The sequence below is a fragment of the Epinephelus fuscoguttatus genome, linkage group LG15 (assembly GCF_011397635.1).
Source record: "Epinephelus fuscoguttatus linkage group LG15, E.fuscoguttatus.final_Chr_v1".
NCBI lineage: Eukaryota > Metazoa > Chordata > Actinopteri > Perciformes > Serranidae > Epinephelus > Epinephelus fuscoguttatus.
This window is the reverse complement of record NC_064766.1, coordinates 35,843,836-35,988,014: the sequence shown is the minus strand read 5'-3', so window position 1 is coordinate 35,988,014 and position 144,179 is coordinate 35,843,836. Positions and strand designations below refer to the sequence as shown.

Sequence of the window (144,179 nt, the reverse complement as noted above, 5' to 3'; positions counted from 1 at the left end):
TAATGCACCCTTCACCGATTGCAATGCCATTTAAACAACAGAGTAATAATATATTAAATTTACTGAAATCGTGAAAGCGTTTTAACGAGTTTATTAAAACAGGGAGGGGTTGTAACTTTTAACTTTAAAAAACAAAGTGTTCATACAACTAAAAAAAGTCTGTGTATTTCAGTGTGTGGGGTGCATTTGTGGATTGGGTTGGCAGATGAGCTTAAAGAAAGTACAAATATAAACCATTTTAAAAAACTGTACAAATAACAAACCCTTGACAGATACTTGGAAGAGGAAAAGCTGTTTTAGGGAAATTTGTATTTATTTAGTATCACCCGGTGTATTGTAAATAATTTAGGAATGTAATATAATTATAAAACTAGTCCAAACCCATTGAGTGCACAGTTGCCCACGTACAGTTTCACATGGTGTGTGTTTGGGATACAAGTCATAGGAAATTGCAGATTAAATAGTCAACTGAACCCATTAAGAAGAGCAATGTATTCAGAATCAGAAATACTTTATTGATTCCCGAGGGGAAATTGTTGTGTTACAGGTGCTCCTTGCAAGAAAGGAAAGATACATGAAAATATAAGAAATTTAAACAATAGTATTTACAAATATATAGTTAAAATAAACAGGAATTATTAACAAATATATATATATATATATATATATATATATATATATATATATATATATATATATATATATATATTATATATCTAAGCAATATATATATATATATATATATATATATATATATATATATACATATACATATGCATATATATATATATATATATATTGTAAACTGAACAAGATTGTTTACACAAACAGAATATTTACAGTCAGGGTGAAATGGGGTTATTGCACAAGTTACATTGGATTATTGCAGTGTGTGAAAAAGTCTCAGGACCACTCAGAGGGAGGAGTTGTACAGTTTGATGGCCACAGGCAGAAATGATTTCCTGTGGCACTCAGTGGTACATCTTGATGGTATGAGTCTCCCACTGAAAGTACTCTTGTGAATTCAGACAGAGTTTTTGTGAATTTGATAGTACGATTGCTTTACTGAAAGTACAGTAGTACCATTGCCAGTGGGATAGTTAGTGGGCTAAAATTGTACATTAGTAGTTGAGGTAGCACGTTGAAAGGCAGATAGTTAAAATGTTTATATGTTGTATTGACTTAGAAGTGGGGCGCACTGGTAGTTCACATGGGAAAGGTGCGGCTAGCCCTTGTTGCAGCAGCATACCATACCATGACTTAGTCATACCAAAAATTAGAAAAAAACCCAACAACATTGGTCCACAGGGGGAGCCACAGCGATCGGTCGCATTTTAGCCATTTTGAAGCATTTTTCTGTTGTTATAGCGCCACCCAGTTGCCAATTAGAGTTAAATTTCTCCAGTCACCTTGAGGCGTCCTGTTCTACATATCTACCAAGTTTAGTAAAAATTGATGTGGTAGTTAGGCCTAGATAAGAAATTAGCTCTCTGGCGCCCCCATTTTGTTTGATGGGGTCAGTAATGGAGGGGTCCTCTCAGATTATGTGTGGTCATATGCCTACAAAGTTGCGTGGTGATGGGTGAAACCCTTGAGATGTTATACACCTTTATGTGATGAGCCACGCCCTCCGCAATATTCATTGCCTTATAGAAGCTCAGTTTTAGGAAGTTTTCCAACTTTTGCCAAGAGGGAACTTTAGATATTGGTCCCTAGATTATGTTCACCCAGTTTCATGCAGATCGCTCAAACTTCCTAGGAAGAGATCCATTTGAAGTGTTTTTCAAAAAATTCAAAATGGCGGAAAATCTATATATGCCCATTCAAAGTTTGCAATTTCAATCGGTTGCTATAGCGCCCCCCTTTGGCCAGTTGATGTAATATTGCTTCATTCCCATCCTCCCATGACCCTCTACCACTGTGCCAAATTTCACATGGATTGACCAAGTCAGTGAGGAGAAAAACGTGGAACACACACACACAGACAGAATTTTCGTCATTAGATAAGATAGTAAGATTGGGTTGTAAAAATGGGTTAATTGTTGTATGTAACTATACATGTAAGAAACTGCAAATAATTTAACTTAATAGAAGAAAAGTGAGAGAGGGGTAGGAACATATAAGTTTTACTTCTACCTACTCCTTTTCGAACATTTCCGTTTTTTCGTTTTTTTGTTATCACAATATTGTTTTAAACTTTGGTTTGAAATAAAGTCATTCATTCATTCAAAACAAGCAAGTAATGTAATCATAAATAAGTAGTGTTGACATAGTACTTTCATACAGCACTGTTAACCACTACTGCAACAGAATGAATTGTGTATGTGTCTGCCCTGTCTTTTGTTGTATTAAACTCATCTCATATTGGACAGATGTCTTTACGTTTCTCTTCCCAACTTGGCTTGGGAGAAGGTATCAAGTTTTTTCAAGTCAAAAGGCTCAAGTGAAGTCACTGGATGTTAAAGTCCAAATCAAGTTCAGTCTAAGGTTATCAAATCTGTACTCGAGTCCAAGTCATGTGACCCACACATCTGACAGATCTGCCCAAGTATATCAGCAGGATGCATTTTCCTTTATTAGATGTAAAATTACACTGACAAAAATAGTCTTAAAGAATGTATTGGTTTATTCTGGATCAATATAATTAGCAGTTTGTTACAGGCAGGAATAAAATACAATGCATAATTGTTGCTGGTGGCAACTGGATTTCAATGACAGCTGCAATTTATGACTGTATAAGTAAAACAAGGTTAATGCAAACAAAGCATTATAATATGAGAAAGATCCAGCGCATCACTTCCTCCAGATGTTGTTCTTCCTCTGTCTTATTCTGAAAGGTAAGTAAGCATGACTGTTTTGCCGCCCCCTGGCTTATTGTTTCACTGCGGCTAATCTGCAAATGTGTAAAGATTTGTTCGAAGATAACAGCGAAGATTGAAGTTGCTGTGTAACTCAGACCCTTTACAGCTCTGTCAATTATCCACCCTTGACCACGTTTCATTTTATTCCCTGCGTGCACCCCTCTTATTTCTGCACTCTGAGTGACTTGTAACAGCTGAGTACCTGTCACCTGCACTGTCCCATGTAGAGGGACACTTGAGGACATGGCAGGGACAAAACCTACAGGTGTACTTGTTCTTCACATTGCATGCCTCTTATGTTGTGCGACCCTCTGCTTGGTGAGAAGTTGCTTCTTTTTTTTTTTTGAGCATGCTGTTGTATGATAACTAGAAACCTGATTTTAATATATTTGTGTATCAATAACATGTATGTTTGAATTCTCTTCTGTTTAGCCCACAGCAAAAATATCAGGTAAATGATTTATTTTTTTAAGCAAGACACAGATTTCCTTTCTATTATCACTAATCTGTCGCTTTCATTTGAAGTGTCTTCACTTATTACATATCCATTTACACAGACTATGATGTGGACGGTGGACGGGACCTTGACATTTTTGACATCAATGAAGGTATGTGGGCATTTTTCATTCTCATATCTCCAGATTATTTCTCAGTAACTAATGTAAACCAGTTTTCCTCATGCTTGGTCTCCACAGAGGCAGGGTTGAATCTTGTAGAGGGGGACATTGTGCTTGATGAGGTATGTTAATTTAACTGCTTTTCATTTTCACATGCACAGTTGAAGATTCTGGAATAAAGCTTATGTTGTCACTGTCTCAATGGTTGCTTTACCTGACCACCACAGAGGCAAACTCGAAATTCCATAATTGGGGATCAGTACAGGTGGCCAAAGACGATCCCGTACTACATGGAAGATGACTTAGGTAAGAGTGCCTGTAAGGACCTGCATTTAGAAAATGTTTCTACATGAACATTAATGTTGTAAATTAGTCTTTTAGCAAACAGCTAATACCTTTGCACTTCTACTTAAGTAAAATTGTGATTGCAGGACTTGAAACTGAGTATTTTCATAGTGTATAAATTACACAGTTACAAGTGAATTCAAGGATTAGTCACTATGTAGAATAACATACTGTATGAATATGTTTTATACAGTAAATATATGTTAAAGGTCTAATGTGTAGGATTTAGTGGCATCTGGCAGTGACTTTGCAGATTGCAGCCCAATAAAACTGCTTCTGTGTACCAAGTGTGGTGGTGAATGACAATAGCTGATGCAAAAATGCAGTGGGCCCAATCTAGAGCCAGTGTTTGGTTTATCCGTTCTGGGCTACTGTAGAAACAACATGGCGAGCTCCATGGAAGAGAACCTGCTCCGTGTGTAGATTTTAACGGCTCATTCTTAAGCAGGATTTATATATCTGCATCAAATCGATGCCGTACCTACAGAGTAGGCTCTGCGTCCACGTAGAGACTATGCCATACCCTACGCCTGACGTGAACCTCCCCAGAAATGTAACTACACATCGCACCAATGTAGACCCCCCCCCCTGTCTATTTTTGTAAGCTGAAACCATGAAGCTTTTATTTACTTTAATTTCACAGATAAGAAACAATAATTGTGAAGAGAATAAAGCCTCCACAAAAATAGCATTTTAAGTCTTGTGTGTGATTTATCCTGGCTTCATATGAGCTAGGCTAATTTACACAATGTTGAGTGCCATATGCTTGTTCTAATAATGTTAGCATGTTAAATTTGTTTGGAAAACATGTTTAGTATAAAGGCGCGTGCACATGATCAGAGTTAAAAATTTCTTGATGCCCGCTGTACCATTGTTTTCCTGTGGAAGCTGGCGTTAACGCTGATGTCGGGGTACTTTTTGACTTCGGCGTTGCGTTTTGGGCTTCACCGGTGTTTTGACGTGACGCCGAAAGTTCAATTTTGTTGAACTTCGACCCTGTTTGATGCTGACCTTTCTGTGTAGAGCCAATGATTTTACAGTAGAACACAGGTGGGGGGCGGGGGCGGAGACGTGGCACGGAAAAATTTAAAGATCCAACTGCAAGATGGAGATGATCAGTGTTGGGTCAAGCCAACGGCAAGCGCTGCAGCGTCGGCAAATCAGCAATCATGTGCAAGCACCTTAAGACAGTTGTTTTGCCGGTGAACCTTGTGAGTAATGAAACCAGATTTTGTAACTTTACGTTTGTTAAATGTTGCTGTTGTTTCTGGCTTTGTTTAATTTGCGGAAATGTCAGCTAGCCGCTAGGCTAATTTATACAATGTAAAATGCCATAGGCTTGTGCTAAAAACATTAGCATGTTGTATTTGTGGGGAAAATGTGTCCAAATAAAGACAAGTGCTTTGTCTGTGAATGCTGCGAGTTAATGTGAAGCCGATTTGTGTACTTGTGTTTGAAAGTGTCTCTATTGAGCCATGTTTAATGTGTGTTTAATGTGTGTTTTGGGTGTGTTTCAAATCAACTAAACTTTAGAGCACTCACAGAAACCCCACTGCCGACTAGTGTTGTGGAGGTGTAACTACAGAGTGACAAAGACAGTACAAATGCTCACAACAGCGTAGGCCATGTGTGTAGGCTACGGCATAGGGTCTGCAAGTATAAATTCTGCGTAAGGTAACAAAAAGACAGCTATCCTAATTTAAGGTCAATACTCAAAAATGAAAGCACAGTTATGAATATCATCTTCCATTTCTGCCAATATATCTCTCCTAAATCATACACACTAGACCTTTAATGCAGCCAACATATCACATAACATATTGAGCACTACATATTTCCTTATTTGGCATATGAACAATGCTTTCTGGGCATATTCATATTTTTGTCACTTAAATCAAACATGCAACTCAGTTTGTAGAGAGGGGAAGGCTTAACAAGTCAGAGCCTTTCTACATACTGGGTTTTTAATGATGTCAGAAGAAAATAAAGGAACATATAAAGAAAAAAAAAGGCTGATTAATTTTTTTAAATATATATTTTTACACATACAGCAGGGAGTAACTGAGTAAAGCTTAAAGATTAAAAAGAGGCCTTTTATGAATTTATGGTCAGTCTTAAAAGGGGAATTGGGAGATGCATTTTATCATCTTTAACACAATTGATTTATTATCTTCTCTGCAGAGATCAATGCAAAAGGTGTGATTCTGAAGGCCTTTGAGCAGTACCGGCTCAAGACCTGCATCGACTTCAAGCCTTGGAGTGGAGAAGCAAACTACATTTCCATCTTTAAAGGGGGCGGGTGAGGCGAAAAGAACTCTTATTGTTTAATGATCTGTTCAGATGGCAAGACAAGCTGTGCTTTATAGCCTTGTAATCTATTTATAATTACAACAAAAGTCCTCAATATCATGTTCATGAAAGCCTTGTTTGTTTGTTTTTATCTTAAAGCTGTTTCTCCTCTGTGGGAAACCGACGAGTTGGGAAGCAGAAGTTGTCAATAGGGAGAAACTGTGACCGCATCGCCACCATTGAACACGAGTTCCTTCATGCTCTGGGTTTCTGGCATGAACAGTCCAGATCAGACCGCGATGACTATGTCAGGATCATGTGGGACCGCATCTCAGAGGGTAATAAATCACTGCTACTACGATACCCAAATTATAATTAATTTAAACACTGCTCATTCATGCTCCCACATATCATTAATCCCTCTATGACATGCCTACTTCATGGCTTCTATTTCGTGTATGCTTATAAATTAACTGAGAGGGCATATAAAGTAGCTCTCATGCATTGCACTTAAACAAGCTTTTCACAAAAATGTAAATCCTAATTAATCTGAAAAGTCACTTCAGTCATGCAATGTTTGCAAGAGGTTTGTTATGCAGGACTTTATGCAGCAGGTGATTTATTGCTTGTGTGATAAGCATGTGCATGCGTTAGTGTCCTGGCTGCATAATCTCAAGATTGCACAAGATAAGCAAAACACATTATCAGCCCATCAAGGAATAAAACATTTTGTATCAGGTGCATTGGCCTGTGCTCTTCAAATGGTTAATAAATCTATTTTGAAAGTCTGCAGTTAAAGTGTACATTGCACTTTGAGATGTCAGTAATCCTTTGTCAAGTCTTTAAACACACACCAGCCACTGATAAGCAACATTTATTAGTGATCCGCCTCATAAACATCGCTGAAATCCGCTGCCACGTTTGGAGAATGGATGAAGACACTGTGATAATGATTTCAACAGCACTGACACCTTTATTTGTGTCTGATCTGCAGGTAGAGAACACAACTTTAACACCTACAATGACACCACTTCCAGCTCTCTGGGCGTGCCCTATGACTACGGCTCCATGATGCACTACAGTAAAAACGCCTTTCGCAACGGCACCGAGCCCACCATCGTCACCAAGATCCCAGCTTTCAGTGATGTCATTGGCCAGCGTATGGAGTTCAGTGACAGTGACCTGCTCAAGCTGCACCGCCTCTATAACTGCAGTAAGAGTCAACAACCTTACACACTTTAGTTCAGTTTTATTGTCTGTAAAAGAAGTGTTGTCAGCTTGTGCCGCCATTATTACAGCTAATTCAATGTCGTTGATAGCAGCTGTCAATAAGATGATTTATCTCCTGAATTTATGCTACATGGAAATATGTGATAAGCTAAACATTGCCCTTGATCATCAGTTTATAGTTGTTCAAAGTCCTACACTTGTGTGCGTTTTGAAATGTCTTGTAGCCCAGGGCTCCACATTCCTGGACTCATGTGACTTTGAACGTGAGAACATCTGTGGTATGATCCAGGGAGAAGGGGATAAGGCAGACTGGGAAAGGGTTGCCACAGCTGAAGGAGGGCCCAGCACTGACTACTCCAACATGGGCAAATGCACTGGTGAGAATTATGTTGCAGAAATATATATGTCACTTGGTGCAGATGCATAGCTCGGCATTAGAGAATTAGTTCACCCTTTTTCAAGTCCGTCTTAGAACAACAATCAAATGTCCATATGTACATTGAAAAAGTTTTGGGCCACTGCAATTGTTTCTCCTCTCCATACTGGCCCTGGAAAAAATGCCTTCCAATGAGGGTGGACAAAAAAGCAGTCCATGTTTTGTATTAAATGTTTCCTTAAGTTCAACCAACGCTAAAATGAGGCTATGAGGTTACACAAAACAAGTGGGTATCTTAAGATTAGGGACCTCATCTTATATCCAGCACATCATTGCTAGTTCAGACTGATGCAGTTGTCATTTTTACAGCCAGCACCCACATTGTGAGCCCGGTCTCACTCCAAAGTCGTTGAAATCAGTGACTTGCAGCACCAGAAACCAACAAAAAGGTGATCTTTAATGTCAGCATGATACGCAGCCAGTTGCAATTTAGTTTAATGACAGCCGGCTGCGTCAGGGGAAACACAGCGGGACAAGGACAAAAGTTAAGGTGGCGAAAGCCCGAGTGGGGCGGGCAGGAGGAGAGGTCAACTTTCATCCAAGAGAGCGGTGTTCGCATCCCGTAAGATTCTAAAGCCAAACACTGTTCTTTTTTCCCAATCCCGTCCATGTGTTTTTGTTGTCTAAACCCAACCCTGTGGGTTTGGTGTTGGAGGAATATAAACATAGTGCGTTTATTTTGACAGACACTACATGTAAAAGTTAAATTTCCTGTGAAAACGGAAGTGTATCCTGAAAGAAGACAATGCATGTAACAGGCAGAACTTGACACGTTGTCCCAGAACGTCAACAACCAATGCACCAAGGGTACCCTGCACATCTTATGTGGACATGGAAAGTCCATGACCAAAACGTCAATATATGACGAGGTCGGAGTGAGAATGTGTTGACACTACTACTTGTACCCGTTTGTGCGCCCATGGCCTGTAGGTCTTTAAGTGAGGTGTGGTGAGGACGAATTGTTGGTGTATTGCTATTTTGAGGCAGCAGAAAGTGATGATGCCACTGACCAACAAAAACCTGGTCTAACATCAGGATGGCAAAGTATTTTCCTGATATTTAAAAGGCACAATATTGTGATAGTAAGATGCACCTCCTATGTCAAGTTTAGATTTTACATTTTTTAGTTTTGCTGTTCAAACATCCCGTGATATTTGCTGCAGTGACATTTCTGCTCTTACTGCATTACTCTCAGCAGAAAACTGCTCGCTTCTCCAATTTGTCGAATCTGCCATGTAAATAGAGGTTTGCCAAGTGCAGGCACACCTGGCTTTTATTGGGAATGGGAGATACATCCTGATTGGTTAAATAATGTTACACCCAAAACACACCTATGATTGATTAAGGGACTAAATACAACTGTTTCGCCCTTTGACCTAGCAAAAGTGGTTGGACACGACCAAAATCAGTGGTTCCCAACTGGTGGATCGTGGTCCGAAAGTGGGTCACGGGTCCATTCTGAATGGACCGCAACTGACCAGCAAAAATGTAAAGTTTGCAAAAAACACATTTTATTTTTAAGTACAGTGAATTTCTGGCACAGGGCTTTTATTCTGAAGTGCTGTTTCCTGCTATAGAGTGAGTGGCTAACCCACAGCTATTTGACAGAGACAGCAAACTAGCTTGATGACATGTCCAAACGCAAGTATGATGCTGAATGTATTAAACTGTGTGGACCTTTAACTAATGACTAAGGAGAAATCTGGACAAGTTGGGAACCACTGCCCTAAATGCACTTGCGCCATGTATACCCACTTGATTTGTCTAGACAGATGAGGCCTTGCTGAACTTTACCACAGCACTTTAAGATGCACTTCAAAACAAGGACTGTGAATTTTGTCCCCCATCTCTGACATCACATGCAGGCATGTGAGAGGTTGTTTTAAAATAGACTTGTATAAATGAGAACCTGTCTTTTAATCATTGCTATATAATAGATTGGCCTGTATAATCTTCCCTCTTATCATCCACTGTGCAGAGTGCATTGAAATAATGCTTTGGTACTGACGTGACTAATCAAATAAAATTCCGATCTTTAGGCTCGGGGTATTTTATGTACTTCAACTCTAGCTCAGCCAACACTGGGGATACAGCTCTGCTGGAGAGCCGGCTCCTTTACCCCAAAAGAGGATACCAGTGTCTGCAGTTCTTCTACTACAACAGCGCCGGGGACACACTGAAGATCCATGTCAGAGAATATGACAAAGCTAACCCCAACGGAACACTGCGCTTTATAACCACTATAAAGGGTGAGTATTACTAAATTCTACTTGCGCTTGGAAAAATGTTTGTGAAATTTGGCAATCGTAAACTTGCTGTTCAATAAATTCAATGTTTTTACCTCAACAGGATCCCCTCAGGAGCTGTGGCAACTGCACCACGTGAGTCTAGACGCCAAGACGAAATTCCGCGTTGTCTTTGAAGGGACTAAGGAGACTTCTGGGCCTGTGACAGGGGGGCTGTCACTGGATGACATCAACCTTTCTGAGACCACCTGCCCAGAGTTTATATGGCGAGTGAAAAACTTCAGCCACGTTATGGATAACACTCCAACAAACACGTCTATCTTCAGCCCCCCTTTCACCTCTAAGGAGGGTTACACCTTTCAAATGGAGCTGTACCCCAACGGTAAGGCAGACTACGCCGGTGAGTTGTCGGCCTACGCTCATCTGGTGGCTCGTGAAGGGGACACAGGGCAAAAATGGCCATGCCCCTGGAAACAGATGACCATGATGCTGATGGACCAGCACTCACACATCCAAAAGCGCATGTCCAACCAGCGTAGTGTCACCACTGACCCCAACATGAAGGCAACAGGTGCAGTAATATTAAAATAAATTATTCTCTGGGTAAAAATAAATCCTAAAAATATTACATTCATACAACCTTCCAACTTCCTTTTTAACAGGCTCTGACATGTTTTTCTGGGACGACCCTCGCAAGGTGGGCATTGAGGTCACACATACAGATGGGTCCAAGTACTTCCGAGGGCCAGGCGCTGGCACCGCAGTCTATCTCACCCACCTCAGAGCCAAGAGCAGGGATTTTATAAAGGGAGGAGACGCCATCTTTCTCCTCACCATGGAGGGTAAAAGCACCAGATTACAGTATAAACTCAACAGATTTCAACACAAAAAACTTTGTGCATCCAAGATATTAAAGATACAAGCAAAGAAATGTATTGGCTTATTGGTGAAACCACATCTATCCTGTCATACAACACCTCAATTATTCATTCATTAGTATGCTACATACTCAACCCAGGCACACGTGCAAAACAGCAGATTTGTGGGATTACATATACCACTGATGCATGATTACACCCATGATTCAGATACCCACTTGTCAGAAAAACATTAGAGCCAATCATGCATCCAGTCTGTTCATTACATGTTCATTGTTGCTCCTCCACTTGGATCTAATTAACCGCTCTCTTATGTGCTGCCCCTCTTCAGACGTGGCTCATCTGACAGTGAGCCAACCTTTGCCCCCCACAACCCAGCCTCCGCCTTCTACAACCCAGCCTCCGCCTTCTACAACCCAGCGACCGGCCACCACTACCACCACTACGCCCCCTGATGTTTGCCTCAATGTGGAGTGTCAGAACGAGGGCGTCTGTGTCGTGGATGAGGGCAAGCCTGCTTGCAGGTGAGCGCTTTAAATGAATAGTTTGACATTTTGGGAACTACACATTCACTGTCTTGCAGATAGTTAGATGAGAGGATCAACGCCACCCTCATGTGTCTGTGCAATATGAAGCCACAGCCAGCAACCTGTTAGCTTAGCTTAGCAGAAAGGCTGGAAATGGGAATACAGCTAGCCTGGCTTTGTGACAAAGCCAGGCTAGCTTGTGACAAAGTGCACCTTCCAGCATCTCTGGACCAAGAAAATCTACAAATCAGATTGTCCACATTCATAAAACCCTTCCCTTCATAAAACCACATTGTGGTTTTATGAAGGGTTAAAGGAAGGACTCCTAGCAGGAAATTCGTGGCAGGCAGTGCAGGAGGGGATCTGTTTAATACCACTTATTTAATGCTTTTATTTTTATTTCTATTTAATCTCTCAATTTGTTTTTAACAAGTATTTCACTGCTGGAAAGATGACCTCTTTATAAATCGGGGTTGTCTGTGCAGAAAAAAGATGTAAATATTTTTGAAACTGGTGAATCGTGATCAGAGAGAACAGAGAGAAGGGGCTGTGACATTCACTTTTGTTCAAGAGATAGAAAACCTACAGCTACCAGAATGCACTGCACTGCAGCAGACCAATAAGTGCTCCCAGGAACAAATGATCCAGATGACACAAAACACACTTCAAATATATCGTATAGACACAAGAGTGGTGTCAATCTTCTAATCAAACTCTCAAAAAAGCAACATATTTCCCAAAACATCTTTTTTTTGTTCATTTAAGAGCATTCTTGAATTAAATATTTGAGGGGAAAGTATGGTTTATCTTCATGTAGATGAAGCCCCATAAAAGCTATAGTGAAAAAAAAAATTCTGTCTCACCTTCCTCTATTTACCTCCCACCAATGTTCCATCACCCTCTCTACATGCTTCGTAAAAGTGCTGGGAATACCTTCACATCTGATTTTTCTCTCTCATCCTCTGTCTCTGTTGTCCAGGTGTGTGGTGGGCGACGACTGGTGGTACTACGGGGACAGCTGTCAGTACAAGGGCTCCACACAGGATAAAACCACCCTTGCACTTGCCTCCTCTCTGTCTGTACTGGGAGTGATGCTGGTGATTACGGTGGTCAGTGTCGTCTGTGTGAAGAAGAAGTATAAGAAACGCAGTAGCACCAACAGTAACAGTGTTGTCATGGAAAACATGAATGCCGGTCAAAGACCGTAGTGGGAGACCGTGACCTTTGTAATGATAGCTTCATGAACAGAAGCATAATGCAAAAACAGACTTTAAGTAAAATAAATTGGTATGTGTTTTGTTCAATTTTTATGATAAATATTCTGTTGAGCAAGCTTTGGATTTATAGATGTAAGGCTAGTGATTCCAGTGAGCAAAGCAATCACATACTGTAGAGAAATGATACCCAACTTACAGCCCATGGGCCAAATCTGGCCCACGATAGGGTGCAAGGTTGCCTAACGACCATTTTCTAATTTACAATGAAAAAGAATTAACACTTGAATTTTTTTTTGTTCTTTGAATGTAAATAAGATGCTAAAGTGCATTAAAACACATCGAAATCGTGTTTGTTTATTTAAAAATAAATAAAAAAATACCAGTGGAGGATCTCCCAGACCACCAATGGAGGCCAAAGCAAAGCCCTGAAGCTGCTGCGACTGGATCTGCATCTTGGCAAAGATGAGGACATCAAATGTAGAAAGATTGAAAGCAGGGAATTCATTTATTATATATGCTGATAAATATTATTGATGTTTGTTTATTAACTGGCCCCTGGTCTTCTGTCATTTTGCAAAAGTGGCCCCTGAGCAAAGCAAGTCGAATATCCTTGGTGGAGAGCATACCATTATATGACACTGCCCCCTTCTGGTCATTTGGTGTAAAAACACTGGAATAAACTAAAATAATATTGTAAATACATTAAATGCATATTAATTATTAAAAACCAATCCAAGACAGCATGACATATATTCACAAATTTAAAATTTATTATACCAAAGACAGGAACATCTGTGTTGTCTCTTTTCCATGTGGATATATTTGTTTGTATTACTGAACTTGACACAGTCATGCCGGTGATAACAGTTACTGTAGGAGGGAGGTGGGACTAATATTACGTGTACGTGTCCATGTGTGTGTGTGTTTGTGTGTATGTATGTGCGTGCATGCAAGTGTGCATGCAAAGATCTGTCCATTAGTGTTCATTAGATACAGTGATGACTACAGAACATCACAATCAAACAAAGTGGAGCAAACCATGGCAACTTTGTGTAGTTATACTGCATGGAATGTTGGGGTTTCTGACCTGCCATTTCACATATACATTTGTATGTGTGAGTGTGTGTGTGAGTGTGTGTGTGTGGGGTTCTACGTTGGAAGATAAAGGGGGGGGAGGGGGGGGGGAAACACCTCCATAACAGCAAACTCTTGGTGAACCTCATGTCCTCCCCACCACCAAATGCTTCACCGACATACAGGTACGTAGTTCCTTTAAAAGCATCAGTATACAACATTTCTCTTATTTACAATCATTGGAAAAAAAAAAATCACCATTTCTCTCAGAGAAGATTAGTAAAAGTGACTGAGTCACCATAAAGAGTATGCAACTCCTAGGAGTTAGTATTTAAAATTTCTACAAAAAATTTCTATGCCATTTTACAGGCCAAGAGCCATGATTTACTGAAGAAATACAGTATTTTAAGTGCCCTATCTACAACAGTTAAGTGTGGTATTACTGGTGTACCATTCGACATAGCTCACTGATAATAAAAAGATTATGTGTCTCTGTTTTAAAAAGTTCTTTCAGCAACTTCACTGCGTTCACATTAAAAGATATGGTAAGTTCTTACAAAACAAACAAACAAACAAACCATGGAATTGTTATCCATATTAACAAGTGTTGTGGCGAGCTAATGCTATTGCAAAGAGACTAGTGTTGAATACATACTCGGCTGGTTGTCTAATGTAAAAACAACGTTCCACAGTCTGTGAGAAGGGCACGACCATGGACACCAGGAGCTGTGTCCACAGCCTATTCAAGAGGGTTGAGTATCATTAAAGGGCTCATTTGCTTGCTTGTTTCATGAGTTGCTTGGGTAAAAATGAGTGGATCACGGTACAGTGCATGGTTCTTCAATGACGAGGCTGTTTAGAGCAATGAAGGCCGTTTAGAAAAAGTATGATCCAACTTTTTCATGTGCATTTTACAGCCTCTTGAGGAAACTTGTTTGTGTCCGTGTACGGAGAATCAGACTGGTTAGGTCAGCGGTACAGTAGGCTTCTGTGCATGCTGCAGCTGGGAGGGAGATGAGGCTGTAGTCGGCGGTGTTGGTTGTTCAGAGAGGGGTGTCGTAGTAGTCTGTGGGCTGATCGGTCCCAGGCGGCTTCTGCTGTTTCTGCTGATGCTGCTTCATGATTTCCTTCACCTCCTCCTCCAGCTCAGGCGGGATGATGAACTGGTCATCTGGGTCAGGCTGGGCTGGAGCTGTGAAGTAACCCCCAGACTTTTTAGAGGGAGCGTCAGCAGCCACCTCAATAAGGTTGTGACTCTTTTCCTGGCGCGCCACTGACCCATTAACCCTCCTCTTGCCTGCCAACTTCCCTCCATCCCCGCCTCCTGCTCCGACTCCCTGCCACGACTCATCTCTATCCAGCCCGCTCTCCGCCTCACCGAGGCTCATGTCGACCCCTTCCTCCAAGGGCTCTGGGGTGCATGGCGGGGGAGGGGGTGGAGGAAGAGTCAGCAGGGTTCGCTCCTGGCTGGAGGATGAGGATAACGTTTGGGGTGAGGAGGAGGACTCTGCTTTGAGGCAGTGGACATCCGCCTCTACTTCTACACGGCTCCCGTTAGAGAAAACACCAGCGATGGGCTCCTCGTCCTCACTGTCCAACCCGTTGTCAGACAGGGCGCTGGAGAAGGTGGCACTAGACAGCTGCCTCTGGAAGGAGCCCGCTAAGCAGGCAGGATGGACGGCACAGCAGCTGCGGGCAGAAGGCAGCTCTGAACCTGGGAACAGATACTGGCAGGGCTGGGAGGTTGTGTGGGCCTGCTGGTGCTGTAGGGACAGCGGGTGGGCCTGGTGGTGCAGGTGGAGGTGTGGATGGTGAGGCTGCTCATGCAGCAGCACCAAGGAGCTCTGTGGAGGCTCATCAGATGAGGCTGTGGAGCCCACCTCGCTGCTCATCTCGCTGGTACTGATCTCACTGCTGATTTCACTGCAGGAGGAGGGCGGCACAGGGAGGGAGCCATCTGAGGGCCTCTCCTTGATGGCAGAGGACGATGGGGGATAGGGGCCCAAGCCGGGGCTAGGAGGTGGCTGTGGAGGCTCAGAACAGCAGCAGGAGCAGCAGTCTTCACTTACACTGAGCTGGACCACAACAGCACTGAGGCTGTCAGTGCAGCCGTAGCCTTGTGCCAGCGTGCACAACTTCTTAGCAGCGGCCAGGCCGTCAGGGACGTTTCGAACAGCCTCCACGGCTTCGATGGGAGACACAGCATCCCACAGACCCCGGCTACCCAGAATGAAGAACTCATCCTGGGGGGTTAGAGTGACAGTCTGAACGTAGGGACAAGGGATGACGGATGGATAGAGGAAGGAGTAGCCCATGATTCGTGTAGAATCGGTCACACCATTCACCTTGTTGTCCTATGGAGTAAAACATACACATCAATACTTTGTTTATGCAGTGCACATCTGAAATTACATTTACATTGAGATGCTTTCAAGGATCTCTACCTCAGTGATGATGGCCCTGTGCTGCCTGATTCTGCGGTATTCCTCCTCCAGCCCCACATTTTGGAGCAGTGACAGCGACAATGGCTTTCCGTCTCGGCACAGGATGGCCTGGCACTTGCCAACATTAGCTGCTGTGAGCGTGAAGCAGCCACCAGGGTCGGTGGGGTCATGGCGAATGTGACACAGAGCTGCCGAGCCACCCAGTTTCTGTCCTGCAGTTCCCAGTTTTCTATGGTGGCAAAGAAAGAGGCGACAGAGTGAAGATTTAAAATGTCTCATCTCAGTCTATTTATTGGGCAAGAGACAAAAAAAATAATTCAAACTAAAAATGCCTGTGGTCGCGTACCTTTGCATGACAAGGAAGGTGTTGGTCATGTAGTCCTCTTCGCTCTTGGTCTTGTGCAGTTCTTCCGCCAACACGTCATTCATCGTGCACTGCAACAAGTAGGGCACCTCCACATTCCTGTCGCCGTCAAACACGCCGTACAGAGCTTCACGACTCCCGCAGAAACTGTTTACTGAAAGAGCCGCAACACACAGCCTGAAAGGAAAACAAAAGAAGGCCATAACGTCATTGAGGCATGCGCTCAGTGAGGAAATAATGGCTGCTTCAAAACTCCCCTGTTCTCCACATATTGATTGCACTGCTCTGCTCACTAATAACCATGGAAACAATGCCTTCTGTGATTCATTTGACTGTTCAGCAGCGCCAGCGTCATCACAGCAGACGTGCCTGATGAACATCACTTATATAGAAATGTGGAAACAATATGTGCAATTGCTTGAATCTCTCTTGTTTTTCGCATGCACATTTAAAGTGTTGAATTGGCAGTTTAGCCTGAACAGAGATGTTTTGGCATGTGAGTATACATGATTCATATTTTCAATAAGCACTGCTTCAATATTTGCTTGGTTTGAGTCATCTAGCTTTAACAATGTGCATTCCCAAGAGGTTTGGATTAGTGATGCTTCACCGGACGACTGTGATGGTGCGTGTTTTTTCATCACCGACTGAATTGAACTCACTTGTTCTTGACGCCCGAGGCCTCCGTGTAACCATGACTCCACACAGCAGGCCCACCAGATGCCTCGTTCGATGAAAAGGTCGGAGGCGGATCGATACGAAAGCAGCGGATATTACTGAAAAACAACAAAACATGAAATAAATGACATTCACTCTAAAGATACACGAGCTACTGACTCTACTCTATTTGGAGGGGTTTCTATCAAGGAAGCTTTGATTAAATAAAAGTAAAAACAAGAACATACTTGAGCTGCTCGAGCGTCTTGTGGTCCAAGTTGAGACGAGGGTTTCCAGTCAGATCCAGCTCCTGTAGCTTGGGAGGCAGATTCTCAGGCAGCGTGATCTCACTCAGCTCATTACAGCTCAGATCCACACACTGTTGGAGAGGAAAGGATGTGAACACTCGCACACATACAGTAGTAGCTTCAGGGGCTCATACGCATACTGTACATTAGCATGCACAGAGATATTATGCATTACTACTGTCTTACTTTCATCTCCATCAGCTGCATGACCTCAGGGAAGACCTCGATGGCGTTGGAGTGGGCGATGAGCGTGTGCATTCGCCGGCAATTCATGATGGTGGTGGGCACAGTCTTCAGCATGTTTCCGCTCAGGTCCACCTCCTCCAGCTCCTCCAGCTTGGCCATTTTACTGAGGAAAAAGAGGAAGGTGTCGGGTGAGTGCAGTCTGCACAGTGATCATTTCAACAACACCATCTATGGTTCCAGCACCCCATGTGTGCAGATTTGCTGCCTAGTTCATTCTTTAACCCTCTGAACCCTGGAGCAACATCACTCTTCTTGTCCTGCTTCTGATACCTTTCGCGAGTATTTGAACCTATTAACCTTGAAGCCTCAGTGTGTAAAAATGGTGAGTAACAGTGCAGGGCTCGCTCGCTCACCCCTCCCGTCGGGTAAGTGATGGTGGCCTCTCAGGACAAAAAGCCTTGCGCAGACAGAGATGGCATCATCCACGAGTTTTTCAAGTTTTTCAGGAGTAGGCCTAGCTAGCGATGAGGTGAATATTTATTTAGGAATCTAAACCATGTTACGATATTGTAGCGACCCTGCAGTAAATGTTCTGTTATAATGTCAGTGTTCTGTGAGTTAATGGCATGTTTGGGATTGAATGAGTATAGGTAGGGGGGCGGGGTGCGAGTGTGACGGGGATGAGGGCTGTGTGAGTGCGCGTGCTGGTGTGCGTATGAGCGAGCTGGAGGAGAGAGCAGGAGTGCACAGTTGGAGTTACAGCTAAGTTCTTGTTTGTTGGTTGTTTTGGCGTAGTTACGGCCAACAGTAACCTGCACTGTTCAGTAATAAACGGTGGTTTGCCGAATAACTGCGTCATCCTACAATATCTTATAGCTTACCAGTGAGATATAGGTTATCTGTGAGATATAACGTTATGTTAGGAGTGTTTTGTCTCTAATTGTTTTGGTAACATGAGCAAAAATGCTAAAATAACACGTTTTATGTGATAGTCACGGCACAGTGCGGCAAATATAGGTTGGTACGATTATAATATATGTGTTTCCAGAGTGTTCTTCCACAGGAGTTCTTTCCACCTGGAATAAGCAACGCTGATATTCACACGCGTTTTGTCCCGTCCTCACATATGTGTACGCCCCGGTTTGATCTTCACCTTCTCTGTCTCCAGTGATGGCAAGTTCTAGGTAAACGCTAAAGGCGAAGCGCGTATATCCCTTTCAGCCACTGTATTCAAATATGGCGACGCAAGAGGGCAGCCTCCAGCAGACCGCGCCCTGCCTGTGTATATATAGAGAAATCATTCTAAGCCTATGAGAAAGCTTCCATTTGTATGTGAATTGCATTACACTTTAGTAAATATATATTTATGAAAGCAATAGTTGATATTTGCTAATAAACAACCACGTAAATTACACATTGTCACTTTGAGCAAATTGATACAATTTCTTTCAAAAACATGGGAAAAGGGCAGTGAGCAACTTGATATCAAATGTCCCAGAAATTGCAAGGGGGGAAAAAAAAAATCAGTCAATAATCAATACTTATAATAATTATTACTACATATTTAAAATTATGGTACATAATCATTAGACATTTTAAGCACTTTTTTGGGGCCATTTCCTTGTTTGTTTGTTTGTATTTAGCTTTCTAATTTTTTTTTTTTTACTAATTTCTTGCAGTTGTTTGGGGTCATTTCTTCTTTCCTTGCTCATTGCTGCCTTCCCATGTTTTGAAAGAAATCAAGCCAAATTAAAATTAAATTAAATCTTTTCCAGTTCTGGACTGTTAGATTTTATGTTAAATAAAATGCAGTTTTAGACTCTTAGAAATTGTGTTTAACATCTTTAACAACTATTTCAAAGCTGATTAATTACTCTATGTCTTTACTTTGGCCAATAAGTTAAAAAATACAAAATATAGAATATGTTAAAGGTCATTTAAAAACAATGTCACTACTAGATTTCAACTGTTTAGAATATCCCACTCAGGACAGATCTTAGTCATAGTTCTGTAAAACCAAATTTAAAGAAAAATGTTTTGTTTTTTTTTAGATCACATCCCTGGTCATATTGTGCACCTATTTAACAATATATGTCAATAGAAATACAAAATAATCAATGTCTTTGTATTCTTATATCTGAATCCAATCATGTTTTCTTCCTGTAAAAGAAAATGCAACATGCTTAAACCAATAACATCATGACACCCATCCATCAATCAATCTGCAACTTTTAGCCAGAGAGCTAATGTTTAGTTAGCTAGCAAGCAACAGCATGCTACATTGGTGTGTCTTTCCAAAATACCGTTGCTAAGGGCCCTCTGGCTAGAATTTATTTACTGTAAGGAAAGTGTAATCTGTGACAGTGTGTAATGAGCAGATGAATCAATGATGAAAATGACTTAGTTCCAGCCCTAAGAGGTGAGTTAAGTAGAGAGAGGAATGAGTGACAGTGTAAATGTAGGTCCTTTACCTGGCTGGGAAGGTCTGGAGATGGTTGTAAGCCATGTGCAGAACACGTAGGTGAGCATGGCCCGTCAGCAGGGGCACACACTTGTCTGTCAGGCGATTATTGGTCAGGTAGAGTTCCTGCAGGATGCTGTGGCTCTCCTCTGATAGGCTGGATGGCGGCAGGTGCTCCAGCTTATTGGCTGACGCGTTCACACACCGTAAGCTGAAAGTAAAAATGAAAGTTCTGACTAAGTTTTGTGCTTCTTCACACAAGGACATGAGACACAGCAAAGAGTCACTTTAATTACAGTCTTCTAACATGGACATCTACTTCCATGACCCCACCACCCTCATTAAAATCTTCCCATCTCCTATCCTTGTCCTGGCTGGTTGTTTTTCATTTGGCCATCATCCTTGACCTTGGATATCCTGTCCTCGATTAAAATCCCATTCATAATTTCTGTCCTTCATCTTCATATGTCTGCATCCCCCCTCCCTGCGCTTAATCTTCTCGTAAGATGTCGAGTTCATTATCCGATAAGAAAACAAATCACTTTGGGCTGATGATTAATGCTACCTGTCAGATTTGAGGAACAGGTTGCAGGGCAGCTCCACTAGTTGATTGTGCTGTATGTCCAAAACCTCCAGCAGAGGGCGCTCCACCCTTTCAGGCAGCTTCTGCAACTGGTTATGTCCTGCACTCAGCTTCCTCAGACTGTTGCTGCATAACAACCTGCGGCATGAGGAAGATACAGATGGTTGGGTCAGTATGAGAACACTATGCATAAACATAGAGAAACTATAGTGGTGTACAGACAGTGTAGATAGATAGATAGATAGATAGATAGATAGATAGATAGCCTTGTGTACAAGTGGACTCTAACTGAAGTAGGCTGGATCAGTCATGGAAATGAGGATAGTGCAGGGGGAGGATGGAAGCGAGGATGAGGATGTGAAAACAGAAAATAGCAGCGCCTCTAGTGGAGCCTGCAGCTGAAATACATCATCCTGACACTTATTGGGTAAAAAATAAATCTGTAGACAATGAGGGGACCAGAGGAAGAGACAGAGAGAAAAAATGAAAAGAGAGAAGCGGAGGCAGAGAGGCTGACACGAGCCGACGCGAGACAGAGAGGAGAGGAGGAAGTGAGGTGCATCTGACCTTCTAAAGGGCTATATAAAGCGAAAGAGAATGGACGGCGGCTGCGGAGGTTACAGGCTATCTGTGTGATTTATGAGGCTCTACGGGGGGATAGATGACTGGCCGGCAAAAGGGCAAGGGAGAATAATGCAGCACTGTACTCCATTTACAGGCTAACAGACGCATTTGCTGAGGGAGAGAGAGACTCACCGCGCCGGGAGCTCAGTGATGAGGTTGTGGCTCATGTCCAGAACTTCCAGTTTCTTTGCTTCACACAGCCAGTCTGGCAGGGACTCCATATGGTTCCTACAGGAGGACAGGGGATGATGATGATGATGATGAAGATAAATTACCTGCAGTTTGTTAAGCGATATACCTAACGTGGAATATAATGTACAAGTTGCTGCTTGTGTTGAATTCAGTCCTAACAGAGCTGCTCACTTCAGCTCTAGTTCTAGATTCACTTCATCACATAACTTGATTTCCAGCGATGTTATGTGTCAGACAAATAAAAACATTTTTCCACAAAGTAGTGTACAGCTGCAACAACTAATCGATTAGTTGTGGACTATTAAATCAATCTCCAACCCATTTCGTAATCAATTTATCAGTTTGACTAATTTTTTAAGTAGAAAAAAGTAAAAATTCTCTGATTCCAGCTGCTTAAATAAGAATAGTTCACACTTTACTTGAAGGTATCTACATAAGAGTGACATGACACGGTCATAAACCTGTCATGAACATTATGTACATGTCATAAACGTTTATGACTGCTGTCATTAAGTGTCATTCAGTTTTTGTAATGACAAGTTGACATTGTTTGGGTTGTCTTGATTATGACAACTTGACATTAATCAAAGTGACATTACCAGAAGATGTCTTTGTCATGACAAGTTGACATTAAATTTGTTTTGGATGTCCCTATAATGACAACTTGACATTAACCAGGATGACATTACCAGAAGATGTCTTTGTCACGACAACTTCACATTAACAAGAAATGCACCTCTTTTTGTGTTTATGACAAGTTGACATAATGATTATTATTGTTATGACAAAGACATCTTCTGGTAATGTCATCCTGGTTAATGTCAAGTTGTCATAATCAAGACAACCCAAACAATGTCAACTTGTCATTACCAAAACCGAATGACACTTAATGACAGCAGTCATAAATATTTATGACATATACATAATATTTATGACAAGCTCATGACAGTGTCATGTCATAGTTATGACAGTGTCATGTCGATACCTTCAAGTAAACTGTTACCTAAGAATATCTTGTGGTTTCTTTACTTCTCTGTAGCAGTAAACTGAATATCTTTGGGTTGATGACAAAACAAGACACTTGTGACCGTCACTCAGACCAAAAATAATCTACAGATTAATCGACAATAAAAATGATTCTTAGTTGCAGCTCTAAAGTAAAGTACTCTTCCTGTGATGTTTTTACTGACCACAAGGACGCTAAATACAGCAGCCGATCTTTCACTTAACAATCAAAGGTCATTTAAAGGGTCAAGGCTGACACAGTTAAAGAGTGACAGCTTTCTAACATCAACGTTTCACCACACTTTAAAAAGATCAGTTCATGCAGTTACATCTTAAAAGCTAATTTCCTCACTTACATAAACAGTTAGTGCCGTTAGTGTTAGTCCTCTATGTTTGCAGGGCAGAGCGGATTTACTGTAAATGAGCTGCGATTCTAAAATACCTCTCTAATTAAAGCTGCTTTTGTTTGTTTGTTTGTGTGCACTTGTGGGATTGTTCTCACCTCGAGATGTCCATGTAAGTTAGATTGGACGGCACAGGACTGACATCCAGTTGTCGCAGCTCTGTAGGGAGAAATCCAAACACATTAACCTACAGCAAGGACAGACGCGGTCTATTACAAAAGCAGGTAGATGGAAAATGGAGGGAGGGTGTGTGTGTGTGTTGGGGGGTTGGGGGGGGGGTGACGGAGAGAGACAATGAGACTGCAGCACTGATGATAAAAATGAATGCATGTAGGGAGAGGAGCGCAGGGTGAAATAACGTTAGATGGAAGGAGAACGGGGTGACATCTGTGAGGTGAGATACGTTATTCTGATTTCAATTTAGAGGTGGTGGTGTGCAGGGTTGAAAGATGGACTCAGATCTTTTGCTCAAGTGAAGATGGCAATACTACAATGTAGATATTATTCGGACGATATTTTTGGGCTTTCAAACAAATGTAGTGAAGTAAAAAGTACAATATTTGCCTCTGAGATGTAGTGGAGTAGACGTATAAAGTAGCAGGAAGTGGAAGTAAATCAAAATTATACTTAAGTACAGTACTTAAGGTAATGTATTTTCCACCACTGGTTATGTGAGAAGGGCTCTGTCTTCTCTAAAAAACACCATTGACCTCACAGAGAACAGAAAATCCTGCGTGCCAAACCCACCGTTGTTGGAGGCGTAGATGCCTTTGAGTAAGCAGCCCTTGGCCTTGAGACTGCCGATGCGGTTCCTCTCGCAATGAAGCACCTCCAGCCTGGGGAAGACCGAGGCGTCCAGGTCGGTCAGCCTGTTATCCCTCACGTCCAGCTGGGTGACATGCCTCAGTAGGTCAGGCTCATCTGGCACCATGCTGGAGATGTTATTCAACCTGGCAGAGGGGGCAGGGGAGAGACAAAGGTTCAGCTCCCATTGGCTCAGGTTGAACTGCACAGGCTGTGGCCTTTCTTACCAGGCAGGGAACATGCCTCGGGTAATGCCTGATATATTGTACTTGAGTTTTGTTCAGTGTTCGGTTGCTCGGTTACAATGTTTAAGCTTTAAGTTATTAGAAAGCATCTACGGCAAAAAACAATCTATCCCATAAAAAACACCAGAATTTGATTTACTATTTTCAGGCTAAAGCAACAGCCAACCACATAATTTCCCAATTTGTCTTGATTGACTTTGTGATGAAAGAATTGTGAAGCAAACCTGTAAACATTTTATGATAAAAACTACTGGAATGAAATAAAAGTTTTGCCGTAAACTGTTCAATTGAAGTAACATTTCATAACACTGAGCTGAGCTTTTAAAATTCATCTGATAATTTCACGGTTCTGTGTTTTGTTTGTATTTTTAATTGACTAATCGTTTCAGCTTGACTGGACACATTTTCTGGATACAAATCAACAGAAACAAACAGCTGCTGCTACTCATCTTCCTCATCAGAGATACAAAGTGATCTTTGCCCAAACAGGAATGCTGGAAAATGTATTGACTGACCTCGTTTGAGCAAAGAAAGAAGGGGTGAAGTATTAACTGGAAAATAGTGCAAGTCACTCCAGCTCTGTGCTTTTGCAAACAATGGGAAGACACCTGACGGAGCCACTACAGGCAAATGATTTCCTGATTCCGTGCTGTCTGGAGTTCTGCTTGTGTTTTGGCTTCCTCTTGGTGTTTTTGTTTCTATCATTAGTGGCATAACACGTGTCATTGAGTACATTGCTTTGGACAAGCTTGACTGAGGACAAAGTTGTCAGAGTTAATTAAATAATCTCCAAATCATCATTTCTGTTTAAAAAAAAAGCAATCATCTTCCTAAGCTGCTATACCTCAGATCGATGTGTTTGACACGGAGCAGTCGGAAATTCTGCAGGGTGAGTATTTCCAGGTTGTTTCCAGCCATGCACAGCTTCTCCATGGAGGTTAACTGCTCCAGCACCTGTGGCACGTGGCTGAACTGGTTGAAAGAAAGGCCCAAGTAACTTAGCCTCTGGAGGGAACCCAGCTCGTTGGGAAGCTCATCGAGACTGTTGCCGTCCAATAGGAATGTCTGCAAACTGAGAGGGGAACACATGATTAGCCGACTGTCCTCCTTAATGAAAGAAATAATAGGCAGGATGACAAATTAACAACGAACTTTCTTTACTTGCTCTGATAGAGCAGCTCAGGATCATTGATGTGCCGACTACAACTACAAGAATTTCAGCTTCATAATCAGTACACGTGACGTCCAGCAGATGGCAGTAGCAGCATAAGTGCCCTACTGGCCACTTCAGGAATTTGCAGGCATACCAGATCATTCCTGCAGATTAACTTCTCATCTACCCATGGCTCAACCGCATACCTGTATGTTAAGTCTCAGATGAGGTTTGAGTTTAAAGCTCATGTACTGCCCATGAGTTAGGATTGACTCAGCTACTAAATGACTCCATTAATCCATGCACTCCCCTCTGTCACAGCGGGGGGAGATTGGACCGAATAATTCATGACTGATCAAGTTTAAGACCTGTTGTTTAATGCATTTTAAATATTTTTTACATATTTGCTGACACTCCCTTAAAGAGTGGGTGAAATGTTTTTTTTCCACAGGCAGGGAGGGGGGATACTGGAGCTCGACCAAAATTTCAAATGTCCTGAGCATTCCCATGAGAAAACAAACTGGTTTTCAGCCAGCAAAATCTGATTTGTTCCATCCTCTTGAAAACGTTGGCTGAGAAATAAAATAACCTGTGAAGCTTTAGAGGGACAGAGTAACAAATAAACCTAATACAGGAGTCCTCAGCCGAAATGCGAAACAATAAAAACAAAGTAAAGCTTTGCACCAACATGCAAAACTGGATTCTCTACAATAGATTGCCTCAACAACCACTGACTTGCATATGCCAACAATTAAGGCAAAATGTCACGGGCGAGCACCACAGATGAGCTGTGCAAGTTGTTGTGCTGTTTGCTCACATGTCGAAACTAGCAAAGCACACCACGATGGTTATTATACCATGTACTTGTTGCTAGGTAACTTCCACATTTGGCTATGTGGTTTGTTTGTGGAAAGGTTCATTGGTTTCCCACCCAGCCCTGAGATGGCATCAACGCAAGCAAGCACTGGCCCCAATTCAGCAGCAAAGGGCCGCTAAGTGAAAGAGTGAGATCAGATTATCCAACAAAGGAAGAACAACTTTAGATTATGGGCATATTCAGCTTCTGAGTTTAGCAAAGGTTTCAGTCTTGTAACAAATACTATTGGTTTGTTCTCATCATGGTTAACAACAGGTGTGCAGCCTCAGTAGCTTCTTGCTGTTACTTACTTGGTCATGGCTCCCACAGAGCTGGGGACACTGGCCAAGTAATTACAGCTGAGGTTGACCTCCGTCAGCGTGGGGATGTCACAGATGGCTGGGGGGAACTGACCGAGGTGATTGTTGGACAGGTTGAGGCTCCGCAGACGAGAAAATCTGGAAATAGAGGATCCGAGTATTAGCAACAAATAAGGAGAAGAGAAGAGAAGAGAAGAGAAGAGAAGAGAAGAGACGAGAAGAGAAGGGTATGAGCGAGTGATTGGGGATGTAGTATCTTGTCAACATAAATATTGCAAGAGAGTGGAAGATATTCATAAATATATTAACAGATATATTCATGGGCAATGTAGCAAAGTATAGCTTACGCAGAATTTGTTTAAGTGAAAAACACAGTTAGATTCAAGCCATCCTAAACCTTCGTGTCTGATTGTTGAGAAAACAAGCGCAGCATTGACGTCTGTGTTATTCATTCAAACACCAGTGACCAGTGGCATTTGGCGTGGTGTCCTATGGCAGAGCGGTGACCTTCAGAGGGGTAAGCCCCTCGGGGGGGAGGGAGCCGAGGGAACAAGGGGGAAGCAGGGGACGTGACTCTCTCTGTCTTTATTTATCCATCTACACACATTCAGACGCACACATGGGACGCGTTATCACCTATCATGTGCACGGCAACAGCAGCAAGCCGGAGATGGGCAGTGCGCCATATTAGCACTGCGGGCTGGAGCAGCTGTTGAAACTGGCACTACTTGATTTTTTTTCTCCCTTTGTACACACACAGGTTACACACACACACATGCACACACTATACATCATGGTGATGGAGGAAAAAGGCAACCGAGACGTCAGGGCTATTGATTAAGTTGGCCGAGTAATTCCAGCTGAGGGTGACTCCTGCAGGGGAGTGGGCGGGGGGTGTGTGTGGGAAAATGTCATTCCACCATTAAATCAACCCCTGCAATGTGCTGAGTAATGCTCATACTGTCTCCTCAGACTCTCGACTTGTCTGTGTCATGCTCTGTCATTCTGTCCTTTCATGCTATTCTCTTTCCGCCTTACTCTTTTCCTGGTGTGTTTAAAGCTGCGCTTATTATTTTTTATACAGTCAATTGATTAAGTAACGATGAGGTTTGCTCGTAGTCAGAGAATTATCCCACAAATATGCAAGTTCCCCTCAGCTCTGTGAGGCCTTTTAGCTGATTGTTTTGGTTTTTCACCCCGTAAATTCCACTTTTATTAACTAAACTTCAGATGCGTTTTTTTCTGTCAGCACCTACCTAGCACCAAAATGGCCGAAAGACAAAGTAAGCAACTAGCTGAACATAATAGAGCTTCTAGCAAGCTCAAGACACAGATATTTTTTGTTGAAGTTGGTGGAGACCAAAGCAGAGCAACAAATAAAGGCTAATGCCACTCGGTGTAATTTAGCAAGTGTTCTGCTGATCACTATAACAGCTTTATAACGAGATAATATGTCAAAACATCAGTCAATGCAGGTTAAAAACTGCACCGAACAATATTTCTGTGAAAATATCATCCAAATCAGTTCCCCTCAGGTCTGCAGAGCCTTTCAGCCTCTTTTAGCTAGTTGACCGAACCTGAGCCGCGCCCCTCTCTTCGTTACTGTTGCTAAGTCGGACCAGCTTGACAAAAAGAAGTTTTTATTTGGGAGTTCCTGGGCATCAGACTATATAGTTTCAAGAAGCTAACAGCAAGGGCTACAGTCTGCAATGGAAGGATATATTCATGATGTTATCTTTTAATAAGAAGGTGGTTTCAGCGAAAAGGAAAAAGTAGAGACAAAGGATGACAAGACTATGAGTCAACATTGCTCCAAGACGGTTGGGTATGTGTCCCCTTTTCCCTTTCTGGAGATCAGTAAAGTACTCTATGTATTTACTACCGAACACAGGCCATGGTGCTGACCTAACGTAAGCCTATCCTTACTAAAGAGAGTTACGTAAGTTACTTTGGGGCGGCACAAAGCTTTACAGAGATAATGCAAACAAAGGAGCGTTAACCTTGATCTTAGATCATGTCATCTTAAAAATATGTCAGCAACTAAGCTATCTGTCCTTTTACAAATCTATCTTAACCTTACCACAGAAGTAAGGAGGTAGCACGGTGCTGCAGTGGTTAGCATTGTCACCTCACAGCAAGAGAGATTCTGGTTCACTCTCACTGCATTGGAGCTCCTCTGTGTGGAGTTTGCATGTTTTCCCCATGTCAGCGGGGGTTTTCTCTGGGTACTCCGGCTTCCTCCCACAGTCCAAAGACATGCAGGTTAACTGGTGACTCTAAATTGGCCGTAAGTGTGAGCGTGAATGGTTGTCGCCTCTCAACCAATGTCAGCTGGGATAGACTCCAGCACCCCCAGTACACCCAATCGAATAAGCAGTTATGGAAAATGAATGGAGGAAGCTTGCTGACATTGGTGACCTGACATTAAGATTACTGCTCTTGATGTAGCTGTACGTCAGCTGGGCATTTAGCTAACTAAGATGTGACTTTATATAATGAAATGTGACCTTGAAGATTGTGACGGACTCCTGGCCACATCTTTAAACACCTTCAAATCTTGGTTTTCTTTGCAATATAGATGAGATTAGCACATAGCATAATGGTAACTAACATAACAGGAAGGGGGAAAGTTGACCGAGGTTCTGCCGTGTCCCAAGCTTGATTAATTGCTACTGGAGCACCGATCGAAAAGGGCAGGGATTAAGACAGGCTACAACTCATCACCCCTCATTTCTCAGGAGTTGGTGAAAAGCTAACAAGGGGTAAAGGGAGAGTGGATATTGGACATAGATTCATTAGGCGAGCAGAAACACACTCTAAATGAATCCTAATGTTGCTCTCTGTCAGCTGAATGTAAATAAGCTTGCGAACATTCTCACCGTATCAACTTTATTGGGTTAAAATATGTCAATATTGTGCTCTTATCTTATTCTGCTGCCCCCAGCTGGCCAAAAAAAATCAATGAATGCAACTTTAATAACTTCACTTGGCCTTAAATACCATGATTCATTTTGAATTTTGTCTTTCTGCCACTGGTCTGTCCTCCTTTCCTCCCTCTCCCTTTCATTCTCTCTGCATTTGCGTGACTCTTATGTCCTTCATAACTTGCCAAACTGTCATACATATGTAAATAAACAGGCCAAAGGTTCAATCATATGCATGGAACTTCACATATTTCCCCTCGGTGAGTGGTGACCTCTGTCTCACGGAGGGATGCATGCTGGGAAGGCAGTCCCATGCCAGAGGAGAGAGCTAGTATCCCAGACAACTGATTATGCATATCTGATTGGCAAATTACCCACCAGTTAGTATTTGGCCACAGAGTAAAGAGAGAGAGGCATGTGGCAGGTTCACACATTCCAATCCTCTTGGAAAAACACAAAGTACTATGACCCCTTGTTAGATGTCAGAGAAAGCCAGTGTTTATAGTGAAACAAAAACAGACGCTCACACAACTGTCCACACCATGACACATATACCCACAGTCATGGAGGCTGCACACTGAGTGTTATTGTTCCTGACTTCAGTCTCTCAGGGGCAAAGTGAGTACTCAAGTAACTCTGCTACATGTTTCTGTCCAAACGGCTCTATTTTCAGCTAACTATTCATCTCTTTCTCATTACTGACCTCTTTTTCTGTCATGCTGGGTCAAATGCGGATGAGCCTAGTTGGGTTTGGCAAAGATAAATAGATGATATCTCGCTTGACCAGCAGGGGAGCTGTGCATCACTCACCCAGATTTTAAAACCAGACACTTCCCTTCACATTGTCATCTTTTTAACAGAAGTATATAGTCTGAGGATTTAAAAAAAAGATAACTCAGACAAGGATAAATCATGACCTCCTTCTCATTCACAATTTTCTCTCAGGAAAACACAAGTACACACACATTCCTGTCAGTGCAGTCATTTAAAAAAAAAAAAGAAGGAAAAAGGCAAATGCCATACTGTATCAAGACTTTGTATGCACTGACCCCAAATCTGTAGCCTGCAGCCACTTTTTCTATTGCATACAAGCAGGCAACTCTCTCTTCCTCTCACACACGCACACACTCCATTCTGCAAACATTGCTAACACATACTCCAGCATGAGATTCACACAATTCACTCACTTTGAATGATAAAAATCTTCTGGCAATAATCTTCAGAAAGAAAGGCTGTGACAGCCGTGCACATGTACATGAATGCAAATATGTGCGTGCACACACACACATACACAGACACACAGACACACACACACGTCTTGGCTGTGGGCTTTAATCTGGGACCATGATAAGCATGCAGCAGATGGTGCCCACAGAGAGAGAGAGTGAGGGAGGCCAGGCACATTAAAAGCTTCCCTGCAGACTCATCTACCCTTCTGGGCTCTGGGCTCGTTTGGCCTAGCCTGGTACAGCCCGGCCCTGGCTAGCCTCCTTGGTCCCCGCGTGCCAATGGCCCCAGTCCTAGACTGCTCAGGTCGATGGCTCGATAATTGCAGGCGAAAGCTAAAGCTGCCCAAACCAGCCAGCCATGACCTGCTGCGTCCAGTGAAACCTCACTGTGTCAGTGTCTCGTCTCCTCCCCTCCTCGTGCAACAGGCCAGCACAGCTCATGGTGTGGACAAATTATGCTAAGCTTTGCTAAACCTTCTCAAGTCACATCTTGCCCAAACTAGCCCATCCAAACCACCCTGAACTGTGTCCTCGACCTGGAACGCCTCCTCATGCCCATCCTCTCCTTTCTTATTTTCCATTCCCCTCTTATTAATTTAGCCTCAGGTGTGTTTACTATACAGCATGATGGCACTGTACCTCTGCAGCTGCTGCAGCCGCTGGTCTGCGGGCAGGAAGTTGTGTTTGAGATTGAGGTGGGTGAGGTCGTGGCTGTAGAAGAGGTTGGAAGGAAGTTGCTCCAGGCTGCAGCAGGACAGATCTACCGAGTTGATCCTCTGGGACACCATCTAGATGGAGGCGGGGGAGGAAAGTGAGAAGAGTGGAGAGGTGACAGAGAGAAAGAGAAACGTGGAGTTAAATGGGATTATCACTACCACACAAGACTTTCCTGGTTTACTCTGTGTGTGTGCGTAGCCTGCAGCTAGGTGGTCAAATGTCACTCAATGGCCAATCTTCTTAGGATTAGGGAGTCAGGAGAAGTCGAGGGAAAGTCCCACAGGTCAGTGACCTGACATCACACGTTACATCATGGTGTAATCTAGTTAAGTGCAGGTGCGTAGTAGAGCAGTTAAACTGTGATCATTTGTTAGTCAAATTTATAGAAATGCGCAAGCTGCCATGTAAAATGAAATGACAGCAATAACGTCCACATTAGAAGGAGATAATCTACCCCCGCTGAACTCGAGCTTTTCAGAGCGGAGTTAGCTAGAGGCTCAGCAGTCGTCGCTGCGGCACGTGCTGCTTCTATCCAGGCTTCTATTCTGAGTGGCCCTCTGGGTGCTGGTGACATGCATGTCCCTGTTAATATTTAGAAAAGAGGTTTTCTGGCTGTGGCCTACTTGAGTTCAAATGAGAGAAAGGAGAGAGAGCCACGAGTGGTGTTTACGTTCGTGAGTGAACCCAGAGACACTTACTTATACTACCGATTGGACGGCAGTGAAATATGTGGTTTTCAATCACACTCTGCTCGTACAGGCAGCGGAATCCTTATGGGTGCAGTGCTATATATTCATACTTGCAGTCACGCATGTTCTGATATACAATGCAGCTGACCCGTAAATAGTACCGGGGAGCATATGCTTATGGTATCCTTCACTTTCTCTAACCCTCGTGCACATGCATATACAGTACCTTAGCAGCGTGTCTGTGCCAGCGCAGGTGCTCCGTGAAGCTGTCAAAGCTGACGTAGTAGGTTTGACTCTGAGGCCCCGCTGAGCTGAAGGCCAAACAGTGATTGTGCTTCTTCACCTCCTCCACCTGCAGCACGACACACAGGAGTGACATTACAGTCTGACATCTCTGACCCCCCTCTGAATATAAACAACAACCCCCCTGCCTATGGAGTCAGGAGTCGTGCAATAAAGGGAGGTGGAGAGGAAAAGCTGACACATGGATGTCCTAATACATTAGTTATTTAAAACAGCTTCTGCTGAAGAAAATAAGCTGCTTAATGGCTGCAAGGTTGACAAATGCAGTCAACTGGAAGCACACATGACAATATATAAGGCACGCATGATCATACAATGAACACATGTGCGTGACGAAAGCGTGGAACTGCTTTTTAGACACGCAGAGTCACACTCAATTCACGTGGATTCTGTGAATGAGTGGCTGACTAGTTACAGTGTTTAAATAGAATACTGGTGCATATACAAACAAACTTAAAATACACACATGCAGAGGCCAGTGGATTGATAAATGGATGACTAGAGGTCATGTGCTGTGTGTGAAATGTTTAAAAACTGGGTGTGGTGGAGTATGAAGTGTCCTTTGTGTCACACGGTCGGGCAGATAGTGCTTTTCCGAAGAGCCTGTAGAGCTTATGTAGTAGTCCTGCAGATAAACAGATCCATAAAGCAATAAACGGATAAAGGTCACTTTTTTGGAAGGCAGTTTAAAAAAGTAGAGAGAAATAAACACACAGCATTATGACTTCAGATTAGAAATCGACCAAAACGTTCTTGCAGAATACTGCAAACATTTTGACTTTGTAGAAGGAAAAAAAAAAAAAACCTGGCTTGCATCATTTCTGTTTGACCTTGAACTAAAATGAACAAAGCAGGAAGTATTACTGGGTTACAAACAGTTGTTAAAGGTGAGCAATCTTCACTGCACAGGGAGACACTCGCAGAGGGTAATAAGAGCGACTTATCAGGTCACTCTCTGGTGATATGACATTATGAGTTCATGATCCAAAGCATAAATGACATAACGTCACCATAAAAGACCGGGATGAGAGAGAGAGAGAAAAATAAAATGATGTGATGCCAGTCATGCCCTGTCGTGGTGTGACTTACTTTTCCTCCAATGAGCGGCAGGATGTGCATCTTCCCCGTCTGGCTCTCCTTGACGGAGGAGACGATGAGGCAGGTGCCGCACAGGATGACCTGCCGTCTGGTCCAGCGGTTGACCGGTAGCTGGAGCTTCCCTTTCCGAACGTTGTATGTCCCTGACAGCTGGACCCGCTCTGAGCTCTCGATGCTTTGGGGCTTCCCTGGAACGAAGAAAAAGAGATTTTGTGTGGTTAGCACTGTAGACCTGACCTCAGAGTGGGCCTGTCAAATTATTTGTTTCTGTTACAGGAAAATAATGAGCATCCCAACAGCGAATAAAAAGAATTTGAAAGTGATTTTCTTTGAATAGTAGTTTCATGGCAGGTACACGATACCACTTATACATATATTAAAGGTATATTCTGCAGGATTTTCCTTAAAAACAATGTAAATATGCAAAAGTAACCTCTCTCAATCATCACTTATGATGCCCTAGAAGTGTGTGATGGTATATGTATCTGCAGAAACCCTGCCCTCTGCCTGTATGTTCTTATCCCCTTCTTATTTTGCTCTGGTCAGGACATTTCTGTGGGTGTATCCCAGTGTAAAGGTCAGGACTTAATAAAAAAGGTAGTGACCAGGTGCCAGCCAGACTGTAAGCAGTGTGCATCCATAAAGCTGTGACAAAAATTGCAGACCAAGCCCCTGTAAAGTGCAAATGTTGCGAAGAGAAACTCCAAGCCGACAGAGTGAATCTGAGGTTGACTTTCACTTTCATTTTCACTGCCGAGCACTAAAGGAGAGGATGTGATGAAGACTGATATAGAGTTGGCCTGTTTTGTGTTGGATAGGTAGGGACCAGCTGTTAGCTTAGTTAGCTTGCTGAAGTATGGGCTTTTCCATTACAGCTAATGCTACGTTCCAACAGTATCTTGCAGAGTGTAGCGTTTCGGGAGGAGGGGCCAAGTCTGAATGTTGTGTTTATAAAATGTAATCGACAAATCCTGCAAAGATTACTCAAAGGTATAAACAGTGGTCACTGCAGTAGACAGCTATGTGACGCCATTTTCTTTTATATGCATGGGTTTTGATGCTGTAGTTTAAGTCACTATAGTGGACCCTAGTGTGTCGTGCCATACACTGCCCCCCCACTGGCCAGGTGTTGTCAGCGCAACACAAATCTCTCCAAGATGGCCGACAGAATGCAGGAAATGTTGTGCAGCTCAAGAATATCTTGCCAATCCTTCTATAATAGGAAACCCTGGTAGGTAAATGAAATCTGGTTGTATCAAGTAACATATAAAGAGCAATATTGTTCCTAAATGCTACTGGCTCTGTAAGACCACTGTACACAGTTGTGCCTTGAGCTAAATGCTAACATTAGCATGCAAACATTCTAACAATGACAATGCTTTATGGTGATGTTTAGCAGGTATAATGTAGCATGTTAGCAACATTTGCTAATAGGTACCAAACACAAACTACAGGAATGCCATTTGTTTCCCTTGTATTTGGTCACAAACCGAGGTATTGGACATATCATAATTTGGAGCTGTGCACATTTTCATGACAATACATCAAATAGTTGTTGAGCTATTTGAGTCTGGACAGCTGCTTAAAACTAATCTGTGCAGCTAGCCGCTAAATAATGCCACAAATTGAGAAATATACCAACAATGGTTAGCAGGAGAGCTCTTACCACAATAGCCGTGGTGAGAGCACAATGCTAGGCTAGCATAAGATCCAAATACATTCAGCACCACTGCCTTGGATGTCCTACTTCGCACATGGAATTGAATAGTCTGGATTTGCATTCAGTGCAGCTCAACATTAATAGAGTCTGAAATTCAATACCAGGTGCACCTCTTTTAAATTATTCTTTTACAATTTCTGAGCTGCCTTTATTCAGTTTTACCCATCTGTCTGCCTCTCCTCCATGCCCTGTTCTCTCGCTTCACCGCCAGCCTGCCAAACCTGACAGTCAGGCTGCTTATCAGGCGTTCTGTCAGCCAGGCTGTCTTATCGTTCTGTCTAAACATCCACCTGCTTTCTGTCTACCTCCACCTCCGCAAAAAACCTCCCCGGGCTGGCATGCGCTGTCCTCCCCCCGTCGTTCCTCTTCTATCTGTCCGGCTCGCCTGGCTTTCGGTTTCTCCATTCTATCTATGGCTTTGTGTGTTTTTGCTCGCAGCATGTTTAACCTCACTGGTTTCCCATTCGGCCAAGAGATTCATGGAGTGGTGTACGAAGTTTTTCTTTTCCAAGCGACAGATGGCCTTAGAAAATATCTCACATCCCGTGGCCTACTGTAAACTAACTACATCCATCCTGCACTGTCTCTTTCACACATATTTCACTTCACTGCAAACACGCAGACTGAAGCAGAGGGGCTGCGGAGGTGAGTTAAAGAGAGGAAGAAAGAGTCAGTAGGTTAAAGCAAGTGCGAACTTGCACACGCTTGCATGGCTTTAAATAATTCAGGTCTTTCACATGCCAACTGTAAGACCTGTGCAGTACTGTAGTACTGTGCTGCACGCTCCTCACATCCAACACGCTCAGCACAGTGTAATAACATTCTGACCAGAGGTCTGCTTGTTTGAGCTGATGTGGCTAAACCTGAGGTCACGACAATACTTTATTCTAATGATTTTCACTAACATAAACACAGCTGAATTCAATTTTGAAACCAGCACAGCCACCGAGCCCTGACCTTTCCTCTGGACTACAAGCTAATCTTGTGTTCACAACAGAATCAATAGCCTGGTTTGCAAAAGGATATCTGCTTTGACTAAATGCTGAGTGTGTCACATAACACCATTGTTAAACGTTGATCAGGACTCGTGTTTGACTACAAGAGCGAGATGTCTTGGTATGCTGAAACAGCAGAGACTATAATACATAACTGGAGGGCATGCAGAAGAGTGCAAGCCTCTGAACTACTGTACAACATGTAAAGCTGCAGCAGTCTTACAACTTACTACTGTGAGAATGCAACAATGTTTGGCAGTCCATCATCAAGTCACACACACCACATCATCCCAACAGCATGTATAACATAATACCGCCATGTAGCATTAATATTTACTCCATATGAAGTGGCCAGTGAACACTTTTGAAATAACAATGACGTAAAAGTAAAATCCATTTGTCTTTAAACTGCCTGAAAACAAGTGGGTGGCCCAAGGGAATAAGATATATGTCTTACTCCTTTATGTGAAGGGCTATTTATAAACCTGTCTACAGACAATGCCAACTTAAATACGGTCTCATTATAGCCAATGCTGTTCACACTGTGCACAAAGCTGTGAAGCTATCTTTTATACTGTATATGACAATTTAAGCAGCATAACCTGTTTCTCATAATTTCTCTCTGTGCTCTGGCAGTCTGCCGTCACTTCGCAGCAGTAATCAAAAGCTGCTGGCAATCATAATCTAGAGATAAGTATGGATAAATATGTTTTAATGAGCTATGAGGAAATTAAAGACGTTAGTAATATCCCAAATTCATTTTTATTTTACTGTAGTTACAGGTTGGTGTATTAAAGTCTGCCAAAATTGCATTTGGCAATACTTGCCATTTTTAAATATTTAAAGGCGTTTTTAACTATAGTTACATACAAGTTTTCACTTTCCCAATCCTCGGACAGAGGAATATTAGTTAGCCAACTTTACATCTGTGAACAAAATCCCAAAAGAAAGATATTTAACGCAAACTGCAGCATTTCCAAATGTAGAAAGAAGAAGATATACTTTATTAATCTCAGAGGGGACATTCTTCTACTCTGTTGTCATACACACACAGGGCTGAAATAGACACACATGCACAAACACGCCCTATACATGCATTAAATGGAGAGATGTCAAAGTGAGGAGACTGCCAATGGACAGGTGCCCCAAGCAGTTGGAGGTTGCTCGAGGGTACCTTGGCACTGCCCAGGAGGCGAGCTGGCACCTCTCCAGCTGCCAGTCCGTACTCCATATTTGGTCCGGACGGGGACTTGAACTGGCGGCCCTCTGGTTCCCAACCCAAGTCCCTATGGACTGAGCTACTGACATCCAAATCAACTAACTCACAAAATTAATCAATGGATACACTTAAAAGGCCATTACACTGTGCACAGTGTTTTCTGAAATGGTATCTAACATTTCTTGCACCAACGTCCATTTCTCATGTCAAAGCTTTAAAACAAAGAGCACATGACAACTACAGAGTCACAGCAATTAGATAATTAAAGTATTTGAAGTTAAAAATGTCTGTAATTCCTTTAAATTTGAACCAGCGTACCTCGTCTGACACACAAATACTTTTACAAGGCAACGGACAAATAAAACAGGTGTCAACTTTCATTTTGACTTCCAAATAGGTGGTTTAGATAAGCAAGTTAAACTGGGGACTGAACTCTCTTTAAGAGGAAACATGAGGACGGTAAGATAAGGAAGAGGAGATAGGGAAGCAAACTGAAGATATGATTTTTAAGAGAAATACTGAGCAGCATGAGCCTAAAATCAACAAACTCCATTTCCATTATCATGTTCAATGTCATAATCGCAATGGAAAACTCATTTAGTAAACAGAAAGCAGCATGAAGGCCAGGAAATATGTTACAATGGTTACCTCTTGTTTTTATACTTGTTATTTATTCAATCTCGCTTTCAAACTCGGTGCTGACTAATTTAGAGTGATGTCGGAGCTCTGCTTGGATGAAGTTGGACAGAATTTGTCTCAGACGTTACGGAAAAGGGGCAACAATCAGTATGTCCACCTGGGTTTCATGTTTCCATCACTGCCGATCAGAGCTGGAGCTGATAAATATCCATGACTACTGCAGTCATTTCTCCTGGGAATCAATGCTTACTGTAACCTTTCACACTAAAGTTAGATGTTTGTGGGTGTCAGTGGATCTTTGTCCAGTGAGAAAGGGGCTTTAATGTATCTGCTCTAAACCTACATAAAAGGAGGTAAGACATTAAAAAGCATAACAGGCACACCTGAATCGTAACCTCCAGATTACCACCAAAATCTAATCAAGTGTTTTTTAGGTCGTCTGCCAAATTGCCTCCAAATCCATCTTGCTAACAGTCATAAAAACTGACTGGTGTGACTGAACAGACGTGTTACCCCCTTCCAACTTCGCATGCTGGCAGAGGTAACCAGCAGGCGCATATTTTCATGACTGAGCTTGGGAGGGGGTATGTGTTGCATTAGACAAATTATTCACAAGCTTTTAGCCTCAATATGTCACATGGGTATATTCCTACTATTTTTAGGCCTTTTGTTGGAACGTGCTCTCTCCCACACGAGCATATGCACAGACACACACTCTACTCCTCCTCTTCCCCTTGCTGACATGCACACACTGACACAGTGACAGTGATTAACCATCTCCATATGTGCATCCATCTAATTGCCCCCCCATCCCGAATGTGGATGGACCAAAAACAGCAAGAGATATTGTGGAGGGAGGACAATACAGACAGCTTGAGTGGGCTGCTTTTGTGATAAGAGAAGTAAGCTTCTCCCGTGCGGATGCTGCTGTTTACAACCATCTCACATGGACGTGGGATGATTGGATGGAGGCAAACGCTTCAGTCTGGCCATGGGAATGCACAGTGAAGGAAGCAGGGAGATGGGTGGGACACCCACGTGAGCATCCTGTTTACAGGGGTGGACCAGAGAAAAGCAGGATATCTTGGTAACCCTCCAGTAGGGGAAGGAAATTATAAGAGACAGTTGCTTTATTCCAAATGCATGAACCATGGGCCACCTACACTGGAAATATTTTGAGCAGCGATGATGTTAGTCATGGTGGTCACCCCATAATCTATGGGCGATGCATAAAATGTGAATTTAAAAATAATAAGACAGGCTGTGCAAGGTGGGGGTGTTCATGTGCAGAAGTCAGAGTCTATTCCTAGACCTACTGTATGTAGGAGCAGGAGTACTACTGTGTGTGTTGGTTACTGGAGATGGCTTCCTTCCTTTTTCCCAAGCTCAGGAAAAGAGTTTTCCTCCCCACACTAGGCTGCAATACCCATGTGAGCGCACCCCTGCTGCTCAAACACACACACACACACACACACACACACACACAGAAATATACACAAGCTGCTGTCACTCTCATACAGAATCAACAACTAAATCAAAGTTATTGAAGATTTCCAAAGCTATAAAAGGTTTGTTCATATCAGTTAAAAATATAGTGAAACATGATTGGCTGGGAGACACACTAATACTTCAATTTTCTTGTGTGTATTAGAGTTGCAACTGTATGAGATTTTCACAGTACCATACCAGAAAATATTGCAGTTTCATGGTATTAAAGAATTATTACTATTACAGTCAGGATGTTCCGTACAGGAATGAAAACGGACAGGTTTTTGTTGGTTGAACACACGTTTTATTACTATAATTTAAACCTGAAACCATTTTGTTGATGGAATTATGTGTAAAAAGTTTCCCCTTAGAAAATAACTAAATTAGAAAGGAGATTCAAAGTCCGGTTGCATTTTTTTCAATATCATAGATATGCAAATGTACATTGTATGATAACTGTCAACCTTTATATCATGGTATACCTTCAAACCGGTATATGGCTGCAACCCTAGTGTGTATGTGAATCAATTTACTTTACTTCCCTAACCCTAACCCTCTTTGTGTCAATAGAGCTTTCCAGGGTGTCCTTGATACATATGCTACAAAACAACAACAACACAACAATAAGACAGTTAAAAGATAGTTGGTTGCTCAAGTGTACAAGTGTCCATCCATCCATCCATCCATCCATCCATCCATCCATCCATCCATTTTCATCTGCTTATCCGGGGCCGGGATGCGGCGGCAGGCCGAGCGAAGCACCCCAGACATCCCTCTCCCCAGCAACGCTTTCCAGCTCCTCCTGGGGGACCCCAAGGCGCTCCCAAGCAAGATGAGATATGTAATCCCTCCAGTGCTTCCCTCCGGATGTCCGAGCTCCTGACCTTATCTCCAAAGCCCCAGTTTCACTACAGGCAGATTCACTCGCTACAGGGGCGAGGAAATTAAACCTGAACAGCCAATCAGAGTGGTCTCTCTCACCGACAAGCTCCTCCACTGATTCAACATGCTCAATCGGCCGAAAAGCCGCCGACGCTGAAGTGCAGACAGTGCGGGACACACCACAAAAACTAGGCCAACAGGCACAAACCGACGGCCCAACTTTGGTCGACAGCCTACTGTCGGCTTGGTGTGTCAGGGCCTTAAGGCTGAGCCCAGCCACTCCACGGAGGAAACTCATTTCCACCGCTTGTATCTGCGATCTCATTCTTTCGGTCACTACCCATGACCATATGTGAGGGTTGTGTCCAGAATTAAGTTTATATTTGAAAGTCTATTTTGTTGCTGTGTAGAGCAAGCGGCATCATCCAGGGCTGAAAAATGAAGCCAATGCCAAAAACTGCAGTTCCACAAACGGCCACTTGAGGCAGATTCCAGGAGCAAGTCAGTACCCATAGACGCCCGTTTTAAAAAGCCCAACTTTACAACGGAAATAAACATGTTTACAGCCTGGTACAAAAGCAGTTACTCTCCTAACTGTACATGGGGTGAAATTTCACATACCTCACCTGTTTGCATTTTATTAAGGTCTAAAGTTGCACATATTTAGGGCGAAGCTGCTTGGATGACAGGCAGCGAGGCGTTGCTACAATCTATGAGTCAGATCTAACCACTGCTCCTCCACAGCTTCAGCATCTCATCCAAATATGGTAATTTCTGTCTCCAAAAAACCAGGATGACGACAGTCGAAATGAGGAACATGAGGCTTCAAATGGGAGTCCACAAACCAATGGGTAACGTCATGGTGGCTATGTTTATTATTTATACAGTCTATGGTGTAGACTTGTCTAACTGTTTCCAGTTATTGGTACTACAACACAGAAAGATGCCCTTGAACACAGCACGTCTGACTGCAGGCAAGTCCAGTTGTTGTGGATTCCACCTCTCAGGAGACTGTGTGGCCTTTAAACTTTCTATCTAGTAACAGCAGTGCAAGCGTTAGCCCGCAAAGGCAAATAATTTGAATTTATGCTACCATGAGCTTTGCTTCCTACTGATACATGATGATCATTTGCATTGAGAAGGTGGGAAACTTTTTATGATAAAATGATACATCCTACTGCTATGATTTTGCATGGTAGCACATCCCTGTAGGAGTGGGAAACTGACACCAGGCACGTTAAGTTCAATCCAGGACTCTATAGCTGTGAAACACAAATTATAGATCCAGAAAGCAGATGTGTAACAGCTGCTGCTAGCAGTGTGCAGCTTAAACAAGATGTCTCTGAATATTGATAGTGTGTATTTATATAGTATACAAGGCGTATTTGCAAAGTCAACCATATCGACACAGAGGGAACAACTCTTAGTTGCTTAACATCAGTATTCCCAGTTAATGTTTCCAATACCAGGCTACAAAACTGCCTCCAAGATGCCCTGCTGCCCCCCGCTATCCATCATTGTTAGTGATGAGTACCCGAGACCGACCTCTCTCCATCCATCTCCTAATTTAACAGATCAACGCTTCTTTCTTCTGGCTCTTCTCTGTAATAACAAGGACACATCCCTGGTTAATCATCCTGACCTGCTAAATGCAACCTGACATCAGCACACCTCCACTACAGGACCGGGCATGCCGTACCGTAGGGCATCGATGACCCACATAAGTCACAGCAGAGCGCGAGCATGCGTAGACACACACTTGCTTATTCTATAGGCGGCGACAGATGTGATGGACCGGATGGCAAGACTGCAGGACTTATGAATGCTTGTAAGCTTACATTAAGCTCATATAACTGCAGCATCGGCTTTTTCTGCTTCTTTTGAAATGTATCTCAACCTCAGCATCTCCTTAAATATCTATTAGGAAGCATCTATAAAAACTTGACAGGAGACACTCTATCAAACAAACATCATCCTAATCTGTGCCGTGCTGGAGATATTAACTCTTAAAAAGCAAACTACTGTTGAGGAAAGCCGGTGGAGAAAGGATGCAAGACAAAACTGTGCCAGCTGTTACTCTGCGACACAAAGAGCTGCACTGTCCTTCTGTTACAAAACACACACATGCACACACACAATGTCAAAATGCATCGAACTAAAGGTGTGTGTTTTCAGGCAAGGGAACGATGTGCTTCCCACATCTGATCAGCGAGGCCTCTGTACCCGAATCGCTGCACTCCTTTATTCTTTCCTCCATCCCTCCTCCCTCTCTTTCTCATTCTCCGTGGATGACTTGTGGTGATTACTCAGATCCAAAGTGACAGGCCGTGTTAAGCCGACAGTCCGCCCGGGCAGCGGTTGACGAGCCTTGCTGGAAGGTGGCAAAGGCCGTCGCGGGTGATAGGCTGCTCACCGCACTCACCTAAGCGCTCCACATCTTTCCTCACATTACACTTTGCCTCTCTCGTCTTTTCACAACGATGTTAAACTGTGAACGTGCCGGCGAGAAACACAACATTCAGTGGAGGCTTTGACGAAGGCCCCACAGTGTCACAGTTTACGGAATGAGTGATCCTTAATTAGTCGCTTCTAAATCCTACAAACATCCTCTTGAAAAGTTCCCAGATGTTCTTGCACAAATGGGTCCATGGAGATAGAAGGGGCTGCCTCCCCCTCTGGGACCCAGGAGGTGTTGATGTGTGAAATGTGTCAAGCTGTCCTTTGTGTAAAAGTGATAAGACGATGAGGTGCGTGTATGCATGGGGAAAATAGATGAGGTGTTGATGCATTATCGCTGTGTGACACTGCATAAACTACATGTGTCTGTGTGTCCTTACTTTGAATCGTGTTCAGCATTGGTTTGCCGTGTTTTCTTCACTTTTAAAAAGCCCAGGTGCATTTTATTGAGTGTTTCTTTTTTATATATTTTGACTGAAATGTTAAGCAGTCAAAACATTTAACAAGGACGGGCCAGAGAGTACTTGGATGTTTTTGTTTTGTTCGTTTCAGGTAGTTTTTTTTTTTAGCCTGCTAGCAATGGGGCTATAAAGACGTCGAATATGACATTTAGGCCAGTGGTTCCCAACTGGTCCAGCCACAGGGTCCAGGTTTCTCCTTAGTCATTAGTTCAAGATCCACATAGTTCAATACATTTAGCGTCATACTTGCATTTGGCCATGTCGTTGAGATCGTTCACTGTCTCTGTCAAGTAGCTGTCTTTTATTTGCTCACTCCACAGGAGGAAATGGCACTTCAAAACAAGAACTCTTTGCCAGAAATTCATTGTCCTTACAAATAAAAAGTGTTTTTGACAAACTTGACATTTTTGTGAGTCACTTGCGGTCCATTCAGAGTGGACCCACAACCCACTTTTGGACCCCAACCCACCTGCTGTAAAAGCTGTCCTAACTCACTGTGTCATCGTGGAAGTGTACCACCAATCCTCCAGTTCCCCCTGGCTAAAACCATTAGCTCTGTCAGTACTGTTGCTGATGTTGGTGTCTTTTATGGAGTTAGCACTGTCGGTCAGCTCAGCCACCTTCATGTGCAGACAACCTGAGTCAAACTCTAAATCATAGATATGCTCCGAATATCATATACAGCTCCTTTAAGAATGGCAATGTTGCTCTGTCAGTTTGGTCAGTTGGCCCACCACTTTCGTTCAGAGTGAATTATCTGAACAACTATTATATGGACTGCCATAAAATGCTGTACATTTAGGATCCACAGCAGATAAATCCAACTGACTTTTTTGCTTTAGCGTCACAATATTTGTTCTCTGCATACCTGCAAAACTGACATCCTATCAGCCTCACTTGTACTTTGTGTTTAGTGCTAATTTGCAAATTTCAACATGATGAAAATTAAACTGGCTAAACATAATATCACTGTCACATTGAGCATGTTAGCATGATGCTGTTAGCATTTTGGGGTGGCACGGTGATGCAGTGATTAGCATTGTTGTCTCGCAGCAAGAGGGTTCCTGGTTTGAACACAGGGTAGGGGAGCCGTTCTGTGCAGAGTTTGCATGTTCTCCCCGTGTCTCGTTATAGTGGCAATTATTGTTTTAGTTTTGTTCAGTGTCACCATTTGGAAGCAAGAAGCTATCTCTCTTCTTTACCTTTGGATTACTTATGTTTAATGTGTCTAGGTCTTTTGCTACGTTGTTTTTATTAAGAAGAACCTTGAACTTCCTGTTGTTGAGTCTATAATATCTGCAGTATATTAACACAAAGCACAACTCATAAGTGCAGTCAACAGTGAAATCATTATAAACAAAACTGTAAACTGCAGTGTTTGGACAGCGCCACAAGCAGCTGATTAACTAGATGAGTATTTATTCAATCATCCATGTTGCAGCTTTGATTTCATTATCTCTTTAATTAATAAAACAATTACACATGATTAAATTGTTATGCATCTCACATGGGCACATTTTTGAATGTGTGGAGTTTTGAAAAAAAGGGTGCAATGTACAGAATTTTAATACTCTGAAATGTACTAAAACAATATCTATCAATAATTCAAGATAAGGTGACAAGGCTGTGCGTGTATTTGTTTTTTTTTGTGTTCACCAGAGTGCCGAGGAGTGCCTCCAATCCCTCCAGGGAAAAGCCGAGTGGCACTGCTTTGTGCTCCCGTCTACTGTCAGACACCCAACATCCTTCAGCTTAAACAGCTCAGTCGAGGTGATGTTTCTCCTTCTTCTCTTTCACCCTGTTGTCTGCGCTACTCTTAGCTGGTGATGTAGCATTAAGGATCAGGGCCAGGGAGACACAGGAAGAGGGCTCAGGGAAAATATGATGCTGTGGCCCTGGTGACCATGAGACATCCCCGCATCCCCAGACAGAAGGCGGAGTGGATAATTAATAGTTTGATAGATGCCCTCAAATTCTGATACCTCATCTCTCTTAAGCATGTCACCAGGAAGGACAAGATCAGACAGAAACACACACACACACCACACACACACACACACACACACACACACACACACACACCATATAAAACCTCCTCTCTCAGTCCAGTGAAACACATCCTGAATCCAAATGAGGTCACAGCCTGCAATATCTTCCCCATCAAACCATTATTACCCTTTGCCCCTGGGGAGAAGGGAACTAAACAGCCCTCTGCTATTAAAGGCATTGTACAACACCAGTTATGAGGTCAGAGCATTACCATTCACCACCTGTGGGGGCAGTGTGGGAATGCATTATGACAGGGGGATGACCTGAAGGAGGATTTGTAGTGAGTTCTGTAATGCTGAATTATCCCTTCTCTTTTTTTTTTTTTTACTAGAATTTGACCCACTTACACACTCAGTTGCTCTTCTGCATTTTTTAATTTCTATCATGATTTCAAGCAAAGCAGAGGACACTTCATATCTTCACATCTCAGGTCCTGTTAACCTGATGCAAATCTGTGTTTATGGGCAGAGGCAGAAACGGATGCAAACGGTGTGTAAATATGCAATCATAACTCATGTGCCTGACAGCAGGAATGAGGAACTACGATGAGAAAGGACCCATAAGAGGTCGATAAATCATACGTGCACTGTACAGCTGTGCATTTTCAAATAAATGACTTATGTGCACCTAAGTGAAAGAAATAACCGCGCTTTCCATCAGCCGCACCGTCCTTCACACCACCCGCTGCACTGTGAACATGCTTCATCATGTAATTCAATCAATATTCACTAAAAATAGACCCAGATGCAGCGGACAGTGAGGAGGATTGCCTTGGCGATGCTTCGAATCGCAGGTGTCGGCATCAAGGTTTGAAAAACGAAGATTTTCCCCAGTGATTCCCTCTGTCAGTGGAAGGGTTGGACGCTGACGTACATAGATGTGTGCTCCCTCCATACTCCCCCCCGCTCCACTCCTGCTGCTGCTGTTATGTAATGAGTGTTTGTTACGAAACCTTACATTGGAAAACACGAGCCCACTGATCAGAGCACACAGCCACTCACAATCACACACACACACACACACACACACACACACACACACACACACACACACACACACACACACACACAAGAGCTTTGGTGGTTTCACCCCATTGTTTGTGGGAATGCAACTGTAATGGACAAAAGTGTCCCTGTGTTTGCTCATGCATACAATATGTGTGTGTAGGTGTGTGTGTGTGTGTGTGTGTGTGTATGTGTGCATACTACAATTAATTGAATACATAGGTGTAAACCTGAGTCTGATTGTGAGGCTGTGGAAGTGCGCAGAGCACTCAAATAAATTATTTAGTATGTTTGTGGGCGAGTGTGTGTGTATAAAGTACATAAATAAAAGTACAGAAAAAAATAATGAGGGTTCATAGTTGCATGCTGCAGTACATGAATATTGGGAGCTATGCTGGTGTAGAGAGAACTATGGCAAGAGAGAGGGGGATGGACATAAACGCATAGATGCATAGGATGGAAAGAAAAGAAAAAACAAGATAAGGCAAAGCAGAAAGCTAAGGCTAAGATGGAGGAATAAAAAAATGTACAGCTAGATAAATACATGGATAAACAGACAGAAAAGGAATTGGCTCCAGGCATATCCTGTCACCTCAGGCAGAGAGACTCGTGAGAGGAAAGAGCTGTAAGACGAGGTGAGCTAATCTCAGTCAGCTGTAAATTTTGGTATTAAGACTGCCACAAAATACTCTAAAGCAAAAATCGTGTGATTGTATAATCATGCCTGAACAGACATTACAGGATACAGTTTATTAATACTGGGGTTTTTGTAGCTTTGGACATTATTTTGATCAATTATGGTGACATGCGTAATCTACCGGTTTGTGTGTACACAGCAACAGCAAGTACAATAAGTCAAAGATCAACCAAGAACACATTCTGTGAACTACAATGAATGATTACTAGGGCTGACCTGAATGCTTTAAAGCTCAAATTGTTGTCATGGTAATCAATGTCTAATGTCTATGTCAGTATTCAAAGTTTTCTCACCAATAAACTGGTGGAGGAAACTGAAAGAGATGGCAAGTGTCAGTGTCCTCAGCGCAGTCATTAACCCCCCTTCAAGGAATTACTGTAAGATGGGGGCATGATGGGGGAAAGGAACAGCTAAGATGGATTGTGGAGCGTTATTCACAGCCAGACACTATAGTAAAGACCTTGCTTTGCACCCACAGTGTTTGAGTTATTAATAACTTACAGAAACATTGCATGCAATAGTCCACCTTCCGCCTCCTCTTCCCCCACACGCAGCTCTCACACACAAAGAGAAGTTAAGTCCTACCAAAGTCTGGTTGCGTTCAGGTGGTTGATTAGTGTTTATGACTATGATTGACTACTACAGTTTGCATAATTTTTGCACATGCTCATATGTCATGTACAGCCATCATGTAACCAGGACGAGCAGAACAGAAAATATATTTGCTTTAGTAGAGGTATGACCACAGGTGTCGCCAAAACAACCAGAACTGAAATCCCGAAATGGAACTGAAAGGATTAAAACTTCAGAATGTATTGCTTACTGCTTTTTGTCATGTTGCCTCATTCCCAAATCTCAGAAAACAGCTACATGTATGTGAGTATAACATTGCAACTGATAGAAATCATGGCCAGAACTACAGCGGTAAGACTGGAATTGTGATACCCTTGAATAATCCTTTAAAGAGCAAAGCCAGGCAGACATAGTCATACACAGGCATATTCTTTTAAACAAAAGCAAAAACATTTCTTTATCAGCAGAGATGCTACAAGAGAAGCTGTACAGCCTATTTACCGAGGACAAAGAAAACGAGCAAGCTGTCTGACAATACCTTGCATCATACAGCGCCAGGGCTAATTTAAATGATGATAATGCTTATCTTTTTTTAAGGTTAACAACTCAGAAAAGACTTTCATGTCTCTCTCACTTCCAGTGAGCGTCTCATATCTTGCCAGCAAAAGGTCAGATGTATTCTCCGTCAAACCCTCCAAGTGTTTATGTAATGCTGTTCCGTGTAGATTGAGTTAAAATGCATGATAAACTTGTTCACCAGGGTGGAAGAGGATGGCTATTCCATGTTGGGCATTAATGAATTACCAGCAGGTCATGAATGCGTGAGAAACAAATGGGAGGCTGCGCTTTTCACACACAAAATAAAGCAAGCCTGCACACGTGTGAACTGAGTTACTGTTGTGTGATAGTAAACTGGCAGGAGAGCCAGGGTGCCTAGTTATGTAATGTATTTCTGTCTTGCTTGTGCACACACACTCGCACACACAGGTTATGACCGGAAAGGTTTCAACTGTGTGTGTGCGCATATTTTAATGTTTCAGAGGGCAAGGAGGCTTTCAGCTGAACTGAAATTTCTCATTTTTCCTACTTATCTTCCTCCATTACCTATTCCCTAAAGTATATAACGTCAGGCTTCAGTATTCTTAGCTGTCATCCACACTCCAGCTCCTCTCTCCCTACTTTCTTCGGCTCAGATTTAAAGTTTGAGTGGTTTTATGTGCCATGGTCCTCGCAGGGAATCACCATTTCTAGCCCAGCTTACTCACGACCTGACCTCTCTTTCCTCGCATTCTTACAAAGCCCTGGCCCTCCTTTCAAATATGTCAGCACGGGGCCCATCCAGCTTAAGTGTCCTTAGGTAGGTGGCTGCTCCACAGCTGATAATTTTCTCTGACCTCCCCAAAGAGGAAGAGAAGTGAAAAGAGAACTTCCAAAAAAGGACAGATAATACAGTACATTAATATCGGTGTCCTATTCAGCCCGTCTCTGCGTTCACTGCTTCCTCTCTAACCCTCGGACTGGCACACCCATCCCCTGGCCCCACCCACAGCCCTCCACATGCCAGCGGTCGCTGCAGTGTGTCCTCGGCACAGCCTGTGCCATCACGCTCAAGGATACGCTGTTGACAGCTACGGGTCACTGCAGTCCAGGCACAGGGTGGCACACACTCATGAATGATGCAGCACTCGCCGTCAGTCCTACAGCTCTCTCACTAACACATGAGGACACATAATCAGGCCTGATCGCGGGCAATGCATGCACAATGACATAAAAGCGGGCAGCGGCGTGTAGTGAAGATGCAATTAAAGCAAATCCCAGAAGCCAATAAACAATGTAAGACAACATTGTGATAGAGTCTCTGCCTGGAGGAGCTTTAAAACAAGCTTTGAACTGGGGCACACATCACCAGTATAACATCAATTATACTGAGCTTCACTCAAGGGGCTGTACAATACATCGGTATTATAGCAATATGGTGATATGAGAGTAGATATTATCTTAGATTTTGATTATCGTAAAACAGGAAGTGTCGTCTTTTCCTGTTTAAAAGGCTGCATTACGGTAAAGTGATGTAATCTCCTCAACTTACCAGACCATTGTAGCTATTCTATATTTACCTTTACCCACTTAGTCATTATATCCACATTACTGATAATTATTTGTCAAAAACTGAGAATTGCCTTAGCTGATCTCAAACAGCCCAATCAGCTGATGGAGCAGCTGATAGATGGAAGAGAGTCAGCTGAGAGATCACACGATTCCCTTCTATGCAACCAGATGGCGAATCTAATTCAGGGTGCCTTATTTAAACTGCTTTGGCCTGCCTACTTCTTCTGCAAGCTGCTTTGCAACCCAGCTCCTCCTTTTCATGTTGTGTCTGACTTATCAGTGTCATTTCTGTTTGTCATTGATGCTGCTCTGTTCTGTTCCTGGGAGGTCTAGTTGCTGCTGCTCTCCCTGCCTTAGGCTTTCCATGTAGGCACATGGAAGGGCAGGGAGGTGTGCTCTCTCTGCTTCAGGCTTTTCTAGTTTGCACGTGAAAGGGCAGAGAGGTACGCTCTCTTTGCCTTAAGGCTTTCCACGTAGCGGCATGGAAGAGGCTTTCTGCGCAGGCCTAGGAAAGGCAGAGAGGCCCCAGAACAGAGCCATACCGCCAAATGTAATACTGCAAATGGAAACAAAGTTTTCTTGGACAAAAGCGGTCCTGACTGAAATATCATTATCTAAATAGTTTGTGAAAGCACCAACAGTCAACCCTTAAACATTGTTGCAGTACTAATATAGAGGTATTTGGACGAAAATATTGTGATATTTGATTCTCTACATATCGCCCAGTCCTTTTGATTTATATTTCTTTTCGTGATTCATATAAACTCCGAATGAGTGCTGCAAAAATTAGCCAACTGATCAATCTGTAGATGAACTGAATAGAGCATTAACTTATTTACTAAAGCCATATTGCAGTGATTCTGTATTGGACTTCCATAAGATTTGGGACCCTGCAAGAGGAAGTAAAAAGATAATCATATAAATCAATGCAGCACAAACCAAGATGTTCCAGTTCCAATCTGATGCACTCTACATTACCAATAATGCAACGTGACAGGGATGGACGTTCTCCGCTGGTAAATCCCCATATTTATCAAACTGCATACACCCAGTCTGTGAAGATTCAAAGGTTTTATTTGTCACATGTGCAGCTGAATGTAGGGTGGTATATCCTTGAGGCTGTGTTAAAAATGCTAGTGTGCTGTAAAGTACGCTTTTATTTTATAAAATTGTAGACTCAAAGCCAACATAACCCTGGTGACATCACAAGTTTTAATTTATCAGATGATGGAAAGCTCTCTTCAGAACTACAGTAGACCTTCAACAACAGCTTTCAAAGAGACTACTACTTTTCCTAACAAGTAAACTAACCTTGGTTTGAAAAATTTGTGGAGGGCCCTTACAAGCAGGAGTACCAAGTATTGGGTAGTTCCAGCCTCTCAAAATGGAGGATAAACCCCCATATGCCTTTTTTTTTTAAGTGGTCAGACAAAATAAGCACATTGAAGACATCACCTAGGGTCTGGAAAATGATGATCGGCATTTTTCCTGTATTTTCTGTCGTTTAATGGACCGAAATGGTGTGAAAAGTTTCTCAAACACACTTACATTATCTCATAATTCAGGACACTGGTTGCTCATCAGCGGCGTCACTGTGTCACTTCAGCCTCCGCATTCTGTCACTCAGCAGTTGCTAATGGCCTGTATACAGCAGCAGGCTGTCTCTGCAGCACTCTATACAGCCTTGATAAAGTGCGGCGCCTTATACCGTATGGGGGGCTTAAAGAGAGCGAGAAAGAGAAAGGAGCGAGGTATTGTCATCTTAAGCACCAGTACAATAACCCCCTTCCAGACACAGAGGTTTAGGCTTACCCACCTAGCATTCAACCCCCCTGGGAAGTGCATCAGGGGAGGGTGAAATGTGAGAGCCAGGGATGAAGGGAGAGTAACGATAAAGGAGGAGGCTGACAACACCTCCCTCTGATAGCGAGGCTAAAGAGGTGAGATGAGAACAGTAATTGGTAAGCCAGTGAAGGTTTGATGTCGTGCAAAGAGGTTAGAGCTGAATGTGGTGAAGTGCGCATGCATAGGCACGTACACGAGTTCATGAGGCTGTGTGTGTGTGTTTATGTGTGTGTGTTAATGTGTATGTCAGTGATTAATTAGCTTGCAGGGACTCCCGCCTGTTTGTCGCCCTGGGTTTCCCTGTTCATTTGTACCACTGCATTAATAATGCCTGTCGCTGATAGAAACGAAGCAGGGATATTTTACATTCAGAACTTGCCACTCACCATCCCTCAGTCTTTCTGCCCTCGTCATTGTCATGGTCCTTTTAACAAGACCACAGTCATGGTCATCACTGCATCTATCCAAGAGTGCTTCACAAGTGTCTTCTTTTCAATACCAGCATTGTAAATTCTCTTTTAGTAACACTGACAGAACACTGAAGCTGTAAAGTCCAAAATCAGTCCATTCACACAAGTAGGAACAAGCTGATAATGTAAATAATATACTGGGGACCAGTGTTGGGCTCAATATCAATACAGTACAACACAAACACAATATGATACAAATACCCTACTCATTATATCCTCCTAAGACCCTGTGTCGTCATATCAGGAAATCACATTTTGGGTTTAGTTAACCTTAAACTTTATTCTACTTAGACCAGTTGTCCTCATTCGTGGACACTTTTTTTGTGCCATATATTGGTAGTAAGAGCACAATACACTAGTCTGTGTAAAAACAAGATGGCAACCATCTCTGCCAAGTCAGTCTGCAGCCGATCCCGAAACAGAAGTACACAAGGTCCAAAACCTGATCACATCTAAAGGTTGAAACTTATTTATTTATGATTAATAAATGTTCGTAGTTTGACATGGCAACAAATTTAACGAATTTTAGCAACAGTAACCAGCTAAGACACTGTTAATTAGGAAGTGCTCGTTTGAAGAAATTATGACTTTACTATCATCTTGTTTGAGGACATTGGGACTTAATTATCGTTGACGGTGTTTAGTTTTTTTATACTTTATCGGGTCCTACTGATCCCATATAGCTAGGAGGAATTTAAAAAGCATACCAAATAAAAGTTCGGGTCTCAGCAGGATATTACTTTCCCGATACACCCCAGAAAATTAGTTATTGTGTCCTTTGTCCTTAAAAATTCCTTCCTAAAAATGTGCTCTTCTGTCTGAATGTTGGGGGTCTTTTGTTGCCTGTGACCTGTATTTTTCCAAGGATGTGTCTGAATGATGGAAAGTCAACCTCAGAGATAGGCAACACTTTATCCGCCACATATCCAGCCACAAGCTTCATTATATTTTGTCATTTGTAGTGTGCAGCTGTCAAAATCAAAATCCAATTTTGGTTGTTTAGCCAGCATAGGGCTTCAGCCAAGCTACACGACCGAGGAGAGCTCACTGCTGGTGGGATTTATGCCCATGAGCTTCACGTTGTTGTGCTGTCGGCCGTAGCAGGTTCTTAGGGAGTTCTGAGGTTGTATTTTTCATGGTGGAAAGAGTCTTAGTACCACTAACTTGAATGACAATGTTCCGTCATCAGTCCTCCTGACAAAATCAAAGTAATATAAATATGTCAAGCCACTGAATGTAAGCGTTTCCAGCTTCCAAGCTAGCTTGCGCAACAATAACAAAAGAGAATCCTGGGGACGTGATTGGATTTCAAACCGATAAGGGTGTGACAACAAAAGTGAGGATGTAACGAGTTAATTGTTCCTGGGGTGACTGCAATATTATTACTTAAATCTTATTGGTAATTTGTTACACTACTTATAACTGGGAAAAGTTTTATTGTCACTGTAACAAGTTACTAGTGATGTGTTACTGCCCAACACTGCTGAAGACAATGAACTTCACCTTTACAAAATCCAAATATCCACAGTTGAATATGTCATCAGCACAGTATGAACAGTTAGAGTTGCTTAAAACTTTATTTCAATGTCATCAGAATCAAATATGCTTTTAAAGTTTAAATGGAAAGTAAAAATCATCAACGGAATTAATTTCAGCAAGCCCCACCAGAAATACTTATCTTTCTTAATTTCAGTAAGTAACTAATTTAATTAAAGAGTTTAATCCTATTTTTGACACCCAAAAACTGAGGCATTAATTGAGACTTTGCAACAACTCCACTGTCCTGGCCTGAATGCCAGCATGGATGTGCATTAGAAGGAGAAGGTCACAAAAGAGCAAAACTGCAAAAGATAATCAGGCGGTTTGTTTGTGTCGCAGTGCTGGCTGAGACGTGATACTATGAATATGACATTTGCCCATTTTTAGCATATCATAAATACTTCCTAATTCATGGACTGTGTTAAGTGTGCGTTACACAGCTCTAAAGGCCACGCTCCTTTTGTGCAACACTGAAAACCCAGAGGGATTCAAGCATCAATTCTGAAAGGATTCATATTGTGTCAAGGTATAAGTACAGATTTGAATTACAAATATGCAAGTACACATTTATGTGTCATAACAGATATACCAGCCTGTGTCTAGAGAAGATGGCATGTCAACTTTTGTTTTCCCCCGTAAACAGATGTGACTTTATGTACTGTGTACGCACTGAGCATGTGCTCCCAATCAACAAGGAGACAGATTCCTGAGTAGAGAAAAGCAGATTCAAGTAGGCGGCAGCAACGTTTTCATAGATGCGGTACAAGAATAGCAGTGGAGTGAGCAAGAGACAGGGTGAATATCAGAGCAGTGTACTGTACTATAATATCATCAGGAGCGTGCGTGTGATTGGTTGGATGACTACTCTGCTGGGAGGACCGCAAAACTGCAGGCCGCTTGAGGCTCCTGTCGGGACTTGTTTTGCTCATAAACAAGGATCTGAAAGTGAAGTATTTGTGCCATTTGATATCACAATACGGCAGAGCTGACACACTTTTTTAACTGCTGGAGAAATATGCACTGAGTTTAATCAGTTGGCCCATTTTAACTTAATCTCTGTAAAGAACTACACTTTGCAACAGTGCACAGTTGGCTGCAGTTTGCCAACAAATTTGGCCCATCTGATTCATCAGTCATCATAATATATCATGCATGATGCCAGAAAACTGTCTTAATATGAGTACTGTGTGGTGACAATGGCATCATTTGTATCGCTGATTGGAATTATTAGCTGCTAATCCAAAACGAAAGGCCGTCAAACCACTTCCAGTTTCCAAATTTTCCCTGAGGGTAGACCACAGACACACAGATAAGCACATTGTTGTACTGTTTGTACTTAACCTCTAATGCCATTCATTATCAGCAGCTATGAAGGACTCTCATAGCTTAGCTAAATCTGGCAACAAGCCTTTGGGATGTTGCAGTAGTTTTGAGAGACTTTATATTAAAAGGTTGCCATGTTGTGGCATTCCAAAGAAGGAGAGTAATAAGGAGATTCATACAAGGTACAAGCACAGGCAATAATAAAAGATAAACAGTGAGTGTTATTATTTGTAGTCCAGCTATTCTCCCATTCCACAAAGTATTAAAAATGCATCTGATGGGCAGCAGTTGCCTTGAGGGTAACTAAGAAGGAAGTTGTCCATGAAGACAGCAGCTACAGAGTCAGTTGTTCTTTAATTCCACAGTAGGACAGGCCACAAAGTAATCAGACCCCAGATCTGTGGTTAAAGCTACAATCAGTCCGGTTCAGAGCAGAGAGAAAGGAGGGAGAGACAGAGAGGACGGCTTTCACACAGGCACAGTGACAGGAAAGAGAGAGGGAGAGAGAGAATTAAAGGGCCGGTCTCTCCAGATGATGCACAGGGACGGGACGAATGAATGAATGAGATTGTGATGTTGTTGCACATTCCCCCGGCCCCACGTGCTCACTTTTCTCTTTCTTCTCCTTCTCCCCTCCCTCCCTCCTCTCCTTTCCTTTTGTTTTGTTTAAAATTTAACAAGGTCTGGAACAGTGCAGGGCTGAAGCGGGCATCCGGGGTGTTTTGGCTCAGCTTCATGTCACATGCAGGGGCCATGTGAACACAGTGGCACTGAGAGGGGGGGCTGGGGCGGGAGGGCAGAGAGGGATAGTGAGAAAAAAAAAAAAGAACTAAAGAGGGGAAGTCTTTAACCAGAGGGACTGGGAGGCAGCGAGAGCGAGAAAAGAACTGGGTGTTAGCCGAGTGAGAGTTAATAAAACGACTGTATTTATGAGAGAGACGCCACTAACGAAACAGGAACTAGAAACTGAGTAAAGACTGACCGACAGAACAAGCATGTGCCAGAGAAAACAGAATAAAAATGCAAAGATGGACATGGGCAGAGAATGTGCGAAGTACTGTAGCTTCCCGGTGCAGCAGGTGACAGCTCTACTTTTTTTTTTTCCAGGGCCTGGGTGATTATCACACCGCACAGCTAAACAGCAAGAGACAGCAAATTGCCATGTTAATGACTGAGACTGGCTGCACATGCAGTGATGTCTCCACAGGTCTTTCTGGACCGAGAACCACACTTAGTTTCACAAATCTCAGCCCTCACTGACCTTCCAGTTGGCTTTTGTTTTGGGGATAGCTGTTCAGTTTTAGAGAATATCAGAAATATCTCTCTGTAAAATGCAATCCGTCGCACAGTGGTGGAATGTGTATTTATTCAAGTGCTGCACTCGCATACTGCAGAGAAATACTGTACTTTTGACTTCACTATAATTATCTGACAGCTGTAAACACTTGATACACAGAAGACTGAGAGATTACATAAAAAAACATATGATCACTTCATAAAATATGATACGCAGTTAAAGATCAGGCTAAACCAGGGGTTGGCAACCTTTACTAAGAGTTGGCCAAAAAAATGAAGAAAAAAATAATCCGTCTGGAGCTGCAAAACATATTTGAATAAAGGGAACAGCCTATTAAGTCTTAATTAGCCTATCAACATTACAAATACGTCTGAATGCGCATTCATTAATATGATTTACTACACGGTGGCGACTCTGCAATGGGCTACTTATAATTATTTAGTACTTTTGGTGGTAAATTTGGACTCCATAGCTAGCCTTGCAAGTAACAGGCATAAGGTCGTGGATGTATGAGGCATATTTAAGTTGATGAAACATTGATGTATGCTCTAAAGAAAGTCTAAGAGATAGCTCAACAATAAAGTGAAATACTGCATAGATATAAGTCCAATCTGGACTTATTGATGTTTCCAGCACCTTGCCAAGACTGAGCCGGGTGGAGTGGTAGCTATTCTGCATCAGTTGATGAAACATTAAAACATCTTACTATATCTTACTATATAATGACGAAAACTCTGTCTGTCTGTGTGTCTGTTCCACATTTTTCTCCTCACTGACTTGGTCAATCCATGTGAAATTTGGCACAGTGGTAGAGGGTCATGGGAGGATGCCAATGAAGCAATATTACATCAATTGGCCAAAGGGGGGCGCTATAGCAACCGATTGAAATTGCAAACTTTGATTGGGCATCTCATGCCCTGTATGTCGTAGAGACATGAAACTTTGCACAGAGATGCCTCTCCTCATGAGGAACAAATTTGCCTCAAGAACCCATAACTTCCAGTTATATAGATTTTCCGCCATTTTGAATTTTTTGAAAAACACTTCAAATGGATCTCTTCCTAGGAAGTTTGACCGATCTGCATGAAACTGGGTGAACATAATCTAGGGACCAATATCTAAAGTTCCCTCTTGGCAAAAGTTGGAAAACTTACTAAAACTGAGCTTCTATAAGGCAATGACTTTAACGATCTGCCTTTCAACGTGCTACCTCAACTACTAATGTACAGTTTTAGCCCACTAACTATCCCACTATTGGCAATGGTACTACTGTACTTTCAATAAAGCAATCATACTATCAAATTCACAAAAACTCTGTCTGAATACATTACTCTTCTTAATGGGTTCAGTTGACTATTTAATCTGCAATTTCCTATGACCTGTATCCCAAACACACACCATGTCAAACTGTACAACATCTTTACAAATGTAGAATGCAATAATCACTTTAGGCCTACAACAATAACAATGAAAATCTGAATATAACTAAATAACGTCACTCATTTCCAAACAGCCACTGGAGAGGGTCTGCAGAGCCGCATTCAGCTCCAGAGCTGCAGGTTTCCTATCCCTGGGCTAAACCAACAGCTCCAATTTGACCAACAGAGATAAAAGCTGCTACAAGTAAACACATCTTTAATATTGTAATAAAAATAATTAGCCTAATTGTGTAAGAGGCTGTCTTTTTGTATTTTTAATGGTTAATACTTTAAATGTGCAATAATAATAATTTTCTGGACCCTTTTTCCCTACTTGCACATCCAGCAAATACAGAGCAACAACATTATACTTGGAGTCTCATTTATAAACACTGCATACGCACAAAACGAGGCCTGAGAGAGATGCACGCCACTTCCCATGGAAAAGTTGCATTGTATAAAAACAGACTTGATGGGAGAAACTTTGACCCATGCTTATGACAGGAAATTGGCGATGCAGATGGTGAGTTGGAAGCCTGATTGTAGAAACTGCCTAATATTTTTTGGCATACGCCATTTTTGGCTTTTGTCCGTATGCACATTTTTAGTATGGATCCTATGCATTGCTTTATAAATGAGACCCCTGATGAATGCAAGTCCAATATTCGCTCTCATTTTAGCTCTGTTTTTGTCTCCTGAGGGAAATATCTGTCGTGTTAGCTGCTAACTGCTACACTATGTTCACAAGCTTGGTGCTGAGAAGGTACTGCACAGTAGGTTTGAAGAGAACGCCCGCTGCAGTGAGAGTGAATCCAAACAGCAAACCTCTGGGCAAGGCAACAAAAACAACAATCTATAAGATGTTACAGAGCAAGAGAACTGTGGGGAACTGCAGAGTCAGGTGATAAGTCTGTGAACTTTGGAATTTTCACTCACATGTGGGAGGTTTTTTGTGATTGAGTATTTTTACATTCTGGTTTTGCTACCTTTACTTTAGTAAACAGTGTTAGTACTTCCAGCGCTGCCACTGTGGCACCACCACGAACCACAAACTAATTTATTACCCAAAGTCAGGCTACACAAAGATAGGATTTATAGGTAGTCCAAATTTAGAACTGAGGCATCTATGAGGACGATGTGCCGTGGATACCTCCAGGATTTAAGTACCTGAGCATTAACCACGATGTTGTGCAGCATTTATTTGTGCAAAGCATCTGTATCTATGGGGATGTGGCAGTGTCCTGTTTGCTTCTCTCTTCTCTCTTCAATGTCACCCTTGCCAATGAGGAAGTATCAATGCTGTGCTTCAGCATTTTTGGAGAGAGATGAACTTTCAACTAGGCCAATTCACATCAACGGCTATGCCCCTTTCTATTGGAGCAGAGTCCATAGAAAACAATCTCCACTCCACCCAAACACACCTTATCTAGCTGTGTCCAGATGACAAAAACAAAGATTTGGGGACAGTTTGGTAACACTCTGAACTCCTTACACACAATACTATTTGCTAAACACTCTATCGACTTGGCCTTTTGTATCTGCAGTTCAGGAAGATGCCTCTGCATAAACAAAATCTCCAATAAAACAGCTGCCCCAAACCTGATCCTTTTGTAATTACAAATTTGTGCAGAAGAAAATGAAATTCTAACAAATTGGAATGTTAAACACAATGCAAAATAACCTCTCTGGAGACTATGGCTTTGTAAAACAAATCAGTGTAAGCACCACTGGAGCGGTGGTATTTAAAAACCTCCCATCCAGGAATTGACACAGTTCTGTCCTGTACACTAGCAGGCAAGCAGGCAGTGTGTTCCCTAATCGGAATTTTTGGGCCTCTTTAATGCTGAGGGTTGCAGATGTTGTCTGGTATTAGGCTGTACTGCTGCTGATCAAAGCTGTGGAGAGTGAGCCCCTGCTGGCCTGCCTCTAATCCCCCCTCATGCATGTGGTCAGGGACTGGTGCTCAACTCGGGGACAGTCGGTCCACTCCATGACCCTGCTGAAGGGGGAACCTTTTCACTGCCTTTACTCCTGAACAACACCTACTGTTACCCCCGAGGTTTCTGGGGAACATCCAGCAAGGCCGGTTTGACAGACAGCTGAGAGATTGGGCTACTCCCATAAGGCAGGCTGCTGCCTTTCCTTACCCCCTTTCCCAATTGTCGGAATATGCCAGCAGGCAGACAGGAGTGACATATCAGCATGACATTGTTCAGCCCTAGGTTTAGCTGCTTACCACAAAGCAATGAGAATTTCAACTGCATACCCCTCTTTTTCTTTTTCACTTACTTCCACAGGGGGCATGAACTAAACACAACTGTACACCAACGCATGCACATTCACACACAGAGAGGACAACGAGAAGAGCGCTACACCTGCAGAAATAATGACCTGAGCTGTTAGTTTTCAACTTTTATTAATATTTTTTAGAGACAATTATGAGGGTGACCAGTAATTCTTGGAGTGAAAAGCAATAAGCTAGGGAGAGATAAAGAGATATGGGAGGATAAATGGAAACTGTCAGATGGTGTGAGGGAGGAGGAGATGCGAGGAAAGATAGCGAGAGGAGAGGAGGGGGATCGATCATGAGAGAAATTGAGAGAGGGAGGAAGATTCGGCGCGAGAGGAGGGTGGGAGGATGTCAGCCAAGAAGGCAATCTATATTAGACAGAAAACAGCTCCCCTGGCTTTAACTGCTACAAGCTGACACCACCATCCTCTACATGTCTGCCTCAGTAGACACACGTGTGAATCCTCGGAGACGTGCACATCCAGCTCCACGCTGGGGCTGTATGACCACATTTCATTTAAGACCACGTCTACACGTGAGGCTCGCACGTGAAGAGACATGAAATGCATAAATCTATTCTTTGATTGCTTGGTTTTTATCTTGGGCGTGCACATACAGTAGTGAACGCAAAAGGGAAAAAAAAATCTCAGTGCACACAGACACATGCGTATTGGATTTGAGCTCTGGAACGTGTGAAATCTGATTACACAATTACATAATGACTCAGCAATAGGCCATTTAGATAGACCATTAGCTGTCAGGCGAGGACATGGATGTGAGAAAGGATGGGGCAGCCTAGTGCCTCACTTCTGCAAAGTCCTCCCAGGAGTGTTTGCATACATAGAGATGCTGTAGTTTAGGTAAACGTAAACGTTATATAGGTTCAGGTGACACTGATACTTGAGTATTGCAATTCGTGAATCCCTGGAGGCCAGTCGCACGTCCATTTGAATAGCAAAATTCATTCAAACTAAGCCGGAGGGATCCCCATATTGCTATCAGGATAACCAGTGACCAATCATTAAAAACAAAAAACAAAACAATGACAAAATGTGCGCAGACTGTTCTCCTTCTGCCTTTAAAAATGTTGATGCGAGTGCGAGTGTGGGAGCAATCTGGCGTGCTGCTGACTGTACGAAGGAAGCAACGTGGCACAGACAAGACAGAGTGAGTGGTTCTCTGCTTAATAGCTGCCACAGCCTGCTGGAGAAAGTTGGGAGCTTCATTAAGCCTTTAAACCCTGCCGAGTCCTTTAAGTCATCACGTCACCAGCCGCTGCCTCCTCGGAGAGGGTCAGAGATAAGAGCGGAAAGATACAGTCCTGAATTGATATTCCTAGAGGCTTTTAGAGTAATTGAACTGTTTGTTGTCTTCTTTAAATGTTAACATCTTGGGTCTACACAGACATCATATCAGAGGGACTGACACTGCTTCCATTACGCTTGCCTCAGATGAGATTTTACTCTGCTTATAAATTGAGCGTTTTTATTTTATTGCTTCTAGCATTGCTTCAAACTTTTATTTGAGTAACAATTTAAAGACACTAATCCAAAGACACGTTTACATTGCTGTTGTATACTTCTGTGATTTCATTCAACAATACTGACATGGAGTTTATTTTTAATTCCACTGACCTACACACCAAAGCGACACCAAAGAAGTAGCGGCAATGAAGGCTGACTGTTACGTCGCTTCACGTCGCGTGTGTCTTGGCCGAAAAGTTGCACTTCAACACATCCCAAAGACTGAAGCAACGGCCGACTAGCATAAGAGTAACTCCACATGAGAAGGTGGTGGCAGTCTGTATTCGTCATTAAAAAGGGGGAACCAGAAGACCGACAGGACTGATTCAAGATGCTAGTTAGCCAGTTAGCACATTAACAAAACAACCCAATGTTAACAAATGATATTTCCTGTTTGAGTTCCCGCTAAAGATCCCCATGGCTAAAAAGTGAATCATACCTAATATTACAACTACGTTTCAATCTCTCTTGGCTTAAACCATTTGTTTACTTGTCTCACTTCCTTTTCTCCTCACATGCACTGAGCTAAACTGCCAATCAGAGTGATTTCTCTCACCGATGGGCTCCACCATCTCTGACGCCAATTCAACATGTTGAATCAGCCACAAAGCAGCTGGCAAGGGAAAACAAGGGGCAGCTAGTGCCAAAGGTGCAGGACACACCACAAAAATTAGGGCAACAGATGCTGACCAATGGCCCGACAATGACCAACAGCCAACTGTTGGCTTGGTGTGTCAGGGCCCTAAAGGCAACCCGGCCTCACTCCAAAGTCATCGAAATTTGGCACTTGGGCAGTGACTTGCGGCGTCAGACACTGACGAAAAAAAGACATCCTTTAACATCGCATGATATATTTAATGAAACTCGATTGGTAAACAAGGCAGGACAAGAACAGAAGTGAAGGCGGCGAAAGTCTGAGTGGGTGGGCAGGACTGGTGGTGGACTAAAGCCCTGTTGTTTTTTCCTAAACCTAATCTTGTGCTTTAGCTGCCTAAACCCAACCATGGCGTCCCAGAACATCAACATCCAACGCACCCAGGGTACCTCTCACACCGTATTTGGACATGGAAGGTCCGTGACTAAACGTCAATATGTGACGAGGTCGGCGTGAGAATGTGTTGCTAAAGGATATCTGATAAATGTGACCAAAGATTAGGTTGGAGATACCGGCAGCTCTTGTGAGAAACAAGATAATCCATAGAAGATACAAAACAAACTAAGCAAGAAGTGCAAAGTTAAGAGTTAATACATTCAGCTCACATTTAAAGTGTATTATTTCCTCCAAGTCCCCAAGTACGAACGCACTGTTTTGGCTCTCAAAAAGATGCCAATCTGTCATTTAGGATGCTGTAGAGCTGAGCAGCCGGGTGAGGACAGAAATGCACAATCTGTGCAATGTTAGCCTTAGAGTAGCACCGAGGCCCCAAAGCAATAAAAGAGTAAGTTATTATATGAATTTTGTAAATAAGTAACTCAATAACAGTGAGGCAATGAGCGTGAAATCACAATTTGTTTTGAGAATCATTGCAGAGAAAACTTTATATTAAAACAGGTAATAAAAAGGTGCACTATACGTGTTTTTGAGAAACTAAAAAATCTTTCCCAGTACTACCTTTTGACATATTGTTACCATAAACGTGCAAAGCTGTAAAAATGTCTAAGCAGGTACATTTGACACTTTTGTTTTGTTAAAGCAGAGCCATTATCTGCAGCATTCCATTAGATGTCTCTGCTTTTTATTAGTTCTGCATGAAAAACTCCTTCTGCCAAGTTCACCTTGCTGGCAGACACCGAAAACAACATGGGAATTACCTGAAAATTGGGTGCACCATGTTGAAACTGTTATCGACCCTGACTTTGTTCCACAGAAGCTTGAGCTATAAACCTGAGTGGAGCTGAAAAGGAATTAATACCTTGACAGTTTCCAGGCCAGTAAATGCCAGTGGTCATTAATATTAGCTCATAAAGACACCGCTTTAGATTTACATGAAGCTGCTTTTAAAAAGCATACATTTCAACTTTAATAAGGTGAGTAGAAGGTTCCCATAAAGCAGTGGGTACGCTGAAGTGCATGGATGTGAGTGTTTGCAAAGCCAAGTAGGCTAATGAATCTAAATAATTCAGTGTGCTGCTTTCGTTTGGTTAAGAACTTTGGGTCCTCTGCCTCTAGGGAACCCCAGTGCCACTGAGTGTTAGGGTTCAGTATGCCATTTCCTTTCCTTGCACACACACATACACACACACACACGCCACTACTACCTCTGGGTAAGGGAACAGAGCCATCCAAGCAGGGGGCAGCTTCATTAATTGAGGGCTGAGGATCTCCTGTCCACAGAGCAGACGCCCCATTACTGGCCGACACTAACCTGTGCCCTGAACACTTTTACCTGAATGGGCAATTAAATCAAGGCTATGACTCAAGTGTTCAGTTAGAAAAAAATCTGTTTAACCCAGCTCTCTTGAGGAAGTGGTTTTATTTAGACTCATGGAATTTTGGGGCCTCTCAGCAACAGAATGTGAATGTATTGATTATATGAGTTTTCCCTTGTACTCAAACTCTAATAAAGCTGGCTAGGCATTACAAGAGGCTCCTGTGTGGGCAGCTCTGAAAGGATCACTCGTCAGGCTGCCAAAGAGGACAGCGGCCCTTTGATCTAGGCAGCCTTCTGTACATGTGTATGTGTGTGTGTGTGTGTGTGTGTGTGTGTGAGCTCTCTCATCTGGCCACTGCAAAGTCTATGCACTCAAACCATGACCTGAACCCTTCAAAGTCAAACTGGCCTCTGCATTGTCCACAGGATCTAGCAAAATGCACCATGGCAACTCTTTGACTTAACAGTCTCTTCCCATCATTCTCCCTCTTCCCCAATCATGCTGAGTGCTGAGTACCTCTTCTGTCAATCTTATTAAAGATACAGCACAATTTGCCGGCCGCCTGTGTACTTAATATCTAGGTTATATATAGCATTCAGATCGCGCACTTCTCTTATTGAGCCACTGAGCCATAAAACAGAGTTTAGATACTGGAGTTCCTGTATCAAAGGCCGCTTTGCATGCACAGGCATGCAGACAAAAAGGCCCTTAGTGTGACTGAGGTCTACAGTTGTGGCAGCTGCGCCTCAGAGTCAGCCAGCAAGTCAGCTGAGACTCGCCCTGTCTTCACAATCTAGGCAGGACAACCATTCAAAGTCAGCGCAACATGTGTCAGCGCGGTATCCCCTCGTACATCCCCCGACCCCCTCGCTCCACTTCCTCCTCGGCAGACGTGCCTGAAATTCTAGACAAGCCAGCGTACATTCCTCCCATGCTTCCATCGTGTAAGGAAAGGGCGGAAGAGCAGGCCAGACATGTCACAAGGGCATTGGCACTGCCGTCTCTTTACAGTGCATGCATCTGTGTGTGCGTGCATGAAAGTGCTCTCTTGTGTCCTTCTCTATGTGACTGAGTGAGAATTAGGCCTTTTGTGCAGACTGCGGCCTGACTGTTGAGTCGTGTTATATGCTGTGGGGGGGCTGGAGGGAGAGCTCAGGTGACCTCTGTTAAGCTGTCTCACATGGGATGTGGAGGCGTGGCCCTCAGAGGGGCATCAGGGCTACTTTTGCCCGCCTTTAGCGGCTGCTGCTACTGCTCAGCTCAGCTGACTGCACACCTTCCCTGATTGCACATCCATCCACATGAGCCCCAGTGTGCATGCTCATACAGCCTGCCATATGATGCTATCTAAATGAAATCATTCTACCTCAAGCAATCCAGTACTCAAGAGCACAATAGGTCATGCAGTGCATGTGACTGCGAGCAGAAGCACATGTGGCCATTTTCGGCTGCGTATTGAGTGACCTCTGGTTCAACAGCCTCTCGGGACAGGAAGCTAGAGAGTGTTAATGCCTCTCTTTTCCATACTTCAGACCCAACAAACAGTTTCTCCTCAACTGTCCTCGACAGACACTCAGTTTCCACCCCTCCCACCCCCATTTCACTTCCCCCAGAGGCGACAGCAATAGCAGCAGTGGTGGAGGCAGTGGCGTGGTGAAGAAAAGGGCTTCCTGAGCTTTGGAGGAGCACGTTAACCCAGCTTGGCAGGCAGTTAGTTAGTGTGACAGTAGCTGCGCTGGATGCCAATAGGACAGGCACTGTGCAGCATCTCAATGACCAGAATTCACTGGGTACACAGAGAGGGTTTATGGTCCTCCCAGCCATACCGCTCCCACCCCTACTCTCCATCCAACCACAAAGGCATTCAGCCTTTTCATTAGGATGATAATGGGGCAAAAGCCGGAAAGGGCCCCATGTCTGAGCACCATAAGTTGTGGTGATGGCTTTGTGGCAATGTCATGCGTGTCCATGGGAGCACAGTGTGCCGCTACAGTCTGACAAAGACAGTCCAGGACAGGAGGAAAAAAAACAGACCTGAAAATTTAAAGGAAGTCCCTGAGGCAAGGACGATCTGGCAAACCAATTGGACCATGACCTCAATCTGACCCATTCATGCCACCACACAGTTAAATCTTAACATGGCAAACCGTCATTAGGAAGCACGCTTAGGCTTTTAATAATAACCCTCTAAATTGCTGCCGCAGTTATTAGCAAAGGTCTTGTGCTGCACTCACCTTACTGGACAGCATTTCACAATATCAGGGACATGTGGGCATGTTCTTTTCAGTCCTACAAGATTTCAAAGCATTAAGACTCTGAGCTCATGCCACTAAATGTGTGCACCCACCGCTTGGTCAGTGTTCAAATTAAGAAACGTGCCCCCCCCCCCCCCCCCCGTGAGAATTCTATTCAGCTTCAGCTAGAAAAAATAAAAACTGTTGCTTTGCTCTGACAGCACAAGGTTGCACACCTGCATGAATGCATCTGCCATGTTTTGTGATACAGGTTGACAACCTGTTACAAACACTACAACACCAAGGAGCTGCAGTCCGAGCTACGTAGTGTGCAAAAGAGAAGGCCTCAACAAGTCCTAGGATGAGCAGAAGCCCGTTCATGAGAGAATGTGATTCTATGTGAATGCATCATTTCACCTACCTGCATAGAAACGTAACAAGGAGCCAATTTCCGTGTTAAGCCCTTCCTCTTGAACTCTCCAAGGGTCCTTAAATCCAAGCTTAAAGAGAAAGTCATTCTGGATCTGCAGAGGCCTCTCATCTGGGCTAAGCCTCCTGACAGCCTCACCGTGCAGCTGAACATACAGTGTGGGGCTGGAATCACTGGAATCTCCATTGTGGTCTGCTGTCAGGCCTGATTGTACAGCACCTTGGCCACAGTCCGGATCTTGGATATCAGGTGTATTACCTGTAGAACAGGCTCTTGACAATGAGCTGGCACTACTGCTGGGTGGCAGGCTGCCCAGACTATGTGGGTTGAGTCTGCTATCTGGTCCCATATTGTTTGTCATGTCGTTTAAATGTCCTATATTGCACTGTTTGTAGTTGGCAGTGACAGCACTGATTCCGTTGGTGTGATGCTGCGAGATGGGGTCCATGCTTGTGCTCGACGCAGGACAGTCAAGGTCCAGTTCGTCCGAGGAGCTGCCATACATGTCGTGGCCCTCTGTGGCACTGTCAAAGGAGGGGCTGAGGATGGATGCTTCTGTGCCCAGGACCATGTCATCGCTGAGGGAGTCCCTGTGCTCGCTGAGCCGGGCCCCGGAGCTCAGGTCATCAAATGCACTGCTCTCCACATCTGAGCCAGAATTTAATCCATAGCTGTCCAAACCGTTCCTGTGCTCCGAGTCGTCGTCATTGGGGGTATCCATGTTGGAGTTAGAGTTTAAATCTGACAGTGAACAGGCTATGTTGTCTTGTGACTCTGATTCTGGGGTGAAAAGTTTTCCATCAACGTCCTGTTGCTTTTGCCTCTCATCTGCATTCTCCATGAGCAGTAGCCTCAGCCTGTCACTTGGATGGCCCCTTAATTCTGTGGATTCCAGGGGAGTCAGGTGGCTGCATTTTATACTCGAGTCTTCATTCACCTTGCATGGGTTATCATTATATTCATACTTCACATTGCAGTTGCCATTTTGGTCAGTCTTGGGGTTATCTTTACAAAAAATGCGCATAACAGAGCTCGACTTACTGCAGAGTTTGCTCAGACGGAGCGCCACCTCGCCGGCTGTGGTGTCCATAGTGCAAAGAACCGGCCTGGGATATGAGGGCGTCAGTCTGTCGTGGACATGTATGGAGCCCCGGTGGAGATCTGCTCTCACCCACTCTCGATCAGCGGGCTGCAGCTGCATGTTCTGTCGGTGCTTCAGCAGAGCCTTCCTATCCAGACTCCGAGTGTGTAGAGACGCAGAGGACAGGGCCGAGTTCATCTTGGCGCCGCAGGCGGCGGTGACAGCTGAGGTGGCGGTGGCTGCAGCTGCAGCGGAGAGGTTTCTCTTCAAGCGCCTCCGTCTCAACAGGAGGGAGCTGGAGTTGCTGGATGAGCCCCGGCCATTAGACGCCACAGTTCGGTTTGACGCACTAGATCCCGCTGAAGAGGCGGAATGAGAGAGGCTATTCCCGTTCTTTGCCTCTACGCGGGAGGGTGCCAAATGTCCACCGCCATCATCCGCTGGAGTCCCCCGGGCGACAGACAGTCCGCTGGGCTTCTTCATTAACTTGGTCGCAGCTCCATCCGACGCGCCGTCCTCAGCGACAGCCTGCACACTTTCCATCTCTGCCAATGAAAAGTCCCCCACTCTAAATAAATAACGGTGCGCACTTGGTTACACCTACAACCTCTACATTTAAAAGCCTGACTGCGTGCCCACCGTGGTAAATGTCCGCCGACTGGGCGGTGTTGCTGACTTATTCCACTGGTAGTCATTCACTTCTTGCCTTCCTTTCCCTGTCGGAGTCTCCTCCGCTGCTCCGAAAAAAACATTTTACCGATGAAATTCGCTGGGAAGAGGCTGGGCGCGCGGGGACAGATCAGGGCGGAGACGTGACTGTGCGTCCCATTTGGACCAAAATACAGTGCTAGAATATGAAATGAACGTCGGCCGACCTCCTACGCAAATACTGCCTGATATATATTCATGAGGAGGACACAAGATGGGGTCGCTAACAACAACGCAGTGGATTGTGGGAAGTGTATTGTGCCGGAGCGCGCCCCCGCTGTTCGCCGCTGCGGGGAAAGCAATGATGTCATGAATACATTTCCCATGAAGCTTTTCTTCCGCTCCAGTAAAGTGAGGCGGTGAGCAGATGAGAGGCGTAAACATAGCTCGTATAAAATGTTTGGTGTGCGGCTACTGAAGTGCGTCCTCTTATCTGCTGCGGTGTTATCTGTGCATGCAAACTACGCAGAAAACCAACATATATCACTCAGTGTGTTGAGTTCCTGCAGACGCAGCCAAAGCCTATCAGCTGTCAACTGTTGAATAGGAGAGTAAACTTTGAACTGTCATTTATTAGGCTTCTGTTGCACAATGTGCACACTCCCTTTTATTAAAATTCCGTTGCATGCCAGTGTGAAGCTTCGCCGTAGCTCTATTTATTTTGGACTAGTGGTGACGAGGCAAATAACTTCAGCACCATCTCATCAGGACGCCATTTCACAAGGCCATACAGAGTGTACGTGCTCTTATTCTATTGTGTTTCTCGCCATCTAGTGGAGCCAACCGCAAAGCTTGACCTAATCTTTTTTCTGTCCTGTTGAGGACGCAGCGACCCTGAGCAGCAGGAAGGCCCATAGGTTCAGTTTTTTAGGTCACCTTTGTCTAATTTTGTTTTTAACCAAAGGGGTTGTACTATTTTTACACGTCCAGATCCAAATATAGACACAATTTATTGTCACATGCATAAAAGGTTTGCATGCAATGTTAAACTCCAGAGCATTTGCACAATGACTTTTGTGAAAATGGTGCAACTTATGCAGATGTCTCACATTGTTTTTAAAGTCATAAGATGTAAGAATGAGAAAAGCTCTGTCTTTCAAACTGATTCCAAACTGATTTCAAAATTATTTCCCACTTCTATTGCTTTTAAACATCAATAATTGATCTCCAACTGGTTGAGAAACACAAATTATGGAGATTATAGGCTACTTTTATGGCATTAAACTTATCAGGATATCAAATATAATCACATCTATAGTTTAGAAAAGGTCTGACACGTCGCCATCATGAATGAATTACTAAATGGGTCTACTGGGGCCCAGGTCCAGGGGCCCCAAAGTGTCAGGGGGTGCCTTTGGACTTCACCTGCAAAACATCACCCAAATAAACACATACCGATCAGGGAGACACTCCATATGAACACAAAGAGACAGAAAAAGACCACAAACACACCAAAAAGACCACAAAGAGATGCAAAGGAACTGCAAAGAGTTACAGAAAGACCACAGAGAGATGCAAAGGAACTGCAGAGTCACAAAAAGACCACGAAGAGATGCAGAGGGACTGCAAAGAGTCACAAAAAGACCAGAGAGAGATGAAGAGGAACTGCAAAGACACAAATAAACGACCACATACACACAAAAAGACCACAAAGAGATGCAAAGGAACTGCAAAGAGTTACAAAAAGACCATGAAGAGATGCAGAGGAACTGCAAAGAGACACAAAAAGACCATAAACACACCAAAAAGACCACAAAGAGATGCAAAGGAACTGCAAAGAGTCACAAAAAGACCACAGAAAGATGCAGAGGAACTGCAAAGAGACACAAAAAGACCACAAAGAGATACAGAGGAACTGCAAAGAGACACAAAATAACTACAAAAAGAGGCAAAACAACCACAAGGAGGCACAAAATGATAAAAAAAAATGGCAAAATTACCTCAATTAAACATCAAATGACTACAAAGAGATGCTAAACAACAACAAAAAAACGAGCCAAAACCAACACAAAGTTTGTGCGTCTTCGCTTCTATGTAACAGAAGTAGTGGGGCCTTTTGCTCATCAGTGCTCAAGGGCCCATTGTCACATAATCTGCCCATGCTTGTCAACTCTTTTGAAGCTTACAGACCGTTGAGTAGGCTATCATTCTCAGTCTGCACTTGTTCAGTTTTATGTTCCAATTTCAAACCCAGATCAGCCTCAGCTTTTGTGAGTGAATTCAGCATACATTTAAAATGACAAGGGGACATTTTACTTCATAAAAAGGTCTGCTGAAAATAAGTGGAACTATTATGTCCTAACTCTACTTCATAGCTCACATTATGGAAGGTGCTTCTTCAAGAGTGATAAGGTTTCAAATTTAGATAACGTATAGTGATTATAGATAAAGGATAGATTCACGGTTATTCAAGCCTGCCTTATTGCAATACTCGCATGCCTGTATGAACACTGATGCAGTTATTGCTTGCAGTCATTCCTACTGTTCATTAAAATAAATATTTTCTGATGCACTTCCAATTAAAGTACGCAGAAATAGTTTCACTGTGCATATGAACTACTGACTGTTGCATTACAGCAGACTTGACAAATTGTGAGCACCGTTTGTTAAGCATTGATCTCTATTTAGAGCTGACGTCTTGCCCAGCTGGTTACATTTAACCACGCTAGGTCTATTTCTTAGTGTTACATTTTTGAGTCATGTATTTTTAATATGTAAATGACTGAGCAGATTTTTGCAGGCAGTGTCAGATCTCCTCCCTCGGTCAAAATAGGACATTTGGTGCCACAGTACCATTGCATTCATGATGACATTTGTCACGGCCTTAGCCTGAATGTGTTTCACCTGAACACCTGTCAAATCTGTTGTGAAGTACAGTATAATATAAGAGTAATACAGGCCTAACAGCAGAGTGAAGTACTGAATCTACAAGCCAAGAAATTTGTTAAGCAAGCCTGACTGCAAATACCTCATTTTGGCAATAAGCTTGGATGCAGCAATGTGTTAAAGTGCCACAAATACTGCATGAGTACCTCTATGAAAACTTAACATAGGCAGATCTGAAAAACAGTAAACTCAAACAAAGCAAATGCATTCAGAAATGGATTTTAATTGGCATGATGTATCCTTTACATGGTATTCTGTATTTCAAAAATGAAAAAAAGGAACACTTTCAAATTCGTTCAGTTGCTCCACCGACATGTGAAAGGAAACAGATTATTGCTGAATTCATGTTCCTTGATTCCAGCAAAATGGAAAACCTCATGCTCAGCCCGGTGGCTCAGGTTTGTTTCTTAGAGCTGAAATGAGAACTGGAGCGTAATTTGAGTGATTCATTCCTACTTATGCTCTACTGTACTGAACCTATGGATGGGAAATTTCAAATAATGGCATGATGCTGGAATCATACAGAAGCTGGTTCTAACACAGAAAGTACCTCATCTTTCAAAGCCTCGGAGATTAGATGACCCAATGAAATTTGGATTTTAAAAAAGGAGCATTGTGACCGGTGTCCTGATTCTGAGGAGAAACTGCTCCAAACTCTAACCAAACCCCTGTTGATATTTAACAAAAAAAAACGTAAAGTGCAAAACAATTCTCTATGTTCCCAGTTCCCAGGTTTTATTGGGTCATCTATCCCTCACCAATGGAGGCCTTGCAAAATAAGGTGAGAACACACTTTTCCTTTGCAGACAGATGCATTATAGTAGGCGGCCAACAGCCTGTCACCTCCACTACATCTCTTCATTTGACAAGAATTTCATATTGCAACTTTAAAAGTAATACAGTAAAAAATAATAAAAATATTCTGTGTACATAAAGCTTATGAGCATCGGAATACTGGTGTAGGATCAGTGATCAGGTAACAAGACCGTTAAAGTGAAGAGACAAAAATGGTCACAGATCAGATATCCAACAATATTTTACACACTTGGGCCCTGACCTTAAAACAGTGACCGCTGTAAAGCCAAACTCTTAACAGTGCAAAGAATTTCTGCAATAAAAATTTAAAAATCCTTACTCTAATGAATTCACTAATACCTGCACTTCAATTGTAGATTTGAGACTGATTCAAATCTTGTCCGAATGTGTTGTGAGCTGTTGAAGAGGCAGATGTTTTTGGTGGCTCAGTTGAGGAAAAAAAAAAAAAAAAACAGGAACAAAGTCCTCCTGAATAAAGCCTTTCTAAAGTAAAAGTATAAAAGAAAAAATAAAACCCTGAAGTGAGGCGTAGTCTATAAGCACAGTAAAAAACATGGTGGGGATTACACCTGTAGTTTAACCTTTTGTCTACAAACAACAGATATTGCTCGGTCAAAAGCTTATAATGTCACGAGTAGAAAAGTAAAGTGTATAATACAATGCACATTATGAGCAAAGATCATAAACACACTGCTGCAAAAAGAAAAAAATGTAAGGGATAATGACATGGTGGGCCGGCTCTTGGCGTTCTGTGTCGAATCCAAAGAGCTTGAACATGTAAAGAACATGTGAATTAATCATTTATGATCCAAGTGCCTCTATCAAAAACAATTAAAATCTACCAAAAATAATAGAAAACAGATAATTGTTGCACACACTGGAACCAGAGTATATCTGCCAGCTGCAATTTTTACATTAAATTTATAAGATTGTGACATGACTGAAACTTGGTCAAGCAAGAGTCTTCTTTAAATGTAACTTTCCTTCTTCAGTATAAACAAAATGTACATTTGGAGAGAGCGCGGGCATTTCCCAAACTCTCAAATTCACAGTTAGCAATTAGATGTCAACATTGTCGGTACAGTGAGAATTGCACATATGAGGGAAGAACAGAAGTCAAGACTACATAGTAATGACACAGAGGGGACTCTAGGGGGTGCTATAGCCTTGGAAAAGCAGAAGAAAAGAAATATTGCACATAATTCTAATGCTGGACCCCTCCCTCCCCGTCTGTGTCTTTCTAAGCCGTTTCCAAAGTCCCAGCAGGTGCAGTAAAGATGGATCTCCTGCTGATGTCGAGAGCTCAGAACTAACAACCATGCGTCCTCGCACAGAGCTGTCCGCAACTAGAGGAGTCCAGAGTGAGAACAGAATAAAGAAGAGGGATAAAAACATGTCCACTGAGACAAGTCCACTGGTGTTATTGATGAACCAAGGTACAGTTGCCCTCGGTAGTTGTCGAAAGTGTTGTTCAATTGCAAACAAAAACTCTCCCGCTGTCCAATCGCCACAGAACTGAGCGCCTGCCTGAGAGCTCAGCGGAGAGGTTAAAGAGACAGTCGAGCAAATTCCATAGAGGGGCGATGTGAATCAACTGGAGTCATTATGTGCTACTACAGTGGATGGAGTAGTGGGTGTCTACATCTTGGAGCGTAGTACCGACTCAGTTGTGTGGGTCTTGAAAAGGCATTTCAGAAGACATGGCCTTATTGTAGAAACGGGCACCATTTTACTGTCCAGCACTTAAGGTTCTCAGTGGAGGAGAGCGCCGGTCCGGCACTGCTCAAGACAGTGGTGGTCTACTATGGTCTGTGAAACCTAGAAGAAGAACAGAATAAAAGAAAGTGTTCTTTCAAACATTTCAGCACATTTCATCACCTCAGCTAGATCTCACTGCGCTGCAGAGCCAGCTGAGAATAACTCCAGCTGTATATCAACTGATAACAAGGCGCGTGTAGTCGCATGCAGATTAATGGATTCTGCATGTTACCTGGTTAAATGGCGACTTGACTCGTGCACTTCCATCTCGTTGCTCTTGAAATCGTTGAGTTCCTTCCGTATAGCTGCCTGCAGAGGACAAACAAGAAGGAACATTTGAGAAAAGCTGCAGAGGCTTAGTACACATACTGCAGCCTCTAAGCCCTGACTCTACCTCCTTTTAGAATGCTTCATGCATCATTTACGCTTATCTTGAGGCCATGAATGATTCTGCTGAATTCTCTTCTCACATCACAAGAGCCCTCAATTTCCTCCTCTCGAGACATCCAAGAGCATGAACAATAATATACAATCTGTTGCTGGTCTACTTGGGTTGTCAGCTTGTGTTTTTAGACTCCAATGAAGTGGTGATAGCAGAGATTCACATAAATGAAAGCACACAGAGAAAAAACGTTGAAATACCATTTTTAGTTTCGACCAATACAGGTTTATTTTTAGAGCGTCAAGCTGTATGGTTGTGGATGTATTACTGAATGGGGCTATCGGGCACAGGCCCAGGGGCCTTAAGTGCCAGAGGTCCCCCCATCCTGACCTGACTTGGCCCTCACCTACAAAATGCCATTCAAATTAACACTAACAAGGAGGAGACACATAAGCACCATAAAGAGATGCAAAGGAACTGCAGAGGCACAAAATGACTACAAAGAGACAGAAAGGGTCCAAAAAAGAAAAAAAATTCCCCTCCGAACACACACGCTCACACACACGCTCACACACAAATCCCACAAAATTACCTCGAGTCACAAAAATGACTATAAAGAGACACAAACACCTAAAAAAATACACAAAATTCCCCCAAAAAAGAGTCAAAAAATCACCTTGAGAGACACAAAGCAACTATAAAGAGATACAAAATGACTAACAAAAACACAGTTACCTAAAAAATTAACTTGAAGGGACACAAAATAATTACAAAAAGGGGTAAAATAACCAATTACCAACCAATTACTAACACAAAATCACTACAAAAAAGAGCAAACTAACAATAAAAAGACACTAAATGACTATAATGAGATATAAAACAACTGAAAAAGGCAAAAATCACCTAAAGAAAACCTCTAGAGACCCAAAACAACCAAAATGACCTTAAAAAAGTCATAAAATTACCTCCAGAGACACAAAACCACTATAGAGATACAAAAGCAGGGAAAAATTTCCACAGACACAAAGTGACCAAAAAAGACACAAAATGACTATCAAGAGACAAAATGACTAACAAAAACACAAAGTTACCTAAATTAACCAGAAAAGACACTAAATAATTACAAAAAGTGGGTAAAATAACCAATTACCATTACCAACCATTTACCAAAAAGATTCAAAATGACTACATAGAGACACAAAATAACTATAAAAAGGGCAAAATAACCAGAAGGAATGACCAAAATGACAAAAAAGACACAAAATGATTAAAATACATGAAATTACCAAAAACAATAACTTGTAAAGAGACAAAATAATTACAAAAAAGGGGTAAAATAACATAAAACACACACAAAATGACTAGATGGACATAGAAAATGACCACAAAAAGTCACACAATGAGAACAACAAAGAAAACTGGCAAAATCTCCACAAAGTCTGTGGCTGTGTTTCTAGTCCTATGTAGGAGAGGTGGTGGGGCCTTTACACGTTTGTGCCCAGGGGCCCATTGTCTCATAATCCGCCCATGTGAACAGTGTTTCTAGGTGGTTCAAAAGTTCAAATATAATCCAGGGTTGCAAAAGACCTGAGGCTTGCATTTAAGGGTTAACAACACTTAAAAAAACAGCAACAAGCAAATAAACAAAACATCCCTTTTCTGGGTTTGTTTATGAGCACAAATCGAAGCTGTTATCCATTCATGTAGTTGCAGACATTCATGTTTGGGACAATAACGTGTGAATCATGGCCTCAAAGTAGCACCACAGGAGTAGTCGAGGGCTGAGTGCCTTGCCAGGGGCAGGACGACTACAAACAGATTCTAAAAGTGCCGATGAGTCAAAGTTCCAGGAAATAAAATGGTGTGTTGTACCTTTTCTAATAACCTTACATCCCCTCTACAATGTTCTCTGTGACAGCAACCCAGCAGGGTGATGTCATTGTGTTTGCCATTCAGCATGACTCAAAAGAATGTCTCCAGCCTTGGAGAGGATGCTTCTGTGACAGGAGAACAAACAATATTCAAATCTGTACTAGATGGTAGAAAGAGGGAGGAAAAAAAAAAAAAAGACGTCAGCAGAGCAGAGCTGCGGCTGACGGGTCCTGAGGCACTGCTCGTCCCATTATGTAAGGGGAGCTGTTGCATAATCAAAACGCTGGGTCCCCGTGATTTTCACGAGTGCTCCTCAGGTGTGACCTGCCGTGCTCAAAAACTGCACATCATCAAAGCAAAGGAATCAAAACAACGGAAGCAGCATCACTGCGAGAACTCATTAAAAGTCGCTTGGGCAGCGAGCAGCAGGACTGCTCCGGGGTGTTTACTCATGAAGGGGAACCAAACAGCTGAGGTGGAACTAGCTGTAACAAGAGAGGAGGAACACATCCTACTACCATTACTCTCCTGCGTTACGGGTTGAGGAACAGATGGGGGGTGGGGGGAGAGAAGCATGATGGTGTTTGAATGAATCTGGAAGCAGGCGAGGAGGCATCTTAAGATTATCAAAACAATCTAAAATCTAAGTGTAAGTGATACTGGCCTTGTCAGCTGCTGTGAGCCGGGTCCAGGGCTTATCTGCCCGCCTGTCGTAGTCCTGGGCATCTGACACCTCCACGTAGTCACTGAATCGGATGAGGATTTTGGCCTGTCTCAGCTCCTCTACAGTGGGCCTCTGGCTCAGCTGCAAATAAAGCAGGAGAAAAGGGAGTTAGAGTACAGGAAACTAGGTGGAGAATTCCTCGTCGCTGTCACGGTTAGAAGCTTCTTAGAATTTGCATATTTTCCATTCCTTATAGAAAAAAAAAGACTAGCACATCCAGTATTTCTTGTGCAGGTGCCTCAGAGAGGAGTTCAACACCACACTGCTCTGACATTCTGGACATTTATGGAATCAGTGCACTAATGAATCTACCCTAAAAGAATCTGCATCACAAACAGTAATGCAGCAATTGGTAATTTAAAATTAAGTTCAGCATAAATGTGTCCAAATCAGCCAGGTCGCTATGCTGACCAATATTAGCTTTTCACAGTTATCTGTAACACCTTTAATGACGGTCGATAAATAACAGCGCAGTACATAAATGCAAGAGGTAATTAAGTAACACTGCAGCATGACAACATTCCTATATATTTTAATACTTCCTGTGAATATAATCAAATTAATCATATTTCTACATGCATTTTGTATCTACTTGTACTTAAGTCTCCTTGTTTTCTTATTTTGAAAAGCACAAGCAGTCACATGTGTGTCCTGGACCTCCAGTGAATGATTAGAGAAAAGTAAAGTCAAACACTACTTGAGGAAATTACTGCATAGTATTAAATCGTAACATCAAAACAGCAGTGAAGACAGTTTTTTTTCTTCATATATTCATTCAATCTTGAGGACCGCTTTAATTAAATATTGCTAAAAATGTGTGCAGAATTGAAATAGTGTATAGTTGTATATGGTAAACTCAATTTATGCAAAATTTAGCATAATATTGGAACATTATTTGGCCCCCTTTCCGACAAGATAGCATAACATGGTACCAATGGATGCCTTTAACGCATCAGTGTCTTCACTGTAGCTTTAAAACTGAGCCCACTGCAGCAGGTTTTATTTGCTAAAAATGACTCTGCCTCACCCCCTCACCTTCAGCTCTGCCTGTCATACCTGCTGCCTGCTACCTGCTTCTTTTTTTTCCCCAGACATTTGTCCATCATGTCATTGCCCCTTTCATTTTCATGTTCTCTCTGTACCCTGGCTTTTCCTCATGGAGTCCCTGGTGTTCAGTGAGGCACTCTGACTTAGCTAATCAGGCTCCAGTCCGCCTCACATGTTTACATTAGGGGCTCTTGTGAGTTCTGCGCATCACAAACCTGACGGGCCGCACCATTTCACAACACCTGTAGGGGGTAGGCGTATCAGATGGCATGCTGACATGTGTTTTAAATGTAAAATTACATTTATTTATCTATCATGTAAATATATATATATAGCTTGTATTGTCAGTGATTTAAGCCGGTAAGTAAATTGCTGTACTTTATCCCACTTAAGAATCAACCATAGACCTTTCATGGGGCCCCCCCTTGGCCTTGGGCTGGGGTCATCTGCACACTTTGACCCCTCGACGGCGGGCCTGCTTCCACTGCTTCTAATGGCCTTATTGCATGTGAACGAACACAACTAGTCAGAGCAGAGGAGTCTCTAAGGCAGCTGTCAATCACTGCTAGTGAACTGTGGTCAGATTGTTAAACTAGGGAGCGCTAATAAAATATGAATCAAGATACAAATGTTTTCAGGAACATATTTTAGTGTACAGTTTAGCTGTAAAATGAGACTGTTTGTGACCCGGCCGCCATGTTGGACACAGTTAAATGGGAGTAGAAAGCACCGCACACACCAGCCAGACCAACATTCTCATATAACAGCCAAACAGTACACTAAAATATGTTTCTGGAAACATCTGAGGGGAGAAATAGTCAGAGCAGTTACAGGATCTTGATTCATATTTGATCAGCGCTGCTTTGTTTGACAGTTTGACAGCAGTTCACACAGCGATTGAAATCACTGACAGCTGTGTTAGAGGCTCCTCGGCTCTGATTGGGTGTTGCTGACCGCGCTAGCGTCTGATTCTAGCAAATACCATGAGAGGCAGTAGGAGGGAGGGAGGGAGGGTCTGTTTCATGTATTTCTCCCAGAATATAGTGACAGTTTCAGCAAGTATGACACAGTTATTTTCTCAAAGATAACAACTGTGGCTTAAAAGAGATTTTAAAACGGAGCATTTCAGGCAGAGGGCGAATACAGGTATATTCAGAGGCAGTATGAGAACAATAATGTGCTTTTTGAACATTAAATCATGTAAACATGTTCTAGTAAAAACCCAAAGTACAACTATGAACCTAAAAATGAGCATAATATGGGACATTTAAAACATTTTGTCTAATAAAGCACAAGGGACTAAAGGCGTGTGATGCATGCAATAAACTCCTCCAACAGCTGTGAGATTGTTGTTTTGAGCAGCATGTCTGCAGGTGAGCAGAAAGTGCTATAATCTAATTGAAAGTGATGGGAACATGCTCAACACCTCCCTATGGGGTCGAAGGATTTGGCAGCCAGCGTGCTGAAGGGCCAAGGACAACAAGGACATCAGCCAGCGTCTCCTGGGGGAGACCTGAGAACTACAATATCACGCCTGTAACGGACTGCAGCCTCACTTCTCGCCACAGATGAGTCACTGTCACAGTGTTTGTTTTTCCTGGCCAACAATTTACCCCCTCCGAATGCTTTGAGATCAAGTGTGGGTTTGCACCTTTGGAGCTATTTTGGACTCACCTTTCGTGTTAGCCTTCGCTTGATCTCCCTCTTCTCCTCCATTTCCTCTTGCTCATTGCGAGCTGCAGAGAATAAGAGGATGAGAGTTACGCTGCGAGTGCCAACAGTGGACTGTCTATGAAATGTTTAGAAATCACTGAGAGGGGGGAACAAACACACTGTTTGCATAATGTGGCTAATTAGATTCACACTAAACTGGATAAGTTTCTTAAATCCTGAAATAGTTTCCATCACTGGCTGTTTAATGCTATTAGGAATGGGCACCAGGGGAGAATGATTGCTTTGTTCCTTTCAAGTTGTCCCAAGGCTTTTTGGTCCATGTTTCTCGATCAAGTGATTAACCTATTTAGGAATAAACATTTCTTTCTTTTGCGAGGGAAAAAAATTCTGATCACATTAAGTTCTTACATCTCACGAAAATTCACCCGTGTGCTGCATTTATATTCAGAGTCAATTACGGAGACAAAAACCTCCAGCTCAGAGGCTCAAGTTAAAAGGAGAGACAGGAGTAAACAAGAGGCATTCTGGGACACAGCTCCTGTTTGCGAAAGCTTCAACAGTCAAACTGCATTTGTGCTTGTGCTGAACACACACTGTATCTGTAGTACTCTTGAAAATGAACCCCCCTGTTTGTTTAACCTTGGTATTGTATGCGTGTGAGTAATGCTGAGGACACGACTTGTCACTCATGAATTCTGAGACTTTGTATTTTCCTCCCGCTCTCTGCCAATCACGCAGGAGCCTCTAGGAAAGCAGGAACTGCTGGTAAATCAGCCTTTGAAGTGAGAGACGCAGAGTCCCAGGCAACAGAACTGTTTCTCTCTGATACTGCATGTGTCTGAGCAAAGAAAACAGCCTCTCTGGACATGCCTCCTCGGGGAGCCCTGCTGCCTGCCTGCCTGCCTGCCTGCCTGCCTCAGATGAAACGGCAGACCAAGGAGGAATAAAGGGGAAGACGTATGCCACTAGCTTGCACACAACTAGGCCTCTAAAATAACCAGGCTGCACCATATGAAGCCTGCATGCACAGTCTGCGACAAACAAGACTCATGCTTCGCTGCGATTTCTTTAACGAAGCGTCGCACGGTTAGAGAGGGCAATTTTGGCAATTTTGTCACTTTGACGTTTCTGTTAAATTGTTCTTATTTGTGAGCCGACTTTAGCAGCTTAGCGATAATGTTAAATACATTGAGACACTCACGTTTGAGGATGTTCCTCTGTTCCAGCTCCTCCGCAGTGGGTCTCTGACTCAAGCGCCTGGTTAGAAACATACATCCACAGTCAGCACATAATCACAGGCAAGAGGTCAGCAAGTCAGCCAAAAACAGCAAAAGTTCCTGATGCAAATCAACATAATTTGCATGTAATATCACATAATCATCAGCTGTCATCGTTGAAAAGAAACTCTGTGCAAACATTTCACTGGTTCGTCTTCTGTGATATAAATAGTTCAGAGGCAGCTGCTCAGTTCAGTTTTTTCTTCCTTCCATTTTGCCCAGTTTTACTTCCCTGCTTTGACAGCAAGTTCCAGTAAGGTTATTCACATTTTTGCTTCGCAGCGTGAGTGCTTTTACAACTGACAACCCTGGGCTTTAGAGTAAAATGCAATGCGTTGGTCCCAAACTGTATTAAATAAACATTAAACTCAACATTTCCTCACTCCCAGTACAACTTATTTATAAGCATCTGAGTTCAATGCTGTTTTCTCGTAATTGAAAGATATGCATCTTTTTTAAGCTTCTCCCTCACGACAGCTTGACAGGTGCACTTCCTACAAATTTAGTCTGCCATGATCACCAATCCTTCTCTTCCAATGCAAGGACTGCATGATTATACGTTGGTGCAATGCAGGGAAGAGGGCTAGTAAAAGCAAGATATTCCTGAAGACTCAGCTCTCATCTGATGCTGAATAAGGCACTATGACACAGTCACATGCCAACTGGAAGGTTTCAACACTCGAGACAGCTTAGATATACCTAACACACACACAGTCACACAGACAAAAGACACAAAAGAAAAAGACAGTTGGACACTGTTCCCATCACATTCTCTTGTTTTCAGCGATATCTGAAGAGATACATTTTGCACAGATTATCTCTAATTTCCTCAATTTGTGAGTGTCTGAAATGACTAAGATACCCAAAGGCAATCTCTGAAAGGTCACTCTAAGTGCTTTCAACTGGGGACTCTTATTATAGCACTGTGTCAGGACCCTGCGGGAGGAGACCGAACCATAGGCACTGGATCAATGATTGTCTCCATCTCGTTCAGATCTGACAGCCATCTGGAACTGCTCGGCCCCGTAAGCTACTGTACGCAGGGTTAGGTCTGTGCTCAGACCGACTTGTCTCATCTCATCTTGTGTCATCTCTTCTCCCACTTGGAGGTTATTGTTCAGGAAAAAAAAAAAAATCAAAACACTGAATCTCAGACTAGAGCTCTCCGCCTCTCAGTCCGATCTGAGCATTATATCAGCCTCCCGCCAGCGAAGATGCAGGTACTGTAAATAAACATGCACAGACTGGCCAACAAACATCCATATGGATGCTCCTTCCCAAATAATTTCTATCACAACCGGGTTTATTTTTAGGCGGCCTGTCTGCCGGTTCTGTGCAATATGGAGAGCAGAGACATGAGCATAATGAGATTATATAAGGAGTTACACAAGGTTCTATCAAGTGGCTAATAGGGAGAACAATTTATTTAAAGCTGCACTAATAAATATTTTATTTTAATAATGCATGGAATGACTATGTGTAATGTGAAAGGTGTAACTCATAATGACAAATTCACAAAGGATTAGCATCAAACTCTGCAGCTCCCAAAAGCTCATTTTCCATAACTGCTTATCCTCTTGGGGGTCGCAGGGCAGCTGACACTGGGCGAGAGGCAGGGTACAAGGCAGGGTAAGACCATTGCAGGGCTAATACTTAAAGACAGACAACCATTCATGCTCATATTCTCACCTATGAGCAATTTAGAGTCACCAATTAACCTTGCCTGCACGTCTCTGGATGGTGGGAGGAAGCTGGACTACCTGGATAAAACCCACGCTGACACGGGGGAACATGCAAACCCGCACAAAAGGGCTCCCCAACTCTGGGTTCAAACCCCCCACCCTCTTGCATTGAGGCGACCATGCTAACCACTGCACCAATGTGCCACCTCTTTAAAGGAATAGTTCAACACTTTTGAAAATACTCGCTTTATTTGAGTTTCTGCTGGTTTCCTGAGAGATAAGATTCCAGAAAGTCACTGAGTCTGTTTATACATGATATTAACATGTTTCAGTGATCCGAACACAAGTAGACAGCTGAGACACATCGTCGCTCACACCTTCATCTTCTGTGTGTCTCCAGCTGAGCACCTGTGTTTGGAATTCGTTACTGCTTATGTCACTTACACTGTAGGGTCAAAGGACCCTGCACATGATTATTACGCCCACACTCTTGCTCTACTGTTTGCTAGCATGCTAGCTAGTCATGTTAGTGGTTGTGTCAATGCAGCTTTGTCCACCTTAATAATTATAATAATATAATAATAACACTTTTCGAGCTGAAAGCACAAACTGCTTTCCAAGATGAAGAAAATACAAAACAAAAAGCCATTCTGTAAAAGTATGTTTTCATGCAAGATTTAAAGATGTGAATAGAGTTAGTTGAGCTCATGCTCAGTGGGAGGCTGTTTCAAAGCCGAGGAGCAAGAATGGAAAGACTTGATAACGCTTTGTTTTTAACCTGGACTCTGGAACAGTTAGAAGACCCAGACCAGCAGACCTGAGAGGCGTGTTTGGACAGTACGAAGTAAAAAGCTCGGTTATATACTCCGGTGCCAGATCATTGAGAGCCTTTAAAATGGATTCTACAAGAGACTGGAAGCCAGTGCAGGGAAGAAGGCCAAAGAAGGTGTGAATCCTTACTGTGAATCCATGGCAATAATACAATCTGTATAAGGTTATCAATTTCTAAACCCTCTTCTCTTATTTATTTATATATTCATTTATTTTCTCCTGCTTTCTTTTCTAAATATAAAATCCAACTTCCAGAAATTTCCTGTATTACTTCCTGTGTTCCTGTACTATGGATGTGTTCTGCTAAACTGACATATTTGTCATGCACTTCACAATTTTCTGTGTTTATTTTGTACACAAAATTCAATAAAAGAACAGCCACGTCACGATGATGTAGTCCTTGTCAGGGATGAATCAGATGCAGTTGCACTTACAATGCAAAAGATATATATTCAAAAGCATCCCAGACCACATCGACAAGCGGTTTGAGTGATTGGTTCACAGTGCATCTTCTTGGTCGTTTACACTTGTATTTAATGCTGTGATGTGATGATATCAGGTATATATAAGCTCAATACGACTGGCCAAAAAGTAGCCTTGCACATAACGCCCCAGTAAAACCACAGCTTGTCATCTGTTCTTTTAAAACGAACAAAATATAACATTTATTTGTAAGATTTACAGGTGCTGGGAGATGGATGTTTCTACTAGCCACCTTCCCCTTCTTTAAGTTTAAGCCAAGCTAACTCCCTCCTGGCTATAGCTTTACATTGACCTGACAGACATGACAGTGGTATTGATCTTCTCATGTAACCCTCAGCAAGAATGCAAACAAGCCTATTTACAAAACTGTCAAACTATCTATTTACAAGACATGCACTGTATCATTTATAAAAACATAAAGACATATGAAAGCCAGCAAGAATCACAAACAGTTAGCCAAAGACACAGCAGTGTTTCTCAACTTTCTCAAGGATAAAACCAGAAACTTTTCCGTTCAGTTTTCTCCCTCAAGATAAAGGGTCTCCAGGGTGTTCCCAGTGAATCAGGTCAATAGAAGTAAGTTGAGGTCAGTGAGTCCTAGAGCAGCATTATCATAATCAATTCTGATTGGCCTGGCACAAGCGACAACATTACATTACCGGACACAATGCTGTTGGCAAAAAGCATGAAATTAGGAACTGTATATTGGATGACACCGTGCAAAGGACACTGTGACCGAGCGTTTTGGGAACATGACAACTAAGCAGTCAGGCCTTCTGGGAACAGGCGCTGTGTTCCAATCACAGTGGGGAATAGTGAGTTTCATGCCAGTGTCTCTAGATGATACTCCATCCCTTGCAACCATATTTCCCGCATCTCATATTTTATTATACTATCCAGGCTTTCATTTTTACCCAAACACTTGGCGGCCTTTTCCTCCCTGAATGCATCATTACATCCCTACATTCAGAAAAGCAAGTCATGTTCAAAGAGAGGAGTGAAATCAAATGAGGCGTGTGATCCGTTGGGGAAAAACATGTTGTTGTTTGATCTGTTCAATTACTAGAATTCACATTTATGATCTCAACATATGTATACAAATTCCTGTGATTTGTACGCAGTGCACCAGTGTGGAGATGTGTGTGTAAACTGCTGGTATAAAGTGGCTTGCGTGGTGCTGCTGTGTGGAGGAGTCGGGTGGAGATAGTTTGGCACATGCATCACCGTGGTGATTCAGTCAGCGAGGGAGGAAGTCAGGCAGGAGGAAGAAAGAGGAGAGAGAGGGAGAGCGCGCTAGAGAGAAGACAAGAGAAGAAAAAGGAGAGAGAAGGGGGGGGGGAGTGATGCATTGCTGAAATTAGGTCAGCTCCATTTTCAGAGCTTCATTTTAACAAGATAAAGCGTTTATCCTTATCGGATGTTGTGAAGGAAAAAAATGAAAGGATATAAAAGTGTTTCAATAGAAAAAAGGCTCACATTTGCAACGGCTTTGGACTGAGTCACGGTTCTATCAGCCAGGATATTGGGCCATCGTCAGCCCAAAGTAAGACATAATGCTCGGTTTGGCTGAGAAGGGTCGATGCTGTTTTCAAGCAGCAAATGTTGAGCTGGCTGCAGCAACATCAGCCAGGTTTACTGAGAATATTTGGCCCATAAATTGTGCATGTGTGTAAATGTATTCAAGTTTAAAAAATGCATGCGTGTACACCTCATACTCGCCTTGTGAGTTTGGTGCCTATCTGCTGCCTAGACTCCAGCCTCTCCTCATCTGTCTGCATGGGCAGGATGTTTTTCTCTTCCAGCTCTCTTTTGGATGGACGGTTACTCAGCTTGATGGCCAGAGAGTCTTTCCTCAGCACCTTCTGAGCCAGGGTACCTAAACACAAAGACCTGGGTCAAACATACGAGAAGCTGCAGGCGTGTAGCGCAGATCTGAGGCCTCATTTACCCAAACACTCTTCGTCTTCATTCTGCTGTATCTCTCAATTGTTTCAAACAGATTATACTTTGGATTTGGGCAAAAATTAAAGACAGGTGACTGTGTATACTTAACTTGTAAATAAATAGGTGTAAAACTCTGCCATTTGCGTGCCATGTTTGTACTTGCATGTTTTCATGATGCCAGGATCTAAATAGTTGCACAGTGTTTGCAGAAGGTCCAGATATGGAATACTGCTCTAGCTGACTATAGTCTAAACCTTTGACTATCATTTGAAGTTTTAATGCCTTGTACAATAAAGGAAATGCTTACTTAAACATAGACTTGGAAGTTTCCTGTACCTTAAAATATAGTTCATAATTCCAATGCCCTTTTAAGGGTCAGTTCACCCCACAGTCAAAAATACATATTCTTCCACTTAGCTGTAGTGCTACTTATCTAGTCTCGCCACCAGACAATCAGAGATCTCCGCCTTCTGATAGTCTGGGGACACTCCTTTCTAAAGTGTGTTTAACACACCGGAGAAAACGGCCGGGAACAAAGCAACGCCTCTTGCATTTTTGAAAAGGACATGCCCTCCCAGAAATGTGCGCTCCCATTTTTCTCATTGACAAGGAAACAAACACACAGAGAGCTTGAAAATGGATGCCGAGAGATTTAACTCCGTTTTATCAAATGTGTGCTCAGTCCACAAGATTGTGGAAATGAAGGACTTTGTTTGAAACTTTTAACGCAGTCGGACTATGTTTACGAGCACAAGAGTTCAGCGAGCCACCGAAGGACCGCCCCGCAGATTTACTATTGGTTCTGCACCGTAGGGAGTGTTTTTAAACTCTGAAATTGTATTCGCCCATCTAAACACAAAATCAGGGAGAAAGTCATCAGTCTTTAGTTAAGCAAAGCGTCTAAAGACCAACCTGTGAGTCTACTACTTATCAGTCTAGATTGTTTTGGTATGAGTTGCTGAGTGTTGGAGGTATCGGCCATACAGATGTCTGCCTTCTGTTTAATATAACACAACTAGATGGCAAAAAATACATTCGGAAAACTCAACTTTTTGGCATTGAGCACCACAAGCCAAGTGCCATCTAGATCAATTATATTCAAAAGAGGGCAGACATCTCTACAGTCAATATCTCCAACACTCAACAACTTACAGCAAACAATCCAGACTGATAAGTAGCACTACAAGTAAGAGAGTAAAAATATATATTCTTGATTTGGGGGTAAACTGACTCTTTAAAGTCATGATGTGGCCTACTGAACGATTCCATCACACATGGCCGATCACAACCTTTAAAAACTCCAACATGCTCCCAAGAGAGAGTAAGGACACAGTGTCAAAGACACGGACAGTTTCGCACAGAGGTTGTGAGTTATAAGTGTTTCCATGGGTGAGCACATGATTCTGGATACACTCCTGCGAACCTCAGTTTGGCCCTGCTTTGAAGGTCAAACTACATCTGCGTTCTCTGAGCCTTCAGGTGAAGCTTGCAGCACTGTCGATCAGGATGAGTCAAGCAAATGTGTCATCGCGTCTGTAAACATGAGCTATCTTTTTCCACAAAACAGACAAAGACAGTTCTCCTGCCAAGGCACAATATGGTTTGTTTTAATGTTATCTCATGCTTTTGCCTTTGAAAACAAAGACAAGAAAAATCCTAAATAGATTATGGAGCTCTGTTGATACAAAACAAATATAGTATTAAAGACTCCTCAAGGTCACCGTAACTTCTGCAACTCACTTGTAAAGATGTCATCATCGTCGTCGTCATCGTCATCATCAACATCATCGTCTTCGTCCTTATACATGCTGGGGAGATCTTCGTAATCGGACTCATTGGGCATGTTCTCCTTGTCGTCCTCATAGTCGATGATCACAGACGGCACTTCTCTCCTGTCCAGGGGAGCACACTGGCTGGCGCTGTGCAATGCGGAGCTAGAGGAGAGAAAGGGAGATGCGTTTCCGGTGCAATTAATATAATGGGTCATGCTTATGGCCATAGCATTTGGCCTTGCTAAGCAGATGTCCACCCCACAGAAACTGAAAACTGAAATCCAGTTTACACGGGAAACCACATATTTCAAGCTTAGCTCTGTATCGTCTTTTTGCAGTCAGCAAATATTTTTTATGGCATGGAGCATTAGTGAAACAAAAACCCTCACAAGCCTTCTCAATCCAGAAAAGGAAGTGATTTAAAACAATAAAAGAGGTGCATAGTCTAATGATAGCTTAGTGGGTTTTTAATCCAAGTATAGAGGGAGAGGAGATGTATAACTGCAGCTGAATGAAACTGGAGTACAAAGAGCCTGAATACAGACCAAATACAATTCTGTGCAGTCCTACGCAATGCCATGCAATCCCCTGAACTACACAGAGGAGCAGACTAACTGATTATACAACTTGTATAATTCAAAACAAGGTAACAGAAATAAACTTTAAGGATGCATCATTTACATGCGAGTGCAACACAGCCGCATATCTGACAGATTGATTAATCACAGTCTCGTTGGAGCTTCTTGCGATGAGCCACTGTTGCGTAACCATTTTCCAGCTCTCAGACTAATTGTGAGCAATGTCAGGACCATTACTTCCTTATCCCTGCCCAAATGGCTTTGGTGAAAAAGAGATCCTAATGTACAAGGTTACATAATGTCCAATCCGCTACCCTGTCCCTTTTCTCCAAACACGAAGGAAACGCAGCTCTTGTAAAGAGCAGCTGGTCATGTTATGTCAGGCCAACTGCTGGAGGGACGCCTACTCCACGAGCCTGTGCCCACACATACACACATTTACTTCAAAATTAGGCCATGCTGCCCTGTGAGGCAGTGTGCTGATTTAGACCTGTACACCAGCACTACATGGCAGGACGTGACCTCAATAACACCGGGATATATTTGAGAGGGGCGGACAAGTCACCGCAAAAATAAAACTGAATAAACAGGACGCACTATGCTAATTACAATGCTTTTTTGGCAACGCTTGTACCAACAAGAGATGAAAATGAAAGAAAATAATCTCTTATAAAAATGAAACATGTTGTCACCAGCAACCCTCTGGACCAATCGGTATCAAGCTATAACTTCCATCAGTGAAATATTTTAAATTCCTGAGGTGTGGTCGCAAGTCACATGACTTGCACTTGAGTTATAAATTCAACTTTTGACTTGATTTGACAAAAGAATTGCAACTCGACTTGTTCTAAAACACCACTGACGCATTACTTCACTTGGACTTGAGCCTTTTGACTTGAATATACTTGATATCTTTCCCAAACCCCAAAGACATAAAAGTATGTTATTTAAAAATTGTTCATTTCCTTAATTAACTAAGATTAATGTTATTTATTCCCAGCAAGTCCACACTTAATTCCCCCGATCCACCAAACTCACAGCATCCAGTGAAGCTGCAGGGGAGAATCATGAAGAACTTCCTTTACATTACGATGCCCCAGTTGGAAAAATGGTACCAAAAATAATAGATATTTTAATTTCAATTTTTAATTTTGATTTTATATACTTTATTATTCCCTGAGGGGAAATTCAATTTTTTCACTCTGTTGTCAATTACACACAGGTCCGAACACACACATGCACAAACTGGACCTATACATGCACTAAGTGGAGAGATGTCAGAGTGGGCTGCCCATGACAGGCGCTCTGAGCGGTTGGGGGATTCGGTGCCTTGCTCAAGGGCACCTCGGCAGTGCCCAGGAGGTGAGCTGGCACCTCTCCAGCTACCAGTCCACGCTCCATATTTTGGTCCGGACGGGGACTTGAACAGGCAACCCTCCAGTTCCCAACTCAAGTCCCTATGGACTGAGCTACTGCCGCCCAAAGATAAACTATGCAGTGATCAAGAAAAAACAAATTGCAGGATGCAGAACGTGCAGGTCGAAGTTACTGATGAAGACGCTTCCAACTTGAATCAATATGTGAAGTTGCAAGTCAAAAATTAAGCAAGCTAATGCTGAGCTTACGTTAGCTAAGAATTATTATTATTTTTTTTTTTTAGATTTTTTTTTGGCCATTTTTAGCCTTTATTTGATAGGACAGACAAATGTGAAAGGGGGAGAGAGAGAGAGGGAGTGACATGCAGCGAAAGGTCACAGGCTGGAGTCGAACCCGGGCCACTGCGGCAACAGCCTTGTACATGGGGCGCCATTTTTAACAAACTTGTTTTAACAAATAAATATAAATTTTAAAAAGCATTCATCGCTTCAAGATCTGCATTACATTTGTTGAGAAGGGCATTATGACTTGTTCAGGACTTTTGGACTTGGGGCTTGACTTGAAACTTGCAATGACTCAGTCCCGAAAATCCAACCAAGGTATTACGTGATGTACAGACAGATCCACAAACAGAGGCCAATCCATAGTCCCTCCCTGCCTTCACTAGAGGACAATCAGATTTAACGACTTGAGCACTAATGGCTACTAACCTTTCAAACCTCTGCATGGAGAGCGCCAGGGTTTTATTGAGCTCCTCGATGATGCGGCTGGGCGCATGCAAGCTGCCATACTGAAGCTGGAGCGGGTGACCGTGGCTCTGGTGAAGACTGGATAGAGCGGCGAGCTGAGAGGGCAGCAGAGTGCCGTGGTGGACGGGCATACCCTGGGGAGGGGCACACTTTTGGGGGAGACTGCAGAGGGAATTGGGGGACGGAGACGGGGAGTTTGAGTCCAGACCCCCTGGAGGCACACATATCATCACTTTCTTGGGAGGCAGAGGTGGAGAGTGCTTTCCCCCGGGCATACAGGGCAACTTCATTGGCTGGCAAGAATCTAGAAAGTACACCAGGACAGAAATAAGGATTGCTGAACATTTTAACTGGGTTAACTGGTGTTATGTATCTCATCCACAACAATTTGTTGGTGCAGACAGATAAACAGAGCTCATGGATGATCAGACACGGCTCAGACGTCAGCACAGAGCAGTGGGAATTAGGCCAGGGTAATGCCACTTTCCTCTGACTGACAATGACAGAGAGAGCTTGGCTGACCTAACCACAGGGGACTTTAATGAGACTACTATAATCCTGTGCACATGTGTGGCAACGCAGGTAGGGTTTAAAGCAACAGCAGTCATGGCTCATTTGTCAATAAAGTACAAGTACTTTTTTTTTTTTTTTTACAGTGGGGTAGTGAAATCAAAACCAACTAGAAAAGTGCACTCAATAGATTTCTGCCAAGCAGCAGCTCGAATTCATTGCAGCCAATCTGAGCAATTCTCGTAATTCCAGCACGTGCTGCAGAAGCGTCACAGAAGCTACCCGTTTATTTGACGGGGCCGCGGCACATTGCACAGAACAGAGTTTTCCTGCTAACAGGCACTGTGTGAGGATGAATTTATTTTTAATAATCAAAAACACAGCCACAAACCTTTGATCCAAGTCATTTTGAACTGGAATTTGAACAGTACTAACTTTGCTACAGCACAACAAAGTAGAAAATAAAAGTCTACAAAATAGGGCAGGCAAAACACGCCGCAAAACCGGTGTGGTATGTCAGCATGCGGAGGAAGAAACAAAACCAGGCTTCAGCTGCACCCAGTGGAATTGTCCCTTCAGGCTCCCTTACAGTCAAGATGGGGATGCAGATAACAAAAACAGGGACTAATTTATCTCAGAAATTGCCTAACTTAAGTGGATCATAACATGTCAGGTATGGAATGAATCTGCAGATGCTCCCGTTCAAAATAAGACCAAGCTTTTCTGAGGATGTCAGTTTTGAGCCATGACAGAAGCCAAGATGTGCCCTGCAATGTGCATATATACAATTAGGCTAATCGGTCCAGTAGTTTGGGAGATTAGCTGCACACAGACAGATACACACACTCACACGACCAAACACATGATCCCCTCCTCGCTTATGTCAGACAGAGAAAAAAGCATGCATAATGAGTAGGGTGGAACAAATACTGTATGTTGGTTTGGAAAGAGGGAAACTGAGCAGGAGCTAGAGCCACTGACCTGTGCTATGGTTTGGGATCCTAGAGAAAGGCTTTGGAGGGAGAGCAGGAGGCTGTTTGTGGTACAGCGGCGGCTTGGCGGGGGTATCCTGAAGGTCACTAGAGTAGGTGACAGATTTCTTGGTGGGCAGGACCATAGATGACTTAATAGACTGCTCCTGAGTGCAGCCCCCGCCGTCCATCGAGGATCGGAACTCAACGGTTGCTAAACACAAAAAGAAAAAAGAATGAGCCTGACAAGCATCGAAAATGTGTTTGGCTGCACAAGAATGACACTTGCCGAGAAGACTGCTCAAACAAAGTTGAAAATGAACCCGGGTGCTGAGTTTTGAGACAATGGGGAGTGGATTCAGAAAGCTAAGACTGTTTAACGACCCGAGAGCCTTTTATCAGCACAAAGCAGACCAAGGAACAGTGTCAGCCGAGCAGTTTGACAGAACTTTTGCTTTTTAATTCTTTTACTGCGCTCAGACATTTGATGGTTTTTGCATGATCACATTTTAAGGCTGACAGTGCAATTCACAATGCTGCTCACAAATTCTGACAAACAATGCATTTCTATGGGGAGTTCTCCCCCATTCCCAAATTTGACTGAACAGCCTTTTAAAACAGAACACCACAAGAATGCTTACCCCTGTATGATGTGGGGAGAGACGTTAGCCTCTAGACTTTTTTAAATTCAGAAAGTCTTCAAAGGGAGTTTTTGCTATTCTCTTCTACCATTATCTCATATTTAAGTCATAAGTTGTTATTGTAACCGGCTGTCATAGAGACAGACTTTGAAAGAAACTCATTTTGAAGCATCCTCATGAGGAAAAATCTGACTGAATCTTTAAATTCAGCATTGAGATGGAGGACTCTGTAACATTTAACTCTAAATTAGACGAGCAATATGGTTTGGCTGGCGTGTGCCGCATAAATCCAGGAGCACAGAGCGCCAGTCAAAGACGGCGACCAGTTAAAGCCGATTACAATCCAGCAGCCAATCAGATGAAACGTTGACACATTTTTGCCAACATGGGATTTCTTCTCCTTTTAATATAGTTCTATTTTTGCTCCTATGGATCTATTTCTATTTTGAGCACACCAGAACAGAATGCTGACAACAAAATGAATTGTGTGGTGCATCTATACATCAGAGAGATGTCAATGCTAATGTGACAATACAGCTTTCATAGATATATTAACTGTTTGATTTGCATGCATAAAAATAACCACTGCTGATCTATCAGACTATGAGCACAAGCCTTATTTTCATTATGGAAACTAGGCTGTCACTGGGCAGGAGAAATGAGCACACCTGGCCTGATTAAAATGCATTCTAAGGAGTGCAGCAGCTACTGTGCAAAAATAGAGGAAGGTAGCTATTACAGTTAATCAGTTTTGACCAATGTAGTCAGCTGGACTGTGTGGTGCAGATTGTACTTTAATAATAATAAAAGCAATACATTTTATTTGTGAAGTGCTTTTTTAGACCCAAAGTGTCACATAAAACCACAACATCACGCAGACACTGCACGTACAGACAGTGATACAAAACTTCAATCCAAGGAGAGGTGGTGAGCTTTGAATGAATACACTTGTCTTTTTATCTTCCTACTATTTGGGTCTGTTTGTAAGACATTTGTTTTGGCTTTCTTCTTATTTTGGACATTGTCCAAAAAGCTCAATTTGACAAAGAAAAAAAAATGAGAGAAAGGCAACACATTTCCTCATTTGCTCTGCTCACATCTTGGCAAGAGTCAATGGACTTTCTCAGCTTCACCAACTTTGTTTTTGATGTCCTGAGGCACAGACCACTCGCTGTCAGACTCGTATATTCACTGGCTTTGAATACGGGGCGTCTAAGGCACATCAAATCGAGATCAAAGAGTTTATAAAACCCCACAAAATTTCTATAATGAAAGATTATATCTCTAGATGCCCCATGCCAAATCTTGAAGAGTGTACTTCAGAGACTACTGATTAATGAGGAGATGAATAACTGAAGCCCTTCCAATTTAAGCGCACCACGTCCACCCTTTTTGCAGCTTCTACTTAAAACCAAGACAGTTTCTAAGTGTGTTAAATTAGACTGTAACTGTATAACATCAGCTTACCTTTTTCAAAGATCTCTTTCAGCACTCCTCTCTTGATCAGCTCATCTCTGCTCTGTCGCATTGACATCTTCCTCTCCAAAGCTGAAGGGGTAAAGGAAAAAGATTTTACATTAGTCAAACCTTCTCCAGATCCCCAGGAAAAACAGTTTGCTATCACAAGCCATGGTTTTTAGTAGATTTTTATAAGTGATACAGGCAATACCTAGAAATCTGTGAGGGGTTTAAAGATAGCAGAGCGTGACTGTTCACAAAATCTCCATATCCACTGCAAGATTTTTTTCCTACTTTTTCTGGTTACTTTCGTAGGACCTTTAAGAGAGAATTGTTGAAAACACGAGAGCTGATGAAAAGATAACACAGGCATTAGTTTATATTTTTCTTACTCTGAACAAACCCCATGAAGAGACCCAAACTAACCATGCATTCATTAGTCTTCTGCCTGTGGCATTCAGCCCCAAACCCATTTGTTCCAACTGAGGACCAAAAACTTTTAAACAGGTCCAAAATACATAGTCTTTATTTTCAAGGGCCTGATACCCTCTTAAAACAACCGGGCACTGTGGCTTCTAACATAAATTATTCAACCATAAGTAAGTTGTTTTGTTGGGTACTATTTTCCGCTTTGAGTTTTAAATAGTTTCTGAAGAGCAATAGCAGCCCTTTGTCATTCCCACAGTGTCAGGTATGACAGTTTGGTCAGTGGCCATTGGCGTCTGATTCCAACAAAAAAGCCACCCTTTAATGTCTATATGAGATTGACCAGGTTTTTAACTAACTCCAATGTAAATCCATCCGTGCTAACAACCTAGGGTGAAAACAAAGAAAGTCTGCATAGGCAAATGGGTCAAATGGGCACAGGACTTTCACTCAGGAGACCGGAATTCGTGTCCCGTGTGAAACCGAAAGTCAGAATTGAGTTTTTTAAACTACATAAAATATTTACCCTAAGGTAAGATAAGGTAAGGTAAGGTAAAACTTTAATGTCCCAGAGGGGCAATTTGGGATACAGACAGTAGTCATTGGTACAACAAAACAGACAGGACAATACATAACACACAGAATCCAGTATCACACACTGTCAGGGGTAAATCATAGACAGTTAAGCCTAGTTCACATTACACGATTTTTACCACGATTTTGGCATCGCAGAGGATCTTGAGAGCCACCTTGGGTCGGAGATGAGTTGGCAGATAGTCTGCCATGACGAGTCCTTGTGTGAACAAGCCTACGAGCAAGTCGCCCCCTCGTCTGTAACTGGGACTGGATATCTGGCATGCTAGAAAACTGGAGAAGTGTGACACGACTGACAAAGAGCATCAGCCAATGAGAGACGGGATACGTCCCACGTCAGCATGCAGGAGGACGGAAGAAATGTGAGGAGGACAAACCGCAGGGTTGCCAGGTCCAGTCGCTTCTTTTGGGCTTGTTTCCATAGCCCTGGTTGCTTGTTTCTCTCCCAAGATCTGGCAACACTGACAAGCGAGCTGGCAAGTAACAACAACAATGGCGGCATCCACATGATCACAGGGAGCGCATTGTGTTTGGACCCAGGCCTGATTCAACAGTGGGAAGAATATCCATGCCTTTACGATGTGTCGTCTCCAAGTTAAAAAACTTTGGTGAGTTTGGTGACGTCACCACGTTATCTGGGGCTCTGTCAGCGAGAAATCTTGTGGTGTGCACACACAGGTCGTAGTGCAGTTGGCGAGACTCCCGATGACAGATACACACATCGCCAGGTATGAACACTCAAAAGATTACGATAGTCTCCACGATGCAAAACAGGGGTGAAAATCATGTAATGTGAACTAGCCTTTAGTGGTCACTGCTGGTTAAGATAAGCAATAGCAGACGGGACAAAGGACGATCTGTAACCCTTAGTGCTACATTTAACGAGGCAAAATATCCACTCTGATGTAAGCATCTGAAACTCAACATGAAGGGCATGTTGAGAGTCTGAGACAATAGGCCGAGCTTTAGAGGTGACCCTCTCATCATACAGATGCTGTAGGTTATTAAAAGTAACACCAGTCATCGTACAGTACAACTTGTTCTTGTTGCCTCATGTGACATTCCTGTCAATTACGGCACATACATCTCATGTCATACTTACTATTAACATAGCAAATGTTCTTATTTTAACCATATTTGTTTTATAAACCTCATCAAGTAGTGTTGTTGCCCAAACCTAAAATAGTTTGTGGCAAAAACACCTAGATCATCATAGTATGACTAAGCTGATGTATTTGACGAACTGGGAGTGGGAATACGTTGACAATGGAGACATGGCCCAAATAAGATATAAGAGGCTCTGGCTGCACAGGTGATGCTTGTTAGTAGGATCAATTCATAGTTTTGTCTTTTTATGGAAGTCGACAATAAGAAAATGACAAAATAAAGACCATCAGCAAACTTGCCATTTAAGTAAATTAAACATGTTTATACTTAATTTTCTACTAATTTATCTGAATATGACTGTATCTGCAGTATGTTATTGGTCTTGCTGTTATATGTTTGTGTAATTTTACTTCTTCTGATCTTCGGATTAGATAAAATTAAGAATTCCAAGCAGCCCCATTAAAATCCTTTGTTGTAAATATAATCTATGAAAGTGTAACTTCTCATCCGAGCACCTTAAGCTAAAAAAATCATAACCTTGATTAAGAAAGGAGATAAAACACGGCGGAGTTATTCCAACAACACTTCTCATTGTAATGCATTATGCACAAGTTAGCATGTCCCATAGCTACTGCTTCTATTTTTAGGCTTTAGAAGTCGAGGCACTTAACATCTTCTATCAGTACGCTGAGCAAAAGCAGTTAAAAAATCATGTTGGTAATTGTGAAATCTGCCCCTGCATAGAAGCCAATTAAGGATGTGAAATGAGGATCAGCAACAACGCTTGAGCACACGGCGCAGGAATGTCCCTGCAGGCCTTTGCAGCTCCTGCTTAAGAGGGAGATCACAGATTGTGCCATGTGTGCTTTACATATGACCCAGGAGTCCAGTCCCAGCTCAATCAGAGGGCACCGCGTTCAGTACTAATACATCCTCAGTGTAGATTCATGAAAACACTGCCAGCTTGACCTCTCTTTTCCTTGCCCTTAGTCAGAACACAGTGGATTTAAAACCAACTGGTCAGAGTCCAAAATAAAAAAAAAACACAAATGAGAGCTACACAAATGTCAGACGGACAGGCCTCCAGGGCAGAAAATTGGATCCTCTGTGCTCCAGTGTTCGAAAATACCGCAGCAGAGCAACTATCATCAAACAGTACGCTCCATTATGAGCTCCTCCAGGATACCAGATGTTCAATATCACTCAATACTTCAAAGTTTTCCAAGAGAAGCCTGTTTGACATCAGCTCCAAGCCAGAAATTAGTTAAGCAGCGAAACATTTTTGGGGAGAAAAAAATACGTGACCAAAATATCACCAATATGTCACACAAAGAATCGTCTCCACCGGAGCCCTAGGAAGTGGCAAATTGAAGGGTGTGAAATGAAAGGAAATTGCGCCATTTGTAGATGCTACTTGGGATGCTAATGCCGGCAGTTCCATCAAAGAGAGATTTTTTTTTTCACCAAGATGCAGTAAATTTAACATTAGGTCAAGTCAAGGGGATAATAGAGTTATCAAACAGTTGACCCAGAATCAACATAGAGGGATTTTTCTAACAGAGCGAATGCAGACGGGATTGTTTTCCACAAAGCACCACAGGCATCTCACATTTCACTTCTTTGTACCTGTGCATTCTCAAACTTCATTAAAATTTACAACAGTTCAAAAAAAAAAAAAAAAAAACTGAGAGATTTCTATTAATAATGTCTGCCAGTTGAGCAGTGCCTGGATAATGAGGAAAGTAAACCTTGTAGTACTCTGAAAATTTAATCAAAACCAGGGATCTCTGCACCTTGGCAGTCGATTTTCATGAAACTCCCACAGCCCTCTTTAAATGAGAAGCAACGACTTGGCCTTTCCGACTAATGTCAATAGCTTTTTTGGGATGCACACCACAAAAACATAACATGTGACAATCAGGTTTAAATATTCAGCCTCTATACCATCTCTTTTCATGAAATACAAGTCCTTCAATCTGGCAACAAATCCTGCATGAATTCAGCTTCTATTTGAGGCTTTCACATCCCTGTTATGGGTTATTTCGAGGGGAAAAGCCAGTCTTTTAGGTGACAGACACAACGTTAATCAAAATGACAAATCTCTTTGCCAGAGTGGGGAAACCCTGGGCTAAAAGGTCGACACTTGGCTGGCGGTGCTGTAGTATGTTCAGGGATTATACCGCTGTTTCATCCAAAATGAAAAGTAATTACTCAAAGCTTTATGACATAACTGCAATGCCACGGGATGTGCACGGTTACGTAACACCATTAACTCAAAACGCTCGTGCGAGGATACGTCTTCAGATTAATAGATATTGTGTCCTCATAAAAACAAAACAAGAAAAAAAGAAAAAAGAAGAAAATAAAATGGACGCAGCTGTTGCCGAACCAGCAGAGCATCGAGTCGGGAGTTAAAACACTGGCTGGTCTTGCAACAACATTTTGTTTAATATTTAATGAATACATTAATAGTGTGCAAGAACTGGAATTTCATGTTCATTTCATCAGGAAGGTCCTGTGAGGGCCGTACTAAAAAAACACATTGACTGTGGATAAAAACTGCCACTCGCGCCAAGTATTCAACTTTGATCCTGAATGTGATTGACTCACCAGAATGGCAAATCATCAGCTGTGGATATGCAATAAGGTCAGTTACTTGTAAACATACAGTGTTCATCCGACAGATGTAGTGGTCGTCGATGAGGTGGGTGTACTACTAGGTAGATGGGAAGGTTACTGAGGAGGAAGTAGGTACAATCTCCTGTATATTCCAATGGCTGTAACCCCACATACCTGCATATACCCTCCACTACATCACTGGGAACACTATTTGGAGCATGCACAAAACTGTATTATAAATCTATACCAGGAAAACAATGCAATCTTTCATATCAGAGCCAGAAAAGCAAAAAAAAAAAGTCCTCTAAATCACCTTGAATATCAACCAAGTTCTATTTTGGACAGTCCACCATGACCCAAGTGGTGTCCAACACTGCAGCCACTCAATCTGCACCAAGATGAGAAGATTAGACGCTCATCGGGGAGACTCAGCTGAGAGCATATTAAATGAAACTGGCATATCTGAGTGCAGCCAGTATTGATCTGAGAACACTACACTTAGTTTTTTTTTTAAGAGAAAATATATTCCACTGCGAAGTGACCCAGATAGTCAGAACACATCCTACCCACCCTGAGGCTCAGTAGCTCAAAGTGGAGGCTTTTACCGAGGCAATTCTCTCAGCCGGAGCCTGACAAAAACTGTATTAAAACTTTCATGGAGTCTTTTATCAATGAGAAGCTCAAGCGTTAAGGCTCACACGTCAGAAGCTCCGATGCGGCTAAACGTGACCTTGATACTTAAAAAGGATGCAGCAGGTTTGTAATGTCACGGTGGTTTTTCCTCTTCATTCAGGATATAATCAATGAACAGATTCTGCTATTAAAGGGTACAAATAGTGCCTTTAGATAGACGACTGTTGTTCATAAGAAGATGGTAACTAAGTGGATTAGAAACAAAAAATGAAGATAACATCAGACTAGCACATGCGTGTTCTTTTGATGAATCTCCGCCTTGTGATACGAGCTCGCTGTGAGAATGTACTGTGCACGATAAGACAGCGTGATAAGACAACCAACTGTCAGGCCCTCCCTTCTTCCCTTCCTGAGGTGAAGAGTACAGTCCCCCAGAGCTGGCCTTCATCTGCTTAATATCACAACATATTCATAATCCTCTACTGTGCTCAGTGTCCAATTATCTACGACAACATCTGCATGCCCAGTGGCTGGTCTGCTCCCTGCTGACACAGGAAGCATAATCAACAGTAAGGCTTCACAGCCAACTGCAGAGACGAGAAAACAGTACGCAGGGTCGTGTATCGGAGCAGTGCAGCAGGAAGCGCGCCACTTTGTCTCTAATGAGTGAACGTCATGTGCTACCGTACAGCACATTTCCCAAGTTTGTTAGAGCAACAGGTTGAAGTATTCGCACGATAAATGAAGTCAGATTTTCATCATAATCATGTGGCAGCAGTTTTCTTAGATCTGTTAAAACGAGGTCATGCCATCCCAGGCTTTAAGGCTAGTGGATAAATAGACTGCCATCTTAGCGGTGACAAATTAAATAAGGGCAAACACACAGCAGTATGTCCAATGTTCCAGTTTTAGAAACACAGATCAATAGCTGGGGTTACGAGTCAACACAAGTCGATACTGTTTCCAAGATGAAGTAAGCTAAATCCTGTGTCCCTAAACACAGCTGTCATCACAACAAAGTGCTCGTTACAAGAGGACTAAAAGTGTGTAAATAATTACACAAAGACATCTTTCTTGGAACAGGTCTGATAATAAGCAAAGCATTATGAAACTGCTTTCTCCAGATGATTTTTTTTTTGTTCATTTCTGCTCCAACTGAAGGTGTTGTTAACATGCCTGCTTAAAATCCACTCCAAGCTTCACTCTGTTGTTGGCTATTCATGCAAACCACTGGATTCAATGCTGCTGAAACCACTGAATGGAATATATTATGTGATACTCACCCAGATAACAACAGGGTGCATTGGACATTCAAGCACGTGGACCAACACACATTACTCTCTTTTTGTGAATAGTGCAAAAATGAAAATATTCAATGGCATTATCGGCGATAACTGCTATTTGCAGTGCAGAGTGGGGCCAGCTCGCTAGCCAGTGGAACCCTCTCACATGCCAGACTAGCCACAACATTGGATAGAGAAGCTTGGAGTACACACACAGAGGGAGCATGACTTCATTCTCTGCTCAGGATGCCAACATTCCACTTTATCTTTACATAGTTGCTTGCTGCTATATTAATGCTCCGAATGTCCCATACAGCACCTTTAAAGCAGCTCTGTTGATTCATCCCCACTCATGACCCCTTTCACGTTACACATTTGTGGCCATTTGAGCAATTGTTTATATAAAAGTATTTATTTGTGCAGCTCTAAATCCCCCTTTAAGTGCAACGGTCCATGAGTTGACCGCTCCGGTTAAAAATCCCTGAGCCACTTCCTGTCATTTGAATTTACTGCGCTGGCTAACGCTTGTGCGACTTGTACTCTTCCACTGCCGGCTGCACAAGTGCAGGCCACATTTCTCTTGTTTGGGGCTTTAAAAGTCAGGTTCACGCTCCTCGCTGAAATTGATGTGACAGTGTAGTGACGTCACTGCGGCTGAGGAACCTGCCCGTGCATTGGAGCTACTTGGAAGGCTGCACACAAGCCTACAGCTCCAAACGATGCCGAAATTCCACTTAGAGGCCGCTCCAGTGAGATATGCTGGTGGGTTATAATCCACCATCATGCTGCCATCAAAAAGGATTGAATAGAACAATAGTAGCAAAAGAATTATTTGGAGACAGCGGCGTTATGCATACAAAACAAGTGGATAACAAAAGCGATGAAGAGAGCTTTATCACTCAACCCCACTGTGCATTAACACTATTGTAGCAGAAAAAAACCCTTTTGTTGCCCAGCTCTTCATTGTTGTTCTTCACCACAACAGGGGAGATGCTGTTATCATAGAGCATACACGATTGCACCAATAAACAGAAAACATCGACATGATTGTTTCATCAAGTGCACACTCGCTATTAAAATACAGTAAAACATCAAAAAGTCAAGCGTTGAAAGCTTAAAAAAAAAAAAAAAGATTTCGTCAGCACTTTTGTGTCTTGCTAAAAAGACCTCGTAGTCCAGAGAGACTGCTGATGAGACACCGTGTTAGGGCAGAAACACAAACTACAGCCAAACAGCACTTTGGGAACAGCAACAGTCAAATCCTTACTGAAAGGTAATATCAAGTCAAACACATGTTTATGCCTGTTGAAAGTGATGGAGATGACAGGTAAGAGTGCAATGAGGCAGCCACAGCACCGAGGACTGATTCATTCAGGACATTCACACCTGAAAGATGCTAATTTAACAGAACTAAATTAGAACATCCTGTCGTGTTCAGACCGGATAAAGGCCTCGGTGCAATTGCTCATCCTATACACAGCAAGCGAGACTTCTGCTTCCACACCGCAAGATGCAGTCTGACAAAGTGTCTCCTCCTGTTCACCGGGCTGACGCTAGAATCCAGGATGTGTCAGCCGAGGAAAATAAATACAGCCACATCTGAGGAGAGCATGTCCTTCACTCGTCCCTGACAAGGCTGGCCTGCGAGATCAAAGGAACTCTAAAGAGACCTCAAAACACCAAAATCCAACACTGCACTTTTGCTGAATCAATTTGCTGCATTTTCAATGACCCTGGAGACTGAAACTTAATACCATTTTCTTTTGGCCAAAGGATACACGCTGAATTTCCTCCCGCAACCAGACAGGGTATAAACTAACATGGTTGTTTATATACATGTGACACTTGCGTGTTTTGTTCTGCTGCTGTAGAATTAAGAAAACTGGTCATTTACCAGCAGAGGTCTGCTTGAACTTCTCACTCTTTTTCTTCCTCCATTTCCAGGGCTTGAGGAGGCGCCCCAGAGTGGCAAACTTGCTCCGACGACGGATGGGTGGAGTGTGGGTGCCGGAGACCAAGGACTCAGAACGCATGGCGGCCAGCCTCTCTACTTCCTCAGCTGTAAGGGAATAAAAAAGAAAAACAGGGTCTGGTTTAGGTTAGGATGCAGAGGAGGTGATATTCTGGTAATCATGCAGGAGAGCTCACAGTGAATGCAGCAGACACTTTTGCTTACAAAGATCCAAGCGGTAAGAATCTGTGCCAAGTGGCCTTCCGAATTCCCTAGTAACTGGATGAGGTTGGGAGAGGATAAACAAACCTGCATATCAGATAGCATTACGCAGGATACGCTCCGAGTCTAAACAGTTTGAGGCTGCATCACGCTGAGAGGTTGGCGTTAGCTTGCCAAAACACACTAAACAGACTGATAAGCACCTCATTAAAGGGAAATCTTTCTACTCCTCATCAAATATTCACAAGACCCGGCCCGTTAAGACTTTTACATACCGTCGGATATCAAGAGCCGAGAATGTTAAACATTTCTCTCTAACACAAACTATTAAATGAAAAAGTGGATCCGTGTTATGTTTGAAAGACGCTGCGATCCAGGACTACAAACAACCCCACTTACAAACCACCAGACACCAGGGCACACAAACTGTGGTAAAAGTTGCCATGTGCTTAGAAAACAAAATCTAAGGTTTGCAGCTGCAGAGGGAAGATCATAAGAGGTGTTCACACTCAAATCTCTGACACAAACAGCTTGTGAACAGATCTAAAAAATGAAAAATGCTAGCAACAAATAAACTATAATGTGCCTTTGGATATGGAGCTGTTTTCCTACTGTGCGCTTCTGTCTCCGTACAAACTGAGCAAACAGACATTTAAGTACTCTTTCAACAGCAGTATTAAAGGTAGGGACATGACTTTACTCTGACAGCCCAACAGCTGAATGTAATTGTAACAGCGCTCACAGATCATACAAATGTTTAATATTTCTGACAGTAATTTACCATGCGTCTTCTGGGTAGCCATTAAGTTCCTTACAGTATAAAAATCAACTTAAAGGGACTTTATGGTTCAGTAGGTAGCTTTTATAAAGAAATATCCTTTGTCACATTTTCTCACTCTGTCACTTTATCCTGACAGTAGCGCATGAGGCAGATGATCGGCGAAAGAATCTGGCTCCCCTGGCTCTTTCTAGCAAGAATCCACAGCGCCTGAATGAAACAACCAATCAGAGCCAGGAGGAGTCTCTAACACAGTGACAATCACACATGCACCACCACGCTGGTGTACACAGTAGGTGGAGTCTGCACACCGTTTGATGGGTATCGTAGCTAGCAGAACAGCGGGATCCGCTACATTTGAGTGGCGAGAGTGGCGTTTATGTCACCACGACCACATGGCTCACACAAACACAAACAAATCGAGGGAGACTGATAAGACAGAGAACTGATTAATGTCATTCCAGCTTTCTGAAATCAAATTGTGAACGTCACTGTGCATGCAGGAAATTATTTGTCAACCACGAAAGCTAACGTGGCATTGTCATTGTCATTTGTTTTGTCAGCTGACAATCACGTGGTTGCTACGGCTAGCTGGCACGACATTCCATTAAAACAGCTTTCCGGGCCCTCGCCGTTACATGTTAAGCTGTGCACCTGCGCACTGAAATGGAGCAGACGCACTGCCCGCTGTAGTGCCAACAACAGCATTTACAGCACAGACAAGTAAACAGTAGGAGATCGTCGACAAAAAACTTGCTTTCACTTTAACAGGTCTTCTGTTTACTTGTCTTTGCAGTGTTCACTGTTGTCGGCAGCACAGCGAGCCGTGATTGACACTGCATTAGAGACTCCTCCTGGCTCTGATTGGTTGTTTTCACTCAGGTGCAGTGGATCCCTGCAAATGCCATTAGGAGCACTAGGAGGAGACTGTTTTTTTTCATATGATTTATCTCATGTACTACTGTCAGGATGTAGCTACAGTATCAGCAAATATTACAATGTTTTTTTTATAAAATTGATCGACTGTAGCTTTAATACTTGTTTGAGATGAGCTTTGTATAACTTACATCACCATGTGCAACGATATGCATGAGATGTTAAGATTTTTGGCCTTGTGGGAGAAACAATAACCCGACCGGAACAACAATAAACACAGACATATCACTTCACTCAGACAGCTTCAAGTCTGCACAGAGTGAATGAGCACAACTGGCTGAAAAGGTAGGAAAAATATTCAGAAACCCAAACACACAAAAGGCCAAGTTATCACGACTGGGTCTGGAGAACAGACTGGAGTCTGGATGTACGAGGTGACCTCTAGCACAGTGTGTCCTATCAGTTGTCAGTGTCACCACATTGCGTCAGATCATCACCCATGACATGCTGTCAGCGAATGTGCTGCCAGCTCCCTTTTGGATGATTACATCACATTCACATTCATGATGTTTGCCAACATGGACGTATCACTTTGCCGGGGCCAGTCACCTCCCCAGGGCAATGGGACAGCAGGATAAATAATGTGACAGTAATGCGGCGGAAATCAGTCCCACGGACCATCAATTAAATGCTGTGGCGCCTCACAGCCAACCATCTTAGCAATCCTGCCACCATACTACTCTATAAATAGCTCCACAGTCGATACTAATTGAATCCAGTAGAGATTCAAATGACTTCATTAGAAGTCCGAGAGCTCGATAAAGACAGGATGGCAAAGAACTAAATCTAACCTAAGTAACATCTAACAGCCAAGTAGCAACCACTTCTATGTATGATGGACAGGATGACGACATATTTTATTCTTTAACTTCAGTAAAACACAGACAAACTGAAGAACACATCACAACATCAAACACTTCTTTGTAGGCTTCAAACCTTCCAGTCTAGACGTCGCTGAAATACATATCATACTGACAAAAGAGGCAAGCTTTTGATTTTTGGTGCATTCTGTGAAGACGAACCATCTGCATCTGTCTGTGCTGTGTTTAATACTACCCAGTCTGTCTTTTACAGGCAGAAAACACACAAGCAGAATGTCTACAAATGAAGTGCATGCCGATGCAATTAATCACAGTCTTGACAAAATCCTGGCAGAGGAGAGACGAGCACAATCTGCAAATTAAAAAAGGGGGAAAAAGGAGAAAATCCTCTCCCAAGTCTCCAGGCTGATTAAAACTGTGGTGGTGTTTTTACAAAAAAGGCAGGTGACCATTTTATCAAGCGGCACACTACTCCATCTTCACCATGTTGCATGTAACCTACATTCCCAACTACTGTAGCACAACACACTGATGTGGCTACTGCTGCTGCTGCTTTTAATTAAAAACACTTGTTTGCATACCAAGATGGCTGAGTGATGATGTAATGACACTGAACTGGAAATGGCTTTGTGTACACAGCCTGGATAGTTTCATGCCATTTCAATGACACCTATAGGATCAATAGGCACACTGAAGAGCTTCCCATATAATGAGACATATTTTTGTCATGATGCAAACCAACAAGTAGCCCAACCCTAGCAGAAGTTCTGATCCAGTCAGAGGCAGTCTCCACAACAGCAACAGTCTCTTTGTGTTTAAAGGTATACACTGACCCACTTTCACAGAACATCATTACACAGGCTGACACATCAAGGAGACGCAAAGCACACTGGATGGTGATGATGGAGCGCGTAAAGGAGCCAAGAGGCATGGCCATCGCCTGATAATGGGAGCAGATCCTGGATGGCAGTACCGCAGGGGCTACTATGGGCGAAAACCACACAAGCACAAGCCTCGAGCCTACATACTCACCGTCCTGCGTGTCGTTCCCGCGGCTGCAATTGCTGCAAATGTGCTTTATCTCTTTCCCGATGTGACAGTGGATCGTAAAGGGCATGTTGTTGTTGTGGTGCGGATGCTGGCCGTGTCCTTTCTTGTTGCTGAGAGACATTATTTTGACCAGGCTGAACGCCTTTTTCTTAGGTTTCTCCACCGCTACGGGCGTTTCTCGGCACCCCGTGGAAAGCCAAGTGCCGTGCATGATGGTGGGCGCTGGATCCACCGTCGGGTAATTGGCCGTCTTGAACATTTGGAGACGAGAAAACGGAGCGGTGCGCTGTGTTAACGACGGTGTGTGTGTGTGATGGGGGGGTTAAAATTAAAGGGCCGTCAATTGAGTCCTACCTAGCAGCTTCCATCGAGCCCAACAAAAAATCAGCCGCTCGCTTCTCCCTGCTGTATCCCCACACCTTTACCTGAGATCCCAATAATGTGCAGCTACTTGGTTGCGCAACGCAAAAGTCGCTCCTGCTGCTCCCGCTGCTGCTGCTGCTGAGAAAAAAAGCCCTGCTGCCAGATCCAAGTGAGCTAATAATAAAATAGAGGGTGAGTAGTGAATGGCAGTGACTACCTCTCCCTGCCAGAGCTGTAGACTGCAGTCGGGTTGTAGCTAATCCACGATTAGTGGAGCTGAGCAGTGAGCGCCTGTGATTGGCTGCACGGTGCGCTCCTCTAATAGGCCAGTGTGGACAGAGGAAAAGTTGCTGTCTGATAACAGGATTGCAATAACTATTGTTTTTCAGCAAGTTAAACTATATGCCACCCCCTTAATGCACTTTATAACAGAGGTAAAAGCAAAAAGAGTGAGTGAGTGAGTTATGATGTGTTTCTGGTCTATCCAATATATTCATTTTGATCGATCCAGTGTAATCTGAAAGCATAGGTGGGGATTTCAGAGGCCACAGTGCTAACACCATGTGCATTTATCTCCCTGATAAACATAAAAGTAGCAGATGACTTCTGTTTTGACAAATTTAAAGAAATTTGCAGCATAAATTAATCTAAAATCACGTCTGTCTTCACGCCAATATGTGATAATCCTGATTTTTTACCAGGTGTAACACACCTTGGCTGCCAGATTTGGGCAACTGAAGGCATCTCTAACCTTGGTGATTTTTTTTGATGGATCCACAAATATACAATAGTCAAAAACAGGACTTTTTCCATTACTTGCAGATAAGGGATTTTGTTAGGAAGGACACTACACTACCCTTAAATCTCAAGTCCCTCATGCACAGAGCAGCTTTTTTTTACTACAAGCACCTACACAGACACCTGTCACTTGAAGGAAATGTGGGAAAAGGAGCTCAATATAAATGTTACAGATGATAAATGGGATGATGCCTAGGAAAGTGCAAAACCCTCAAGTTATTTGTAATAGAATAAAAGCTATTCAACTGAAGATTTTACACAGAGCGCATATATCCCCTTTCCAACGCCATAAATTGATTGCAGACTTCTCCCCTCTATGCTTTAAGTGCAAAATAGACAGGTAGTCTCACCCTGTCTGGTCTTGCTGGAAGATGCAGAAGTTTTTGGGATGTTATAGGACAGGAAATTATTTTAAGACATGATCCAAAATACATGCTACTTGGTATATGAAATGGTTTTATTACAGCAGAAATGAATGCAGTATAGGCACAAATTGGTGCATACAAATTCACCAGAATGCAGTGAAAAGTGTTTGATGCTCACATTTTCTGGCAGAGGACCCTCTGTCCCTTCAGTTTTATATGTTAAAGCTAACCTGATGCTCTTGTCTGAAAGACTGTACTTGTGAACTGAGTCTATCTTAACAAAAGACATAAAGTCCAAAAGGGATTAACGCCACACATTAGACAATTTGGCAAATCCAACAAAAGATGAGAAGTAATTTAGTTGAAGTGATTTCCTTTGGCAAGTCATTGTCATCAAGTACTATACAATGAGGGGGACTGGACCAAAAAAGAAGCGCTGTGGTAGCTCAAAGCTTTTATGTTGATTCTGAGTTGCTGACAATAACAGTGGACATTCTGTCTGAGACCTTGTTACCAAGTTACCATGTCAGTGATACCAGCCAGGTGCTCAACACACCTGATTAAAATGAGATGGTCTACTGTCATAAAAGCCACACTGACATCGACTACTGTTAGAATTTAGCAGTTAACCTTTGTATCTGCATCTCCAGTGTGTGGGATTTAGCAGGGGGGAATTATGAAGCGATGGACCATGGGCCACAGATATGCCAAAGGCCCCACCACCTCTCTGAGCGGTGGTTTTGCCTCTTTTTTTTGTTTTGTTTTGCAGGCCTTTAGAGTTGTTATATGTATTTTTGTGCTTTTGTGTTTCTTTGTAGTCGTTACATGTCTCTTTCAGGTTATTTTGTGGGTTTTTTTGGTAATTTTGTGTCTCTTTTTAGTTAGTCTGTGTCTCTTTGTGGTCATTTTGAGTCTCTTCATGGTTGCTACATGTTAATTTGAGCGACACTTTGGCATTGACACTGTGGGACAGTGGCGAAAGTTACGATGGGCCCCAGTGCTCACCATTATGACAGGCCCTAGTGCACATTATCGTGCATGGTTTGACAGCTGACACAAATAGAGACTTGACAACATCAACATACATATCACCCAGCAATCATCATTGCATATTTGACAAAAATATCAAGAAAAGTAAGAAATTAATCATTTAATTGAATATTTTTTATAGTAGGCTGTATTTATAGATTTTATAGGTTATGAAGAAAAGACATATAATTTTGTTTTAGATAGCTAGTGAATATTTCAAAAAAGAAAAAAGAAAACCATGACGCAGATGGGTTTGCCTTTTTGAGGACATTTATTTTATAACTTTTTTTTTTTCTTTGAACACAGGTAGATTTCTAAGGTGGCAATCTGAATCACTTGTAAGGGCCTGCTCTCTCTATGGGTCCCTCCACCTCAGGGGCCCCAATCCAATCGCACTGCCTGCACTGTCTATATTTACTCTCCTGCTTTGGGCTCTTGGGCCTGTGCCCAGTAGGCCTGTTCAGTAACCCATCCCGAGATTAAGGGGCATCTATTGGCTAAAATAGTATATAATATTCACAACCAGATTTTCATTAGTGTATAATCGCCTGAAAATAAGAATAGTTGTATTTCCGTTTCCTTAAAAAAAGAAAAAGAAAAGCTGTTTTTATCTACATACACCATGTTGTTCTACAGCAGCCCAGAACAGACACACCTGACACTGGCCCCAGACAGGGACATTTGTGTTTTTACATCAGCCACCGTAGTTTTCACATGACACATGGGAGAAGTTTCAGTTCTGCATCCTCATTGCTAGATGCCACTGAATCCTACACCTGAGACCTTTAAATCACACACTGATTATCTGAGCACATGAAACAGTTGCAGTTGCATGGCACGTACACATTGCCTATCAACTGATTCAACATCACCCACAAATGACATCAGTGTATGTCCCCCACATTTATCCACCTGTCACTGATGCAAAACTGCCTACAAAGGCTAAAAGATTAAGTGCTGTTTCGAGAGTCACATTTGAGTGCAAGGGGGCAACTGAGGTGAATGCAAAATGAATCACTATCCAATTTATAATGACAGACAATAACAGACAAGAGCTGAGAGAATTAAAATCAAAGAAAAGAAACGCAGCAAAGGGACCGTAATCAGTGATCACAAAGCTCAATACTTCAAATGAGAGCGCTCGGCTAAAAGTAACAGCATGGCATTAAATATTCTGTCTTTACATCACATATTCCAAACAGCAACTCGGTTGATCCCTGAAGTTACTGGGCACATGCTGGGGTAATTGATAACATTAATGGGCAGTTAATGAGGCGTTAATCATGGAAAAGATAACGGACCCCGTGGCATTTCCAATAATGTTTCCTACAGAGCAGTGAATGGTCGTGGGTTTGGGATGGGTGGATGGGTGAGGGGGGGTATCTTTGATGTTCCTTCAATGAGCTGCAGCTTATTCCAGTGACATCAAAGCCCTCTCTGAAATGAGGGACAGAGGCACTTGATTTACTCCCACCACGGTGCAATGCAGCCGCTGCCCTCAGTTGCCTCTTTTTCAGTGCAAAGTTTCACTCTCTTACACTTATGTGTGTTAAACTTTAGGAAACTGGCGAGAAAGAGCTACTTTTGTGTCTGAGAAACATTTTGTGACAAAGGGTAAGAGGTTAACGGATAAAGGAAGTGTTTGCCTGGCATCAGGTGTGTGTGTGTGTTTGTGAGTGAAAGAGTTTAAGAGGCTTTAAACACTCAAGAAATGCATGTTCTGCACCCCTAGTTTCATAAACAAGAACAGTGATAACCTTTCTCTCTCTGTTTACTCCCATCAGCGCACATTATTCTGCCCGTGGACCTTATCTTAAAATGTACTTAAGGTTCAAGCCTTAAAGCTGGTATTGGCCTCAAAAGTGTGTTGACTTATACGGGCCTATATCTTGTTAAGCTCCAGGCAACTTCCGCCTCAATTTCCTATGAGATCACTCTTACAAGAATCAGATAATTAAAGCTACAAGGCAGGTCATTTGTCGGCTACGAGGAGGAATGGTCGCACTCGGTAATGTGGTTATGTAACTTCTGTGTCAGGTTGATCAGTGCTGCAGCACAGCAGTTCTCTTAACTCACAAGGGAAGAAAGGGTGAACACACATAACCTTAAAAGTGGTTATTTGATATAGAATTATTTTACTCTGAAATATATTTATTGTAAGTTCCCACTGGTTGTCATTATCTCTCTCACAATACATTTTCATATTAATGTGAAGAACTGGTGTCAGATTTATGAAATTAAGCTCTTTATATTGCACTTTGCAGAATCCCCTATTGCTGTACTGTGTAATTATAGCTATTAAATTACTTTGGTTTTATTCTTTAACTTTTTATTGAGATTATTTCCCACAGATGGCTGCTATTGTGACCCCTGCTGTTCACAGAGGGGAGATCTCTTTTTCCTTTTGTGTTGGTATTTTTGTTGAGCTGTAAATGTGGTTCTTTTTTATGACTTTTATTTTATTATTTTAAGATATACTAATCAATGGGATCACATACTATACAAAATGCATTCTATTCCGTAAATGTGGTTCTTAGACGAGGACCAGAGAGTGGGCGCACATTACACCAGTTTTAAAATCACTGCATTGGCTCCCCATGTGCTTCAGGATCGATTTTAAGGTTCTGTTATTAGTTTTCAAATATCTTAACGGTCTTGGGGCATCTTATTTATCTGACCTGCTTTTATCATATCAACCCTTGCGGATCCTGAGGTCCTCCGGCACAGGCCTTTTAATTGTTCCAAAAGTCAGAACAAAAACCCACGGGGAGGCTGCATTCAGCCATTATGGCCCACACTGATGGAACAGCCTGCCAGAGAACATCAGGACTGCAGAGACTGTTGATGTTTTTAAAAGGAGGCTCAAGACTCACCTTTTTAATTTGGCTTTTAACTGATTTTTTTTTTTTTTTACTCTTTTAATTCTTCTATTATATGTTCTTTTTATTTTTCTAATGCTTTTAAATGATTTATTTTTAAATCTTTATGCATTGTATTATTATTAAGTTTCTAAATCTTCATTTATTTATCTATTATTATTAATATTATTTTAATCTTTAAATCTTTAATTCTTTCTCAATCCTTACATTTTTATGCATTTTATTATTATTTTATCTCATACTTGTTTTATTTTATCATATTGCCTTTTAGTTTTTAGCTCCAGCGTTTCCTCATGGGGGGCCTCCACACTGAGAGGCGTGTCCAGTCTGCCCATGGGGACGTCGCCCTGGAGATCCCTCAGGCCCAGAGGACTGGGGGGCTCTGCACCATGTGTGGAGTCTACCCCGGTCTGTCTGGGTCGGGGTGGTCTCTGTGGCGGCGTTCCCTGTGGCCGTAGGCTGTGACACCTCTCAGTGTGGATGGCTCCCCATAGGTGGTTCTTTCCTCACCTGGTTCCTCAGTGCCCAGCCATGTTATTGACTATTGACTCTGTGTGTGTGTGTGTGTGTGTGTGTGTGTGTGTGTGTGTGTGTGTGTGTGTGTTTGTGTTTATATGTGGGGTTGGGAGGGGAGGGTTTTCAATATGTATGTTGTATATTTACAATTGAGCATGTGACATTATGGAATATAAAAATAACTTCCTTAGAACTACCTTCAGAAATGATGTCCTGATATTGTTGCTGTTAATTATTTGGGTTTATACTGGAAGTTTCAGCTTTGTTTATTAGCTTAAACATAATAGTTGAGTATTTTGAAGTTCAAAAATCACTTTACTTTGCAACAGTGGGACGATCAGGGATGTGGCCTTTGTCAATTACGCCCCAAAGCTATGGAACAGACTACTTACAGATATGAGGGAAGCCAGCTTGCTTAATACTTTTAAGAGAAAGTTAAAAAAACGTATCTGTTCACTTTAGCCTTTAACTAGCTCTGACTTCCTGATACAGGTCTGAAACTCTTTCTTTTCATGCTTTTATTTTCCATTTACATGTCACGCTGCTGCAACTCTTTCAAAATATTACTCAGTTCTGTTTTATGTCCATTCCGTCTATTTTCATGTAAAGCACTCAGTGCTTAGATGATGCTACTGTTACCCTATTTAATTATTTATACAAGCATCTTGAGGGTACAAAAACTCATGCAAGGCTTTTATTTGTAGATTTCTCCTCAGCTTTTAATACTATACAGCCACATATTTTTGTAAGGAAATTATTGTCCACTTTTAATCTTGATGCTGGAATAGTGAAATGGATCTTAGATTTTTTAACATGTAGGCCCCAGGCAGTCAGGGTTAATGGCGCTCTATCTAAGAAGCGGCTGTCATCCGCAGGTTCACCACAAGGGTGTGTCCTGTCTCCTTTATTGTATATTCTCTACACGAATGACTGTAGCAGTTATTACGATGACGGGCATTTCTTAAAATTTGCAGATGATACGGTTTTAATCAGTCTATTCCAGGATGGAGAGGTCGATCATGGGCAAGTCGTGAATGACTTCGTAGAATGGTGTGACGACCACTTTCTGAAACTAAATATAAACAAAACTAAAGATATGGCCATTGACTTCAAAAAACCTCCCACTCAACCTCCCCAACAGTTATCAGGGGCTCACCAGTTGAGCTGGTGGAGAATTACAGGTATCTAGGTACAGTGATTGATGAGAATCTGAACCATGACCTCAATACGTTTGCAATCTGTAAAAAGGGCCTGCAGAGACTTTACTTTATGTGCAGACTGAATACTTTTAATGTGGACAAGACACTGATGGTTTTATTTTATAAATCTTTCATCGAATCCATTTGAACTTTTTGTATTATTTCTTGGTATGGGAACCTTTCAGTGCAGAACAAAAACTGTCTGTCTAACATAGTTAAAGTAGCCAGCAGAATAATTGGCACACAGCAGCTCTGTCTGGCAGATCTCTATAACAGGCAAGTTCTGCGGAAGGCACGGTCAATCTTAGCCAGCCCTGACCATCCACTCTTGGAAGAATTTGTTCTTCTTCCTTCTGGGCAGAGATTTTGGTGTCCCAGAGTTACAGTAAAAGCAACAGGTTCAAATTTTCCTTTGTCCCTAGTGCAATAAAGGTGCTTAACTTGCAGTAATTCTTGATTTGACTGCACAGCCTTGCAGCACTTTATTAGGGGCCAGTACTTGTTGTTACTATTTTTATTCACTTTATTCTTACTCTTGGTTGTTTTCATTGTAGCAGTGATTGTTGTGACTGTCTCATGTCCTCTTGTATGTCATGTTGTATCTGTTTTTGCCCTCTACTGCAAATCAAATTTCCCCCGAGGGACAATAAAAGGTCTGAACTGAACTGAACTCTGAACTTATACTGTCCTTATTGCAAAGCACTCTGCATTTCTTGTATGACAGCTGCTACTTAAATAAAGTTTTTATTATTATTATTATTGTTACTGATAGTGTTACCTAAGGTCAGGTCTCAAAAGATGCTTAACAGCTTAAGAGACACAAAACAACAAATTGACACGTACCATCCAGGAAGAGACTCAACAGCCACAAACCAAGAAACAACTACAGAGAGACACAAAGCGACCGGAAAAAGACAAAAATTACCCCAAAGAGGCACAAAACAACCACAAAGAAACACAAAATGACCTCAAAGAGACACAAACCCACAAATAATGTATAAAGACTACAAAAAGATGTAAAGTGACAACAAAAAAGAGGCAAAACCACCACAAAATCTGTGTGTCTTGCTCCTATGTATGAGGGGTGGTGAGGCCTTCTGCCTATCTGTGCCCAGATGTTTCCCATTAAAGGCCCAGGGTCATAACCATGGAAATCATCACCTGCCTCACTATAAAATAAAGTCCTTTAATTAGACTCATTGGAGCATTTGTGTGTTGTGTGGTGATTCTAAATTTGTTCCCGAGGTGCCTCCATCCAATTTTTTTTGTGAAACTTTGACTAACTCCGTGTAAAATCCTGGGATCAGTGCTGGTCTTCAAAAAACTAAGAATACTTCCCTGTGGTTGACAACATACCTGTCACGTGTCACAGACTGTCACAACAAACTTAAACTGACACAGTAAGCTCACCCAAAGCTGCTAAGAAGTGTTTGCCAATCCTCTCTGACTCACATCTGATGGGTATGTTGGCTCATAGTGCTGTTGCCATGAAGCCTCAGTAAATGTTAGTACCACTAAGAGGCAGGGAGAGCACGGCTTCTGCGACGCTTATTAAAATGAAATGTGAAAAGTGGGATGTTTTATGTGGAAGAGAGGTAACAGTGCTGTTTCGTTGTTATTTTGGATTCTGGTTTGCACCGGTTTCCATGGATGTGGTGCAGGTTTTTAGGCAAAACAATCGTACAACTTCCGACTGAGCCGCCTGTCACTACAAATCTGCTGTTCCTGTTCTCCCTGCATCTCTCTGTCTCTTCCCATCTGTCATTCTCTCTCTGCATTATTATCTGTCGTGCTCCCTCATAGTTGCACGCGCACACACACACACACACACACACACACACACACACTACCACATTTCATTGTCACAATCTGAAAGAGAATTAATAAGATGGTAAAAGTGCAGTGCCATGCTTTTCCACATTTCTTACTTGATGTGGGGAAATTTGAATGATAGTTATGCAATTATAATCTGAAAGGAGAATGACTCCTCGCAATTTTTTTAATGTAGCTTTTGGCTCCGTCTTTGGCACTAAGCTCAGTCTTCTCTCAGTAATGTGACATGATTATGTAAAGTCCACAGACGGCAACGCTTCAGGAGTGAAAAAACGACAACACTGTTTACATCTGGTTTTAAAGGGACAGTTCAGCCCCGAATCACTTTCAAACTCAGAAATACATATTTCATTTTTACCTTCCGATCTATTTATCAGTGTACATGGTTTTGATGTGAGCTGCAGATTGCTGGAGATATCACCTGTAGAGATGTCTGCCTTCTCTAAAATATAATGGACCAAATGTCACGTGGCCTGTGGTGCTCAAAATGCAAAAAAAAAAAAAAAAGAATTTGAAAAACGTCTTTTTCCAGAAATCGTGACCCGATTACTCGTGATAATCCACAGACCTTGTTGTGAGCAGTTTCAAAGGGAACTATTTCCTTTCCAAGTTACACCCATCAACCATATCAATGTGCAGAAGGAAGCGTGCATCTGCGAGCTCACCTGGCAGCACTGAGCAAGCAAATGTTACAGCTCAGCCAAGGAGGACAAAAAATAGTTCCTACATGAAACTGCTCACAACAAGGTCTGGATTATCTTGACTAGCTGGGTCATGATTTCTGGGAAGAGACATCGCTGTTGACTTTTTCTACAGATTTTGGCGCTTTAAGCACCCGAAGCCAAGTGCCATTTATTTCCATTATGTTCCTGGGTACAAGCGGGAAAGACAGATTCTCCAAATCAGACTGGAAAACGATGACATCAAACTTGAACTAAAGGAGTTTCTTCTATTGACCTCAGGGCATGTGGGGTATAGGGTAATATTTACATATTTGGAAATGACAGGACTCGACAAAGGAATATAATACAGACATAAAACCGTTCTGATCCACACTCCAATTCAGAAGGTGGCAGTAATGCACCAGAAAGCTGTTTGCCAACCGCCATAAAACATCAAAAGAAGAGGAAGCATCATACGTTGATGATGACACAATCTGGAAAAAGGGACAAAAATAACAACACGTTGAAATGTATACAGAAAGCAATAGTCAGTGTGGAGTTATGGTTTTATGATTGGTGATCAGAGTTTCAGTGGCAAATCAGGCTATATACTGTTTACTAAAAATCAAAATAGACAGTTGGCAGGGGTCAACATTTTACAGCAAGCACATGGATAGGGTGGGTATTTTAATATCTTGGTTTATGGATTGGTGAAAAATATTCATTGAAAATATTGCGACAAAATGTAAAATGGTGTTAAATTTAATGAGGTGCGTGCTGATAAAGAAGTATTACATAAGGGCTTTGATGAGAGCTATTTTGGATTATGGTTGCAAAGTATGAGGCAACAACAGGTCATCTAGAAGAATTCGACAGGATACAGTACAGAGTCTTAAGAATTAGTTTTGGAGCAGTCAGAGCCGTGCCCATTAATGCACTGTTAATTGAATCCAGTTATTTGCCGTTGCATCTGAGGAGAACTAAGTTGTCACTAACATACTGGCTGAGAATTCAGGGAGGAGGAAATGGAAATTTAGCATCAGCTATTCCGCAGTAGTGTTGGGAACAAACAACATTTCATAAGAAAGTCAAACAGTACAAAATTCATATTATTATACACAGTCCAGCAGTTATTAGTAGCAGCACATTTCCATAACTTAAGAAATACTGAAAAATAGGAGAGAGTGGACAGAAATGAATTTAATATAGGATGCTTGATTCATAATTATTCAGAGAAGAGTTGCTATAATTATCTAAATATTTCTACAGATGGACTAAAACATTAAAATAATGAGCACGTAGGAGTGGCCATTTGTTCCAGCATCTGACAAAGGAATTAATAAGAAAATTCAAGCAGATTATCAGCAGAACTGACGGCAATAATCATCAGTCTTCAGTGGGTAGAGGAGGTAAAAGCAGTTAAAGTAGTGATATCAGATTCTGCAGCTGCAGTACAACATATAAAATCAGGTGAAATAGCTCAAGAGGATCTGTTCATTGAGGTTTTCATGTCCTTATTGAATCTACATCATCTACGAATAGACATTTATTTCTGTTGGAGGCTGGTGCATGTTGAAATAGAGGGTAATTAGATTGCAGATAAATATGCCAAAAGTGCATTAAACAACAAATGATGATGGAATTTGTTTTGTGAGGTCAGAAACAAAATCAATAATTCATCATAGAATTATGACATATTGGCAGGAATTTTGGAATAATGACAATAAGGGTAGAGATTGTGAAGAGTGAGAAGTGCTTTGCACGTATTTGTTGTTGTTTTGTGTCTCTTTAAAGGTCAGCATTGTCTCTTTAAGGTATATACGTGTCATTTTGTGTCTCTTTCAGACATTTTTTGTCTCTTTGTAGGTCCTTTGTACCTCCTTGTGGTCATTTTGTGTCTCTATGCAGTTGTTTTGTGCCTCTACTTTCTTTGCATGCATTAATTGTCGTTTGTGTCTCTGTAAAGGTCAGTTTTGTCTCTGTGAGGTATATTTGTATCTTTTTTTAGTCATTTTGTGTCTCTTTTTAGTTCCTTTGCATCTCTTTGTGACCATTTTGTAGTTGTTATGTGTCTCTTTGTACCTCCTTTGCATGTATTTGTTGTCTTTTGTGTCTCTTTATGGGTCAGTTTGGACTCTTTGACATATATATGTGCCTTTTTTGTCATATTGTGTCTCTTTGTAGTTGTTTTGTGCCTCTCTGTACTTTCCTTGCATGTACTTCTTGTCCTTGTGTGTCTCTTTAAGGTAAAGTTTGTCTCTTTGAGGTATATCCGTGTTTTTTAGTCATTTGTGTCTCTTTAAATGTCAGTTTTGTATTTTTGAGGTATGTATGTGTCTTATTTTGTTATTTTCTGTCTCTGTAGTCATTCTGTGTCTCTTTGTACTTCCCTTGTGTGTATTTGTCGTCATTTGTGTATCTTTAAAGGTCAATTTTGTCTCTTTGAGCAATATTTTTGTGTCTCTCTGTGGTCATTTTGGGTGTCTTACTGGTCAGTATGTGTTAATTTAATTTGAGAGACATTTTGCAGGTGAAGTCCAGGGGACCTCTGACACTTTGGTCCTGTGGGCCTCTGCCTAGCAGGCCCGTTGAGTAATCCACCCATGGCTGCAAGGAATCTGCTGAAGGTGTGATGATAGATAGCAGGAAGTTCAGTGTAGAATGAGAGAGATGGAAGGACAGGGTGGTAGATATGGGAAAGGGTGGAGCATTGAGGGCCTGTTAAAGATTGGGGACAAAAAAGTTCAGTTGAAAAAGACTATATAAAAATTAATAGATGAAACAGGTAAATATCCAGGACATAATAATTTCTTTAGAAAATTTTTGTTTTATTATTCATTTGATAGTTTTTGTTGAGTAGTCATGGTGTTACACACCCCAGCACTTGCCAGCATGTACCTTTAAAATTGGTTTGTAGTCTGTGAGTAAAACTAAAGAAGAAGTTAGGTCTAAAATACTGGGTAAAGTTGAAAGGTTCTGGCTCTATCTGCAACTGATCACCTTTTTGAGGACTGTGAGTTCCCAGTAAGAAGAGGGGGGGTTAACTATGTGACTGAGTGGGCAAGGAAGATAGGAATAGAGGGGCCACAGATTGCTCCATCAGTTTGCCTGCTACCAGCTCCTATTTGGTTAATGTCAGAAATGGAAGTAGACATGTGTATCATAAATAGATTGAGGTCTGACGAAGCTTGAGACTTAGCCAGGTTAGTTAATGAGCACCTGAAACAAAAATGGGGCGCGGCTTCAGTTGGATTAAAAGATCCTGAGAGTGGCAGGGCAGGATTTGGAATGAGCATACCCGGTTTGAGTTATATCAAAGCAGATAACTGTCAGATGGTGTTGCAGTCTTTTCATCTGAGCTTATAGTACCTGTATGGGCGTTTTGGTGTTTGGTAGGACTCAGCAGGTGGAGGTCAAGAGCCAGACTAGACCTGATGGGGGAGACTCACATTTACAGGCTGGAAATGCAGGGATGTATGGTGGGGTTCTCATGGGTCCCAGCATATGTAGGGTTAGAATGAAGCAGCACATAGGATGGCCAAGGCTGCACTACGGCAGGAATGTGTAGATATCAGGGTTGCTATTGGCACGGGTGAGTGTGGTAATTTTATCAGAGAAGGACTCATTAAGCAATGGCAGGGAGTGTGGGAGAGGGAGCAAAAGGGCAGGTGTCTTTTTTCAAATTCAGCCAACGGTTAATGGACTCAGTAAACATAGTCTAAACATAGAAGATGAAAGCAAGATGACTAGATTAAGACTGGGGCGCTGTGGACTGCGGAGTGGGCTGCTGTTGTTAGGGAAACACCTGGATGAGAGATGTGTGAAGTGATGGAGACTGTGCAACCTGTGATGCTTCGGTGCCAACTGTACGCAGAGGAAAGGAAGATCTTGTTTAAAGAAGTGGCTAAGCTGGAAATAGCCAGGAAAATCATTGACTTTCTCCACACACCAGGCCTGTATCCCAGGATTTAGGCCAGCAGGTGTAATGAATAGTATAAGCACAGTGAGGCAGCAGTGCGCCCAGTCTGCCTTTAAAATCTAAACGAAGAAGAAGAAGAAGGAGTAAATAAATAAATAAATAAATGAAGAAGAAGCAGCAGCAGCCACAACAAGCAGCAAAATGGACTCTCGTGGATGGAGTAAAAGCGAAACCCGCTGTCTGATCTCCAGCTGGGCCGAGGAGTCAGTGCAGCAGAAACTGGGCGACTCATATCACAACCGGCTGATTTATGAGGACATCTCGAGGAAACTGAAGGAGAATGGGTACAGTCGAACATGGCTGCAGTGCCAGCGTAAAATCAAACACCTCAAGCATCTTTTCAGGAAAGCAAAGGACTTAAAGAGGTCCGAGGTGGACAGGACAAGCTGTCCCTTTTACGACGAGCTGGAGAGGGTGCTGGGACACCGACCGCCATCCTGCACCGAGGATGATGTGCTGGACTCGAAGCCCGAGGGGTCTCTTTTCAACTCTACGATGACCGCCATTGCAGATGCAGCCACGTTGAGCAACACTACGCCTGTTGAAACCAAGGACGAAGACGGCGATAGTGACGGTGTGTGATTTAATTATATTAAAATTAAAATGCGTTATACAGTGGTGGCTGTCAAGCTAGCATTTACGCTAGCAGCTAATGTTGCCTTCACCACCTGTGCTAACTATGTGCAGTACCATTTTATATAGTAGTAGCGTATAAAATATAACTACGCATGTATATAATTTATGTCTCCCTTACGAAATTTATTTAAGTAACGTTATTAAGTTTATAAACTTAGCTCTGTCCTGCACTCTGTTTCCACCCATTGACAGCTGGTTCTCATGTATTATGTTGCAGTCAGAGACACAGGTGGACGCAGGGAGGGACTTTTACTTGAAGCGGTTTTATTTTATATATTTAACAAAAGCAAAACCAGCTTTTATCCCACTTTAAAGTTTACCTGTACGCTTTCTGTGCCGCCGGCAAACTTTATCTTCTTGCTACAAACAACCATGGCAACAACAACAACAATAAGAAAAGAAGAATGATTCTTCTTCTACAACTTTTACTTTGAAAAAAACTTGTTGCTGACTCACAGGCACCACCTCGTGGCCAAACCCGGTCAGCGCATTCCCACACATTAATCCTGCTTAAAATAATAAGAAACATATTAATATTAGTACATTTAGAATATAAACAGTGTCCGCATACACTGAAATAAGACTGGAAATTTAATATAATGAATTATACTGTAGACTTGACTAAGTTTTGGGTGAGGAAAATATATAAATATTATAGCTGCTGCGCAGCAATGGGTCGAGAGTACTCTTGGATGGGTCGGGTCCGGGCATTTTTAGGCAATTCTGAGCAACCTCTGGAACCTAAGATGGTCATCTACCGCTCTGAGCTAATTGGCAAGTAGCAACTCAACAGTGGCTTCACAAACTGAGTAAGCCATTCACTGTTGTGTAGGAAAGCAGCCATCCCTGCATGGAAAGGCAGATTTGAAACCACTATAAAAAATTCAGTTATTAAGACAAAAATCTGAAAATACACATATTGCATCTCGACAGCATGGAGATGTTGGTAATTTGTTTGTAACAATGATTGATTTGCTCCATATGTGAAAAACTGATGTTTAAAATTGCCATTTTTACATTGACTCCAATTGTTCACATTAGAGCAAAATTTAAAATGCTGTCAAAAATTCAGTTTTTGAGATAAAATTCTGAAATTTGCCACACATCATCTACCATGACTCTAGAATTTTGTCATTTTTTTCATGAACATTGAAGATTTATTTAGCAAGAATTTGCATGTGTATGTTTACAGTACTGTTTACAGTCAAACATTTTGATGCACTGCAGGCACAATTATGGATAAATCAAAAATCTGAGAAACGTAGTTTGTGTAGGACAGTCTGAAGATGCTCTGTAGCAAGTTTGGTGTCAATTGAGCAAAAATTGTGGGAGGAGATAAGTTTAAGAAGTTTTACAGTTTTTGAAAAAAACAGAGTGATGAACTTCATAATTTTTAATAGGTTTAAATGTACAAAACTTTCTTCAGTATTGGGGCTACAGTTTGATGAAAGTTGTGAAGTTGTAGCACGTATGGTTGATTTGTTATGAATTTCCAAAGTTTTGAACTTTAGACGCTTGCTGTAGCGCCACCATCAGGCTTGGCTTGAGTTTACAGCTGAGGATATCTGGCATGAGACTGGACCTTTGTGCAAAGTTTGGTGGTTTTCACCCATGGGAAGTATGATTTCCTCGGAAGAAGAAAGAAGAGAGAAGAATACCTAGGATTACAATAGTGTCCTGGCAGCTTAGCTGCCCGGACCCTAATAAATCTTTTGTTTTTTCATTGTTTTTTTTAGATTGAATTAGATGAAACTTTATTGTCATTGCACATGTCACAAGTACAGAGCAACGAAATGCAGATTGCATCTAACCAGAAGTGCATAAGCAGTAATTAAATAACATATGTACAGGTTAATATACAGGGTGGAGGATATGACTGATGTATAAATATGTCTATTTCTTCAGGTATGTACATGCTATTAACAGGCTATGTCTTTAAATCTTAGTACAGTATGAAAACTATACAGTATGTACAGTTGTGCCAATTGTTAATATAAATATACATGATTCAAACTCCTGAGAGCCTGCGTCTTCATATGAGGACATCATATTTTTGGTCTCCTGCACTTTATACTTCATTCTGCTTGACTTCGACCTGTTGTCCTCGTTTGTGGACACTTTTTTGTGCCATGTAGGGGTAGTAAGACCACAATACACAGTAGTGTAGTTTGATATGACGACACATTTCACCAAGTAAAGCAACAGTAACAAGCTAAGGTGCTGTTAATTAAGAAGTTCTCATTTGAGGACACTGGGACTTTATTATCTTTGACAAGGTTTAGGTTTTATACTTATCAGGTCCTGCTGATACCAAATAGCTAGTAGAAATTACAAATGCATACCAAACAAAAGTTCGGGTCTCAGGATATAGTGAGCATAAACAATTAGTATTCATTTAAAAAAAAAATCTAACACATACAGGGAGGGAGGGAGGGAGGGAGAGAGAAATGTCAAACTGAGATAGAAATGTATGCACTTGTTTTTAGAAACAGTTGTGCACATCGCCAACTTTCCCTCTTGACGTTAACAGTCACTGAATATAATCCTGCTCAGCCACTGAGGCTGACAAAAATGTTCATACAGTACTGTCACAGGCTGTCAGTGATTGGGGTGAGATGCTCGCGACTACAGTTTCAGAGGAGTGTAAACAGGTGACTGCTCGCTTCTCATTTCTGTTATAATTCACTCCTGCCTGTCTTTTCCTCTTCTCTTCCTGTCTCGCCCCGTCTCATGATGTTTTCTTACAGCTGGATAAATTGACAAGTTTTAAATGTAGAGGCAATAACACAACATATCAAGTGCTACCATATATTTGTGTCTTTTGATTACCAGTGTGGTTTCATATTTTCAGTTATGATTGTATGGATGAAAATCAACTTTTTCTTTCCAGCAGCATTTTGGTCAAATAGATTATGTCTCATATTGTCTCTAAAAATCTTGAAACATGCAGAACTGTGGGGCACATTCCTAATGTTTTTGCATGTAAAAAAGAGACAATTGGCAGAGCTACATTGGGAAAAAATGTGCATACAGTATTTAGTTTTAGTTAATAAAATACAAATTTTCAATAAAACCATAATGAAGTCCCCAGTATGTAATAACGTATGTAATAACTTTGGTTTAAAAGCTGACATTCTAGCTGACTGTTCAGTTATTTTGCTTGGTGTTCATGTTATTAGTTGCTTCAAAAGTCCCCAAACACAAACACAAAATTCAAGGATTGTTGCAGCGCTTCTTAGTTTCATAGTTGCCAAGCTTCTCTTGTGATACACTGGCACCATCTAGTGTGGAAATTTGGTAATGTACTTCCACACCAAACAAAACATGGAGAGTAAATTCAAACTTGCCCGCTTCTGATGTGCCTCTTTCATCACAAATCCCAGTGTGTGTTATCAGCAATGACTTTTATACTCTCTAAATGCCAGTAATATCATCATCAATATCTTTACATAGTCTTTGTAGGCTTCTTTACACGGGAATAAGGTGGAAAAACAGCAAAGCTACCCACAGAGAAACCTAGCTTATCTACAGCTAATGAGGAAAAAATAGTTTATACTACTTTGGGAAAATTATCAAAATGATAATGTAAATGTGATATGAATTATAACATTATATAATATAAGTCAAATATAAACCAAAAATTAAATTCCCCACTATTCATGGGGAAGTGCAGGAATATCAGCTTTAGTTTTGTGTACAACACCTGCTGCCAGAAACCAGAGTCCAGGTGGGAGGTTGACTCAGTTTGCCAGGTAACTTCTAAAATACCATGCACCAGCTTCTCTGAACATTTGTTAATAAATAGCAATAATTCAGTGCTACAATATTTCCTTATATGGCCCCAAATTGTTTGTAGATTCAGTGGGTAACTACACAAAAAATGGTAAACAGTCATTTAACTATCTGAATCACTATGTAGATAAGAACTTACTTAAACCACCAGCAAGCTTCTGCAAAATATGGTTTAACTACCCGTTTAATTAAATGTAGTTCACCACTCCCAACACTTCTTAATGGCTAATGTTGATGTGAACAGTGCTGAGGATGTTTTATGAGTCTGTTGTGTTGCACTCATTTACAGCCTCAGCACAGTGACGATATATAATTCATTCTAATATTTAATTTTTATATCTTAAGTACTAGTGTTAAACATGAAGCATAATGCACATTTTATTTTAATTTTAATGCACATTTCATGTTGACTTTATTTTGTTTATTGCTCTCTTTATTCTTACTTTTTATAATTCTCTATTCTTTACAACGGAGAGACTGTTTCGAATCATAACTTTCTCTCGGGGATCAATAAAGTATTTCTGATTCTGAACAGTGCGGCATATTAATATAAATGTATTTTTTTTTATACCAGTGATGCAAGCAGTTGTCTCGACACTGTCTCCTTACAATTTTAAACCTTTGTTCCCCCAGGTTTCCTCCCTCTGTCCTCTTTCCGTCTCATCGTCCCCCCTCTGCAGCTTGTGTCTGCAGCTCTGTGGGAGATCGTCAAGCAGGGAGCTGTGATGTACTACGGCCTGCTGGAGGACTTTGTCACCACGGTGTTGGAAACGGTCCCTGAACTGCTCACTTACACGGAGCGAGTCCAGCTACTTATGGGTCTGCGTGCAAAGGTAAGAAGGAGCAGCGATGGAAATGAAAATAGAGTTTCTAAAGTGCTGCAATTTTGAGATACTTGTAGATGCCATTTAGTATTTCCATTATATGCTACTTTATATTTCCACTCCACTACATTTTAGAGGGAAATATTGTACTTGTTACTTATAATTGTTCTTTCATATAGTGCCATTGCTGATAGTTCTCAGATGATGGGTCATGCCAGTCAGGGCCACACCTCCCCATGTGACTCAGTTGCAAAATAAAGCCCTCACTGAATTGTTCTGTCTCCTCCTGTGCCAACAGGTGGTGCTAGACTTGTGCCGCAACGATGATTTTGCCAGCCCACAGGCCATCCAGCCTCATCTGAGCAGAATAAACACCTACATCACAAACCAGGATAAAGAGGTGGGTGGTGTTGTTAAATCTCCACCACTTTCTGTGTTGTTTGCATTTACTTATGGGCTTTTAAATTTTGTTTTGTTAAGCCTTCCAGCTCTGAGATAAAAGCTTCAATGACAATCTTCCTGAAGCTTGTTCACACTCTGGTGGATGATCGGTGTCAGAGGGATATCTTTTATCAGGTGAGTTACTGTATCTTTTAATGATCAAGATGATGTCCTATGGAAAGAAAACTAATTTAAAAAGTCAGTTTCTCAGCTCTTGATTTTATTCAGATAGGTTAAATGACTTCATGCAACCCTCAAAATCTGTTGAGGTATTTTGTGAGATGTAATGAATATGTTTCTCCTTATTCTTTAGAAAACATTCTCAACAGTGTTTGGCCCTAAATATGACTCAGCTCTACAGGCTCTGATGAGAAAATTCCTCTTCAATCTGCAGAAACTGCTGCCTGTTCCAAACCTCGAACAGGTAGGTACCTGACAAACAGTAATCCTGGGACAAATAAAGCCAAAAAAACTACAGATATCCAATGTTCATAAAAGTCAGTAATGCAGTAGCACACTGGAGTTGCAAGAAAATGACATTTGTAATCTACATCAGTGCATATATTTGTGCTCACCTTAAGAAGAATTTACAGTCACTAGTTTCCCTTCTCTGTGAGATGCTAGGAGAGTTAATCTGGGGAATGTGCAAAAACAATATCTGTTCTGAGGCAATTTGAGGGACGTTGATACTAGGGCTGGGTTATAATAAGCGATTCATCCAATTGAAATTGATCTAAATTTGTATGACCTCATATCGATCCATAAAATCCTTTTACCACAGATGTGTGAAGCTTTTACCGTCACTGGTAGTAAACAAGCCATGGCGCTAAATTATTAAAGCCACAGTGTGTAAGAATTTCTCCCATCTAACGTTAAAATAATTCTTGCTCCTCTCCATTGGCTTCTCAGTCACGCAGCACTGGCCTGGCTCTCAACGAAAACGCTGAAGGTGGGGAGTGCTATATGTCCCTTGCTGGCGGATGTATTTTCAAGATGTCAAAACGTTATGGAACCCCCCAAACGACTTACCCGCCCAATGTACAAACAAATCCGAAATCCTCCTTTTACGAGAATAAGTCAGCTTATTGGGGGAGGTAATAATACACCAATGATGACATATTTATGAATGCAGGCATCGATCTTTGCCAATAAACAACTGAAAATGTCCTGTGGTATTGAAGCTCCGATGTTACTGGCTCTTTTTTTCTGTAACTGTTTGCTTATTGTTTTAATGTTTTGGTGCCATTTATTATCATGCAGCGGCAGTTTCACACACACAAAGTAGGATGCCACGGTGTAGAGATGGATGTTATTATAAGAGCAATAAAACCTCCACAAGGAAGAAGTCAGTATTTTATCAATACACCTTTGTAGCAACATGCAAACATGTAGAACAGTGATATTTCAATCTGCTTTGTCAGCTTACTGACCTGCAGGCAGTGACTGTCGGCAGCAGAGGGAGGAGCAGAGAGGACATGAGCACTGATACTGACTGATGTGTGTCTTCTCCATTCTTTCTAAACTTCACTCAGTATTGTGATGTCAGGAATATCATTTATTGTATCGACATTTTAGATTAGTTTCCAGTGAGATATTAAGTTTATATTGTGATTTAGCAGTTTTAATTTTACTGTCGCTGCTTTAGAAACATTTAGTTATAAAATATTCAGTTTTAATCCTGTTCTGAATTTATTCTTTTTTAAAAATAATTCCTTTGGAAAAAAAATTCAGTATTAGGTCTCTCTCTTTCACATACTAGCAAAAACTGGAATCGAAATCGAATCAATTCAGGAAATCAGTGGTGATCCCCAGCCCTAGTTGTTTCAGTGATGAGGAAATTAACAGTATATATCAGAATATATAAAAAAAGCAAGGATGCAGTTTTAATAAAATAATCTGTGAAACTGAATGTTCTTTTTTATATGACTATTTTGGAAAATTCATGATTTTTTTTTTCCTCAATAATGTTCATGTAACGTAACCCGGAGACTGAAATTACACACACGCATTACCTCTCTGGGTGACAGCATACCAGCTCCGAACTGTAGCTGAGAACACACCGCGATAGAGCAGCTTCCCTCCGCACACACTTTAAAGTACACACAGGTGACCCACTGCCCTTAAAGGGGAAAAAGGGTGAGATGGTAACACCCAGGACGTACCTTTACTCATGGGATCCTAGTGCCTAGACAATCAAATCTGTTATCACAGTGTATCACTATCACTGGACAGCATAACAGGACACTTCCTCTATAATATCTGACACTGATTGCTGCTGATCTGTTCTCTTCTGTTTCAAGACCTCCCGTCGGCTCAGTCTCTCCCCTACGATCTTGAAAGAGTGTGTAGACTTCATGAATCAACCTGAGCCCTTGAATACACTCATCCAGCATCGCAAACATCATGGCCACAAAGTTTCACAAGGTAGCATTTTCACACCGTTCCTAATTGTCTTTCGCACTACTCATTTTTCTTCTGTTTCAGTTGCTGAGAATAATTTGTGTTTCGTTTGTCATTTTATTCCAGCTTTGTCCTCCTCTGGTGATGACTGCATTCTTACCAGCCTGTCTTATAACCTACCAAATGTGGACAATGACGAAGGAGACGCACTTTGCCTTGAGGCAATAAAGTTAAAAGAAGAAAACTTGGAGGAAATAAATTCAGAATTGATGAGGAATTCTGACAGAAATGGGCAGCAGCACGTCGATGATCTACATGAAGACGAAGGAGCCTTTGTTGAAGTAATACTCCAACCTTTCGATGACAGCTGGTCTACTGATGATGATGATGACGACATGGACAAAACATGGTTCCACCATTTGAAAACTGGCAGGCGGACATCATCAAAAACCTTCAAGTGTCTTGTTTGTGGCCAAGATTTTGGTTCCCGTAGGAAACTAAAGAAGCACAAGATGACACACGGCGATTGCTTTACAAACACGACGAGTCACTCAAATTCTGTGAGCCAGAGTTGCCTTTTCGAGGAGATAAATTTAAATCCCAAACCACTGACTTTGCCTGAGAATAATGCTTCTAGAAGTGAGGACGAGCTTTCATCATTGGCAAGTGCCGCAACACATAGCCCATCAAATCTGAACAGTCTACAAGCAGAGACAGGCCCACAGTGTTCCACAAGCTTACCTCATCACTTCAAAACAAACCCTGCTGATGAGACCAAAGAGTCTTTCGTCAGCGAAACTGAAAGTGGACCTTCAAATGTTGCACCCCAGGAATCGACATCGTCTGACTCGCAACAGGAGCAACCAGGTAAAAGAAGCAGTCGTGCCAAACAGTGCTCCAAATGTGGGAAAATATTTACTTGTTCTGTTGATTTGATGAGGCACATGAAATGCCACACTGAGCAGAGTCCCAACCACTGTTCTCACTGTGGGAAAGACTTCGACAGCTTTGACGAAGACTCTGAGATGCACCAGGAAGGTAAATGCAAGGTTTCAAACCAGAATTCGCAGGACAGTTCCTCCAGCAACACAAATAAAAGGAATTGGGAGAATAATAATGTTCCAAGTGGTATAACTTGGCCCCCAATGATCACGGATACACCTGGAAACGTGCGCGCTAGATCACCTATGACGTGTCAGGAATGTGGCCAGGATTTTAGTTACTACAAGAGTTTTGAGAAGCACAAAAGCAAATGTTCCAAAAGGGCTCCTCGAAGGAGAAGGCGGACAAACACGGACTATTTTATTATCAATGCGTGTAATTTCAGATCAGCTGAAAATACCAGTTCTGAAACTCCAAAAACTCCAGTCTCTGCTGACGATGTAGCTGTATCCCAGACTAAATCTCGTAGCATCAAGTGCACCATGTGTGAGAAGACCTTTTCAAAAATAGCCATCATGAACAGACATTATTCCCAGTCTCATAAAGTCAGAGGCCCATACCCATGTCCTTTATGTAAGAGAACTTTCGTGAGGTTGTGCGAGCTGGTTCAACACCTGCGAAACAGAAGCTTGTACCAGTGCGCCACCTGCAAGAAATGTTTCCCAAAGCCGGGACAGCTACACGATCATGAAAAAATCCACACTGCACGTGAGACACCCCAGGTCTGCGAAACGTGCGGGCGAAGCTTCAAATATCTCGCTCATCTGATCCTGCACCAGCGAAAGCATCGAGATCAGCAACCCAGCGTGTGCTCCTACTGCAGGAAACAGTTCAGCTCAAAAGACTGCCTGAAAGCGCACATGGTGAGACACACAGGTGGTTACCCGTGCCCGGTCTGCGGGAAGAAATTCAATCAAAAAACATACCTCAAATGGCATCTGTATAAACACACAGGGCAAGCACCGTACCTCTGCGACACATGCGGGAAAGGCTGGCCGAGCGCGGCCCAGCTCAAGCTCCACATGATCCAACACACGTCGGAGAGGCCGTTCAAGTGCGAGGACTGCGGCGTGAGCTACAAGAGGGAATCCCATTTGATAGCTCACCGCAGAGCCAAACACATCAGGCTGCGGCCATTCGTGTGCGAGGTTTGCAGCAAAGCGTTTAGACTAAACAACGAGCTGAGGAAGCACATGATGGTTCACACAGGGGAGCGGCCGTTCACGTGTCCGAGGTGTGACAAATCCTTCACGAGAAAATCTCGCCTTAGAGAGCACAGAGAGAAGGCATGTATGTGTTAGTTTGTAGACTTGTATTAAACTGTTTATACAACACCACCTGCCATACTATACTGGACACTACATGCAGTTGTGTCAGCAGCTATGTGTGTGTATGTGTGATGACTTATAAACCAGCTACAGATGTGTCAATAAACTACATTTTGTCTGATACTGTGAATGATTTTCCTTCATTGAGAAAAAGGACCTAGTTGCACACAGAGTATGTCAAATCAAAGTCTTTTGTAAAATATGCTGATGTCTACACGGTTTCTCCTCGGGCTACAAGAAGCTCAAGGCTGTAGGAGGAGGCAGACTCTCAGTTTGGGTGGTTTGGAGAGGAAGCTAATCCAAAGAAAATAACACAGGTCTTTGCATAGATGGGAGTGGAGCTGTTTGGCAACTATTTTGGTAATTGATTAATTATTTTCAGTCATTTCAGTCATTTTTTAAAAGCAAAATTGTTGGACCAGCTTCTTGAATAAGAGAATTTGCTGCTCTTTATTGTTTTATAAATTAAATATCTTTGGCTTTGAGCTGTTAGGTTTGACATAACAAGTATCCTGAAGACATCACCTCAGGCTCTGGCCACTGATTAAGTGAGAAATGTCAGATTATTATAATAATAATGGAAATAATAATTAGTCTGCAGGCCTACATGGAAGTTATGGGAATGTATTGTCAGTTTCCCCTCCCCATATACAATTAAAATTGATTAAAAAAAAAATAGAATTACTTATTTCACATTTTTGATCATATAAAATCCCTAAAATTGACCATCAAAATTTCCCAGAGCTGTTTTTACGCTGCTTGTATTATCAGTTTAACAGAAGTGGGACCAAGTCATGGTTTTGCAAGAAAGTCAAGTCCCAAATTGAGACAGGTGAGTCCTAAGCCAAGTCCGAAGTCTTTAACCTTGAGTTTCAAGTCTTTAAAAGGTCATATTGTGCTTTTTAAAGTTTGCATTTAAACAAGTTTGTATGCTTTTAGGTTTCTGTAATTTTTGACCTGCACATTTTGCAAACTGCAATTTGGTTTTTGTTGACTGAGATGAAGATTATTTGTTTAATTAGGTTCGGGTGCAGGGCCACGCCTCAACCACACCTCTGATTACCTGCCAAGCATACTGATGCCTGGTCAACCCATCCTGCCCTGTTTGTCTCAGATTGCTCGACCCACCCTCCCCTCCCCTTCCCTTCCTTCCATCATCCTTCCTACCTCATCCCTCCCAACATTCCTTCATCCTCTCTTCCCTGCACAGCATCGTCCAGATCAACCCAACAGAAGACATCCCTCTTTCACCTTCACCCCCTAGAAGTGGTGCTCAGTAACGCAACGTAAGTTCATGGTTCTCTCCTGTAACTTGACTGGATGCTGTCCCATCGGTTCAAACAAAATGGATCTGGGAAATCAAGTGTCGACTTGCTGGGAACGAATAGCGTTAACGTTGGTTAATATAGGAAATGAAGGGAAATGAATTGATTCCTGGCAGACGTTTTAAATAACATCCTTTTTAGTCTCTGGGCTCAGGGGAAGGTATCAAGTATTTTCAAATCAAAAAGCTCAACTTCAAGTGAAGTCATGAGTCACTGGTGTTAAAGGCCGAGTCGAGCTGCGAGTCTTTTATGATTCTGTCAGAATGAGTCGAAGTCATCAGATGTGTGACTCAGGTCTGACTGGAGTCCACACCTCTGCAATTTAATAATGACTGAAATGGGATTTTTGCTTTGTAAATGACTTCAGTGATTAATCAATTATTGAAATTCTTTGTTATTTATTTTCTGTATCTCAGTATCTTATATATCTTATATTTGTGTATACACATGCACATTTCACCTTGTGCAGTAGCCTGCTGATGCAGAAAAAGCATTGCTCCACCAGAGAGCAGTGGTGCTCCAGGGACCACCTCTGTTTCATCAGCCAGAGTCAAACTGGATTTTATGCACAGTGTTTATAGGTTGTTAATTCTTACCAATTCTTTCACAGGCTATATCCAATGACATGCCACAGACTTCTTATGAAAGCACGTCCAGCTGTCAAAATAAGAGTGACGCTTGTACTGCAGGACATTTTGATTTTTGGAAGTTGTTACGTATGACTGTAATCTTCTTTTAAGTTTGAGAGGATAAAGATGCAACTAATGCTAAACCTTTCATTAGATCTGTTGTCGCAAACAGATCTTTTTTTTGTCCCTTTCATTTGTTCTGTGCTGAGGCTTGTCCCTGCAGAGCACAGAGAAACCCTCAGTTTGAGATGTTCCACTTTGTCTGTTTCTCCACTTTGTCTGCTAATTAAGAAACAGTGTTGCAGGCAAGGTGATACAGGATGACAGACAGCAGATTTTTTGGGGGGGGACGGAAGGGGGTGAACATCTCTGTAATAACGGCACGATAGGGATCCAAGGACGATTGTGTTAGTCCTGTTTAATGAAATAAAATGTAATAAAGGAAAAGGGAACACTGTCTACTTTTCCATTTCCAGTCTTTTGAAAGTGCTGTGGTCAGGATGTGCCGTGCGAGAGCAGATTTTGAGGTAACAAGGTTCGGTTATATGCTCGCAGAATCACACTACTTGACAGCAAGCGAGTGAAAAATTGAAACAGAAGAAATCCCACAAAATGAAAGCAATCTCCAGCGGGCTCTGCAACACTTACTGGTAGCCAGACTGCACCACTCCTCTGGGACATTCTGGCTGTCTCGGTCTGCAGAGACACTCAGAGATTTTTCTCTGACTAAAACCTCCATCTGTCCTGCTCGCTCTTGATGAACACCACGGTATGATGTGGACTATCAGCTGAAGAGCTTAGGTCCCCTATGGCCTCTTACGCCTGTGCTGAAGTTAAGACTGATATCTTGGGGTCTCAGGCTCAGGTAGCTCAGCGTTATATGACGTCACATCAAAGACTTTTTGCAGATACTAATGGGCTGTGACTGCTGTCGTAATTTCTGAATCATCTAATGCAGACAATTATCCATATAGTATACAAGTCATTTTAAATCTTATGCTATTGATACAGCAATGTCTCCTCGTGAATCCCCATGAATCCAAAGTGCTTTCTGTGCCTAAACCTACCCAGACCTTTACCACAGCACTGTCACACCATAAAACCTTGAGACAAGAATACTTAGAAGTGGCTTGTGAGACTTTTGCAAATCTAGGGTTAGCCACAATATAATCACAAACCACAATGGGCACACTTACATGCACACTAATATTACACTATTATCCAGAATATGACAATATTCTGAATTTGATACGTGTCATGTAAACAGCATAGTCTGTTTGGATGTTCTGAATTAGGCCTTATTCCGAAATGTAGTATTTTCTCATGAAGACGTGGGATGTGCCGATATTTAATGGGTTTAACATCATTATTTGGACATGTACTGTAGATGGTGCATTCAGAATATGTTTTTTTACCCAAATGCATTGTTGTCATTCAATCAGGAAGACTTTCTTTATGCTCATCCTTCCTCTATTCAGCTGACTATGGGTGTTCACTCTCCATCGTATCCAGAGTCGAGGTCAAGCTCAACGGAGGCTCATCCCTCTACTCATCCAGATCGTCAGCACTTCGCCATCTTCTCCACATCTTCTTCTCATCTCATTCTCACCACCTCTACCACCACCAGCTTTTAGACCCCACGTGGGTTCCCTATACGACTATGAATTCATCACCCATCAGTGAGTCCCTCCGGACTGAAATGTTTGCAAGGCTGAGGTAGAGATATGCCCGAGAGAAAAAGCCTGAAACACTTTCGGATAACAACAGGCTTTAGGAGATGTGAAAATACTGTGACGCTGACCTTTTCAAGAAAGTGGTTGAAGGAATGAAAGAGGGAGGCTGTGTTTGCACGGTCTAAAAAATCTGCCACCTTTGGAGAACTTTTTAAAAATCCCGGCACAACCAATAGTCGTTCCACTCTTCCATATTTGGACTTCATAAACGACATGTTAGGGCACATTAATCTGAGTATGCATATCAGTCATTCATTTTCCGTAACCGCTTATCCTGCTGGGGGTCTGGGGAGCTGGAGCCTATCCTAGCTGACATTGGGTGAGAGGCGGGGTACACCCTGGTTATCACAGGGCTGACACATAGAGACAGACAACAATTCAGGCTCACATTCACACCTATGGGCAATTTAGAGTCACCAGTTAACCTGCATGTCTTTGGACTGTGGGAGGAAGCTGGAGCACCTGGAGGAAACCCACGCTGACACGGGGAGAAGATGCAGACTTCACACAGAAGGGCTCCCCCACCCTGGATTTGAACCAGGAACCCTCTTGCTCTAAGGCGACAATACTAACCACTGCACCGCCGTGCCACATAATGCATAGCTGCATAGCTGCATGTAAACAGGATTATTAGTAGAATATTAATTTTCATCAGCCATGTAAACAGCTTATAGGAACATTGTCTTCTGGAATAAGGGCAGACACCAGAATATTTTGTGCATGTAAACTCGGGCAGTGTCTCATGTTTTCATGCAGCCAGGTACTTTACCTGCATGTCATTCCACATTTGTCTCTCCACTCATTTCCTGTCATCTCTCTACCACAATATTCTAATAAAAATATATTAAAATAAAACTATAAACCCAAGTTTTGCCTTTTGATGTTCCAATTAGTTTTAAAGTGCATATGTACAGAATATTCATTAATCTAATAGCATATATCTATTTTTCAACATTGCGTATCAGAGTGATCTTCAAAGCCACACACTTTAAAACCTACACACAGGGCCTTTTAATAAGTATTAAGTAAGTATTCAAAAACATTTTTATCCCTGCGGTCATGATGTGATATGACTACAAGATCAATTCAGCTTTGGATCTGTAAGATTTGCTGGATAACGGATTGGAGCAAAATGTCCCCTTGGTTCAATTTCACATAATTATCCTGCCTCTTCAGATCCCAGTCATTTATCCTGTAGGCTATTAGCCTGTTTTTACACAGACTTACATAACTGTCTGAAAACTGTGGGCATAATTTACCATAATGTTCTGTGTAGAGCGAGCACCGTACATCTCTGTGTCATTTGAAGGGCTTCACTCCAAAATAAGGTTTATATTATAACATAAAAGGTCACATTCAGTCTGTATTAACTGTAGCAACACTGAATTAATTTGTGGTTTATACTGACAGACTAGTAGAACAACACAAATCAGCTAAGGGTGTTTTTTCTTTTAAAATACAGAGACACTGACCAGCTTTGGGAGTGCAAGAGCCAATCCTGATGCATGCTGACGTTTATCATTAGAAATAGGATACAATTTTGAAGGACTGCTGAGTGGTGCAATGCAGCTTTGATTGAATTGAGTCCCAGGTTTGCAGCAGCGTCGAAGGGATTCTGAGTCTGTAAAGTCTCTTACTCAGCAGAAATGTCCTCAAGAGCTGGTGCACTATGGGAGCTGCATTGGTGACGCCAGCAACAAATGCCATCCTGTAGACATTCATCATATCCATGTAATGGATGCCCATCGTTTGTCCCCCACCTGCGTTATATTATCTCGCTGAGAATAAACATTTTGTTGTCAGTGTAGATATTAGAGATATGACCCACCCATCCTCTGAGCAACAGACTGGATACAGTGTGCTGCCTCCTTTGTTTTATTTCTTCGTACTCAACAGAATTCATGGCATGTTGCTTTAAATTCACTGAAAACCAGCATTAGAGAGTAACTGATTCACGCGGAGCTCTCTCCTCCAGCATAATTGGTCCTTGGCAATGCTGCTTTTCAGATTGCAGTGGTATCTTTACCCCTCTCTGCCCAATGTGCCGCCACACTTACTATAAATATGACCCATAAGCACGTCGTCATACCGCTCTCTTCAGCTTGGGAGGCTTTTGAAATAGGCGTTATTTCTCAGCTGGCGTGTGGAAAGCGCATCACAGCCAGGAGCCTTTCCCACACTTCTGAGTGTGGCAAAGAGAGAGGGAGAGATGAAAAGAAAGCAGAGAGAGAGGGAGAGAGAATGGTTCTGGGAGGATGAAGCTTCCTGCAGGCTCTCATAGAAGACACCTGCCTGTCGTTTTCTTTAAAGCATCTTGCTACAGAGGTTGGCAGGCTTTCTGGCCAGGTGACACTGATGGTTGATTGAACTTTTATGCAGCAGGAGCATCCAGCAAGGGCCCTGGATATAGCACTGCTATTTTTGCTCTGATTTTCCTACTCATGTTTTATTCAGACCTGGGATGCTTCAGCACAAGCAGGCCTATGTGCAACCAAGTAGGGAAGATGGATGCTGGGCTGTTTTTTTTTTTTGTGATGCAGAGCTGTTAGTCTTTCATATGATGGTCTGAAATGTCAGCAATGTGCTGTGTGTGCATGCATTCGTGCGATGGGTGTGGGGGGGGTGTAAAAGAAAGACGAGAGATAGATTGGAAGCGACAGAAACAGAGAACTGATACAAATCTCTTGCCACTAATTATCACCACTTTGTTAAACACTTTTGCTAATAGCCTTGAGTGTTGCTGCAAACAGATAAAAACATTACAAATTCAACAGCGTCTGCACTGGCTCCAGCCCATCTAGTTAATCTGAAATTCACTTTCTCCTTCGAAAAAAAAAAAGGACTGACAGCTCACACTGGTGATTGCAAATTCCACGTGTTCCTGACCTTGCAGTCACCTTTAGCTGCCTTTTGAATTCCAACAAAAAGTGGATCATCTGACTAGACCTTCGTCGGTGTGAGTGTATGTATGCAAATCATCTCTGAATGATTATCAGAGTAGTGAAACAGAACATAATATATCTGCATGCATGTCCTGTTAGAGAGGCATCAGTTAAATCTCTCCCAGCGTCTGTATGAAGCCTCTGACATACTGTAAATCCTCGAGTAAACTCTGCAGGCACACACACAACTCTGCAGCAGAAATTTGTCCTGTCCCACCATGCATCTGGTATGTATTGATTGTACTCTTTTGGACAGCAGTGCTTACAGTATACAGGGATTGCAACACAGAGCAGCAGCAGCAGCAGCAGCAGCAGAGAGAGAAGCAGGGAGTGGTGGGTGGTGAATGAGTTGAGTTTAGCTCTTTTTTTTTTAGCTTTACGTGGCTGCAACACAGAGCCAGGCTTGAACACTGAACTGTGAGACAAAGAGTACTTGTACATCTCCAAATACTGCGTGTGCAAACGTGCATGTCTGTGCATATTTACATGTGTACTTACATCTAAATTTCCACCCATGTTTGATTCCTAATACAGAGTATGCATGTCTCATATGTGTGCGAATGCAGTGTACACACTTGCGGGGGAAGAACCCTGCAATGCAGCCGAGTCTGGGCTCCAGCTTTGTCTATTTGCATTCAGGCCAGGTGTAATTGTGGGAGCTCCAGCCATTGGTGTCCCCACACCTCTACAGTGCACACAGCACCCAGCTGTTCAGCACAATTAACATCTGTACAGTAAGTGTGCTGTGATTAATGTCCCATTTGCCAGAGAGGATCTGGAAAGACCCCGAGCCTGTATGGACAAGCCGACCCATGTCAGGGCTGCAAGGTGCATTGAAAGACACAACAATATCAAAAGTTAAAGTGCCATTCTAGATTGCAATATGCTGCATGATTCTGAAAGATAGCCTAGTATTCGTGAGCTGTGCCTAAATTTTGTCATGACTAGAGACGTAACACATTACTACGGTTTTAGAGGCTCTTCACTGGCTTCCCGTTCATTTTAGAATCCATTTTAAAATTTTGCTTTCAGTTTTTAAATCTCTTAATTGACTGGCTCCTGACTCTTTATCTGATATGCTGCTTAAATACATTGCCTCCTGAAGATCCTCCACCTCTGGTCCACCAAATGTCCCCAAGAGTAGAACTAAAAAGTACGGTGCTGCGTTCTGTGTTGCAGACCCTCGTCTGTGGAACAGCCTTCCAGAGGACGTCAGACTCTCTGATTAAGTCGACAGCTTCAAATGAAATCCTAAAACCTTTTTAGACTTGCATTTTTGTAGCGTGTATTTGATTAATTGATATCAAACCTAATTTGTATTTTTTTATGCGTGTGTATGTGAGTGTGTGATCAAATCTTACTCACTCTATCTTGTATTGTCTTTTATGTGTGTTTTCTCATTTTATTATGCAAAGCACTTTGAGTTGCACTTACTTTATAAATTGTCCTATAGAAATAAAGTTATTAGCATTAGTATAGTGACCAAAGTGATCATGGTATCGTCATAGTGTTGTCCTAAAAGTCCTGATACACACACTGAAAAATTATCACCAAGTTTTATATTGGAAACACAGCACCATGCTCTTTTTGTCTGCATGAACATTAATCTAATAACATTGCCAATGCCTGTGTCAACATATGACACCATATGAAATGTGCATTAACATTAAAGATAGCTTGTCTTTGCTCAAGTGTCAGTGTCACTGTAGATGAGGAAAAGGGACCAGTAGCATCACTGGGTTTGTCTGCTGTATGCTCTCTCTGTGAACAAAAGAACACCAAAACAAACCCATGTTGCATGCCGCGCCTGCTTCCCAGAGACTGTTGCTAACATTGGTTTATGCTGGACAGAATTTACTGTGAGTTTTTGAAGGCTAATAGTAAACGGTGGGAATTTTATTGGGGTTAATCGTGAAACCGTTTACCGTTTCATCCATAGTCATAGCTAGAAGTAAGATCTATGTGCAGAACTTTGATTTTATCAAAAGTAAATAAAGATTACGCCTTTTTTTGCTCATTTTTAGCACAATTAAAAAAGCAAAAAAGAGAAGAAAATTCCTCCATGCAGCTATTCCTGTTTAGATAAAATTAATTTGTTAACTTAGGTTCGGGCGCAGGGCCACGCCTCAGCGACTGGTGCCTGGTGCCTGGTGACGCGAGGCTATGCCAAACCTACTTTTGTGATTGCTCCACCCACCCTCCATTTCCTCTCCATCATCCTCCCTACCTCATCCCTACCAACATTCCTTCATCCTCTTTCCCTTTCTCCCCCCATCTCTTCTTATTTAATCAGGTGCATACCTCTCCCATGCCGCGTTCTAGGTACCATCTGGGGGGCCTGTAATCAGCTCGGATGGAAAAACACCTGAGACGGAACCCCCACACTGAGTCTCCCTCTGCCCGATCTCCAAGACATCCCTCTTCCACCTGCACCCTCCACTTACATCCATTCACCAGTCCTCAGCAACTAACTCCTGCTGAATTACAATTAAACATTTAAAGACATATTGTTTTGGCATGGTTCTCGCTAGTGAAATCACAATATAAAAGCATGAATGTGAAGTACTCGCAGCACAATTGTATCTTCACCAGGCAGTCAGTGAGTCCGTCTTCTGTCAAAAACAGTGCAGACATCTATTAATTTCATGGAGCATTACAAAAAAAGGAGTAAGATACAGAGACAGACGAGATTGAGACACAGAGTTAAAAGGTTGTGTTGATTGTTTGAGAAAAGATGTTAGAAAACCCCGAGATGTCTGGTCTCTTTGGTAGAAAGATGTTCGTGGAAAATCAAAAGAGCTAGCTTCTGTAATTGGGAGAGTTTCTTGTGTGTTATCGTGAGTGTGCAGACAGAAAGCAGATGGGGCTGTAGTTGAGCTGCTGAATGATGAGCAAATAAAAACAAGCAGACAACCTCTTCTAGTGAGACGGATGCTGTGTCAGCAGGCAACGCGCGCACGTCGCACTAACAAGGGGCCAATATGCACGCACACTGACACGCAAATACACATGTTTTGCCTTTTGGGTATAAAGTCAAAGACGAGATCCTGACGTAAACAATAATGATTGTAGTTCAACAAACACTGTAATCTCTCAGCTGTTAGTCCAGATGCTTCTTAACAGGCTGTAATGATTGAAATAAAACCTGTGAAGTAGGTCAACCAGCCCTCTACACCTACACCCTGTATGTTTCATGACAGGTGACACAGTCATTGATAGCTGCACAGTAACTGATGCCATTATGCTGTTATGTCTTTGTGACTGTGTGCAGGGCCATTTAACTGTGAGGCAAATTAGATTAGTGCAGACGCTAAGCAGGTCAACGCAATAAAGCAATGTTTCATACATGCACCGTGATTCCATTAGAGGCCCATAGAGTATGTCATTTGTATGCTACAGCCTTGTCTCTGCAAAAAAAGTCTGACTGAATCCCAATAGACACCACTGAGCCATGCATGGGCTAACTAAGCTCGGGTTCAGCATCACAGAATAAAGCAAAGTATCAGCTGTTTAAACACTGAACAGTCGAGTTGGCTGCGAACCTTCGACTCATCTCCAAATCGCACACAAACTCGCCACGAATCAAAAACAAATTACACAACGCAGTCTCGTTGAAGCTGGCAGACGCTGGCGGTGTCTTGATTACAGCGGGACTGTGTTAGATACCAAAGTGCGTTTTCTGCTCTCTGTTCAGCAGCAGTTCATTGATGAAAACATGGACACAGTCATAAATAGAACATAAGGCTTAACCATTACAATGACCCTGAAAAAGGCTCAGAGAGAAACCAAAGCCATCTCCTTGTCCAGAACTACACAGAGATAATTGCTTAGTTCTTGTTTCACATCCTTGGCAGCCCTGGTCATTTATCATTATTAAGCACCTGGGCTCGCAACCACAAGGCTTTCGGTTTCCTTGGCAATAAGCAAGCGAAAGCCTGCTCCACTTCTTCAGGTGGAAGTGAGTCAACAGCGCTGTTGTACAAATCGCCCCCGTGCCATCCTCATGCTTTGTATGAGCTCGGTGTAGAGTAGGGAAAGGAAAAAAAGGAGCACAGAGACAAATGACAGTGTCCTGCCATTGACAACAAGCTTGTCTCCACAGGCCAAACAGCTCATTGGCATGAGCAGCCGAGAACTACAGAGGCTTATCTGAGATAAACATACTGGGGGGCTTTTTTTATTCAACATTCATTCATCCAGGGAAACACAACTGCTCTTTTTCAGCAGTGCCTTGGTTACTGTTGCACACCTGGGAGCTCGGCAGCTACATTTTTTAACCACGGAGCAGCTGCACTGGAGAACGGTGCGGTCACTTTATGACTAACGTGATGACCCTTTGATCATAATCTCCTCAGCCCTGAGCATCTTAACCAGTGGTTCAAACCTTTTTTATGTCAAGGAGCCTTTAATTGAAACACATTAGGCCATGTAACTCTGTTTGATAGGACGATAGGTTTGATCACTTCAGGGACTTCCATCTGAAAAGATTTCGGTTGTCAGATATGATTAAAAGCAGAATTCTACAGGTGTCGACTATAGCTGAGGAGATAACTGTGGAGCAAGTGATAAGTCACTCTTATAACCAAGGGCGTAGATTTTCTTTCAACATTTGGAAGGACACATGTTAAGTGCAGGGTCTAGGGGTCGTCCCATCAAGAAATTTTACTGCATCCTGGTTCATTTTTATGCAACAACTTGGTCTTTTTTCATGCATTCATTTATGGTTCAAATTAGGGATGCACCGATCCGATATCTGGATCGAATATCAGCACTGATATCATCAAAATAGATGGATCGCGTATCGGAAAATGCAACCTATACCTGAGGCGATCCTTTCCCTATAAATCTATTGCGACGCCAGCTACGTCATTGTTTCATTTTATCTTAGGAAAGAACTGTGTCGTCATCAATGCCTGATGCCTCTAGTCGTTTCTGTTCTACATGTAAAGTTATATAGCTTTTTGGGTGGTTTCGGATCGGTATTGGGTATCGGCTGATACTCAAAGCCACAGCATCGGGATCGGTATCGAAACTGAAAAAGCTGGATCGGTGCATCTCTGGTTCAAATGTTACAGTACCTTCTGCTTCAACTGTGCATATTTGCTTCAATCTTTTATTTTGCATTTTATGGCAGATTGCAACCATTGCTTTTGAGGTTACGCACTGCCACCACCCACTTTTTGCATCTTTTTGCATGAGTCGCATTCTGGCAATTTGTTAAAATAAAAGTATTGTTACTATTTCGATGTTTGTTTTGGGGGTAAAAATGCATGTGCCCCCCTGATTATGACTCTGCCTTGGGCACTCACACTGTACCCACATCTATAGCAAATTAAATAGTGAAAATAATGTATTTGTTGCATCGATTCCAAGGTCCTTCATAATCGCCCCTTCCTACCTCTCTGAGCTCCTTCATATCTACACACCCTGCCGTACTCTTAGATCCTCTTCTGCAATCCAACTCACATCACCATCACCACCACCACCATGGGTTCTAGAGCCTTCAGCCGCTCTGCCCCCACCTCTGGAGCTCTTTCCCCCACGACATTCGCAATATCGACTCCCTTTCCACTTTTAAATCCCGCCTAAAAACACACCTTCTCAAGCTCTTTGGAGCTCCCACAAGGATCCCTGAGGCTCTGCTGACCCCAGGTTGAGAACCACTGGTCTAGATTGCTACTGTCCTCACTTGAGATAACACAAGCCAATCTACATTTAAACACATATGTGCTGAAATGATTAGCTAACTGACTGATTTGCAACCAAGTCTTTCAAGTGTGATGAAGATTTGCTGCATTTCTCTGCTGATGTCTTTGTAATTTTAGAGAGAGTCAGACAAAACAAGCTATTCATAGATGTAACTGTAACTACTGCTGTGTCAAGATGGATGAGACTAATAAGAGAAAAGCAAATGCTGATTGTGGCTGCTTCAACCATCACCCCAATCCTTTTGATAAGCCTTATCATGACTACCATGAGATCTGTAGCCCAGGCAGCTGGAGGCAGCGTGTGTCTTAATAACACTGTAGTGCAAAAGATCTGAATCCTGTTGACTCAGTCAGCATAAAATGCCAAGTCACCATGGTAACAGGGGATGCAACACGCTTTGTAAAGGGTGATGGAGACAGAGGACTATTCACCACGAGCATCATCGCGGGATCTATTTCAACTGTTTAAAAATGCGGCGATTAAAATCTACATCAAAACGCTGAGCAAACCGGATATCCCATCACATTTTGTGCACCACAGTCAAAGCTTTGGCTACTACAGGTCACGTTGAAGCTTCTTCATATTATATAACTGCGTTGAATTACAGTGGTACAAATTACCCAGCGCTGACGAAACCAAAATTCACACATGAGCGGCGTTTAAAGCTGTACAAAAAAAAAAAAAAAAAATGCTGCTTAATATGTGGACTCCCTTGGTGTCTTTGCGTCAGACACGTCAGAATAACCACCAGCGTTAGTCTACAAAGTTGCATAACATTTCAGTCACATTTCCCCCTGCCTAACAAGAATATTCAGAGCTATCCATTAATAAATTATAGAGGGCTGCATTTCACAGGAAACTATAACACCAGTCCACGGGAATACAAGCCTGTGGGGATACTGTTGTAATTTTTCATCCGCGTAAACTAGGCGCGTATCTGAAGCTATAATCCCCCTCCTGGTCCACCCACATGAAGACATCAGGCAAAACATCTAAAAAAGATTTGGGGGGCACAGGACGGATGGATGTGCGCCTACCTGTCCGCAGGTTGAAGGAGAGTCTGGCTTCAACAAGATATGGGGTATCGCTCTTGGAGCGGAGTCTCCGTATGGGTCTGCGGTCTGTGCTGCTGTCTGGAGTGGTCGCCATCAATTTGAACCAGTGTCCAGGGATGACTGCCGGCCGACTTGGGCAGACGCAGAACCACAGCCACTCACACACTGAGAGGTAGCTATTGATGGGGAGGAGGGAGTTCACACACACACACACACACTGAGAGAGGGAGAGGGAGGGAGATAGGGAGGCGTTGGTGGCATGGATACAACGTGAGGAAAAAAATATAAGGATGGACATATATGGGCAATGTTATGCTCACTCCTCACATTTAGATCAAATGTATTGATTTGTATGTGGTCAACATTCATTCACAAACAGTCGCAGGCTTTACCTACTGATTTAGACACAGCCCACAGTCATGGAAGAATTCCTAAACGTGCCTACCAGGGGACAGGCCCAGGGGCCCAAAGTGCAAGGGGGCCTCCTGAGTCTAATCTGCAAACTGTCACTCATATTAACTTGTACTGACCAGGAAGAGTTTCTAAATGACCACAAAGATATGCAAAGGAGCTGCAAAGAGACACAAAATACCTACAAAAAGAAGCAAAACAACCACAACCCATCCAACGTATGTATGTGGGGCCCCTGTGGGTAGTAAATAGGCTGAAAAATGGGCCTTATTTGGGAATGTCCACGTGTTCCATATTGGCCCCATGCCAACTGCCCATATGTGTGCGTTTACCCGAGTGGACACCACATGGATCATGCTGGGGCTACCAGAATACAAAGTGGGTATGGGTTTGAAATGGGCATCTTATCCGGAGTAAAGCCACCCAT

At 42.4% G+C, this 144,179-nt stretch overlaps 4 protein-coding genes across 6 annotated transcripts; 2 read left to right on the top strand and 2 right to left on the bottom strand.

The window, feature by feature from the left end:
- The first annotated feature begins 3,042 nt into the window (after window positions 1-3,042).
- Window positions 3,043-12,995, top strand: mep1bb (meprin A subunit beta b). The gene is made up of 14 exons (XM_049598404.1): window positions 3,043-3,179; window positions 3,294-3,312; window positions 3,419-3,469; window positions 3,557-3,600; window positions 3,706-3,784; window positions 6,005-6,122; window positions 6,272-6,450; window positions 7,107-7,325; window positions 7,567-7,719; window positions 9,818-10,027; window positions 10,128-10,595; window positions 10,687-10,866; window positions 11,234-11,426; window positions 12,409-12,995. The coding sequence occupies exons 1-14, from the start codon at window positions 3,105-3,107 to the stop codon at window positions 12,635-12,637; spliced, it is 2,217 nt and encodes a 738-aa protein (XP_049454361.1). The 5' UTR covers window positions 3,043-3,104; the 3' UTR covers window positions 12,638-12,995.
- Window positions 12,996-13,394: 399 nt separating this feature from the next.
- phlpp1 (PH domain and leucine rich repeat protein phosphatase 1) lies at window positions 13,395-68,282 on the bottom strand. Its single transcript, XM_049598399.1, has 17 exons — window positions 66,313-68,282; window positions 33,278-33,474; window positions 32,112-32,237; window positions 31,119-31,267; window positions 26,318-26,464; window positions 24,842-25,069; window positions 23,696-23,898; window positions 23,047-23,107; window positions 21,480-21,575; window positions 20,706-20,861; window positions 20,151-20,351; window positions 17,680-17,842; window positions 17,434-17,564; window positions 17,191-17,304; window positions 16,511-16,705; window positions 16,165-16,393; window positions 13,395-16,074 (listed from the first exon to the last, which is right to left on the bottom strand). Exons 1-17 carry the CDS (start codon window positions 67,943-67,945, stop codon window positions 14,764-14,766), a joined length of 5,340 nt encoding a protein of 1,779 aa, XP_049454356.1. The 5' UTR covers window positions 67,946-68,282; the 3' UTR covers window positions 13,395-14,763.
- A 3,965-nt stretch (window positions 68,283-72,247) lies between these two features.
- On the bottom strand, window positions 72,248-143,533 carry LOC125902217 (phosphatase and actin regulator 1-like). 3 transcript variants are annotated; one of them, XM_049598410.1, is made up of 12 exons: window positions 143,324-143,533; window positions 102,099-102,263; window positions 93,552-93,632; window positions 91,454-91,657; window positions 89,924-90,266; window positions 87,227-87,420; window positions 85,262-85,418; window positions 80,471-80,526; window positions 79,270-79,331; window positions 76,485-76,629; window positions 73,803-73,875; window positions 72,248-73,630 (listed from the first exon to the last, which is right to left on the bottom strand). In XM_049598410.1, exons 1-12 carry the CDS (start codon window positions 143,433-143,435, stop codon window positions 73,615-73,617), a joined length of 1,608 nt encoding a protein of 535 aa, XP_049454367.1. In that variant the 5' UTR covers window positions 143,436-143,533; the 3' UTR covers window positions 72,248-73,614. The 3 variants fall into 3 exon arrangements, with proteins under 3 accessions (XP_049454367.1, XP_049454366.1, XP_049454368.1); XM_049598409.1 differs by lacking the exon at window positions 143,324-143,533 and adding an exon at window positions 105,945-106,554; XM_049598411.1 differs by lacking the exon at window positions 143,324-143,533 and adding an exon at window positions 106,388-106,554.
- On the top strand, window positions 119,682-130,049 carry LOC125902214 (zinc finger protein 585A-like). The gene is made up of 7 exons (XM_049598402.1): window positions 119,682-120,159; window positions 124,647-124,846; window positions 125,136-125,237; window positions 125,318-125,413; window positions 125,592-125,702; window positions 127,579-127,702; window positions 127,805-130,049. Exons 1-7 carry the CDS (start codon window positions 119,727-119,729, stop codon window positions 129,919-129,921), a joined length of 3,183 nt encoding a protein of 1,060 aa, XP_049454359.1. The 5' UTR covers window positions 119,682-119,726; the 3' UTR covers window positions 129,922-130,049.
- Window positions 143,534-144,179: the final 646 nt, after the last annotated feature.

Bases quoted from the DNA above. Each gene is read 5' to 3' on its own strand.
- mep1bb (XM_049598404.1), top strand. From the start codon at position 3,105: ATGGCAGGGACAAAACCTACAGGTGTACTTGTTCTTCACATTGCATGC. The intron at 3,470-3,556 runs GTATGTGGGCAT...TGGTCTCCACAG, and splicing joins CATTTTTGACATCAATGAAG to AGGCAGGGTTGAATCTTGTA. The intron at 10,867-11,233 runs GTAAAAGCACCA...GCCCCTCTTCAG, and splicing joins CTTTCTCCTCACCATGGAGG to ACGTGGCTCATCTGACAGTG.
- phlpp1 (XM_049598399.1), bottom strand. From the start codon at position 67,945: ATGGAAAGTGTGCAGGCTGTCGCTGAGGACGGCGCGTCGGATGGAGCT. The intron at 20,352-20,705 runs GTAGCATTAATC...TTTTACTTTCAG, and splicing joins CTGTTCCTCAAATCTGACAG to CTTACGGTGTGTGAACGCGT. The intron at 16,394-16,510 runs GTACGCGACCAC...TTGCCACCATAG, and splicing joins ACCTTCCTTGTCATGCAAAG to AAAACTGGGAACTGCAGGAC.
- LOC125902217 (XM_049598409.1), bottom strand. From the start codon at position 106,221: ATGTTCAAGACGGCCAATTACCCGACGGTGGATCCAGCGCCCACCATC. The intron at 87,421-89,923 runs GTTAGTAGCCAT...TCTCTCCTCTAG, and splicing joins TCCATGCAGAGGTTTGAAAG to CTCCGCATTGCACAGCGCCA. The intron at 76,630-79,269 runs GTGAGTCCAAAA...CTTTATTTGCAG, and splicing joins AGCGAAGGCTAACACGAAAG to CTGAGCCAGAGGCCCACTGT.
- LOC125902214 (XM_049598402.1), top strand. From the start codon at position 119,727: ATGGACTCTCGTGGATGGAGTAAAAGCGAAACCCGCTGTCTGATCTCC. The intron at 125,703-127,578 runs GTAGGTACCTGA...TTCTGTTTCAAG, and splicing joins CTGTTCCAAACCTCGAACAG to ACCTCCCGTCGGCTCAGTCT. The intron at 127,703-127,804 runs GTAGCATTTTCA...ATTTTATTCCAG, and splicing joins TGGCCACAAAGTTTCACAAG to CTTTGTCCTCCTCTGGTGAT.